Below are 144,179 nucleotides of genomic sequence, written 5' to 3'. Positions count from 1 at the left end.
ACAAATGTGATAGTGTGAGTATTAATCAAACAATAACAAAGGCGTGTGAAATGAGTTAGAGAGAACTAGACTGATTGCTTTAATTACTCGTGCCGTAAAATATTTTTCCAGAACAAAAGACGCTGCTTTTGTGCTGAGTTCGGATTGGATTTCTGCACTTCTTCTCTTAACGGCTGTAATTACGGGAAACGGCATGCTGGGAGCACAAAGACCCTGAACACCCACAACACACACTGCTCTCTCTCTCTCTGTGTTTAGTATTAAAACCACAATTAGCACATGAATCTGCTTGTGTTTAGGGATGCATCTCTATAAAAGCGTATTTCTGCACTGGCCAAACTCAGATTTTTCAACTTTATTCATTATAACTTGCTTATTTACACAAACAGGATGTTGATAAAGGGCTAAAGTTGGTGTTTATTCAGTGAGGGATTGACAGTGTACATGAGGACATCAATTTTGTTATTTGCATTTATGCTTTTGGCTGATGCAAGCATTTATCCAAAGTGACCTGCGCTGCATTCAGGTATGAGTTCACGAATTCCTTGACAATCAAACCCATGACCTGTTGTTAACACCATGCTCTACTGGCTCAGTCTTTTGAAAAGTCTGAATTGTCACGCTAATGTAGCGTTATTTGTTTAAACAGGGTTAACATTTCAAAATAACACCACAAAGTCACTTCCTGGATAATGATGCTGTTCAGGAACTGCTGGAGATATGAGGAAACAAGATAAAAAGTATATATTTATATGAATTAAAACAATGTTCTCAAGAGAGCACGTTTAGTTTGGAACACTTCACTTAGAAAATTGAAGAAATATTTCTGAATAAAATGTTAGTTTAGTAGTGAAATCATTTAGAAATTCACCCCAACATTCACTTCACTGTCATACTACACTGTAAAAAAACAAATCGTAAAGATTACAGTAAAAAAAACGGCAGCTGTGGTTGCCTGAATTTTACTGTAAAAATACGATAGCAATGTTTTACGGTTTTCACTAACCCTAACCCTAAATTCATGGCCATATTTTACAGTGTGTGATGAAAGAATCCTAAAATAACTGATATCTTAAGTGAGTGCAATATAAACTCAGAATTTCAAGAGACTTGTGAGATATAAATGCAGAATTGAGAGATATAAACTTAGAATTACAAAATACAAATGCAAAATTGTGAGATATAAACTCGTAATTGAAGATATAAACCCGGAATTATGAAATATAAACTCAGAATTATGAGATAGAAACTCGGAATTGCGAGATAAAACCTCAGAATTGCAAGATAAAAACTCTAAATTGCGAGATATATACTCGGAATTGCGAGATATACACTCGGAATTGCGAAATAAAACCTCGGAATTGCAAGATAAAAACTCTGAATTGCGAGATATACACTCGGAATTCCGAAATAAAACCTCAGAATTGCAAGATAAAAACTCAGAATTGCGAGATAAAAACTCGGAATTGCGAGATAAAAACTCAAAATTGCAAGATAAAAACTCAAAATTGCGAGATATAAACCTGGAATTGCGAGAAAAAACTTGGAATTGCGAGATAAAAATTCGGAATTGCAAGATAAAAACTCGGAATTGCGAGATAAAAACTCAGAATTGCGAGATATACACTCGGAATTCCGAAATAAAACCTCGGAATTGCAGGATAAAAACTCAGAATTATGAGATATAAACTCAGAATTGCGAGATATAAACCTGGAATTGCGAGATATGAACTCGGAATTGTGAGATAAAAACTCAGAATTGTGAGATATAAACTCCGACTGGCAAGATATAAACTTGATATTGAAAGAGAAAAACTTGGAATTGTGAGATAAAAAATTTGGAATTGCAAGATAAAAACTCGGAATTGCAAGATAAAAACTCAGAATTGCGAGATAAAAACTCGGAATTGCGAGATAAAAACTCAGAATTGCAAGATATGAACTCGGAATTGTGAGATATAAACTCAGAATTGCGAGATATAAACCTGGAATTGCGAGATATGAACTCGGAATTGTGAGATATAAACCCAGAATTATGAGATATAAACTCCGACTGGCAAGATATAAACTTGATATTGAAAGATAAAAACTTGGAATTGCGAGATAAAAATTCGGAATTGCAAGATAAAAACTCAGAATTGCGAGATATAAACTCAGAATGGCAAGATATAAACTCGAAATTGCGAGATAATGAATCGGAATTATAAAAATATAAACTCGGATTGGCGGGATATAAACTTGGAATTGCGAGATAAAAACTTGGTATTGCTAGATAAAAATGTGGAATTATGAGGATATAAACAGAATTACAAGATATAAACTCAAAATTGTGAGATATAAACTCAAAATTGTGAGATATAAACTTGGAATTGCGAGATATAGTCAGCCCCGATAGCCTTGTGGGCAGCGCGCCAACATACAGCGCCGTTGCACTCCGGGCGTCCCGTGTTTGAATTTCGACTTGAGGACCTTTCCTGATCCCGCCCTCATCTCTCTCTCCCACTTTGCTTCCTGTCACGTCTGATCTGTCCTGTCATAAAAAACAAATGCAAAAATACAAAAAAAAAAAAAGGAATTCTGAGATATAAACTCAGAATTGCAAAATATAAATATATATAAATTGTGAAGGTTGCAATAACTTTATTTATTTCTTTATTTTCTATGGCAGAAACAAGCTTCCACACAGCATAGTAGGAATGTGTCCTTACATTGACACTCACTCACCTTGTGTGTAGTCAGTCATTAAACAGGAGTAATTACAGGCGCTCGGTGATATAAAGGCTTTGTTGCGCTGACACGCAGTGGTCAGTCCACGCGCACACGCACGCACGCGCACGCACTGAGCCGCTGAAACCCCTGGATTAAAATCGCTCTCTTAAAGTCTCTCGGCGCTCGTAAACACGCTGATGAGCTTCTAAAGGGATCAGACTCAAAGACGGTTAATTTGCCCCTTTGGTGGGTGACAGACGGGCCGCGGCGGGTGTTTGCTGCAGTATCTCAGTGTCAACTTAAATACTATATGCTGAGGATCACATTTAGATTCATCTCTGCAAAGGTACTTAAGACGATATTGTTTAAAGGGGCCATTTACGCCCAAAGCCACGGACCCGTCGCGCCTGACACCGGCAGAATTAATTGGTTACATCAGTCATTCAACAGTTTAAAGGGGGAAAAATATGCAATTTAAATCTTGAATTTAAATTGCATATTAAAGTGTAATACCACGTTTCATTACTTAAAGTTCAGATGGTTTTTGAGCAACCTAATACTTTTAAAAGCCGCCGGATCGCAGGGTGAAACTCATCATAGGTGACTCGCGTGAGAGCGTGCATGACGGACGGCGCGCCTGTTATTTATGACGGGGGTCAGTGTGGAGATCTGGGAGGGTAAATGTCACGTATTGATCGCCACTGATTGATCCGTGGCTACAGTCATTGACATTCTCTCCCCTTACAGCACCATGTGTGTGTGTTGTACCTTCAGCAGAAGATGTGCCAGGAATTTTCTCACTTTCTGGGAAGCGGCGCATGCCTGAAAATGATCCACATGTTTCTGGAAATAGAACTGCTGGAAGATCTTAAATTAACTAATTCAGAAATCAAATTTGTTTTATAACAACATTTGTTTGTTTACTACCAATATAGCCCAAGATTCATGTGGTGTAACTTGACTGTGTCAGAAAACAAAATAACACACACATACACACCTAAAAAAAGAAGATATGGCAAAGATATCAGTGTCTGAAAAAAAAAAACTTTTAAAGAAAAAAAAAAAGTTTAAAATTGCTCGTTTTTGACACGTTTTTGTCTCCGAAACTCCAAAAATGTACAAAGCAACATCGCCAACTACTGGCCTGGCATGAATAACACAGTGCTTTTAGATGTTTTCATCGATCCGTTGGGAACAGGGATTGTTGTGACAACATTGTCATCCATATGTGGAACTTTTCAAAAATGCAAAGAAAAAAATTTCATTTTTTAGTATATCATTGTTGTGTAAACATACGCTTAGTTGTATCACAGACACAAATAATACTTTTGTAATATAGTTATGAATAGCATACTAGCACGCTCCATATAGTTTGGAACTATTAAAAGTAGTGTATTCTAAATTTAGCCCAAACTTGCTGGTCAGCTATGGAGGAAAAGACTTGACTGGACAAAAAATGAGTAAATGCCTCACAAATGATGTATATTTGCTATAAGTTTGTTTTGTCACCTTTTAGTAGTTTAGTACTATAATAGAGCTAAAGGCTACAGATTTTTTTGTTCACTGAATCAATCTTTAAAGTCTGCATAAAAAAAAAGCAAAATTGCAGTTGTTTTACTGCCCTTGTGTATATATGAGTCAAACAGCTTCTGGAACGAGAAAAAAAAAAAATTGATTTGGACTGATTTAGTCGACTGGAAATTCGCTGGATAAGAGGGACTGAAAGTCATCTGGATGTGATAAAAACTATGATTTGTCCATTTTGATTGTTGAAGTCTTTTGGCTCAAACTGCAGATGAAGATCACAGAAACAGATTGTGGTGATATTTGACAAGTTCTACTAGAGTTCGGTCAAGCTTAATCATATTACCAGCGATGAGCACAAACTCACATCTGCAGCTGTATCATGAAACTTAGGTCCAAAAATTAAAATAAAAGAAAGCAAGAGTGTTTTTAGAGCCGTTTCCCACTCAAACAGAAGAGTAGAGCACACAGCTAGGTTGCCAACTCCATGATTTTCGACTACTTTTGCAGCTGGTTAATGATTTGCTGTATTGCATAAAATGTATTGGACTGAAATGAAAATATTTGACCTATTTTACATTCATTCTACCAATGTTAAAACTGCATGAGATGAGTTTTGTGAGTATTTGAGCTCCTTTTTAAAATAGACTGCATTTATTGTTACTACTGTAAAGCGATTTTCAAGTTGAAACAGTTTGTAGCGCATAAAAGTGACTATAAAATGTGTATTTTGGGTATGGGAGTGGCAAGAGTTCTGATATTTAGCATAGGGTCATTGGGAGAGTTTGTGCTATTTTTGATTGGCCACAAGGCTAGTTTTGTTACACAGATCTGGCAACCCTGGTACACATACCTGTTAGTTCATGCATTCCTTTGGAATCGAACCCCACCTTGGCGTTGCAAGCGCTGTGCTCTATAGTCTGACCTACAGGAATGGTAAACAAAGGATCACTTATTGTGATTTTGATTATCTAGTAACCGTTTTTTTTAAGCAGCAGATTTTCACAATAAAATAGCAGGTGTTGTAGAAACTTTGTTTGGACGAAATGAGAAAGTAACCCGAGCGCACTTTGATTTCATGCTGACTTTAAAAACAGCCGTAAGTGAACTCAAGCACACGTCTCTCTCTGTCTCTCGTCCAAAGCGCCCGTAACTGTCTCTCTCTCTCTTTCATTCGCTGTAACTAAGCGCGCATCTGTGTCCGTGTGCGCGCCGGCGGGGCCGCTCGCGCTGCAGGTGACAGCTCTCCTCCAACGCGCCCGTGAGCGACTCGGAGCGCGCCGTTGTCCCCGCACGTCTCGCACAGTTAGAGGTGATTTGCAGTGACGTGTGCTTGGAGTGCACCTTCCCAGTCCACTGTCAGCTCAATGCGACCTGGCAGGTCCACACGCGCGCACGCTCGCGCGCGGCCCTGACAGCTCCGCGCGGCGGGAAAGCAGAACGGGAACACGTTGTCAGTCGCCCGAAACCGCGGCTCTCTTTGCCTGGGCCGCAATGTCACGGCAAGAGCTGGCGGGCGGTCGCGGAGGTGAGTGAAACTTCCTCATCTGATGTTGCTACAAGGTGAGTTTCAGCTGCCGCCGCGACTCATTCTCTCTTTGAGCTTTCGCAGGTCTGGCATGCCAGCGTGCTGTCGCTGTCTCTCTCTCTCTCTCTCACACACACACACACACACACACACACACACAAACACACGCATTTGCTATTTTCAGGCTGTTTTCCTCTCAGTTTACCACACGTACCTTCACTAAAGAGGTGCTTTAGTGCGAGCGAGAGCAGAAGGTGCGTTTCAGCCTGCGGCGTGAGCGCGCGCCTCCATCTCTCTCTCTGTCTCAGGTAAGCGCGTGTCCGCCGGCGGAGCGTCTGCGTGCGCCAGTAAATGTTTACTGACCGCGTGAGTTTGTACATGTTTCCCTGGGCTTTTCCCCACTGAGGTGTGAAACATTTACCTGTTCACTTATCCCAGACACACAATGAAACATTAGCCCTGAGTGTGTGTGTGTGGCCTCTGTAATACAGTTTATCACCTCTTGTTTCACAGTGAATGCATGTGTCAGTGAACAGGCCCACTGCATAATAATAACATGCCACCAAGGATCCATGATATAATAAAGGATAATTAATGGCAAATGATGATGTATACTTTAAATATTTCAGTGTTTCAAAAGTTCGGTCATCAGGTAAATAAGGACTGATACAGTGTAAAAACCACACTGTGTAAATGATTCAGTGACTTCTTTGAAGATTTTTTGGTCAGTGATTTTCTGCTGAGGTTTGTCTTGCACAACACACATCTGGCACCAGTAACAGGCTAAACGTCATCTTAAAGACATATTAAACACTTAAGCTTAATGTGACAAACTTATGCTACAGTGGGTACAGTACCATTCAAAAGTTTGGGGTTGATAAGATTTTTTTAATATATTTGAAAAAAGCCTTTTCTGCTCACAAAGGCTACATTTATTTGATCACAAGTACAGTAAAAACAGCAAAATTGTGAAATATTATTAGTTTAAAATAGCTGTATGAATATCTGTTCAAATGTAATTGATTTATATCATCAAAGCTGAATTTTCAGCATCATTACTCCAGTCTTTAGTGTCACAAGATCCTTCAGAAATCATTCTAATAGACTAATTCTTAGTAATCAGAAGCTGCAAAAAAACACTGGTAACATATGGAGGGAAACAGGTAAAATACACGGAATAAAATAAAAATGTGCCTTTTGATGCCAGAATCAGAATGCAAATAAACGTTATAGATTATCTGTTCTCAAAGACGTCATTTGAAGCTAAACGCAGACGTTTAAACGGACAGACTATGGATGAAAACTGCTTTGATTACTTTTAAAACATAAATTTGATTTAGTCTACATAGTATTCACATGATGTTCGTGGGGGACGCATTGTATTAGCCCTACAGTTACAGCATGACGTAATATTTACATATTAACATTTTACATAACATTTACAACAATTTGACTTTTTCCTTACAAATGCATGTTTATATCTCCTAATTCGGACTTTATAACTCGATTTAACTCAATAATAGTGAGTTTGTCAATTCTCAGGGGGAAAAAGCCAGAGCTGAGCTGAAAAGAGAGTATGACGAGTTGGTTTTTCTTATCAGAATTGTGAGATTTAATCTCGGAATTGTGAGAATAAAGTCAGAATTTTGAAATATAAACTCAAATTTACCATTTCATATTCTTTTATTCCATGGCTCCTTTGACTGCTACTTGAAAACCGTCATTTTCTGCAACCAGATAAGCTTCGTCCACAAAAAATGGCATCACTGTTTGCAAACACTGAATTGGTCTATATGCTGATTTGCTGCTCAAGAAACATTTATGATTATTTATGATTATTATCAATGCTGAAAACAGTTGTGCTGCTCAATGTTTTTGTGGAAATTGTGATAAATGATATATTTTTTAGCAATCACAGATTAATAGAAAGTTCAAAAGAACAGCATTTATTTGAAACAGAAATCTTTTGCTACATTATAAATGTCTTTACTGTCACTTTTGATCAATTTAATGCATCCTTGATGAGTAAAAGTATTTTTTTTTAAATCATGCTGACCCAAACTTTTCAGAATTGTAAATGTAAAATAATGACTGTAGTATATATATATATATATATATATATATATATATATATATATGACATCTGCAGATCATGCACACACAAAAAAAGGTATTTTGAAAAACTGTTTTGTCAATACAATGGAAAGTCAATAGGGTCCAAATGAGAAAGATGAGAAAAATATTTATGATTGCCACTCCTTAAAAAAAAAAAAAAAAAAAAAAAAATGTTTTCTTCAACAGACAATGACACAGCAATCTATTACTCAAACCTGCATCAGTAGCTCATGTACAAACTTGTTAACATAGAATAAAATCACATACACAACATCACTGAAACTTACATTAGATTTAATGATTATATGTGTATGTAATTCCACTAAAATAAAAGTTTAAAGTAATATAAGAGCAGAGTTATGAAAAAAAAAAAAGAAGTAATCAGACAAATCACAAAAACTGGGAAATAAAAAATACAGTGCAGAAAATACAGAAATATTCCATTCTGAAATACTGTAATATTGTGGTGCTCTGAAACTCAGGTTGTCTGCAGTAATGCATTAAGTTTTTATCTGAATTTACAATAAAACAAAAAGTTAGCAATATACAGTCAGGGTGTGATCGTAAGAGACAGAGAGAGACAGTACACGTGTCAGGCGTGTGTAAACGCTAAACTGATGGTCAGTAATAACACTGAGGGTCTGGTGAGGGTCTCACACAATAAAGCTTCTATCAGAACTCATTCATCACGTCCTGAAGAGACTCTGAACTCATTCACATCTGATACACATCAGCGGGAGAGGAACACTGCACTTCCTCTACTACGACTCTGAGAACACACACACACATACAGATCAAAATACATACAATAAACAACTTATGCAAGCATCAGCAAATAAAACAAAAAATAGCATACAACTACACACAAACACACTATATCATAAGAAACTATTTTAACTCTCTACTGTACATAACCTATCACATTCTGTTTTCTAACTGCACACATTTGCACTGTGAATTTGCACAACCCGACGTGACAATTTTTAATGATAAAAACACTAAATCCAACCCAATAAACTCATGCACACCGTCAGCTGCCTGTAAAACTCACACATCATTTACATGACTCATGCAAATGCAGCAGCAAATGAATATTAATCTGTGATTGTGATGCAGATGTGCTTTGGATATGCAAATGACAGCACACGGTAGTGTGGCCTTCAGGATATCAGGAGCGGTGACCTCCACACGACCCCGCAGCTCAAACAACCACATGAAGTTACTACAGGGAAAACGCTACGGGAATCACATCACAACAACACAAACAGTCCTAGCAATACAATACAGTCCAGAACACATATGAAAATAGGGCGTGCACATGAAATGCGCTGGCAGTGTTGGGGGTAACACATTACAGGTAACGTGAGTTACATAATCAGATTACTTTTATCCCCCAGGTAACTAAAGTAATGCATTGCTTCTTATTTATTTATTTGTTTTTTCAAATAAGTACCACCAGTTCCTTTGTTTTCCCATGGATTGACTGACAGCTCTCCTGTCCTTATCTTGAAAGAAACTGGGAGTAAGTGCAGAAGCGTTGTGTGCGCTGTGTGAACATGATGTTACTGTAGTTCTAGACTAAATGTCAACATGCATTTACTTTGCTGCACAAAACAAATTCAGTATTTCTCAAAATTAATAAAAACAGTCAAATGCAAACTCAAAATATGATGCAAATCTGCAATAATTAAACATGTTAAATAACACAAATATCCTTTACGTATTTAATCACGTTTTATTAAACCAATATTTTTCTGCTGGCCTTTGATGATCAAATTCAACCATACTAATAAGTAAAAAAAAAAAAAAAAAAAAAAAAAACTTAAGATAAACATAACATTTGTGTTCCTTTTTCTTTCTTTTTTTTAATTGTTGAATTTTCCAAAAAAATATAACTTTTTATATTAAAAACAAACAAGCATGCCCAGTCAGGGTAAGAAAAAGTAACACAGAAGTAACATAACTTATGTAATTAGTTACTTTTTTAGGAAATAATGATATATTGTAATGCATTATGTTTTAAAGTAACTTTCCTACTATGTGTTGGTCTGTCTTTAACGTCAGATGTCATTTTTCTGAATTTACAACCTACAGGTCTAAAGGTGTTTTTATCCACTGAAAAAAACAAAACAAAACAAAAAAAAAACACAATTAGACAATTAGCTGAGTCAACTTAAAATAATTTGTTACCCGGGTAACAAATTATTTTAAGTTGTTTTTTTTTGTGTGTGTGTGTGTGTTTTTTTTTTTTTGTTTGTTTTTTTACAGTGTACACTTTTTACAGTCCACAGTGCACTTAACTTAAAATAAAGGTTTAAAAGGAGGTTTTAGCAGAAGATACATTTTTGGTTCCCCAAAGAACTTTCAAGGGAACAGTTCTTAAAAGAACCTTTTTGCAACGAATACTTAATAATCTGAAGAACCTTAAATAACCTTTTGTGGAACTTTTATTTTTAGGAGTGAATGGGAGCATTGTCCTCATCCTTTACATTGAAAACATGTAATGACGCCTTTAATCATTTAAAATAACTTATTATATTTTAAATACCTGGTTTCACAGACAGGGCTTAGACTATACCAGGATTAGGCCATAATTCAGAATGCTCCATAAAACTGATCAAAATCAGTCAAATGTAATTAAGAGAAACACATTTGACCACAAACTTTGGTTTTCAGTAATACGGTCCAGTCGTTCCAACTCAAATGTGCTGATATCAGGAGGTAGCGTGCACTTTTATAACTCATCTGGGACCTTTTACTCTGCAAATATCACTGAACAATAAAATCAAATCCAGCACATTCGTCTTTACTCTTATCAGATGAGCTTTATTGCTCTAAACAATTACTGTCCAATCATACGGGAGATAGGCGGAGGAAGTGGTGTCACCGGCGGGACAGTGAGGGATGAAGTCGTGTCAGGATGAAATATTGGGCCGCTCCGAACCCGAACGCCTCATGTATTGAGTTGGAACGATCCGATCGGTGCTGCTGGGGGTGACGTGACAAGACGGCCCTAAAACAGAGCCGTAATAGTGTTTGCTGGCTTATCTGAAAACATAAATCCAATAACACAAACCTCTCCACACTGTTTCATTATGTCGTCTAAAAGTTCCTCAAGACTTTCTGCTGTTTGCAGGAGTTTAGATCACTACAGTGTGATTTTTTTTTTCTCTCTTTTTTAGTTTTATATATATATATATATATTTTATTTTATTATTTTTTTTTTTTAATCAGTTTTTATATTTTTTCATTTTTATTTTAGTTGTTTGTCATTTTTAGTATTTCTTTATGTCAATCCATATAATTTTTATTACTTATTTCGGATTGAATTGTTTTAGTACATCAAGTTAAACTTAATGTAAAAGTTTTATATTTTATTTCAGTTAACATTTAATTCATTACAAGAAATGAAAATGGTTAGTTTTTAGTTTTTAGTTTTCATTTCTGTTTTAGTTTTCATTAACTATAATAACGCTGGATTACTCAAGGCCTTTAAACGAAGAGTTACAGATGTTTCTCAGAAGATCAAGGAAAGCTTGATTTCTCATATGAACACGTCATTTTCTGCACCTACTCTATGGTTTGTATCTTTTGTAGATTTTGATTTATTTTATAAATATTCAATACCAAATCTCACGAAATGACAGCACAATAATGCAGTGTTTGATCAGATCAATCAGACAGTCATTAGCAGATTATTTCGGCTCAGTTCACGTTGACATCGGGGTTGATCACAAACGCACGTCTCATATAAACATGACCCCAATTTTCGGAGCGCTGCAGAGCGGCATGAGATCTCAGAGCGGCGTACGGCTCCAGGTCACGAGAGAAAGAGAGAGAGAGAGACAAACAGCCCTCCTGCAGGCGGCCACTTTTACACACGCTCTATTATTCATACTGACAATATAATATAATCACTATTTTGTTTTATTGTAATCTTACTAGTGCATTGTCGTCCCGTGAGTGATTTCATGTTAAATATTTAATAAATTCAAATGAGCAACAGTCCACATATAAAATTAAATGTACTGTTGCAGAGTTTTGGATGCATCTACTAGCAAAACATTTTCACCATCATATACGGCCTATGCTGAATTAAATATTTGACCACTAGAGTTTACTCAGTTTATTAAAGGGATAGCTCACCCAAAAAAATAATCATTCTGCCATCATTTACTCTCCCTGAAGTCATTCCAAACCTGTATGACTGATTTTCAACTGCAAAACACAAGATATTTTGAAGAACATTGGCATCTAAACAGCTCTGGACCCCACTGACTTCAATTATATAAATTATACTACTATATAAATTTCATTTTTCAAAATATCTTTTGTGTTTTGCAGAAGAAATGCATGATGAGGTAAACTGTACCTTTAAGAAATAGGGGTTTCTTCATTTTTTACTTTCTCTACTTTCTCAAAATGTTTCATGTTTTTGTGAATGGGTCAAAGACGTTAAGATGTCCTCATCGAAAGAAATTTACCCAAGTGATTTTTATGTCCACAGAAAGCTCATTAAATGTAAGTAAAGTGTCTACTTTTAAGGTTTCAAATAAGTTTTTGGAGAATAAAATTTGGTTGAAATAATGTTACATTGTCATTCAGTGTAACACACTGCAAATTTAAAGCAGTATTACACTTATTGTTTTATGCTTAAACCCTTTTTCATCTTTGACCCGAATATAAACTTTTAATTGATCAGTTTTCGGATTTCTATGTCACTTTCCTTCCATCTTTTGTAAAATCCTAAAACCCTCGTTGACATCCTCCTCCAGGAAGTGACATCATTTTGGAAGGAAAACAGTAATTATATCAAGTTTTATCAAAGGATCTGATGAATTCAGGTTTTGTGATGTGAGTGGATTTGTGACTTTCTACATCTGCATATTTTGTCCAAATTCCACAAATCAGTTTGATGATATCAAAAAGAAAATATGAAAATGAACTTCCATCTGAGCTTCAGTGTCTTGCTTTAATGCCAAATAATGAAGTTGCAATGCATGTAAATTTCATAGAAATACTTAAATCTACAACATGCGATTCACGTGAGATGGAAATGCACTGAAAACACAATAATCTACAAACATCTCAGTGTGGTAAAGCCCGGGAGCACAGGAGAAATGACTATCATATGCAGCGCATAACTGGAGACATTTCCTGAGGGTCATCTGAACGTTGGAGAGCTCATCCATTGACCAGACGCGCAAAACATCACGACTGGTTTTCTCGAATCACCTGAGGCCACGTTCTGCATTACGGCACCAGAAACGGCCTGTTCCTCTCTCATCCGTGGCTTTCGCTCACGGTGTGTTTAAGGCAAGGTGACAGAGTCACGCACAAGAAAAATCCCGTAATTTCCAGAAGAGCCGGAGGTGGCCGGAGCCGGACGGTGGGCGTTTCTCCCGAGGAAAGGCAGAGATGAACTCTGACAATCCCTCCACCCCTACAGCGGCCTGCGCCCAAGATTACGATATTTCTTCTGAAAGCTCTTTTACTGAGGAGAGCGGCGACGAGCGCAGACGCAGCACTGCAGGAGGAGGATCTGTCTCCTGTTATTAAACACGCCACATACGGCCGGTCACAGATACCTCTGTAATATAGGTCACACAAACACACACACGCACGTCTCCGCCGGCCGCTCCACGGGCTGATGTGTGATGTCAGCGCGGTTCCGGGGTCACGGATTGGCTGGCAGGCTTGGACATGTGACAGCACTATGACTGTCTAACTGGATACTCAGAGACGGACTGAGTTGAACTGGCCACCTGTCCAGAAGGACAGAGAGACGGGCGGGAAGAGAGTGAGACAGATACTGAGTTCTGTCCTGAAACTCCGGAAGGCGCAGACTGATTGAGACTCATTCTGTTATAATCACATCACTACTCATATGGTGCAGCTGATTGGTTTCTTTTCACATCAGCAGCCAATGAGCTTGCTGCTCAAAATTTAAATACTTGGCCAGTGCTTGCTGTAGCAGATGCAGTGCACTTCAGAAACCCTCCTCCTTCCCCAGCTCCACCTGTTTAGATCTGCTACTGGGTAATTTAATGTATTTTATATATGGGATTCATTTCATGTTATTTCATATATATATCATTTGTGCAGCAGCAGTGTTTCTTACATGCTCACAGCAGCACGTCTGTGGAAGTAATGGCAGCAGCAGCAGATCTTTTTCTCCAAGACCAAACACATTAACATTGCCATGTACATTAGCATTCTAATCTGTGACACTCATAATATTCTGCTAAAACTCTGCAGGGCCTTTAAAAAAAAAGGACCAGTAAATGTTAAAAAATGTATTATATCTCTCAATCAAAGGGCCATAAAATGTCTTAAATTTGGAGAATGAAAAACAATATGGATGTTTTTTCTTCAAAAACTTCAAAAAGTGATGATTTGATTAAATAAATGTGGTTAGTGCATGTTTGACAGGATTGTGGTTTAATAGCTGTTTGCTGTCAGTGAACACTGCACATTTACACCTGACGAATACTTATGATGCAGCTTTGATAAACTGGCAATGTTTACATAGTTTTTTTTTTTATTATAGTATGTTGTAGATGGTTGTAAAATGCATGTTTAATGCCCCTCATCTTTTTGAGAACCCTGTAATAATCACTCTATTTTCTACACAATGTGAGTGCTGTTTGACCATGTATGAGTTCTCTCCCTTTCTGGCTTGATTGTGTCTGTGGGATTTTCCAGCTGTTTTATGATCGTGCAGGTGTAAATGGTGCATCTGATCAGTGCAGTATCAGCACACGCATGATGTGAGGAATCATTCAAACGCTGCAAATATGATGCACACACCACGTGTTAAAACTTACTGCTGGAGTTTGATGATGATTGACTTACTAAACAGCATTAATAATAAATTCTTACTTAACTTCAGATAAACTCTTCTTAAGTTTAGGATTTAAGCAATCATGGAAAAATTGCATAATGCGATTCAATCCGAAAGGAACTGTGATTATTGCTGTTAAAAGGTTAGTGGCGACAGAAATTTTCAGAGCAAATACAGATTCACACACAAATGTTTGAGATTATTTTAGTCTCTAAAATACAAAATATTAAAAATGAACAGTGACATGGTTTGAGTGCTGCCGTTTTTACAGTAAGCTTTAAACCAAAATGTATTGCTGATGTACATCTGAGCCATATGTAATATGAGAGAACCATCATTAAATTGGAAAAATTTTTATATCATTACATCATATTTTTACAACCCCATTTCCAGAAAAGTTGGAGTGTTTCATGAAATGCCATAAAATCAAGAATATGTTATCTGTTAATTGCTTTTAATTTTATTTATTTAATTGACTAAAGTACAAATAAAAAAATCCAATATTTTCACGTCCCAACTTTTAGTTTTATTTTGTAAATATTACCAAATTTAGATTTTTTAATGGCTGTAACACACTCTAAAAAAGTTGGGACAGAGGCATGTTTAACACTGCTACATCAACTTTCCTTTTAATTACAATGTTTAATTGTCTGGGAATTGAGGATACTAATACTTCAAGTTTTGCAAGCAAAATTGTTCTCCAAACTGGCTTGATAAAAAAAACTTCAGATGCAAAAAAGGATAATTTATATTATCATAATATAATATAATATAATTAATATATTTATATTTAATATATTAAATAATTTTATGGCATTTCATGAAACGTCCACACTTTTCTGGAATTGGGGTTGTATATCTTTTGCATGTGAATGTGAACACAAACCACACTGGCATTCATTCAGACAACAGCCACTGTATAAAGACAGTAGATTCTAGACTGAATTGTGTTTAGTACACATAAATGTCATTTCTAGGCAAGTTGTATATTTGATACATTTATAAAGCCAATAATGTGCAGTTTAGTGGAACAGCTTACCCATATTACAACAATATGCAGCACTGTATATTTACATTTATGCATTTCTACTCTTTTATGCAAAGTGGCTTACAAAAGAAGAAAGAAATTCTTTAAAGAACTGTAGAGGTTTAAAGTCTGTGTTTGAACAGAAAGTGACTTTCAGAAAAAAATGACACAGTGCTGAAGAACGACATGTGACAACTAGCCCCGCTCTTCTCTAATATAATCCAGTAAATCCTGTAAATTGGTCATTCTGATCTACAAACACCAGAAAATACATTAACTTGATTTGACACGAGCAGATCTACTGATGGATGATTCTAGAACATCTGAAATATAAACATTGTGTTGAATATTTCAGAATGAAGCGTCAGAGCTGGAGCAGCGGTTTGATGGTGCTGTTCTGACCCCTGCTGGGCTCTCACTGCACTGCACATTCACCGCCACTGACCGTGTGGAGGTATTTTTAGGCACCTTTGATCAGAGAGTGTGTGTGTGTGTGAGTATGAGAGAGCTCAAGGTCACGGCTGGTTTTATTTCCAGCATGTCTGTCGTTTGATCTGTGTCTCAGGATGACAAGGTAAAATACACACATACTCACGGCAGATGCACACAAACACACAGCAAACGCAGTGATCAAACACAGCAGACACATGTAGCGGGAAATAAACAGAGAATAAGCCCTCCAGTGAGACACACACACACACACACACACACACACCTTCTGCTCAGCAGGCGCTTGAGCTCCGGATGTTTCTTGCGATCGGTCAGTCTGAAGTCGCTTGGAGCGAAACACACGGGCAGATAAAAATAGTTTGAGATGTTTCGGTGTCGGTGTCAACAATCTGTCAGACTGTCAGACACCTGGTTACGACCCCCATCACATCACATGACCGTCACAGCGGGCCACGGGCGGCTTCACGACAACTTCAACACTGAGGAAACCTCAGGACCACACAAACCTGAGTTAGGTTGTTTGTTCAAATGAGATTGTTTTCCACACAACAACAGTTCAAAATAACCTAACTGTCCTAAAAACATCATAAAAGCATATGAACACATATTTGTGCACTGTATCCCCAAATACCTAGTGTGATGCTCTGAGAAACACAACCAAATGTAGATTCTCTGAAAATATCTCCCCTGCTGAGCCCAAAGTATCCATCCTATTGTAATTTCCTGCAGTTGTGTAAGACTTCCAATTCATTAGCTGCTGGGCCCTAAAGGTAAATAACTAGAAGAAAAAAAAACTGTGCAGTAAACGATAACTATTTGCCCTGCAAACCTGTGTTTTTACGACATTAAAAAGTAAAATTACATTATGGAAAAAGACAGTTTGCAATATCAAGCAGCGCAACAGACTGTTTTTGTACAGCTAAATTAACTGGAAGTGAATGACACCAGAAGTTTTATGCATTCATGTCTAAAAATGGCCTGTTAATTGACCCTTCCCAGTGAGTTTGACTGACAGGCGATCTGACCAATCATAACACCGAATCTGATATTTGTCTGAAAAACAAACCAGAGGGGAGAGTAACAAGTCTGTTTTGAGTCGTTCCATAGTTAAAACAAGATACCTTCTGTTTTTCATTCATGTTTATTTCATGCTATAACTAGTAAAGAGGAAGAGGTTATCGGTTCCTCAGTCACAACACATTAAGGAGCCACAAAATGCATTTATTGTTTATTGTAAAATTTAAAAGCTGAGTATATTTTTCTTACCAATAGTAACCTGCTCTGTCTTGTCTGTCAGTGTGTTGTCTTGCCAGTGTTCTCTTTGCCCTGCAATATATTTTTGTTTGCATTTGTTCTTTATTCATGCAAATATTTTGTTGTTCCTTGTCGATAAATTAAAAAAACCTATACAGCAATGTATACAGTGCTCAGCTTGCACATCCACCTTGCTATTTTTGCACTCATTATTTGATCCACAAGGTGGCGACACTGGATTGGGCTGTTGGACTAGTTATTTCTAAATCTACGAGAGAAATAGAACACACCGTAGAAAGATGAAACTTTCTAGTGCAAATGTGTTGAGTGTTTGTCTTTGTGCATAAAAAAAAAAAAAACACTTTTTCGAAACCCTGAATCAGCTGAACCAACTGCAAATATTTTATTGATAATGTAATCTATTAAATAAAATTAGCAAATGACTAAATACTATTATAAAATGTTTAATATGCGTTCTTTTATTAATCTGCAATGCTTGTTTTGTTAGTTTTATGGAGGGATTTGTTATGCCAATAAGAGACTATGAACATCTACTTCATTTTTTATATACAAAAATGTCTACAAATTTCCCAAGTGATCTGGGATTAGGTAAAAACAATAGACACTGGTTCAATGGTTCGCTGCAGATCGCCCCCTAGTGGCAAACCATTGAAAACACTGAAAAAATATTTTAAAAGCCTTGTCTACTAAAATCACATGGCTGTAGTGGTTAGATGCTCAATCTAATTCACTGCTTTAAACAAATGACTTCAAAGCGACATGAAGCAGCTTCACGCTATCAGAAGCACTTTGAAAGGCTATGTGTTGTGCAAAACAGTAAGTGTTTGCGTCAAAACTAAACTTACTTTAAAAAGTATACTTTACGCTTTGTGTTGTTTGTCCTCTCTGGAGCTGGATAGTCCAGTTAAAAAAACTTCTTGGAGATTTTTGTAAATTTCCAGTGTGAAAATAACATCATAGGGTTGGAAACAACACAAGTGTAAATAATGAGAGTATCTTAATTCCTTTAAAGCTGATCAGGCGTGCGGTCGCAGACAGCAGGTCATTCCGCTCCAACGACTCGACAACAACAATAATGCACAGGAAGCCCCGATTCATCTCCTGTCCCCTTTCAGTCGGCCGGCGCAGGGTTTTAATTACCCAGAGTGCCGTGCGGCTGAACGAACGACACGTGGGCTGGGGCTGGCGAACCCTCTCTCGGGTCAGTGCGGCCCACCCTCATCATTAATTACTGCCGCTGAGCCTCCTGACCCCGTCACGCTGACCGCAGACGCTCTACACACAAACACGCCACGCGTGTCATTAGCCAGGAACTAACATACGAAACATTAAACGTGCTCGGCGGCGCCACAATCCAAACATTTCATTTGTTCTCAATTATTCATTTCTTTGAAGGTTCAGAAGAGTCGTTAATATGGAAATCAGCTCACATGCTAACGAGCTCTTGCTATCTGATTTGGGACACATCACTGGAGCACATTAACAGATCACTGTGCAGTTTCTTTCTTTCTTTCTTTCTTTCTTTCTTTCTTACACAAACCTCACCAAACTATTTAGACAAATACATTAAAATCAACATGAAACAGTATTTACAGTCCATTTGTGAGCCTGGACCACAAAACCAGTCTTAAGTAGCATGGGTATGTTTGTAGCAATAGCCAAACATACATTGTATGGGTCAAAATTATTGATTTTTTATTGATTTTATGCCAAAAACCATTAGGATATAAAGTAAAAATCATGTTCCTTTAAGATATTTTGTAAATTTCCTACTCTAAATATATTAAAACTTAATGTTGGATTAATAATATGCATTGGTAAGAACTTCATTTTGGCAACTTTAAAGGCGATTTTCTCTTTTTTTTTTTATATTTTAATTTTTTTTTCATAACAAACCATACATCAATGGAAAGCTTATTTATTCATCTTTCGGATAATGTATACATCTCAATTTCATAAAATGAACCCCTATGACTGATTTTGTGGTCCAGGATCACATTTTACTTGATGTCACATATTTCTGAGTAATTTTATTGTGGTGATTGTACTGATGCTCTTTGTCAAATCTTTCATTATTTCTTGTTATTATAGACCTTTATTACATGTAACCAGTTAACCAGTGATAGATTACAGTATGAACCAAGAAAAGCTGCTTCACATACAACCGCATACTAAATCAGTGACAAAACAGCTATTTGACTATGGGTTAACATTAACATTAACTAGTAGCCTGTGAAGTCTAGCTGACATGAGACTGTAATATATGTTCAAAATATTGTTCAAAAGTTCAAAAGCATTAAGAGTTTATTTTAAAAAAAAATAATAATACATTAATATTTTTGTTCATCAAGGACACTAAACTTATATTTCAAATAAATGCTGTTCTTCTGACCTTTCTATTCATCTGTGAACTCTGAAAAATATATAAATAAAATATATCAGTTTCCATAAAAATATATGGTTTCAACACTGATACTAGTCATTTCTTGAGCAGCAAATCAGCATATTGGAACTATTTCTGAAGGATCATGTGACACTGAAGACTGGAGTAATGATGCTGAAAATTCAGATTTGATCACAGAAATAAATTAGATTTTAACAGATATTCACATAGAAAACACCTATTTTAATTAGTAATAATATTTCACAATTTTGACTGTTTTTACTGTATTTTTAATCAAATAAATGCAGCATTGGTGAGCAGAAGATTCTTTTTTTAAAAAACATTTAAAAATCTTACTGACTTAAGACATAAGGACTTATTTGGATTATAATGATTTTTAACATATCAGGTTCTGGTGTGTAATCACACTGAGTCTGAAGCATTCAGTCAAAGGTTCTTTAAAGAACCATCTCTTTCTTACCTTTTTATAATCTGAAGAATTTTTATAATCTGAAGAACCTTCTTTCACCACAAAGAACTTTTTTGTAAAGGTTCTGTATGGAACCCTTAAAAAAAAAAAAAAAAAAAAAAAAAAAAGCTTCTCCCATGGCATTGTGAAGCACCTTTATTTTTAAGAGAGTAGAAATGAGACAAGCAGTCTCAGTCAGTGTCTTGACTGAGAGCCAACAGCATGTGAAACACCCACATGAAACCCCGTGACCTGCAGCCGTGGCACAATCATCACCAAATCAAACCCGCATCCGCTCTGAGAATCCAGAAGCTCTGTGGATCACAGCCAGACCCAAACCTCATCCTAAAAACTAACATACACAAAATGTGCTTTAACACATTTAACGTCTGCATTTAGGAGTATTTGTCTGACAGCAGATATCCTGAACGCAGACGGAGGAGGCTGCTCATTACTCTAAAGAAGGTTAATCCATTTAACTCCTGCATATTGATATGCCAATTACATCTAATTGAGGAGGAGGCATCAGTCAAGGTAATAGTGCAGAAAGAGTGTCGGCGCGCATCGGGCCGCGTGAACACGTGTAAGATCGTCTCTCCTAATTGGGCCAGAGCGACTCGGGCAAAGCCAGTGAGGTGTGCGACTCCAGACCAGACACATCCGTCAACGGCGCATCCCATAATGCACTTCACCTCCCCATGCTGGGCCTCGCCTGAGCGTGTCCAAAAATGATAAAAGCAAACGGGGGAGAGGACGGGACGGGACGGGGCGCGAATGAATATTTAGTCATTCAGCAGTATTCTGTCTGGAATCGGCCGGATCAGTGAATGAAGCGCAAACAAACCCGGCAGTGATTTGTAGACTCATTATAGTCTGTTACAAACCCTTCTGCTTTCAGTGTTGACATACAGTTTTAAATAATAGAATGAATTTGGTTTAGTTTTATATTTTCCCTTTTCATTTTCGTTTCAATTTCGTGTGGTTTTGTTTTTTTTTTTGTTTTTTTTATTATTGTTTTTGTTTCGATGTCTATATAGCATTTATTCTGTTTTAGTTCTGTTTTAGTTTAAAAAAGTTAAATAAAATGAAAATGAGTATTTTAGAATCATAGAGATTTTACTATAGTTTTTTTTTATTAATAGCTTGAATTAGTTTTTATTTTTTAAATATTTATTTATTTAATTTTAGTTGAAGTTTTAGCAATTTTGTTGCGTCTTTTATTTTTGACAACTGTCTTTTAACAATCATTTTTGATACATCTGACATTTATATACATATATATATATATATATATATATATATAGTAATTTTATTTCATTTGTATTTTAGTACATCATGTAAAATTAAATGATAATGAGAAATAATGAGAATAAAAATATTTTTCTTTGCAACTAGCTGGAATATTTTTTTTTTTTTTTTTTTTTTTTATTGTTGTTATTATTATTATTATTGTTGTGGTTGTTTTATTTATTTTTATTCCTTTTTTTGTTTTCTTATTTAATTCATTAATTTATTTTTTGCCAACACAAACGTTTTGTAATAAAAGTTTTTATAATATTTTATTTACTTTTTTTTTTTTTTAATTTTAATAAACAAAACATGTTGTCATTATCATGTGAACATGAATGATTCGTAGCGTCTCTGGCAACTGTTGTGCAACATTTTATGATTTCATCATGCCATGAGGTCAAAAGTAATTACAACAATAGTTCTAATGCAAAAATTGTGTGATTGAATTGAAAAATGTAATAACATGAATTTCAAATGTGCTTGTTTTGTGTCGTGCTCCACTTCATTTTGGAAAGTTGTAAAAATTGAAATAGATTTAAAGTGAAGTCAGAATCATGCTCAATTCATGCTGAAGTGCAAATAATGCAAATAAAATGCATCAAAGTGAGTCAAAGTTACTGCATTACAAGACAATAAAACCTGCTCAGCAAACATTTGTAGAGACAATTGTAAAACAGTAAATGATCTTCTAAATGATGTCCGTACACATGCTCTACAAATACTAGCATTGCATAACAGAAACCATCCTCAGTTTAATGAGTGTTTGAGGAAGACAGTTTCGTTTTCCATTGAGTTTGAATTAATCAGGAATTAAGTGAAAATAGATTCAAATAAACTTGTATTCAAACTCTCAGCTTTAATGAAGCAAATGAACACACTCTGAAGGACAAACGTCCCTCAACAAACAGGACACTTTTTCCCATGAGGGGCTTGTTTTAGGGTTTACCAATGAATAACTCACTCCAGTGCAAAGTACAAAAGATTACTGCACTGTTCTCATGTGAAAAACACTGTTTAAACTGTAAGACTTAGTTTCATGGTTTTACTGCCCTGAAAATATTCCTTCTGCTTTTGAAAAAATTATATCAGTTGACTATGTCATCATCTTAATCTTTAATTAAAAAAAAAAAAATGCTAATTTAACAAATCTCAAAATGAATATCCACTTTTCTTACTTTACTTTAATGTTGTGATGCCTAACTTGAATTTATTTTTAGATTTTAGCTTTTTTTTTAATTGATAAAATAAAAAAATAGTATGGAATTTCAGCCCCACTTTATATTAGGTGGCCTTAACTACTATGTACTTACATTTAAATGAATCATTTGGTCCAGTGCACTTACATACCTGTTTTTACATTGCATTTACATTTTAAAAAATACCTATATGCAATTACATCTGTAAGTAATTAATGTAATTACATTTATAATTACACTGTTGACCCATCCCGTACACTTTAACCTACCCATACCATCCAACCTGTCCCTAACCTAAGCCACATCCCACCTCAGTAGCGGCAAAAGTGTTTTGCAATACAATACGAACACAATAAGTACAATGTGCTTATTTTTTCCATGCACATACACACTAGTTTATAGCACCTAATACACAGACCAGAATTTCATTTGGCAAGTTATTAGTTATTGGCCATAACAGGGTAATTATTGGCTGAGCTATGTGAGACCAAGTTTAATACCAGTACAAATTTGAACGGAATTGTTTGTTTGATGAACAAAGACTAATTTTTAGCATGTATATTAAATCCATTCTTTAAACTAGTCTAAAAATCTATGATGAAATATAACAGTAACTGAGTAAAGAAACACATTTATTGGCCATTTGCAAACACCTGCATTGAAACGGTTTTGTCTGTAATGAAGACTGACGCTCTCGTCGTGTTAACGAGCAGCTTCGCAGACCAACGACAGCCAACGAAAACACTTCAGACCTCATGTGGCACAGTCGTGTGATGGTGTGTCACTGTTTGGCTCCGCTGGCGCTCAGCGCTGATCCCAGAGCTGCGATAAAGCGGTGAACATCAGCGAAGGAGTTGTAGAGCGGCACCGGAGCGACCCGCAGGACATCGGGCTCCCTCATATCACACTGAAACACCAGACACACAACACGCTGAAACACAGACAGCCTCGACAGCTCTACGGACCTGGACACTTTACAACCAGGATGTTGCATGATGCTTGTAAGCTTTCATGTGATTCACTCTGTGTGTGTTTGTATGGGAGTGAGAGGTTACATTAAACTCCTGTGATCATTCACAAGACTTGGATTAAACCACTTCATATGGATTAGTTTTATGATGCCTTTATGACCTTTTTGGATCTTCCAAGTTTTGGTGGGAGAGAGTCCTCTCAGGATTTATTAAAAGGTCTTAATTTGTGTTTCAATGGTAAATGATTATATTATATTATTTGGAGGGAGATTAAATGACAAATAATGGTATTAACAAAGCGGTACGTACGGCGACTCCTCTCTTCTCCAGCTCCTCGAACACGGCTCTGATCGGACAAGAGAAGCACAGAGACAGCTGACAGCCTCTCTGCTCGGGGTCAGAGGGCGTGATGATGCGAACCGAGGGTTTGTCGGGGTCTGACGGGTCTTTGGTGTAGTAATGTCTGATCAGATACTCCAGATACCCCGTCAACAGCAACGACTTCTTCCTCAGATCCTTCATACTCGTCTGGTTAAAAATCTGTGTTAGATTCACAAGACCAAATAAAGAATGAGACAAAACACTTCACCTACATGAACTGGGAGGAAATCAATATTTAAGATGCAATATATAATCAATATCAATACTGACTTTCTTGATGGCATATTATGACAGTTTATAATTTTTGGTTGATAATTTGCATTTTTGTAACAACACAAATACAAACATACAGAAATGCTTACAGAAAAGTAAACAAAGTAAACAAAAATCAAAATAAAAAATGATTTTATGTCACTTGAGTATCTTGAGTAATTGTAAATGACTTTTCGTATGATGTTGTAAGATGACAGCAGTATATCATATAAAGGTTGACAGTATGTTGTATAATAGTTGTCTGCAGTGTTGGGGAAAGTTACTTTTAAAGGTAATGCATTACAGTTTAGCATTTCTCCCTAAAAAATAACTAATTACATTAGTTACGTTTAATAGAAAGTAATGTGTTACGTTTTTAATTCTGGGCAGGGCTTTTAAATATACACATTTTTGCAAATGTAATTTTGGCAAACGTAAAAGCCCTTTCAAACCAAAAGTAAATTCACGCAGGAGAAGAACACTCTTCAGCAATAAAAAATAAATAAATAAAACACAAAATTTAAATTTTAAAACTATTGAATTTTTTTTTGTTGTAATTTTCGTATGGTTGCATTTGATCATCAAAGGTCTGCAGCAAAGATACTGGTTAATACAATGGGTTTAAACACATGAAGAATACTTGTATTAACATAATTATTGCAGATTTGCGTCATACTCTGAGTTTCCATTTCACTATTTTTATTAATTTTGAGGAATACTGAATCTGGTTTTTTTGGGTGAGATGAATGAATGCATGTTCTCATTTAGTCTAGCTGTCAGTCAATGGTAAAGCAAAGTAACTGGTGTTACTTATTTGAAAAAGTAACTCATTTTCTTATAAATTCAAAAGTAATGCATTACTTTACTAATTACTTTTAGTATTTACCCCAACACTGGTTGTCTGTAGGCTATGTTGTAAGTGTTATGTTGTATGTTGGTTGTCAGTATGTGTTTTGTGCGTGTGCTGTCTGACCTCTAGACTGGCCTGTAGTGGACACACCAGTAAGATGGGCTGATTGGACAGACGGAATCCATTAACACCAGGCTGAAGGTCCATTTCTGCAGGAATATTCAAGTCATTCATAAACATTCAAATCTTTTTTTTTTTTTTTTTAATAGTACACCTGCAGACATGCTGGGACTGACTTTTGACACAAATCTATATCTAGAAGCTTCACAACATCTAAAGCTGCTTTACAGAGTGTAATGCAACTACATGTGTGTCCACAGGATGTCAGCAGAGAGCAGACCGTGAGTTCCCACAATCCCTCAAAACTTACAGTGATCATCATGATGTTTGTGTCAGTGACTGATGTTCCAGCAGGATTCTCATACCGTTATTCATGAGGAATCTGGTCTTCAGATTGTGTCCCCACCAGCCCGTCAGTCTACACACACACACACACACACACACACACACTGCATGAGCTTTATTTCATCTGTAAGCGTGTGTGTGTGTGTGTGTAGGTGATACTCACGCAGGTTTAATGCTGTGAGCGTGTTTCTCATGTATATACGCTCCAGCCAGACCACCGGCCCCTGAGTTCACATACTGAACAAAACACACACTAAACACCACTAACACTGATCTATCATATATTTAACACTAATACAATAAGTATACAACAGCAACATAGAAAAAATCATTTATGAACATAAACATGAACACTGACCTTATAAGAGCACCAGCAAGCAAAATCTACATTCCAGTCGTGAAATCGCAGTTCTGCATTTCCTACAGCGTGTGCACAATCAAACCCTACCAAACACCCCTAAACACACACACACACACACACACACAGAGACAGATTATTTTCCTGGAAATAACTATGAAGCTGCTTTAAAACAATCATTATTGCATAAAGTATTATAGAAATAGAAGTGACTTGCCCTGACATTCTTGAAACTGGGACTTGGGCATATAAATGTGTCCATGACACAAATTTTTCTGTGTCATGTATCACAATTTCTGTGTGAAACATGACATTTGTAGTACAAGTTTTTTCCATTCATTTCCCCTATATGCATTTACAACTTTTTTTTTTTAATTAAATGAACGAAAATGAACAAAAGCAAACTTTGCATAAAAATGTTTAAAGAGCCAGAGATACAAGATTGTGCATTTACATAATTTTAGTATTTATGATTATTATTTTAGTTTTTACTACACTGTGAAACATAAGCATATCTCTTCAAAATGTTATTTATTTATTTATTTATCAAAATATTCAAACATGCAGATACATATATAGTTTGAGAGGGTGGAAATACTTATGTATCTGTAAATCAATTACATTAAAATGGGCGATGCATTTCCAGTAAATTTAATTAAAGTGGAGCTGCAAAACAATTAGTCGTGATTAACTGATTCAAAATCAAAGTTTGTGTGTACACACTATGTGTGTGTGTGTGTGTGTGTGGACTGTGTATATTTACTATCTATATATACAGACACATATATGTATATATTTTAAAAATAGTTGTGTGTATTTTTATGTATTTGTATCTAAACACTTGTGTATAATTTATATTATACATAAATCTAAATATTTTACAGATAAATCAAACCTTTTTCCTTGATATATAGATGCATGTGTGTGCATATATACATAATAAATACACACAGTACACACACATATAGTATGTAAACACAAACTTTTAGTTTGAATCAATTAATTGTGACTAATTGTTTTGCAACAAATAAACTTGCCAAAAGTTTCCAAAAGTTTCCGAAAAACCTGGAATGTATTCAGAAATTCTGGAATGTTTCCACCACTTTGCAACCCTAACACCACGATGTTTTTAACATGTTTTTAAGATAATAGCAAACTGGTATGTGTTGATAGAAAAGCAAATATAATCATTTCATCTCTGATCTCATGTTAGTATGAAAGTGCATTCAACATTCTGATTTTATTCGTGTTCTAATGACATTTCACTGCGTTTCACCTTGGCGTGTCCTGCTTTGGTAATGGCCTCCATGTCGAACAGCTGACCGGTGTAATACTGAACGCCGCTGAGCATGACCAGAGCGATGGCGTCGCCCTCCCGCTCGATGAGCGACACGATATCCTCCGTCCTGATGGTGTCTTCACCCTAAAACGGCCAGTCCACACGGTCACAGAGCACTTGCTGTCTGCATGATGTCATACTGAGAGGAAGTGATGTCATTACCTGTCTGGGTTTAATGATCAGCATGCTGTCGGCCACGTCCAGTTCTCTCAGCCGGATCTGAGATTCAATGGCGTACTGCACATTCACACACAAACACGGTTGATTGAAACCTACAGCCATGACTGACCGGGAATAATGTTAATGTCATTTTAGGCTTCCGTACGTGATCTGATGGAAAGGCCTTCTCTTCTAGAAGGATCTTGTAGCGTTTTGGAGTTGGTTTGTAGAAGGAAAGCTGAGGGGGGCATACAAATTTGATTTAATATTTAAAAATCAATATGAAGAAAAAACATATTTGCAAATGTTTTTGTACGTTTTTACCATCAGAAGATGCAGATTGACTGTCAGTCCATTCATCAGAGCCACTTCCTCAGGTTTAGCACCTATTCAAACACACGCACACATCCATAAATCAGTTTGGCTAAATAAGGGCTAATCAGGAATTAAACACGGGGGTAAAGTCCTCTCTTTACCCTGTTTACCATAGCTGAACCGCCCTCATTCTATCTACACACAGACCTGTGACTCCTCTGTGCGTTTACATCACATAGAAACAGTGATATGAAGAGCAAATATTCCCCATGAACCTCATTTCACATTCAAACACTGGATGTGTCTGGTCAAACTGAACTCAGTAACAAACTCTTAGTTAAGAAGCTATTCATTACCAACGATCTTTGCCATCTGCTCCTCCAGGTTCTCTTCAGCCCAGACCCAAGGTCGCGACCCCTTCAGATGGCCATGGACTCCCCTGGAAACAACATGTGGTTACAGCAGCTCACTGTGGGTTTCACTTTAAAGCATTTCTGTTATTTTATCTAATTAATTAATCTAATATCTAATTTTAACAGTGCTTGTCACTGCAACAAAAAAATATAGTGATATTAATGGAAAAGAAAAATATGTTTTAGTAAAGAACCTGTTTACCTGTTACCTTAAAAGAAAAAATATTTTGAAAACATTTTATGTTTAATAAGGCAGTGAAGACATTAATTTAATTAAATTACATTTTAAAATAAATTAAATTGTAAATTAAATTAAATTTCATGTAACAAGATAATAAATATAAAGAACATGTTTATAATAATCAAAATGTATAAAATAATACAAATCACCAATATGATATCCTAAAGCCTGAAATATAATTATGAACTAAAATAAACAGTAAAATAATAATAATTTTAATTAAAATTACTTTATGATTTAGAATGGAGATATATTTATAACAAATATAACAAAATAAACATAGAAAATACTCTTCTAACAAGCAACATGTCTAGAAAAATATTAAAGCCTGAAATATAAATAGAAAATGAAATATACATTGAATGATGAAATGCAATTTAAATTCAAATTAGATAATGAATTAGGATGTATTTGATTTAACAAGACAATACATATAAATTAAGCTTTTAATAAGTAAAATGCATAATGTGACCCTGGACCACAAAACCAGTCATAAGGGTCATTTTTTTTAAACTGAGATTTTTAGCATCTGAAAGCGGAATAAATGAGCTTTCCATTGATGTAAGTTTGTTAGGATAGGACAATATTTGGCTGAGATACAACTATTTGAAAATCTGGAATCTGAAATCAAAATTTTAAGAAAATCAGCTTTAAAATTGTCCACATTAAGTGTTTAGCAATGCATATTTCTAATCACAAATGAAGTTTGATATATTTACGGTAGGAAACTGACAAAATATCTTCATGGAACACGATCTTAATTAATATATTAATGATTTTTGGCATAAAAGAAAAATGTATAATTTTGACCCATACAGTGTATTTTCGGCTATTGCTACAAACAGTGTTGGGGAAAGTTACTTTTAAAAGTAATACATTACAATTTTGCGTTACTCCTTGAAAAAGTAACTAAATACGTTACTTAGTTACTTTCTACGGACGGTAATGCGTTACGTTACTTTTGCGTTACGTTTTAAATCTGGCCAGGGTTTGCTTCTTTGTTTTTAATATAAAACAATTCTAATGTAAAAGCCCTTTTACACCAAAATTGAAATGAATTCACCTCAGTCTGAAAGAAAAGTACATTTATGCAGGAGATGGAAAAATGAAGCACAAATGTTAGTTTATCTAAAGTAATTATTGCTTATTAGTATAGGTGAACTGCATCATTGAGCGACAGCAGCAAATGGGATTAAATACATAAAGGATATTTGTTTTATTTAACATATTTAACTGTTGCAGGGTTGCTTCATGTTCTGAGTTCGCATTTCACATTCATTTTGAGGAATACTGAACCTGTTTTTTGTGAGTGAGATGAATTAATGCATGTTCACATTTAGTCTAGAATACAGTAACGTCATGTTTACTCTCAATTTCCCGACAGAAAACTTGTCAATGAATAAATGGGGAAAAAAGTAACTGCCATTGGAAAAAGTAACTAGAAATTCAAAAGTAATGCGTTACTTTACGAGTTACTTTAGAAAAGTAATATTATTACATAACTTGTAATGTGTAACCCACAACACTGGCTACAAATATACCTGTGCTACTTAAGACTGGTTTTGAGGTGCAGGGTCACAAATACAGTGACCAAAAAATAAGTAAAAAAGTCACAGTATACTTTATGTGATATTGATGTTATATTTTTCTGAAACTGATTCTGCATTTATCAGCTGATGAATCAAGACAGATGACTCACATTTTGGCCCATTTCTCCAGCTCCTCATCGATGTATTTTTTGGTGTTTTTCGGCTGGAGACCCAGTGAATTCCCAGCTAAATAAACGCAATCTTCGGCACCATCCACAAGTGACAAATCCGCTAAAAACAGAGGAGAAATCACAAGAAATCAGATGATGAATGAATCTGAGCAAACACTCCATCACAGTCGCACCTCACGCAGTGATATTCGGGTCATAAAGTGTCACTTACAGGTCGACAGCTCTGATATTTTGGGTATGAGGAACTCCTGGCGCAGGTGGCGCAGCTCATCCTGTTTGTCCAGATGTTCCGCCACCCTGCGGGATGTGGGGCTGCACTTCAGCTCCTGCGAGACCCTCGCGACCGTCTGCTGCGCGCTCTCCATCATCAGCACCTGATTCAGAGCAATCAAACTTCACAAACCTGCAGGAATCGCTGAGATACACCAGGCAGAGACTCCGGGTGACACGCTTTCAGTCTGCACTTTGACCCCGTGAGCAAACACATCAGAGCTGAGCTAATGATTCCCAGAGATCTGCACCGTTTCCTAATTTCCACTCGTCCCGCTGACTGTCAGGACGCGTCATGACACACCGACTCACTTCCGACGTGTGATGAAAGCATTGCGTTCTTCCTCCGCACATCAACTCACTTCTGCTTCCAGTGTGAAACGAATCGTGTGTGGCCTGTTGCTGGAGCTCAGAATATGGAGTGAATTTTGTGCCAATATTCATCAAACAAATCCAACGTTTTGCAAATAAACACGATCTGCTTTGCAAAGAAAAACTCGACTTTCAAACAATGAAAAACTTGGCTTGAGGAAACTTGGCTTGATTTTCTCACAAATGTGCGCAGGCAGACAGACCTCATAAATGCAACTGAACTTCCTTTCCCAAAAAACAGCAGATGGCGCTGTCGGTCCATTTACACTAGTCTCCTGAGACCCAAAACACCCGTTTACCTTTTCAGGGAATACAGCAGACCAACATGAGTGGGGAACAGGTGAGTTTCTGTCTTACTATGTCTATAATTACCCATTTAGATGTTTTCACAAAGCGACCCTATACTACAATGTCAGTGAAATTTACCAATAAGTGCTGTAAAGTTGTTAAAGGGGGTCATCGGATGCTAAGTTCACTTTTCCATGTTGTTTGAACATTAATGTGTGTTGGCAGTGTATGTACAAATCTACCCTATAATGATAAAGTCCATGCAGTGGTTTTTAATTAATCTGTAAAAATAATATCCCCTTTTTCAAATCGTTTTTTTTCAAAACCACCCTCTTTGTTTCGATGCCGGAGCAGGGATGTAAGTTAGACAAGAATATCTCCGATTGAGCGATTGAGGTGTTGTGTTGCTGGATGTAATAATGAACATAGTGGTTGTCATTTACTCCCGACATCTGAGCCGCTGAAGATGCAGTGGATTACGTTTGTTTGTGAAGGGAATGCGGCTCCCGATCTACATATATCCGTCTATGTTCACAAATCATTATGATCCAGCTTCACTTACAGCAGAAGTGAGTATAAGGGTTTTTTTTTTAATGAATCTTTGCCATCGCCTTTCCTAATAATGTGCTAGTTAGCAAGTTTAGCGGCTAAATGCAGCTAAAGTAAACAGGCGCGTCACTCCACAGAGAGAAGAGAGGGGCGGGGCGAGCAGAGCTCATCTGCATTTAAAGCAGCCTCATCCAGAATGAGATCATGTTTGCAGAGCTGATTTTGGCAAGGTAAAAAGGGTGTTGTTTTACACAACCATTGAGAATTTTTAACCAAAGTATATTATAGACTTTTCATTAAGACCCTAAAGAGTCATATAAACTTGTGGAAAATGGGCATCCGATGACCCCTTTAACATGATTGATTAGGTCAAAAATCAGTAGAGACATGGCTAAACATTTAACTAGGCAGTCTTTCCCTATAAAAACTGATCCATTCTCCGTACTTCTTATCCTCTGTTGGATCGCGGGATATAGAATATATACATATGTTGATGCAATTGTTCAACATTCAAAACAACGCAGGTGTATAATAACAATATATCATGAATTGGTTTATTTAAAAGTAGACATTTCAAGCACCCTGTTTGTTTTCTTTATTTTCAAAGGCACATTGTTTTGTTGTTATTATGACTATATACAAATAAAAGTAGACTCTTTGCAGTTTCTAACGATGCTATGCTTGTATCTGTAAGTTATTGCACAATTTTGTAACAACTTTGTGAAAACATCTAAATGGTTAATTATAGACATAGTGTTACGTTTGCTGGTGCTGGATGGAAGACAGGATACAACGTACGAAACAAATCTTATTTTAATTACTTTCAAGAGGAACAGGCAGGAACACAGAGCGATATCCACACACACTGAAACTCAAATCAACAATAAAGACCGACAGGGAACTCATGACAAAGACAGATATATAAAGGCAAACTAATAATGACAGACAGGTGAACCAGATAATGTTAACAAGGACTAAACCAAAGTAGACAGATCGACGGGGGGGAAACAATGGGAGAAACCAAGAATACAAACAGACAGAACTGTGACACATAATAAGACAGAAACTCACCTGTTCCCCGCTCATATTGGTCTGCTGTATTCCCTGAAAAGGTAAACGGTGTTTCGGGTCTCAGGAGACTAGTGTAAATGGACCAACAGCGCCATCTGCTGTTTTTGGAAAAGGAAGTTGCTCAGTTGCATTTGTGAGAAAATCTGCCTGCACACATTTGTGAGAAAATCAAGCCAAGTTCCCTCATAAAAAGGCAAATGAGTCTCACAGTTGTAACACACAATACTACTGCATTTTCTCTCAGATAGAGTTTGTATCTGCAAATCACTTTGCGTTTGTTTGAAAGTTGAGTTTTTCTTTGCAAAGCAGATTGCGTTTATTTTCAACACGCTGGATTTGTTTGATGAATATTGGCACAAAATGCACTCCATACTCAGACTCAGTTCATTGGCTGATTCTTTTTTGTTGTTCCGTCTGCAGTGTTGCCAGATCTGGCGGGTTGCCGCCGTGTTGGGCTTCTTTTGATCTGCTTGTACAGGAGAAAAACGCATTGCGCACGTAGACAAAATTTCAGCTGCTTTTTTCTTGGCTTTTATCTTTAGTCATGTTATTTTAATATGTTCGACCTCAAAGTACTTTCCTTAAAGGGGTCATCGGATGCAAACTTCACTTTTCCATGTTGTTTGAACATTAATGTGTGTTGACAGTGTATGTACAAATCTACCCTATAATGATAAAAATCTGTAATTAATCTGTAAAAATAATAGAAATTTAAAAATAATAATAAAAAAGGGAAGGGAATGCGCCTCCCAATCTACATATATCCGTCTGTGTTAAAGCAAATAATTTGTGATCCAGCTTCATCTACAGCAGAAGTGAGTATACGTTGTTTTTTTTTTTTTTTTTTTTTTAATCTCTGCAATCACCTTTCCTAATAACGTGCTAGTTAGCAAGTTTCACCGCTAAACGCGTTAAATGCGGCTAAAGTAAACAATCTCTCAGAGCAGGGCTGCTCAACCCTGTTCCTGGAGATCTACTTTCCTGCAGAGTTCAGCTCCAACCCTGATCAAAGACACCTGAACCAGCTAATTAGGATCTGAAGGAACACTTGATAATTACAGACAGGTGTGTTTGATCAGGGTTGGAACTAAACTCTGCAGAAAGGTAGATCTCCAGGAACAGGGTTGGGCACCCCTGTCTCAAAGCATCAGAGAGAAGGAGAGGGGCGGGGCAAACAGAGCTCATTTGCATTGAGAGGAACAATAATTTTTGCAGAGCTCATTTTGACAAGGTAAAAAGGTTGTTGTTTTACACGACCATTGACAATTTTTAACCAAAGTATATTACAGACCGTCCAGACTACTCTGGTATACTTGGCATTGACAGCCGCTGGACTTGAACAGTTTTGACAGTACAAAGTTCTGCATTATGCTCTAAAATGTGTACTTCATGAAATACGTGCTGTAGTTCTGTCTGAAGATAAAGCACAAGACAAAGGTAAGTGCATTGTTGTTGTTAATGGTTATTATTATTATTTTATTTTTGCTGTCCGATTATCATACAGTATATATCAGTGAATAACACATTTTTGGCTGTCCTGGGGGTGTGCATGAACGAGAGTAAAAGCAGCTAAATTACATTGCTTTCTGATCACTACATTGCACACTTTTTGCACAAAAATTTGCTTATTCTTACTGTGGACTATGCATGTGTTTTTAAAGTCATCAGTTAATTTCTTGATTGCCACTTGGAAAAGATTTCTGGACATTTTAGGCATATTTATATTTCACAGGATAAATATTTTTATTTTATTTTGCCATCATTATTTTTTAAGGAGATAAAAAATGGTCCTTATCAACCTTGATTAACATGGCAATACAATTCTATCACATTATTTTGGCAGTTAAAAATTTTGTTGAAGTGGGCAGGTTTTGGTGAGCTTTTGGGCAGGAAATCATCAACCCAATCTGGCAGCACTGTTTGTCTGACACCTGATTATAAATCCTAGCTGTTGACAATCATAGCAGATGACTTACAATGTGTTCCCAACGCCTGCTACAAACAGTCAAACTAAACTGTCTTTGAGTGTTAAGCTGCCTGCAGGTCAAACTGAATTTACTTTATACACAAGATGAATGCAGACATCCATAATGAATAAGAATATATGCAAACAGTGAATTATGACAGGAGCATGGTCTAACTGAATGTTGATGATACAGTTTAGTTTGTACAGTTTGCATTTTGTATATTGTTTAGGAGGAACAGCAGTAAAGCTGATCAGAAAAAAAATCATCTCAGTGGAAGCAGAAGAGTAACAAAAGTACTAGTGAAAGTTACGCATGTAAATGTTTCTCTACTTTTTCTGAATTGGAAAATAAATTGTTTCATTTTCAGTTTCCTGAATGAAAAAAAATACATATACACAAAACAAGATGGAATAGCTTTTCTTATTTTATGTTTCAAGTGAATCTAGATATAAAACATGATAAACAATACTAAGTAAGAAAATCATTTTTGTTTCAAGTGTGTTGTCAGTTGTGATCGTTGTGTCTGTGAGTCATCATTAATTTCTTCTTCAGTTTAACATGCATCCTGTAATAATCCATCGGCAAAATCCCAGAACAATTCAAAATTACACAAATGAAGTGGTCATGTCTTAAAGGCACAGCACATACAAATGATAAATGTGATCGTGACCCGCCCTAAACATACCTGTCTGTGGGACAATCAGAGAAACCTTCAGAGGACGCTCATGATGGTTGATGAATCAGTCACACTGAGCTGTTATTGATCATAGATCACACTCATTCAGACTGTCCTAAGACTTTCATATCCAAAGCACTGCTGAAATATTTCATTAAGTCCAGCTGAATGATCAGGACTGAAGATCAGTGTGCATGACTGACCGTGAGAAAGCACACTCACTGAACATCCTCTACAATGAAACAAGCAGCTCACATGAATCAAAACTACTGACAATAGCAGAAACCCAACAACGGACTGCAAAAACCACCGGAACAGCAGTCAACAGCAAGATTTTAGATGAGGGAATGTAAGATTTTAATCATCTTTTTATGTCTGGTTCACTGACCTTAACAAATTAGCTTTGAAATATTCCATGGAATTATATACACTACATTACTGTGAATGATATGACTGTTACTCATGAGTTTTATGAGTAATAATTAGAGATGGAGTATGACACGTCACCACAGCACACGTCAACTACCCATCAATGAACGGCAGCAGATTTCCGTTCCTGGATGAAAATCTGTGTGGACTGTCAAACAGTGCTGTATGTGATAATGTCATGTTTCTTTGTGTCACTGAGACTACAATCAGTCTAGTCATGATGGAATCTCATATTGTAGTGAACAGTGGTCAAGATGGCAAAACCGCTTTCCATACAACGTGTGGAAAGTTATATTTTGATGTTATCAGGCTCTGTGGACAATAAAGGATGCCTTTTGTTGTAAGATAACAACACTACCTCTTGTGGAGAGGGGGGTTAACATTAACATACAGTAAGCCCCATTCAGGAACTGCTTTATTCTCACTCATGCTTATCATTCATGGATCAAAGGCTGATCTGATCATCATGTGGTCTTTTACAGATCACAGTTCTTCATTCTAAAGACCTAAGTGTGAACGATCACTCACTACCTCAGACTGACCAAACCGGGAAGGATACATCTTCACGTGCATTCACACATAATGGACACAAAACTGACTAAACCTTCCTCATATCAATTTACAGAACTGCATATACTTAATGAGTGCTGTGTGTGTTTGGTCTTCATATTTTCAACACGATGTGTAGGTTAATCTGGAATTGGTTTGGAAAGTGAATTACGCATAGGAAAAACTTTCAAGACATTGTTTTAAACATAGACTTTAAGGCAGGCTGAAAACGGATCTAACTCCTCTCTTCCTACTGCAACGTGGCCCATGTCAAAATTGCGTAAGAATTTCACTCTTTCCAGAGACCGTTGGCATTACTGTATTGTCAGTTTATGATCTAATTTGCAGAGTAAGAGTAAGGTTAACCTTATTACTTTCAGGGAACTTCCGTTTATCTTTCCATAAGATAATGTTTATAGTAACATCCAACTAGGTCACTTCCATTTATCAATCTTTGCACTTTATCTATTCGTTGTATCCATTTAGAAGTTGTTAGTAACTCTTGTCTATCACTTTGTTAATAAAATCCCTTTTATTACACTCGTGTCTTACTTGTGTCGATAATACCGTGAAAAGGCTCTACAAGTTAACGATATCTCACAAATCCTTCAGACTGGTCAGACTACAACTTCCTAGAATTTAAATGTAATTCTTATTTATGCAACAATCTTCCATGATTGTTCTTTATTATGAAGGTGGAATTCCTTGGTTGGTGCCCTATAAAAAACGAAATATTAACATTAATATTTCAAGGTCATTACACTGGTGGTGCCACTTAAATCTAAAATCATTACAGTACATATTTGGCGCCCCATGTGAGGCCGTCTAACAACTAAAACCATTACAATATTGATTCAGTCAGTGAGTGTGATTGGTTCAGTCTCACTGCTCTGCTCTGTTCTTATTGGCTGGAGTGTCTGGATCCGCCTCACGGGTTTATAATGAGGGGCGGCAGGAGAACGAGACACACTGCTGCAGCTCTACCAACTCAACAAGATGGTGAGTGACATCACTTCCTTTCACTGGCTCTTGATTCTATTCTATAGTAGCTAACATTTTAAGTGGATGAAAACCTGTCATCAAAGTTGTCCTAAAACCAAAACAATACCTATTCTTGTCTTTGATGAACTTTTGATGAACTTTGATTAACTTCTTTTTTTTTTTTTTGATCCACTTTAAATGTTCTATTCTATTTTATTCAGTTCTATTCTATTCTAAGTGTCACAGTTTGTCAGAGCGTTTGTGATGGGCAGTGATTTGTTGTGTTGACTCAACAGCATGAGCTGATGATATCACTGTTTCCTCTGAAATCTCACTGCAACAACACTGTTGCAAAATGAAATGGGAATTTTTATTCAGTTGAATTACGTAATTAAAAAAAATGATATGAAATAATCCAGAATGAGCCGTTATTCGTTTTAAAAGACTTAATATAATATACTAATTATTACTAATCAACCCAAAAAATAAATCTGTAATATGGAATTATCAGCTAATTTTAATATCATGATTTCAAGGCATAGAAAACAGCCACAAAATACTTTAAATAAACACTTTTCTCTGAAAAATACAACTAAATCTGTCAAAAAACTATAGCAGGGACAGTTCGGATGAGGAATTTTAGCACAGATTTACATGACTGTGTGTGATAGACAGGTGATTCACAGGACAGGTGTGTGAGGCTCAGGGTTCGGCTCAGGTAGAGACACAGACAGATATAAATACACGTACCTCATTTTCTGTAATGTGGACATTCAGTGGGTTTCAGTGGTAGAGATTTCATCAGATTCAGCAGCCCTCGAACATCTCTTTTATAGAGAAATGTCACACGGCTGTGAAAACACACAGACAGGTTGAGCATCACAGTGACACATTCACATGCTCTTCTGCATTATTTCATACATATTAAAGCCATCTAAACCATAAAATAACATCTGGAAGTATAAGAATAATAAACATGACGCCAATCAAAATAATATTTGATTTTCTTCAAATTTGCAAGTATTCGCTTCACTCTGTGTCTCAGTCTGAGTAACGTGTGTTTTTTAGGACTGTATGTCGTCTCACGGCACGTTTATTGCATTAGATCAAATGTTTGCTTACTGGGTCTTCCTGTTCACCTCTTTATGGCTTTATTGTTGGAGGTTTATCATTAACGTTGGGTTTGGCTGCTCAGATAGCACATGCGATCCAGAAACAGTTCCTCTTATTGACAGAATCATCGGTTAAACAGTAATTTTACAGATACATTATCACTGAAGGATACAAAACCAAGTGAACCCTTCACAACCGTGTCCATGTCGTGTTCTATCAATTACACCATGACTTATGAAGCCTTTTTATCCGTATCTCACAGGTGTTCACCTTAAAGGACATGAGCTTTAAGGCTGGGATGGAGATGAAGATCACTGCAAAGACTAAACCAGGCTGTGACTCGTGCGTACATCTGCTTTACAACCTTAATAAACAAAGATTTTAGTTACTGTTCAGTATTTTCACACTTTAAATCCATTTGTGTGGTACATGAAACATCCCAAATCAGTCAGGATGCTCACTATATGCACAGAAGCAGTTCGGTTACTAGGTTTAGTTCAGTTTTTGAGTACACTGTATGTATATATCAGTTAGTTTACTATCACTGAGACACTATTATGATTTTGTTAGAATATTTAACGTTATATTTGCTGCTTTCTTTTTATTTTTTAGCTACAGTTTTAGTCGTTTTGTTGTGTTTTTAATCAGTTATTTCAGTTTTAGATTTTTTTTAGTACATCAAGTTAAACTCAAAGTTTAAAACTAGCTGAAATTTAAGAGCACATTCATTTTATTTCAAATAACAACACCAAAAAAGTTTTTGTAATGTATATTTGCAGATAGTTAATTGCATATAGATTTTATGCCAGGTTTACATATTATTTTATGCACAGAAACTGTCTACGCGTGTCTCCAACCTTCTTTTCTCTGTGCTCAGGTTTGCCATCAACATCGGTCATGACGCCGACGCAATCGCTCTTCACTTCAACCCTCGCTTTAACTCGCAGGGCGACACCAACACCATCGTGTGCAACTCCAAGCAGGGCGGCTGGGGCGCCGAACATCGTGAACCCTGTTTTCCCTTTGAACAGGGTGAGGAGTTCAAGGTGAGCACCGATGACCTCTGACATCTGACCTCTTCTACATCACAAACAACTCAAACCGGCAGCATCTCGCGTTCACGAGAAATCAAAAGCATTTAACATTTATGTGTTATTCTAGTAGTGTCCTCTTTATTTGACCTTTTTGTGCTTCACGAGATGCTTTACTTTCTTCTTTCTGGATTCCTCAAATTTAAGAAGTTTAAGGCCCGGTTTCACAGACAGGGCTTAGACTAAGCCAGGACTAGGCCATAGTTCAGTTAGGACATTTAAGTAATTTTTATAAACATGCTTAGGAAAAAAAAAATATTATAATATATTAAGATCAGTCAGTGCAAGTTTCTTTCAGTTGAAACAGCTCATACTTACATTTTAGTCTAGGACTAGACTTAAGCCTTTGTCTGTGAAAGAAGGGCTAAATCTGGCATCCACACATTTTGCCGTTACAATTTATTATGCTTCAGATTAAGCTTCATTTATTGTCAAACCTTAGTTAGGCCTTTATCTGTGTTCTTTGACCAGCTCTCTAGTAATTCCTGTATCTAGGTTAGTTGACTGGCTTTAATCTTTTGACAGATTACAGTAACTCATGACACAATGAGTCATAAAGCTTCACTCTTTGCACATATTAACTACTTAGGCAATAAACCGCCCACCGGTCAGAGATTTGAGGATGAGTTATGCTGCAATCACACACTTACAACAGCTTCTCATGTGCTCTGTCCCAAAATTCACATTTAAATATATCACTGCACAATTTATTATAAATCAAGATGTACAGTTTTTTTTCTTGCAATTCAGAGTTTATCTCCCAATTTCAAGGAAATTGCAAGATAAAAAGTTGGAATTACTTTTTTATCCCATGGCAGAATTCTGAGAAAAAACAGTGCGAACTGTGAGATATAAAAAATTCAGATTTTTTTCCCTTCGCAATTCCACTACAGCAATTCTATTTTTTTTTTTTTTTTTTATTAAAAAATTGTAAAATTAAAAAGGTAGCTTTTTATCTCACAATTTAAACTTTGTTTTTTTAAATTTTCTAAGAATTACAAAATAAAATAAAACAAAAATATAAATAGTTCTGCCTTATAATTGTGATTTTTTTCTTCTTCTGTGGTGGAATATATATATTTATTTATTTATTTTTTTTTTTTTTTTTGCCATGTAATAAAAATGAAAAAGACAATTCACAATTCTAACTTTTTTCTTTTAATTGTGAGTAATTTTAATCTCGTAATTCTCTAAGCGAGAAATATTAAACAGCTTTGCCTTGGAATTGTAAAATAAAAACAATTTTTCTTCTGTGGTGGAAGAAAAAAAACACTGGAACAAAAAGGCCAAATTGTAAGATACAATCTCTAAATCTGAGTATTAAAAATAAATAGATGAATAAAGAAATAAAATGTAAAAAGTAAGATTTTTTTTTGTTTATCCTGCGGTGTAAACAGGCTTCCATATCTTGAAAATGCTAGATCAATAACAAAAGTGTTGCAGATGAAGACTGTATTGTGTTTCTTTGTGGTTAAGAGATGAAATTGCTAGTTAATATGATTCTCTACACCTGACTTCATACAGACACTCGATCTAATACAGTGACATTCAGCTGAAGTGAACAAACACTGATGGAGTGTGTAAATCTCACCTGTCTTTCCTCCACCAGCTGACCATCTCCTTCAACAACGAAACCTTCTACATCAAGCTCCCCGGGGGCACCATGATGAGCTTCCCGAACCGCTTCGGCGACGACGTCTTCAAACACGTGCACACGGCGGGAGACGTGAGGATCAGCAGCATTAAGATCAACTGAGCAGGACAGTGACGTTCTCCTGTGGTTCCTCAGTGTGTCAGACCTCATGAGATCTCTGGTCTGATGTTCTTCACTGATTGCACCGATCCAAGCCACTCCAGTGTCAAATAAATCCACTGACAGAATGTGAATGGGCTCGCTGTTCTTCTTGTGTTCTTTGGGTTGGAGACGGTTCTCTTTCAATGACGATGAAGCTTCTAAGTCTTAGAAGTGTCAAAGTATTAATATACTGTCAAAAATTAAGTGCAGAGTTTGGGAAAGCTACGTTTAAAGTCTAAATCGCTTGTAGTTTAGCAAATTAAAGATTCCTGGTTAATTTAGAAGGTATCCACTTTGAAATTAATTGCTTACAGTAACTGTCTAAATGAACATATTCAATGAGAGAGTGAGACTTTTGCAACAAATGTGTCTGTGATACCAAGATGAGACCTCTATAACACAGCATTCTGAAAAATAAATAAATAAACAAATGTACAAAAAATACTAAAATAATTAAAAAATAAAATAACTACATGCAAAAAGTCACCATTAACAGCAAAGTACATACTTGTATGCAAAGAGTAATTAAATCATTAGTTGCGGTTTTACTGCTCTGGTTTAGTGTACAGTGACTATATATGGCCCAAAAAACTGATGAAAAAATGACCACAAAAAGAATGTGAAATGTTAATTTAGCAAATGAGAAGCTGAAAGTTATCAGTCTGAGACTGGGTGTGATTTCACATCTGTCAGAAAACTCCTCGATTCAGAAAATCATTTAGCAATTTCACTGTGCTAAACTCAGAGCAACAGGATCCTCATGATCATTTACAGAGCGACTCGAAAAGGCAGAAGCAGGAGCTGAGGAATGTGACGGACAGAAAACAGATTCCACACACACACACACACACATATATACATCCCTCCATAAGAGTTCACCAGCCAGCTGTAGGAATCATCATAGGCAAATTATCTTTATTTAGTTTGAACTTTTTACTAAATATACCTCTGGAGAAACAATAAACTCATCCATAAAGCACCTACAGCTACAAAAACAGACTCAAGACTATATAGAGCAGCATTTGTCTGGTGCAAAACCGGGCCTCGGATCCGATCTGATGGTTCACAAACAGCAGTTAAAAACAATGACAAATGCAGATAATAAAATACTAATCTTTAACCTGTAAATTTACTACTTAATAATAATAGTGAGCAATATGTGTAAAGATAACAAACACCTTATCAGCTTTTAAAAGGGAAGAGAAAACACCTCCCAGTTCCCATATCTTATGCTGTTGATCTCAAAGGTTGTGTGTCCAAATCAAACGCTACAGTACTTCTGAACAAATACATTTGTCACTTGATTATATGGCAAATAATGACATATGAATATTAATATACAAAAGTCACTATAATGCATTTGTAGGTTAATCTGCCTGAGTAGTCAAACACTGCTTCCACAACACTGATCTGTTTAAGCAGCCCATCATGTCAACTTCTGACTCAGCCAATCATGTGAGCCTGGGGCGGGGCTATCTTTGTGGCTGGCCAATGACAAGAAACCTGTCTGAAAACAGGCATTATTTCTGCAATTATGTCGCACTAGTGGTGCAGAAATGGCACATTCTTGTTACTTTTGTATGATAAACAGTTTTAGTAATGTGTAGTCCAGTGTAAAATGCAGAACTCAAGCAAAACTAGTTGAAATCCAATGATTTCTAAAGTCTTACAGTCTTAAAACACTCTCAGATCTCTCTTGAACTTATCCTACATGATCCTGGATGGCGTTGATTCCAACGGCCGACCCCTGATCCCCTCGACTCGCCCCCGATGACTGACCCCTCTGGGCCAGGTAGTCGCGGTAGTTGCGCGTCAGCAGCGTGTAAAGCAGCGGGTTGACGCAGCTGTTTCCGTACGTCAGGCAGGTGACGAAGAAGTTGACGTAGGTGTGAGCGGCGGCCGACAGCGAGCGGAGCGACTCGGACGAGAAGAGCTTCGCCATCTGCCAACCCCAGAACGGCAGGAAACACGCCCAGTACGCCACCACGATGCAGAAGATCATTCCCACTACTTTGTGCTTCAGTCGGCGCCTGCGAACGGACGACGAGGATCCACGCGTCAGATTGGCCTGGGCGGCCCAGTAATGGCGGGCGAGACCCGCGTAGAGCCCCACCATCAGCAGGCCGGGCAGGAGCATGCTGGTGAAGAAGAGCGCGGTCAGATACGCCTTGAAGGCCTCGGGCGTCCACGTTGGGAAGCAGATGCGTTTGACGAGGCCCACCGTACTGGGACGTCCCTCTCGGAGACGGATCATCACCATCATAGGGAGCGTCAGCACGAACGCTGCCAGCCAGATTCCCAACGCCATCAGCCAGTGGCCGCGGGCGGTCGAGCGGCGGGCTCTGAAAGGTGCGGCGACGGCACGGTAGCGCTCCAGACTCATGGCCACCAGAACAAACACGCTGGCATGCATTGTGAGCAGATCCAGACTCAACAACAACCTGCAGCCCATTTCCCCAAAGAACCAGTCGTGGGCGAAGTAGGTGCAGACCACGAATGGGATGGTGCCCAGATAGAGCAGATCTGCAGCCGCCAGGTTGAGGATGAAGACGTACATGGAGCCGGCGCGCCGTAACGTGGCCGATCGCATGATGGCGAGGGTGTAGAGGTTTCCCGTCACGCCCAAAATGCACATGGTGATGAGGGTGGCGCCCAGGAGCGGAGTGACCCAAACTACTCCAGCGCTTCCGGCTGTGGTGCTGCCGTTGGGTGAGTTACTCATCGTAAGAGGATCAGGGAGAAATATATCAATTCAAATGTTTCCTATAAAATTGATAAAAGTGTCTTAATTGGAATCAGCGGTTTAACATCCACTGAATCTTTCCAATGCACTAAAGTTTCTTTATAGTGGAAAAAGGTCATTGAATGTTCTTCTTACGAAGAAAAAGTGGTTCTTTTAAGCACTTCCAGCTGAGCTCTTGTTCCACTCTTCATTGGCTTCGATGGTTCCAAGAAGAACGTTTAACATCCGTGGAACTTTTCCATTGCACAAAAGGTTCTTTATAGTGGAAAAAGGTTATTAAATATTCTTCAAATGAAAAAAAAAAAACTACTCCAGCGTTTCCCGCTGCAGTGCTGCCATTATTTATGTTTTTCATCATAAAAGGATCCAGGAAAAATAAATGTAATGCTTCCTATAAAACTGAGCTTTGATATTTCCAAGAAGAACATTTAACATCCATAGAACTTCCCCACTACACAAATTGTTCTTCATATGAAGAAAAAGTGGTTATTTTAGGAATTGATCACTGAAAGACTACTCCAGAACTACTCCAACTCTTCCTGCTGAGCTCTTGTTCCACTCTTCATTGGACTCAGTGGTTCCAAGAAGAACATTTACCGTCCATGAAACTTGCACAAAAGGCTCTTTACAGTGGAAAATGGCTCTTTAGATTATTAAAATGTCCTTCATGAAAAAAAGAATAACTCTTCACTGAAAAGTTGCCAAAACGGTTCTTCTATGGCATTGCTGTGAAAACCACCTTTTGGAACCTTTAGTTCTAAGAATCTTTGAAGCTTCTTCAAACATCAAAGCACCAAATGAACACTGAGCAACAGATAGACAAGTCCTTCTGTAACAAGTCCTAAACATACCCATGATCCGTGCAGGATTGTCATAAAATAAACCTCCGTTCATGAGCATACAGAAGTTCCTCTGATGTTCTCGGCTGTATCCATCCGGATCCAAGCGTTTCAGCTCTTTGTGTTGGGTTGCTGTATGCGTCTTGCTTTCTGTTGTGTCTGCAGGTTTCTCTGGTGTCCGTCTCTTCTCTCTCTTTCTCTCAGGTAGGTGTGATCTGACGTTCAGCGTTTGAGCCGCTCAAGCGTCTCTGAACACCCTGGTGCCGTTTCACACACCCCGATCATGAGCTGCACTCAATAATCTTCCATTCACACCCACATACAAACACACAACACACACACACGCACTAATATCCTCCAGCTCACGTGAACAATCAAAATCCGACCTCAAACACAAGATTATTAGATCAGTACTTTATTAAAAAGCTGGACTAAACCCTGAGGGAGCATAATATTACAGGAAAAAGACAAATCTGCCATCATTGTTGCAAATTCATGATGCGCCAGACATTTTCTTTCTATCTTCTTTTCCAGTGCATCTCATTTGTGGCCACATATATTTAAATATTAAAAAAGTATGATTGAACAGTCATGTGAAGCATTACAACCAATGAGATTTGAGAATTACATTTCAGTCTGTTCGTCACACCAATCATCACATGACAGAAAGCCTGAAATATACAGTGACTTGCGAAAGTCTGTTTTTTTTTGTTCATGTTTTGTCATGTTGCAAACTTGTGCTAAAATGGTTTCATTTTTCATATCAGTGTAATGCAATTATGTAATTAACTTGCAAAGTTAACACAAATATGTTTTTTTGCTTTCTTGTTATGGGGTACGGAATGATGATTAAAGAAAAAAAAAGATTTGCAACATGACAAAATGTGATTAAATAAACTTACTTTCACAAGACACTTATGATGGATAGTTTTATGACACTTATAAGGTTTTTGGTCTTTTTTTAGGCTAAATGTGGTCACTTTAACCTCTTATTGTATGGAAAAGAGCAGTGTGAACATTCTGCTAAACATCTCCTTTTGTGGTCCATAAAAAAAAAGGAAGTTATACAGGTTTGCAACAACATTAGGGTGACTAAATTATAATATTTGGCTGAACTGTCCCTTTAATATGTAAATAAAATGAGGCTCAGAACTAGAAAGTTCACTTTCACTTTAAAAAGAGTTGAAAATCATTTTAATGAATGTTCATGTGAACAATCAGTAGTGAAATTAAAAAAAAAACTCAATTTCACCACTAGATGGAGCCTTTAATCCTTTAAAATCAGATTGAAAAAATAAGGTTTGGTCACAAACTGTTCATCAAAAACACAGACATGCAAATATAACGTTATATAATATGTTATGGGGACAAAATACTCAGTTTCATGAAGTAATGATAAACAATCATAGTAACGTATACAAACAAATACTTAGTGTAAAACAACTTAAAAACACAAACATCCGAGGCACATGCTGTGAGATCCGTGGCGGGTCAGCTGCAGAGGTCACAGGTGAAAGGTCAAAGGTCACGGTGAGGGTCCATCAGTGTTTGTGTTTGAAGTAGGCCTCCACTGAAAAACACAGCAGCGCTCATGTTGTGATGTTCACACTCGTGTGTGTGTGTGTGTGTACTTGTTTCTGCTACATTGTGGGGACCAAATGTTAAAAAATGATTAAAAATAGTAGATGATGTTTATCCGAAAGTGTAACGATGCAAACATGTTTTCTGTGAGGGCTAGGTTTAGGGTTAGGGTTGGGTTAGGGAATAGACAATATCGTTTGGTCAGTATAAAATCTATAGAAGTCTATGGAAAGTCCCCACAATTCATGTGTGTGTGTGAAGTGTTACCTGTGTATTCCTGCGGGCTCATGGGAGTGCTGATGATCGCATTAAAATGGCTCATCCAATCCTTTTGCTCCGTATCCGTTTCACAAGTGAACAGGAAGCTGCGGTCAGGTGTTTCTATGGTGATGGCGTACTGCCACGTCCCGGTGTAGTGGGTTCCCGCGGGCAGCCCGATCGTAACGCGGTATCCGTGGTCTCGGTGCCCCAGGAACACCTCGCCTTTTGCGAACGCATCCTGTCAGACAGAAAGAAACTCCGTTTCTGACTCCATCGCTCATGCAAGTTCTCTTTCCTCTTTCAGTCTGATGCAGTATTTGAACTGTTGCATCACTCGTTCCACAGACACTGTCTTTGATAGATGCTTGATGTCTGCTATAAGCGTATTTACTGTAAACAAGTTATTTCTTGACAGAATGTGCTGCATTTTGTATAATTTTCTCATTTCTTAATGCAGTTTCCTCAATTAATGTTAATTCATTTATACAAGAGTAATTAGCTCAAAACCTGTCAATTTTTTTTCAGTTCCCAGCCAGATTTTTAGGTTTAAATGCATGTGAATGTAAAAGGGAAAGTGTGTATTTAAGGTTTTTAAATTGAATCATCTTTTTGTCTTCACTCATTGATTTTAAATGGTCTTGTGTTGTGTCAAATGCATCCACAAGTACTAATATTGCAGACAGTCTCTTAAGTAATATGGTCATAAAAACTAATTGCACATTAATAATTTTAAAATAATTACATCTTATGTCATTTTCTGTATTGCAGACTTGTTGATAATCCATTATTTATTAATTTTGTTTACTGAGGGGGGGGAAAAAAGATTAATTTAACCAAAGATTCCAGCCACATTCATCAAACGTCTCGTGATATACTGGATTTTCCAGGGGTTTTGAGTCTTTTAGGTTCCACAGTCCCCCAAATATGATCATCCTCAAGCAGGAACCCCATCTTTAATGTTAAAAGGAAGCTAGATTTTCAAGTACAAAAAGCCATATTATATCAGTTTCAAATGGTCTACTATATACTATACCAATTTAAAATATTATCTGGAAAATATTTGTTTTCAATTAAGTTACATGATGTTTTCTTTCTACTTACTGTGGTACTGTGCTTTATTTATTTATTTACATTTTTCATAATTTACTTAATCTATTTTTATTGTTTACTTATTTATTATAATATAATAATGTAATGTTTTTATGTATATTTGTTTTTAATAATCCTTTTTATTTATTTAAATCAGCTGGTGTGTGTACAGTAACTGCTGATCTCTCTTGCCCAAAAGCATTTAAATAAAAGAAGACTGCTGATCTCGGAACAGGCGCTAATATCAAACATCAACACCTGATCACATTTGCCTCTCATCTAACCTGTTTTACCGTGACCAAACCAGGAAGTCGCTCAATCTGAAAGTTTCATTATCGGTTGCAGGAGAGACACGAGGAGACCAGAGGCGTCTTACCAGAGGATCTTTGAAGTACATGAGCCGTCTGTGATCCAGCGTGAACCAGCGCTTCTTAAAGCCTTCGGTTTGCTGCAGACACACAAACCAGCTCAATGTGAATCAAAACAGACCTTCTTAATGTACCATCCTAGTCTTATTCATTAGTATTTATCTGGAATAATAAGCAGGATGAAGCTGCTCATTATCCGAATATAAACCCGACAGGAGGACCAGGAGCAGACGCAGGTTAATAAAACGAATGTACATGAGCTCTTATATATGATACAAACTGACTAATAAAGTCAAGACCAATCTTGCATTATTTTCTGCTATTCTGTTTCATTTAGAAATGACATTGTGAATATTGTTAAATACATTGTATCATAAAGGTTTAAAATGTATCGCAACTGCTCTGTTTTTTCAGATGTGACTTCTTTGAGGTGTTGTTGTGAGTGACGGCATAAGCGCTTCTCACCCGCGGGCCCGTTTTCTCCATGTATCCCTCTTTCAGAAAGCTGCGTGTCAGTTTGGGCTTCAGCTGAGCAGAAAGAGAAGCTGTGAGTTATGTCACACGACTAGACTCACATGCAGGAACCGAAACGAGTGCTGGTGTTTCAGGACTCACCTCAGCATCCGTGGCTCCAGGGAACGCCACCTTCAGATAGTGCAGCTGTGCCGCCCGGATGGAGTTAAACCACTCCACGATCTCCTGATGGAGACACACGGACAGAGTGTGTCAAGGTCTTACGTATGAGTGTGTGTGTGTGTGTGTGTGTGTCTCTACGTCTCACCCTGCTGCTGTCATGATAGACAAAGATGTTTCGTGTGACGTTGTCTTTCAGGTAGGTGATCTGCAGGCCGTTGGGGTTTCCAATCTTGTCCGGCTGGAAGCAGGCATTGATGGTGTCCACCTTTATAACAGCTTTTGGTTCCTTAGCCTACAGAGACATGCAGATACAGTCAGAAAAGGTGAGTTTGCCCATTTTCAACAAGTTTTATAGTGCTATAATGTCAGTAGTATAAGGAAATGCGCAATGTGTATTTTTTTCAGCCCATTTGTTTGTCAACAAAAGGCTTTTGTGAAAAGTACAGACCAGACTATACATCCACATTTATCCCTGCTGACAGATTTTATTTTGTATTTTTTTTCTCTGTTTTCCTTAGTAGTATAGCACAGATTTAAAATAAATAAATAAATAAATAAATATATACAGTACTGTGCAAAAGTTTTAGGCCACTAGTATTTTCACCAGCTAAAAATGGTTTAAAATAAGTTATTTCTATCTTTTGCTGTAGTGTGTCAGTAGGAAACATCAGTTTACATTTCCAAACATTCTGTTTGCCATTAATTGTAATAAACTAGTGAGATTTTTGTTTGCACAAGGAGTCTGACAACAGCCAGTGCTCCACACTGATCTAATCTCATCATCCTGGAATGACATGAAGACACAGAACAAACTGAAACAGAGTAAATCCAGAAGAACTGTGGCAACGTCTCCAAGATGCTTCAAGAGACCTACCTGCAAAGCTACCTGAAAAATTTTGTGCAAGTGCACCCAGGGCAAAAGCTGCTGTAAACGCAAAGAACGGTCGCACCAAATGTTGATTTCATTTAGTTAATAGAAGGTAATTGATAAAGAAAATCTATTTTTGACAGCATCCTCATTTTACAGCATTTTTACACAAGTGCCTAAAACTTTTAACAGTGCCGCAGCTTTGCAGGTAGGTTTCTTGAAGCATCTAGGAGACTTTGTCACAGTTCTTCTGGATTTAGTCTGTCTGAGTTTGTTCTGTTTCTTCATGTCATTCCAGACAGACTGAATGATGACGAGATCAGATCTCTGTGCAGAGCACTCGCTGTTGTCAGACTCCTTCTGCAAACAAAAATCTCACTGGATTATTACGATTAATTGCAAAATGAATATTTGGAAATGTAATCTGATATTTTCTACTGACACACTACAGCAAAAGACCAACTTTAATTGACTTTAAACCATTTTTTAGCTGATAAAAATACTAGTGGCCTAAGAATTTTGCACAGTACTGTATATATATATACACTACCGTTCAAAAGTTTGGGGTCAGTAAGACTTGTAATAGTCTTTAAAGAAGTCTCTTATGCTCATCAAGGCTGCATTTATTTGATTAAAAATATAGAAAAAAACTGTATATAAAATATAAAATAATGTTTTTTATTTTAACATACTTTAAAATAGAATTTATTCCTGTGATGAAAAGCTGAATTTTTATCAGCTGTTACTCCAGTCTTAAGTGTCACATGATCCTTCAGAAATCATTCTAATATGCAGATTTATTATTAGAATGATCAGTGTTGGATAATATCAACAGTTGTGCTGCCAAATATTTTTTGGAACCTGTGATTTTTTTTTTTCAGGATTCTTTCATGAATAACAAGTTTAAAAAGTACAGTGTTTATTCAAAATATAAATATTTTATAACAATGTAAATTATTTATTATTAACTTTTAATAAACTTTTAATTATTAACTTAATACATCCTTGGTGAATAAAAGTATTCATTTCTTAAAAAAAAAAAAAAAAAAAAAAAAATAAAAATGTACTGACCCCAAACTTTTGAACGGTAGTGTATATATATATATACATATACATGCATTTTTACTTCATAGACAGCCAATTTATTACAATGCCATCTTGTTAAAACTAAAACAATTAAAAAAAAGTGTTACTTGTAATGAAATAAACACTGAAATAAAATAAATGTATATATATATATATATATATATATATATTATTTATATATTTATTTATATATATATATATATATATATATATAAAACACAAACAAAAGGCCAATTCTACATTTATTTCTGCTATTCTGTTTCATTTAGAAACATTACAGCAGAAATGCATTATGTCTGTTCTTTCATGTTCATGTTGTTTAATACATTGTATCATTAAGATTTAAAAAGTATCTAAGTATCACAGTGTTAATAAAATTAAAACAAACTACATAGACGTTTTTAAAAACAAAAACTAATGAAAATGACAAAAACACAACAAAATAATATCTTAACTCAAATTAGACTACAAAATATCAAAGTTCAAAATTGTAACAATAGTAGTGTATCAGTGATAGTAAAATGAGCGCATGCGGTGACACTCACATCTAGTTTAGTGTAGTACTTTAGTGTGCCTTCCCTCTGCGACAGGACGAATCGTCTGCTGAGGAACTGTCCGTTGTCCCGCCCCCTCTTCATTAACATGCCATCTCTGGTCTCTGTGATTGGTCAAATGAGCATGTCAGTCACCAAGGGGGAAAGCAAGAAGCAAGTACTCTGAGATTCACACACACGTACCGTCCTCATAGATCAGCTTCTTGCTGTTGTCCATGAACTCCTGCCTCTCGTACTTCGCCCGAATCCACTGCTCCTTCAACACCCTGAAACACACACACACACTTATAACAAGAGAAACTCTCTGGAGAACAGCTAAACTCATCCTGACCGCAGTGAGCTCAAAACCACTCTTAACCCTGAACTAGTCTAGCTCAGCATGAACTTGACTTGTGATAAAGTAATAAAATCATCTGATTGATACGTGACATGAAATTTAATTAGGGTGGGTGAACTTGAAAACATTTACTATGTGGTTCTAACACGGCTCTACTCAAAGTAGGATTTTTATTAACTAGGTTATCAAAAACTTTCTGATTAAATTTCTGATTAACTAAAATTATTAAAAACATTTTGTTAATTAAAATAAAGATTAAATAAGATGAAATATAAATATTTGACAAAAATAAATAAAATAAAATAAAATAAAATAAAATAAAACTAACCTCAATAGTAATATTTCAAAAACTAATATATGACAAAAATAATAAAGTTGCTAAAAAAAAAAAAAAAAAGAAGATCTGGAAATATATTTAAAATAATCATAACATCACATTCATAATTCATATTATTAATAAGAACTGCAACAGTATATAAATAATACTAAAATAACACTGGCTCATAGATATGCTGATAGTTAACTTGCTACTAAAGGCCTCAAAGACAGATTTGCATGATCTTCTGACTCTCTGAAGCTTCTTGAAGCTGGACGATCAGCTGAATGAAGCCTCACTACACCTAAATGAACTCAATTAAGTGGCCTAAAGTTAAAGTGACCCTGATATCACCCTAAATATAACGCTTGTCAGAGCATTAAGGAGCCAGAGAGACCCTGAGGAGCCCGATATGACGGTATGTGAGATGATATTTCCATATGCAGTCATGCTCTCGTTCTCCTCAGTCGTCTCTTAATGTGATGTGAGATGCGGCACGTCGCCATGGAAACTCACTGGCAGTCTCTGTGTGTGGGTTTGTAGTAGTAAACAGGAAGTGCAGCCTCATGCACGGCGTTCATGGCGTCATTCCCGCGCTCAGACATGAACTACAAACACAGACATCATCAAACGCTCAGATGTGACGTGCAGGCAGAAATAGCTGAAACTGAAAACTCATGCAGTTTTAAGCACTGGTTTGTTGTACAATAATTGTTTACAGTGAGCATGTCTGTAAAGCTCTAGAAGGAAATGACACGAGCACCATAAATGTATCAAAAAGTTTATATGAGTCATATGCGCTATATTCTTCAGAAGTCATATGACGATTTGTTTGAGGAACAGACTAAAAGTATTTTAGGTAAGTAGTTTAGTAAGTAAGTAAGTTTTGCTTGAAGTTCAGCTCCGTCAGAGTCACTATGAACTGTTTTAATGTGGAAAAGAGCTGCATGAGTTTTCAAACTTTCTCCGTTTGTTGCTCCATGGACAAAAAAAACAGCAAACAGGCCAGAGTTGTTAAAAACAAAAGAATTAAAAAGAATTTTCCTAAATGAAATAAAGCTGAAAAATGAAAAAGAACTTTATCTATTGGTGTCAATAGATTTTAAGTTTGTCGTTTTTTTTCTCCTACACTGAGCCGTAACTCTCCAGTAGTACTTACATACATTTTTATTCCTGTCTATATCCTGAAGGTTTTTAAAGAGGGATTTGTTCATATATAATTTGCTTGATTATATACAATATTTTATTCCCCCCAAAACTGTGAAAGTATATTGTATACTGAAGTGTTTTTTGAATTATGGAGTGAGAAAAATTGCTTCTGTAAAACGTTTCACTCTAATGTCAATAAAAATTAAACAGGAATTTTGAAACTGACTTCATCCAGTGTTTAGATTTCTGTACTAGAAATGTATAAAAATTAGTGCATATTTCACTAAATAATACCTCATTTGCATATTTACACCTAACATTTTAGAAAACTTGTAATACAAAAAAATGTCAGCAGTTATCAAATGTAATAAACTGGGTAATATGAAAGCCCGTTTCCGACACAGAATACATTTTTTTAAAAAAGGTTATTGCGACTTTTTTTCTCAGAATTGTTAAATATAAACTTACAATTGCACGTTAAGTCAGAATTGTGAGATATAAACGCGTAATTCTGTGAACATATCAGTCTTCTTTTCTTCTCAGAACTGGACTTTATAACTCGCAATTGTGCATTTATATCTCACAGTTCTGAGGAAAAAAAAGTCAGACTTGCGAGATGTAAACTCGAAATTGCGAGAATTAATTTGTGAGATAAAAAGTTGCAATTACCTTTCTTATTTTTATTCAGTGGCGGAAACAGGCTTCCATAGTGTAAGAAAGGCGATAACTCTTAGTTTTACCCTATTTACCTGCAGTGTCTCGCCTTAAAAAAAATTTACAATTAGTTGTTATTTTCAGAACAGAAACATTAATGATCACCTGAACTTCTGAATCCTCCCAGCGTGAGAGTCGGAGCGATTTGACTTTTCCGAGGCTGGGAATACTGCGATGGACCCCGGAGCAGCACAGACAGATGAAGACTCCTAAAGAACAGGAGCCCCATTCTGGATCTGACAGAGAAATAATAAATAACACAGATATTAAAGTACATGAGGTGTCAGCATTCAGTCTAGATCTTCTAGTTTGACACACAGATCAGTAAGGACGCCATCGGCAGGTTTTCATGGATAAACCCCGGAGTGATCGTCTCAGAGGCCTCGTGTGAGTAAATCCTGCAAACGCAGGCTGATGTTTTTAAAATCCAGATGAACATGTTATTATGAGATTACAGTGCAGTTACTGACACACAAAACTCAGACTCAGCACAAACATGATAATTTACAGCGACAGAATAAGGAAGAGATACTGAACACTGACTTACACCAGGAATACTGGAAATCATACACTAAAAAGCTGAAGAGCAAAATAACTCAGACACCAGAAAGCAGAGAGAACAGCTTATTAAGATTCCCCTTAAACACCCTGAAGCTAAAAAAAAAAAACACAAACCAGGTAAAAAACCATAAACATCAGCCTCGAGCTACGGAAACACAGCGTCGACATTCCTGCTTTATCTCAACTCTGATAAAAGAAAAATCCTTAAAACACACAACACTGACTTACAGAAAAACATAAACTTATGCACAGTAACATTTTAAAAAACTAAATACAGACATTTTTATGAACTTTACAAACACTTCATATGCCTCATTCATTTATATTAATTAAAAAGATATGAGTGTGTCAATATATATATATATATATATACAGTAGTCAACATTTGAAGTGGATCAGTTAATCAAACTTGTGCTAAGACAATAACGGGTATTGTTTTGGTTTTAGGACAACTTTGATGAAAGGTTTTGATCCACTTCAAACGCTGACTACTGTATATATATATATATATATATATATTATATAGTTAATGCTGTCAGCAGAACAACTTCATCTCTGTCAATCTTCATCTTACAGAACAGAACTTAAAGGAACAGTCCTCCCAAAAAACTGTATGAACTGACTTGTATGAACTGACACTGAAGACAAAAGATGATATTTTTAGAATTTTGGTAACCAAAATGTTTAGGTTTCCACTGACTTTCATTTTATGGATATAAAAATAATGTAAGTCAACAGAAACTGAAACTATTTGGTTACCAACATTTTTCAAAATATCTTCTTGTGTTCAGCATCAGGTCATACAGGTTAGAAACGACATGACTGACACGTACATGATGACTGAATGTTTCTGTTGGCCTTTAAATCCTCATGACATCATGATCACAAACACTTGTTTACTGTAAAAACAGTTTGCCAATCAGCCTGAACATGTACTCTATGTGACTTAAGTCAAGTAAAAAATAAAGCGGGGAAAATGGAACACGTAATGTGTCGGAATAAGTGCCATCTTCTTAATAAAAGAGCCAATCGCATCAGATGGATATATTTATATACGTTATATCCGCCCTCTTGAAACAATCATGTATTACAGGTTTTAAAATTGTGGTAACTTTGTAATGCCATGTTAGCTAACACCGTCATCTTCATGTGTTCATTTAGTAAAATCATCCAGTGAAGTCTATTTCAGATATAGATATTCATATATACACGCAACTATATTTGCACACATGCAGTCCACTTGCTCTCGAGTGTTTGCCTAAGTTGGCCTATTTTCTGCTACACACTCAAAAGCACACAGTAGTCAACATTTGAAGTGGATCAAAAAAGTTAGTCAAAGTTGTCCTAAGACAAGAACAGGCATTGTTTTAGTTTCAGGGCAACTTTGAAGAAAGGCTCTGATCCACTTCAAATGTTGACTAGCGTATACACGAGATTTTTTTGGACGTAGTATGTAGGTGAATTGAGACGTGGCTTTGGTCTGGCATGCCTGAAAAAGCTGCCTGGAGGCGTCACAAATATGGCCACAGAATGAAGACGCTTTCTTTGAAAGGGACTTTGGCTGAACAAGTTCAGGGTCGTGATGGAACATCTTTCTTCATGTGTTACAGTGGACGGTGTGGAGAAACACACTTCCTGTTTCTTCATCAGTCTCCTCAACCGCTCCCACATCCCCCGTCTCTCTCTCTCTAGAAACATGTAGAAATCACACGGCCACACCTTTACTCTATATCTGATCTGTCTCCAGCAGCCGCTCGTGTCCAGACAAACACAATCCCACAATCCTGATCCCTGGAATATCATCTCTAAACTCCTAAGTGAATCATTCTGAATCAGAAGGAAAATGCTCTGCTGTAGAGTTCCTGAAATCAAATCCTGTGTTACAGGAGTACAAACACAACCCTGAACCCATCCATCACGCCCGTCTTCCCTTCACCAGCTCCCGCAGTCTATGATTACACAGGTAAGTTCCCATTTGACTTTATCAACTCTCATAGTGTCACGGGTAATAAAATAAGGCTGTAATATGTTGTTTAAAACATCTCAGTGCCGAATCGTCGGAACGTCGCGCGCAGTGGTTCAGGTGAGTCGTCCGCACGCGGCGCCCCCCCCGTGTGTCTCGAGGGTGCGTTTTTGTCGTTCGGTCGAGTCTCGCGCGCCCGGCTCCGGTTGTTCGGTGAATGTTTAATGTGTGTAAAGAGGAATCGCTTACTGTCCACGCCGCAGTCCGCGCAGCTGCCGTTCCCCGGCTTCTGCAGGACGTGTTTGAGGGTTCTGGCCGCGCGCTCGTTGTCCGTCATCGGTCCGGTGGAGCGGCGGGTCGGTGTCTCCTCACGAGCGCTGCAGCAGAAGCAGGAGGAGGCGCTGGTCTGATGGTGGAGGTGTTTCAAACATTCGGAAGTGGAGCAGCAGAGTTTGTTCAGACTTGTTGTTCCGCATCAGAAATGCCACAGTGTGTGTGTGTGTGTGTGTGTGTGTGAGAGAGAGAGTTCGTGCTCCTGAGCGCCATCACGTCAACTACAAATTATAAACACACAAACTTATACATTAAACATCTATTATTTACACGCAACATAAAATATCACGCAAGACTTAGATATAAATAACACAAATGCACTGTACACCGCTACATATTAACTGAAAGATCATACACAAACGAATTATTCATTTGCTGACTGATATAATCACATTCTATAAGATCACGGAATATTGCCTCCTAGGAGGAAGACCAACCCTGCAGAAAAAATATATAAATATGTAAATAAACAAACAAACAAATACATGACTTGCTAAAACAAATGCAATTTATATTTAATTTCTTTCTATTATTTTCCTCACTTTCTTTACAATTTTATTCATTTAAACTATATGAAGTAAATTGTTACACTAGGAACCTTTTTGGTGGGAGAAAATACTATACAAAAAAAAAAAAATGTATGGTTTGTATACAAAACATTCATATGATAGTCTATACCGCTGCTTTTTAGTTACAATTTAAACAGTAAAATAAACACTAAATGCATGACAGTTTTGTTCATCATTAAAACTCTTATTGGAAACTCCATAAACATATTGGCAGATGTGTGGTATTGTTATATCTGAAAATATTTTACGTTTATTTAAGGAATGTATTCCTGTGATTTCAAATCTAATATTCAGATTTGCTGTTCAAAAAAAAAACATTATTGTTATTATATATTATATATTGTTGATTTTTTTTTTCTCTGATGAACAAAGTTCAGAAGAACAGCATTTATCTAAAATAGAAATCTTTCGTAACATTGTAAATGTCTTTATTATCATTTGACTATACACTCAAAAAAATGATTTGTTGGACCTACTTAAAAAAAAGACTGTCAAGTGGTTCCACGCAACTATATTGAGTAATTTGTACAAGTAACTATTTAGTTGTTTGAACAGAAAAAATTCAAGTAAAGCTGACAAAATTTCTTCAAGTAAAGGGAGAGGTTTTATTAAAAAAAAAAAAAAAAAAAGTTTCATTTGACCTTACCATCATGGCGATCAGGGTTTACTTTAGTTGGGCTCTTGACCCTTTTTCTGTTGGTGTAATTGTGTTTGCAGAGCATGTTTGTTATAGCAAAAAAAAAAAAAAAAAAAAAAAAACCTGTGATTATATGTTCTTTGTTACTGATCTTCTTCAGTGATTTGACTATTAGATTCATAATATTTACAATAGTTGTATAAACTGTCCCTATAACTACCTTATAGTTTCCAACATTATTTAGACACACACAGACATCAAGAATCAGCATATGAATCTCAGCAATGGTGATATTCAACAGCTGCATGCTGGGAGTCATGGGTGAGTTTTGTACTCTGCTGCTACCCAGCATGCAGCTGTTGAATGTCACCATTGTTGAGCTTCATATGCTGATTTTTGATGTCTGTGTGTGTCAAAGTGATGCCACAGATTTGAAGATTTAGTGCATAAGATGAACATCCATACAGGTATTATAAAAATCATAAAACTAATAGGTTAACCACTGGGTGAGATCAGTGAATCAGGCTACCAGATGATGATTACACCACAAGTAATAACTAACCAATGTAAGTTATTACAAAGAGCAATTAATCAGATTGATTTTCTTGGCTTTTTTGTTGTAACAAATGTGTTTCACACACACAATTACAACAGCCAAAAAAAAAAAAAAAAAAAAAAAAATACTAACATTAAAAAAAAAGGTCAAAGGTCAAGAGTCCAACTATAGTAAATCCTGATCGCCATGATGGTGAGGTCAAATGAAACTTTTTTTTTAATAAAACATCTAAACCTCTGTTTAGATGTTCTCAAAAACATTTTGTAGATATATGACAGAAATCAAGTCAAACTGTAATGTTGTTTGATGAGTTGTTTAATCAGAGATTTAATGTCCTCATTTATTTAAGTTCATTTTATCTTTGGCTGTGGCTGATTCTTGTGTTTCTCTTTCCTTTGGTGATTCTGCTTGTAAACAACATTATTGGTCAATCATGACATAATGATCTCCTTAACTCCAACACTGTGTCAATGCTACTTGAACACTCTGTAGTGTGGAAACACATGAACACTGAGCAGGGTTTGTTTAACACTGGGAACTATTACATAAACTTTACCTGTTTCATTCATGTCTGACTGATGCTTTTGAATCACATTAAGTTTAATTGATTTGTTTATATTGAAACTATGTAATCTAAATGCATGGAGTTTGTGTCCACTGAAAGTTTTTTTTTTTTTTCAGCTTGAAAATGTATGTTGTTAAACAACAGTACAATTCACTGAATGCACTGTAACCTATTACTTACAGCCTGATTTATTCCTGTCTGAAATTAATATGACCCGACTAAGGTCTGTGGATACGTAATTCTCAGAATCTTTGCTTTTACTGGATGTTTTGCTAAGTAATGTTAAATTTGCAACCTGCATGTGTTGGTGTAATGAAAATTATTGAACAGCTTTACTGATTTCATGCCTTTTAGGACTTTGTGAATGCTGAAAGAGACCTGACTAATACAGTCATTGGAATTTGCATCATCATGATTTGGATTTACTTGAAGATATTTTGTCAGCTTTACTTGATTTTTTTTTTTTGTTCAAACAACTAAATTGTTACTTATACAACTTACTCAATATAGTTGCGTGGAACCACTTGACAGTCTTTTTTAAGTAAGTCCAACAAAGCTTTTGTTTCTTGAGCAGAAAGTCATCATAGAAGGATCATGTGACACTGAAGACTGGAGTAATGATGCTGAAAATGCAGCTTTGATCACAGAAATAAATTACATTTTAAAACACATTCAAACAGAAAACCGTTATTTTAAACAGTAAAAATATTTCAAAATTTTACTGTTTTTGCTGTACTTTGGGTCAAATAAATACAGGCTTGGTGAGCAGAAGAGATTTCTTTAAAAAAACATTGAAAATCTTTTTTTTTTTTCCCCAGAAACTCTTGACTGGAAGTGTATATGCAATTCCTTCACAAAGGCAAAAAAAAAAAAAAAAAAATTATATATATATATATATATATATATATATATATATATATATATATATATATATTATATATCAAAATTATATATATATACTAATTCTATGCAAAATAATTGAAGGATGTACTAATTCTATTATTTACATGTCTGGTTTCACTGTCACTATGTGTCCACATGGTGGAGACAGATCACTGCGAATCAGTCGCTCTTGACTGAAACAGGCGAGACAATCTGACCGGCTGAAATGATCATTTGCGTTGATCACAACAGAAAGATACAGGAATATAGGATACTCTACGTAGAGATAAATATGCAGCCGGATTTTTAACAATTATTGATCCAGAAGCACGTTTTGCGTCTTATTACAGTATATGAGTTCTCAGTGTGAACTCACCAAACTCTGATTGGAGCTGAAGCAGGAGACCCCCTGTGTTTGTGATGTATGGTTTGTCTGCTGCTGGATAAGTGAGATGAATCGTTCTGTTTAACAGACTTTTGTTTGAGCGGCGCTCACTTCTCATTTGAGAGCATCAGTGCCGTGAGTCCAGGTCAGACCGCTGGAAGACACGCTGACCGCAGTGATACAGTAGATCAGATGTGCTTTGACTGTAACACTGTCTCCATGGCAACCCCAAATGATGCTGCCACAATGACCACCAAAATAGCGCAAATAAATAAAGCACTAAACGAGGGAGCGCCTGGCATCCTCACGGACATTATACAGTAGATCGAACGAATAATAAACGAGAGTCTCAGTGCTCAGTCATCATTTGTGCAGATGAACGCTGGCGGACCGAAGCTCTGAGCGTTTGAATATGATTAAATAAGTGACACGAGCCATTATGATCTGCTAAACGTCCAGTGCGGTGACAGTTCAGCTCAGCCTCCGTCTCTCATTCTGACCCCACATCACACTTCATTAGTTTGTGCTGCTGTGAAGGTGTCAGACACCTGCAGTCCTGTAAAATGACTGTCATAAATGATGCATTTACAGACTCATCTCTGCTGTGCGATTAAAATTCACACACCAAAAATTTTTAACAGCTCGTCCTGCTCTACAGATTTTACATCCAGCCGCACTTATGAACTACAGAATCTGAAGGGATGTGTAATTCTCCAATTAAGATGAAGAAAGTCTCAGTTCCCCTTAAGGTTCTTCCTAATTTACGTAACCATCTTACACAGGCTTCTGGAGCTGTAAAGCACTTTTCCTTTAAAGCTTTGCTATAATGAATAAACTGAATCGAACTGATGAAAGAGAGATTCCTCACAGACTCACACATAAACATGCTGAAAACTGAATGTCTCCTTAGTGTTTATGAAATATTTAGTCTAATTGGATTAAACCTCCAGCGAACAATGAAACCTGTATTTCTATTCAGCAAAAAAAAAAAAGTACATTTATATTTATTATATTATTATTTATTATATTTCAGACCAACATAATCACTCCAAATTTTTATTAATAGAAATGATATTGTGGATTTTGTCTTTTGCTATTGAAGCAAAAGTGATTATTTTATTTTATTTCATTTTAATTAATTAATTATATTTATTCATTTATTTTTAAGTAAATTGCCACACTGGAAACCTGTGTGTGTGTTTGTGTGTTTGTGTGTTTGGGGGGGGTACTATATAAATGTTACTGTATAATACTATATAAATGTTTTGTATTTAAATTATACATATTAATAAACTACTTAATGGCTTTTGTTGTAAATTAAACAAAAATGCATGACATAGCTCCAACCTGAAAACTTAAAACAAAAAAATTGCTATATACTGCTATTGTGGATGTCTTTTGTTATTGGAGCAAAAGGGAACAACAACAACAACAAAAAAAAGTTATATTTGTTGTAGTTTCTGTTCACCACTATTGAAGTTTACTCAACTATGACAACTTCTGCTTATGAGAATCCCGGAACTATGAGGCCTTTGAGAGTTTATGACTCTCAGCTGCATTTAGTGCATTTTGCCATGTTTAAATACAAAACTATGAATTCCGTTAAATTCAGTGCAAACAAAAAAATAAAAATAATAATTGAGCAGACTCTAATCATGGGTCGCTCACAGAATCAAACCTAAACAAGAACTCTGGAAAACACAAACAGAGGAAGAAACGCGCATGTGAAAAAAGAATTGAGGAAGAACTGACAAATAGAGAGAAAGAGAGAGAGGAGGAGAAGAGGCCATGAGCTGCTCCTTCAAGAAATCACCACATTAACCAGCAGCTTAACATCCTGACCTTTAGATAATAGAGCTGCACATTTCACTGTAATTCATCACTTATCAGCTGCACACACACACACACACACTCCTATCTGAAGCTTCTCTCTACATGTGCTTTGTTTATTTGTTGGATTCACTTTGGCTTCATCATCACCAAAGATCTCCTTGATCATCTCAGATAAAAATTCCATTATACTGAAACATCCTGCAACTTCAAGAATGCAAACCTTCCTGCTGAGTCCATTAGGAGCATGTGCACTCAAAAAGTAGTTTTAAAAGGAGGTTTTCAAGTGAAGCTGTGGAAGAACCATTTTTGGTTTCTTAAAGAACCTTGTTTTGCTTAGTTCAAAGTACATTTTAATAATCTAAAAAAACCCCTTTTCCACTATTAAAAAAAACGTTTGTGGAATGAAATGATTGGATGGATGTTAACAGTCCATCAGTGGCAATAAAGAATTTTGAGTGTACTGACATCCTTCAGAACTTCTGCAGTTTTCCGACGTCACACAGATGAACATGAACCCACGTCCGTCCACATCAGTGATTATAAACCTGGTTCATGCAGTTAAACTGAGGTCATGAGGAGGAAGCAGGACAGATACTACTCCTGAACAGCAGAAGAACTAAAGATAAGTGTATTTATTTAGTTCCTGAGATGTTCAGTCTTTATACTCTTAAAGTTAATGAAGGATTTGGAGTGAATTTTCCCATAATCCCCATCAAACTTTTGTTCTTCAGCGTGGTTGTGGATTGTCTCTTCTGACGGTGGTAAAGGCTGAAACAGGCAGATTTAGTCTCAGCTGTCAGCATACGGCCGTAAGCCGCTCCGGCTGCTCTCTGTAATCCTAATGGCCGTTTGCCGTCGCGGTGGAAGCGTTTGATGTGACTCAGAGGGAGGCTGCGGTGGGCGTCTGTTTGCTCAGCGCCGCACTGAAACCGTGCCCGACGTTCACGCCACGAGCCGCTCTGGGTACAAACACACAGACGCTCTCACACACGCGGCAGACGATGAGCGTCACGGAGCCGATCTGAGCACCAGGAGTTCGGCTGATGCTTAGGATACTACGAGGAGATGCTCCTGATTCACCTGTTGGAGAAAGTGTGCAAGGTGTGCCAGGATTTATTTGTCAGATATTACTAGAAAACTTCGATTCTTAACCTGGTTCCCACTTCCATTCTTCGATATACAGTTTACAACTATAGACAGATTAAACAATAATACTAGACTTTACTACATGAATACTGTGTAGTATTCAGAGTGACAATATATTTAGGGAAATGCTCTCAAATGGTTTCAATCCAATTTTAATAACAGAAGGTTCTCTGTTAGTGTTGATGAATTGATGTCGGATGCAGACTCTTTTTTCACATGGTGTCCCTCAAGGCTCTGTCCTAGCTCCAATTTCATTTTACTCGCATATGTTTCCACTGAGGTCAATCTTTAAGAAACACGGTATCTCTTTTCACTGTTACGCAGATGATACCCAAATTTATCTGCCCCTTTGGAACTAATAACATTTGGTTTCGATACTTTGTTAGCTTGATTAACAAAAATAAATAAATACAATTAAAAAATAATATATATTTTTTTAAGTTAAAAGTAGTCCCTTCCGCTCACCAAGGCAGCATTTATTTGATCAAAAATACAATAAAATCGTGAAATATTATTACAGTTTAAAATAACTGTTTTCTGTGTGAATATAAGGTAAAATGTAATTAATTGATGCAATCAAAGCTGAATTTTCAGCATCATTACTCCAGTCTTCAGTGTCACATGATCCTTCAGAAATAATTCTAATATGCTGATTTGCTGCTCAACAAACATTTCTGATTATTATCAGTGTTAAAACCTGCTGAATGTTTTTTGTGGAAACCGTGATACATTTTATTTTTCAGGATTTAAACATGAACTCCAGAAAGAACAATTTATTTGAAATAGAAATCTTTTATAACATTATAAATGTCTTCACTGTGACTTTTCCATCAATTTAATGTGTCCCTCATGAATAAAAGTATTAATTTCTTTCAAAATTCTAAGTATATCTCAGACTGCAGCAGCAGTGACTCCCCTCACACACTCAGGGTTTCAGCCGCGTGTCATTGAGCTCGTGCGGTGCCGCTGATTATCGTCTCTCTGCTTTTGTAATATTTCATATGATTGTTTCTCTGCTCAGTCCTGATAGCAAAACTGTGTTTGAGCAGCGGCTGCATTAATATTGATGAGGGGAAACTCTCCAGCATCATCAGAGCACTGCGGCGCTCACAGCTGCACTGCTGCCAGCTGAAATCCATCATCACATGTCACAATCTCACCTGAAACCACAGAACGGAGGGTTTAAGAGCTCGGCGAGAGACGAAGACGGAGAGCCGGCAATTAGTCAAAAATTCAGGGTGATGCAATTACGCCGCAGAACTTCAAATGCAAACCGTGAACTGAATTGAAAAGTATAAAAGTATGAGTTTAGCTTTTACGTCTGCTGAGGTTTATGTGTGACGGATCAGAGGAGGAGATATGTTTTACAAAAAGGATTGTGGGTCGTGTTATCAGTCTTCACTATAAGAAGTTCAGTTTCAGTCTCGCTCAGAGCGCAGTGATGCTGAATCAAACACAGAGAACAAGAGATGGACTGTAACCTTTCATGAGGAGGATGAGGATGGAGAGTGTGTTCACTTTATATTCAGTGAAGCATGAAATTCACACATCAGCTTCTGAAAACCGTAGCGCATTCAAAGCTCATAAACGGGTGCACTGGTGTCTTTTATCATATGTCTGCTATTGCAGTGTTATTAAAGCATTAAAGAGGGCATGAAATGGAAAATGTTCTGGGTATTTACACATATGAGAGTTTGTGCTACAATAGGAGTGTTGCTAATAAAATCAGTACAGTGTCTTTTGTAAAACAACAAGTAATAATAGTCCTTTTAAAAACTATTTGTGACCCTGGAGCACAAAACCAGTCTTAAGTGTCACAGGTATATTTGTAGCAACAGCCAACAATACACTGTACGAGTCAAAATTATTGATTTTTCTTTTATGCCAAAATCATTAGGATATTAAGCAAAGATCATGTTCCATGAAGATATTTTGTAAATTTCCTACTGCAAATATATCAAAACTTAATTTTTGAATGTCATTTTCAAAAATATTGACCCTTATGGCTGGTTTTGCAGTTCAGGGTCACAAATACTAAAAATTAAGCCAATAAGCAAGCAAAAGCAATTCCCACACAGAAACAGACTGCTGTGAGTGTTGTGCTTGTGTTGTTTCAAACATATATGGCTCTATCACAGTGCTTGTCATCTTCAGTATCAAAACACGATATGCTATAAAGGAGGGCGTGGCTAAGGTGTGATGAAGTCAGCCAATCACAGCAGTGGGCGTTTACTTCTGTTTCTTCGAGAGGAAACGCCCCTTTAAATTGAGTGTGTTTTACAGAGAGTCAAAATGAGGATGGAAAATGATTAGGTTACTTTTTTGGTGCAAGTAACCTAACTCAACTAACCTCAAGAAATATCTGCAACTGCATTTAATGGCTCCAAACTAAAAATGATTATTGTGTCATCATTTACTCTCTCTTATGTCATTCCTAATCTGCTTTCTTCTGTGAAGCACAATATTTTGAGAGATATCTATACAATGTAACTCAATTATCACCAAAAATTAATTCACAATTTATTAAATCTTTTTATTGTGTTTTGTGGAAGAAAAATGCAGTGGTACAGTGATTTTACCAGTTAAACGCAACCCATAATGACTGCAAACACTTCAGCTTTCTTAATTCACACATATTGTTCTCAAAAATATCTTCTGTTTCTTCAATATGTTTTGTAACTAGACATTTTACACTGGAATCTGGGTCACGTACTGCAATACATGTGACAGAGATCCATCACCAGAGATCTGAAACTACATGCTTTTCCAAAAGTAATCCAGAAAACATCTTATTTTTCCCAAACTAACTACATCACTAATGACTTGTGTCGCTAGATAAGTGCATATATACTAAATGCTATTATTTGACATCCAGTTATTGCAGAAATTTCAGTCACTCAAGGCATTTTTACATAGATGAGTTGATGCTGCTCTATGCCTGCTGAAAATTCAGTGAAAAGATGCAACGCCTCATCAAAGCGGCAGACTAAATCAAGCCTGCTGTGAGCCACCTCAGCCTCTAATATCAAATCAGACTGTACTATTTAATGTGTAAATGCATCAAAAAACATTAAACAGTCTGTGTAAAGCGGTTCTATGCCACTTTTGCAGTGTAAATTTGGCATTATAAGTTAAAAGACAAATGCAATTCATAAACTGAAACACTAAAATGATCTTCATGCACTCAGCACTTCATCACATTCACACACTGAACACACATCAACGTTCCTGTGAGAATCACAGGACGGATCATGAGGATTTCCCATTGAACACTGAGGGGAAACACGTCTGACCCTCCCAAACTATTTCAATTACCGAGGCCAAAATCAACAACGGCTCGAGACACTTTTCAATTTCACACTGAGCAAACAGCCGCCGGCGGCCCGTCGTGAGATTTAACTGCAGCACAACAAAGGCGGATTCTGGTTTGTTTTTACTCAAACACTGACAGAGAAATTGTGGAGTGTTTTGGCAAGAAAAGCAGACAGAGGCTTTTGTTCAGATCCAGCGTGGAAACCCAGTTATCAGGATCAGTGAACGACACGATTCACAGCGACCCGAGCACAATTAATATCCCGAGCATCTGCTTCACATAATCAATACTCATCCCACCACACGTAAACAAATGCAGACAAGACAGACATCATTACAGCAGCAGAGGACGGCTGAAGGAGATTTAGGCTGAATATTCTAGAAAAAATTTACTTTCACAGCTAGTGCACAAGAAAATGAGAAAATGAGCAATGACACCCTCAAATTATTACCTAAAAGGAATTATTCCAGTCCTGAATGCTGACTGGTCAATAGATCATCCCAGAAATCCTAAAATACACTAATGTTTTTTGAAAGAAGAAATGTATACTTTTATTTATCAAAGATGCATTAAATTGATTTTAAAAAATGGTCAATAATAATGTTACAAAAAAAATCTATTCAAATGAATGCTGTTCTTTCTATGAAAAATAAAATCACGCTTTTCACAAAAAAAAAAAAAAAAACTGTTTTCAACATTGCTAATAACCAGAAATGTTTGTTGAGCAGCAAATCAGCATTTTAGAATGATTTCTGAAACATCATGTGACACTAAAGACTGGAGTAATGTTGCTGATGATTTTTTTAAAAAATTGTAATAATATTTTACCCTTTTTACCATTTTTGATCAAGTAACTGCTTCTTTTAAAAACCTTAAAACATCTTACCTACGTCAAGGGCCCTATGAAAACTTTTATTTTTTTTTCCAAATTCCGTTTTATATTTTTACTCTTTAATTTTTCTAGACTTGTTTTATTGGTTAAACAAAACAAAAAAATAATCAAAAGGCATGTCTGATTAATTTTAATCATGAAACATACATGATTTAACAGCGATTTATTAAAAGTTTCACAAAAATTACATTTTAAGGGCCTATGAAATCTGTTTTACTTTTTAGCTAAGTTTAATTCAATTTTATTTTTACCAAATTCTGTTTTCCATTCTTTTTCTGGATTCCATTTTAGTGGTTTAATCAAAGGCGGGGTGCTCAACCCTGGTCCTGGAGGTCGACTTTCCTGCAGAGTTCAGCTCCAACCCTGAGCAAACACACCTGAACCAGCTATTAGGATCTCAAGGAGCACTTGATAATTACAGACAGGTGTGTTTGATTAGGGTTGGAACTAAACTCTGCAGGAAAGTCGCTCTCCAGGAACAGGGTTGGACACCCCTGATCAAAGGCATGACTAATTAATTGATTTTAAATTAAGTAGTATATTTCTGTCACAGTTTCTTCAAGTTAAACCGAACTTTCATTCAGACAGCTGTGAAGGCCTTGAAGTTTCTGTTTGTATATGATATAACGGCTAAAATCACCTTCAGGTTATGAACTAGAATGATCACCTGAACCTAAGAGAAGCCACTGCTGACACACGTGAGCAGAAACATGTGTGGAAACCGTAAAACACAGAACACAATAAATGATTCAGGTTCATATGGATCATTCATTTATGCCGCTGAAGCATCGTGAAATATTTCTTGGAGTGTCGTTCTCGTGCTGTGGCGCTCTGGTGTGTGTGTGTGAATGTGAATCAGAGAGCAGCGTTGGTGGGAATGTTTGTACGCGGAAACCTTTGAGTCTCAGCCAACACACACTGAACACACGCGGCCTCTGATCGAGCGACTCCACCGGGACCAGAACACACCCACACACACACACACACACACACACACAATCTGCTGCTGAAACAGACGGGACGCGAACTGACAGCACAAGGAAAGCTGATGATGTTCGTGTGCGATTGTATTTGTGCGTCGACGGCTGACAATGACAACAAGCAAATAGCGACACGCTCCTGAGAGAAACCGACAGGAAGGGGAGGAGATCAAAGAGACTTTCTTTGCGTTTCTTTCTTTTATCAGAGACTGACACGACACGCTCACAACACACATATCAATCACTCATCTAGAAACACACACACAGATTAACACAAACCTCTGAGGCACAGAGAGAATATTTAAAGAAGCTCAAACCAATAAATCATAAACTCACAGTTCAAAGACTCCGATTCAAGACGATTTGAGCATCAAATACAATTTGATTCACTTTAAAATTGTACAGAATGGAAAGTGGCTGTGTAATGATGCTCTGTGAGAGGAACAGCACTAGATCTGCGTTGTTATTTGCAACTCTCATAACTCATGTTTGCATTTCCAAACCTGCCAAATTTAGGTTTTACGTCAGCAAGATCAGACAGCATGAATATGTACAGATGACTGCTGCAGAGAGGAAGATTACCAGCTAATAACTTATATTTGCATCTGATCCTTACACAAAACATTGCATGACTTCAGATTACTCAAAATCACATGAACGACTGTCAAGATGCTTTAAAGTCACCGGAAGAAGCAGCAGATCTTCTGTATTGTGACGCATGCAAGTGAAATGTGTTATCATTAAAGAACAAAATAAGGAGGACTTATATTTTTCTTGAAGTTTTCACATTTTTTTATAAAAAAGTTTTCATATCGATGCCATAGATGAACCACTTTTGGTTCCCCACAGAACCTTTCAGTGATCAGTGAAGAACCACTTATTTTCTTAGCGTGAAGAACAATAATCTAAAGAATGTTTTTCTACTATAAGGAAGGTTCTATGGATGCCAATCAACTTTTATTTTTGAGAGTGCAGAAGACCAAAAAAATAATAAAAATCAAACATGCATAGACAAATACTTTAGAATAAGACCTTTAACATGCATTTACCAAGGAAATGAATTTGGGGATTTTTTTTTTTTTTTAATGCCATGAATAAAATGCATCAGAGTTTCCACAAAAAATATTGGGCAGCAAAACAGTTTTCAACATTGCTAATAACCGTAAATGTTTCTTAAACAGCAAATCAGCATATTAGAATGATTTCTGCAGGATCATGTGACACTGAAGACTGGAGTAATGATGCTGAAAATTCAGCTTTGATCACAGGAATAAATTACATTTTAACATAGAAAACAGCCATTTTAAACTGTAATAATATTTCAATATTTTAGTGTATTTTTGATCAAATTAATGAGCCTTGGTGAGCAGAAGATACTTCTCAATGTCTCTTCAAGATGAGACATTATTTTCATGGTACTTTTTGTGCATTTTAGTTTTTAAAAAGAAAAAGTGTGAACATTCCACAACATATCAATATTTAATGTTCTATTTTTTTCTGAACTATTACCTTGATATAAAGGCAAACGTGCCATTTGCCATCAGGGTCTTGCGTCATATTTTCTGCCACAGCATACTAAAAGATTCATGTTGGTTCAGCGCTCCGCTGTTCGTTTGTGCTCATCACTGAACTGCAGTAATTATAATGTGGTTTGGGGCAGATTGTTCTCATTCATCATAAATCAAGCGTGTATCAAAGCTATTATTGTGTTTTACTCACAATCTTATGAAACAAAAGATGAACCTGAAGCTGAACAACTTGTTCAGTTGAACTGTCGCGGTGCTTTACGAGTCAAACCGATCACAGACTTTCTGAACGGCTCCTTCATTCTCTCCTCGTTCAGGGGCGTCGTTCCGCCGTGTTAAAATCATAACTCTCTTATAAATGCAGATATTGCATGTAACGATATTAATTATGATTCTCCGCACTGGTGTATATCTGAGCGTTATGAGCTGTCAGCTTCCAGCGGGTTTGAACGCCATCATGGCGGCATCTAATTAAAGCGCTATCGGTGCGCGGCAGAGCGCTGTAATTACACGAGTAAATTGAAATTCAGATTGAACCGGGAGCTCTTATTGCAAACGTCTGTAAAACTCAATATTACGTAGTTCAGGCTGCATGAGTTTTTCACAGCTGAAAGCTGATGTGTGTCACGACTAGATTGACTGAACCAGCGGAACAAGTACATACTCCATCTGGAGAATCAACACGAAATCAGAAATTACCATCTCTTTAAAAACAACAACAACACAGTATCATACTTCTGAAGTCACTCTAGCTGCTTTTTTTTATTATTATTATTTTAGTTTTAGTCTCAATTCTGCTTGATAACTTGAAGGAATAGTTCACCAAAAAAATTTAAATTTGCTGGAAATGGAGGAAGTGTTATTATGGATTAGGGATTTGTATTTTAGTTAAAAACGTCCTAATGATGGATTTGGTTCAGCTTTTGTCTTCTCAAGATGTGAACTGATGGACTGGAGTGGTGTGGATTACTTGTGGATTATTGTGATGTTTTTATCAGCTGTTTGGACTCTCATTCTGACGGCACCCATTCACTACAGAGGATCCATTGGTGACACATTGATGAAATGACACATTTCTACAAATCTGATGAACAAACAAGCAAACAAACTAATTCTAATATTGGATAACCTGAGGATGAGCACATTTACACCATATTTTCATGTTTGGTTGAACTGTTACTTTAAAGGGGTCATCGGATGCCCATTTTCCACAAGTTGATATGATTCTTTAGGGTCTTAATTAACAATTTATAACATGCTTTGGTTAAAATTTCTAAATGGTAGTGTAAAAACCTTTTTTACCATGCCAAAATCAGCTCTGCAAAAATCATCGTGTTCTGCTTTAAATGTTAATGAGCTCTGCTCGCCCCGCCCCTCTCTTCTCTCTGTGGAGTGACGAGCCTGTTTACTTTAGCTGCATTTAGCCGCGTATAGCAGCAAGACTTGCTAACTAGCACGTTATTAGGAAAGGCGATTGCAAAGATTCATTTCAAAGATTCATTCAAAAAATCCCTTATACTCACTTCTGCTGTAGGTGAAGCTGGATCACGAATGATTCGCTCGAACATAGAGGCATTTGTTTAGATCAGGAGATGCATTCCTCTGAGCGGCCTCTGTCGGTGTGTCGTCACACAGACAACATGCCAAGAAAGGTTTGATTTATAAAAGGGGAACAGTGAAGTGAGTGGAATTCACTGTCATAAATATATTAAGTTATAAAAAAAATTCTAATTGAAAAACAAATGGACATATTGACATTGTATTGTCTTTCTGTGTAGTCTAATATCTAATGGCTTTTTTCTTTTTAACTCAACTGACAAATGCAGAAAGACAAGCATTTGACAAAACACAAAGGAAAACGTGTTTGTTTGTTTTTTTTCAATTTAATGTTATCTTTTTTAAGTTTTATTAATTAACTACATTTTAAAATTTATATATTAATTTTAACACTTAAAAATGATTTATTAATGTATTATTTTAACTACATTATTAAAGCATAACACATCTAAAAACACAGTTTAAACATAACTATTAATATCCATGAGTCATCTCTACTGGAACAGATACTTAGAATCAAAACTCCAGTAACTCTGACATACAATCGATCGATCAGTTTAAGGTCAGATGAACAGAGAGAGAGAGAGTGAGGAGGACGAGACTATTAGATATAAACGACTGCAGCGAGCCAATCACACTCACACAGAGCCATTATCTCATCATGTCACAGTAAATCGAGACAGACAGACTGAATCAGACACTGACCAGCAACAACTGATGGACCTGCAGCTTGTGCGCACACACACACACACACACACACTCTCTCTGGAGGAATGGACACTGACCGTGATGTTATTTCTGGAGGGTTGAGAGCTATGCTGATGGTCATCGTGGGCATTTCTACTGCATAATAACTGGCCGCTGCTCACTGCTCATTTGCATGGAGTGAACTGAAGAGAGAAACACACACACACACACAGGTGGCAGATCTGCTCTGCTCTTGTTCAAACACATTCAGACAAACAGTGACTGATGGATTTCCCACTGTGGCCTCTGCTAGGTCATTAGCATATGCTAATGAGACTGTGGTCCAGCAGCAGATGTGGACAGATGTCCAGAAACACACACACACACCTGTCTGCTCCTCTGATCCACTCACAGGTCAGGAGAACATCAGTCCGGTTTGTTCTGATCAAGACACAACAATCATTAAAACAAATGATTTAGTTTAATTCAATACATCATCATACCTAGTTAGGACCAGTGTTGGGGAAAGTTACTTTTAAAAGTAATGCATTACACTATTGCGTTACTCCCTAAAAAAAGTAACTAAGTACGTTACTTAGTTACTTAATATGGAAAGTAATGTGTTACGATACTTTTTAGTTACATTTGCGTTAAATCTGGGCAGGGCTTGCTTGTTTTTTTGTCTTTTATATATATATATACATATATATATATATATATATATAAGAGGTTCTATTTTTAGCAAATGTAAAAGGTCTGGCTTTCACACCAAAAATGAATGTAAAATGAATGTATGCCTCAGCAAAAAACAAAACAAAAAAAAAAAAAAAAAAAAAAACAATAAAACACAAACTTTAGTTTATTTAAAGGCTTTTTTTGTTTTAGTATGAACTGAATCATCAAAGGTCAGTAGCAAAAACATTGGTTCATAAAATGGCATTAAACACATAAAGGATATTTGTGTTATTTAACATATTATTGCAGGTGTGTATCATATTCTGAGTTTGCATTTCACTATTTTAATTCATTCTGATGAGTAATGAATCTGTTGTTTTCTGAGTGAATGTTCACATTCAGTCTAGAACTATAGTAACGTCATGTTTGCACAAACATACGTTTCACTCAACATGGAGACAGGAGAGCTGTCAGTCAATAAATGGAAAAACAAAGTAACTGGTGTTACTTTTTTGAAAAAGAATCTGATTACGTAACTTGCGTTACTTGTAATGCGTTACCCCCAACACTGGTTAGGACAGCAAAATAAAGAGACATTCTCATAAACAATGAACACAACTACAGTAAACATAGTTAAAAAAAAAATATAGAAATAAAAAAAAGGGATAATTGCATTATTATTATTATTATTTTTTTTTTTTACTCTGTGCCACTGGGCATAAATTCCATTATACAATATATTACAATAGACAGAACATAAACCGTTTTTTACATTGCAAAAAAAATTCAGAATAATAGTGTTTTACTGTATTTCTGATCAAATCAATGCAGAGATAAAAAAACATTAAAATGATTACTAACATTAATATTTTTTTTAAAATCAACTGTTAACATCAGTCAAATGCACCTAACATGAACCAACAAACGAACAACTGTACTTTTAGAAACTAACATTAACATTATAATCACCAATTGTTTCTTCATGTTTGCTAATGCATTAACTAATGTTAACTAACGAGACCTTATTGCATAAAAACAAGCCTTTTGAGTTTTTCAGAAGCTCTCTGTGGTAATATAAATTAAAAAAAAACATCCATAATATAGCAGTTATAAATACGATTGTTTGATTTTGTTGTCATTTTCCATGATAAATTATTGTGGTACTTACTTTGGGCATGAAGTGGCGACCAACACCAGTCAAATAAATCCAGCAGAGCCGCTCTGATCTGAAGGATCTTCTCAGTCCCAGCATCAGTGGTTTGGATTCATGCATGTTGAAATCACAGACCTCACTGAGAACTTCAAAGAGCAGGATCCTCTGACAGCTCATTAAGATCTCATCTGAAGGGAGGCATCGTTACCTGGCTTAAACGAACCATTCACCCTAAAATCACCCTAAACTCGTGAGATGATTCCTCACAGCGGGAAGCTGTTCTGACAGACATCAATGAACCAAATCGACCACTGAGTCCACACAAGACAACTAGAGGCTGTGATTAACTACCCATGCTAACCAAAACTCTGCTGATTCGCTGACATCGGTAAAGCAGTTCAGACACTTTATTAGGATTGTGAATGATGAAATGCTACAGAACATGGGAAATGCATGAATCTCCTCTGAACTTCAGAAGAACAAAAGCAGAATTTCAGTTTCATCTAAATGGAAATCTCTGAGATAAGGCTGGGCAGTATACACAATATGTACTACATAATTTCATTGGCAATAAGTAAACTAAATTGCGTAAATATTGCAATGGTTTAAATGCTTTTGATGCTTTATATTTGCTTCTAAAGCTTTATAAAGACCACGTCAGCAGGCCGGTTTCACACTCATCTCTCAATCCGAGTTTTAACCTCAAGAGCAAAAACACTGATCGAGTTGAGAATTTCAGCTCATTTACATGAATCACTTTTGAATGCTCTATTTCAAAAAATCAATTCAAAACAATCTGGTGGTTCATCATTCAAAAATGTTGACTGAAGTCACATGTGTGCCATTTAACATGCTTCAGCATGTTTCAGTAAAAATATATAGGTCAGTATTGCTATTTATTGTTCAATTCATATACTAAATATCATTCTTGTATTCATTTACTGTAAAACTGTGGAAAACATGCCTGGATTATTTGAACAAAAGTTTCCGGCAACAACAACAAAAAAAAAGTTTCTGTATATCTAACTACACGCTCCAGTGAGAATGATTCGATCACAGCAGGCGCTTTGGAATCGGGGCATTAAAGTCCATGTAAATTTAGATGCAATCATGCAAATGAATGTGCATTAAGAGTCCTTTACACACAAATCAGCTGTGTAAATGAGAAACAAAATCAGTAAAAATCATTTCACTGATCTGCCTCCGTTTCAGCATCTTATTAAAGACCAAATACATATGCTACACATCATATACTGGCAGTGATGCAAGAACACTGGAGGACTGAAGGGGGCGATAGAGTTTGTCTCTAAATGACTGAAAAATCATAATTATAAGATTCTTTATCCTGAAGAGAAAACTAACCAGTGAAGAAGACAGTTTACAGTAATGGCAGCTTGAGTGACGTTTGCGATTCAAGCTTGCATGGCATGCATACGAACAATTGAATGTATGTTTTGGGCCACAGAAAACATGTTTTTGTTTTTAGGGAGATGTTTGTACAAAATGCAAAGTGGAAGACAGGAATGTAAAATTACGTAAGAATGAAATTCCACTTAACACTTAAAAAATAAATCAACACTTTTTGCCACCTTCACAGTACAGTGACATCATCTCTCATGCATGATTTCCAGAGACAAACATCAGCTCTAATCCTAGTGAGTGACCGCGCCGTCTATGCAGGAGTCAAGGAACGTGCAGGATAATCCTGCCCATGATTACACCTGAATTAATCATGTATATGCTGTGGGATCTTCTGATAACCACATGCATGGTTTTCCCCTGCTGAATGATTAAACTTGATGGATATGGTCAGACCAACTCCAACATTTGTGTGTTGTTTCACAGGCAACTACACACAGAAGATGTATAGTTGAGAACTTCTTGATTTCTTGAGAAGATGTGAACCAACTCACAGAGTTTAGGATCAGAGCTCATGTTTCTCCTTCTACCATCATTATGCTAGAAACACAGAACATCCAAAAACAAACCCTACAGAAGATCCTCAAACATCCTGTAGAGTCCAGCATTCAGTGTGTGTCGTGGTTTGGGCTTGAGATGTTTCCTCAGTCAAGTCAATGTTCTTAACTACCATCACACATTTATAAACTCAGCCAGTAGCTCTAATGATCTGTGGGCAGCTGCTAAAACTCAATCCTCCTACATGAGAACGAAGCCAAAGACACCGCACTCACGTGACGTCAGAATTACTGCACGAGATCTGAACACAGACTCAGAAATGATACGCTTCTAGAGCAATGATCAGTGTAATGATGCTCATTTTGTGTCTTTAGCTCATTTTCAGAAGTTTAAATGGTCCTGCATTGAAGGAAACATCAACAGAGAACCAGAGGTGCAGAACCATAGGTACCAAATGAACTTTTACTGCCAAAGCACCTACCATTTTGGATTTTACACATCAGAGCTTTCATAATATTACCAGTTCACTGCCAAAAGTTTATCCAGTGCATCAGAATGTGACTTTTGCTGTAAAACAGTATGTGAAATGAGTAGCATGTTTGAATTCATAACAGCAGGCAAAAAGCACTTTGATGACCTACTACTACTAGTGGACACTTCAATATCCCATACGGCCATGGCACGGGAGCTTTGCAGCATAGCAATGGTGTAGGTACATTCATACTACACACATCGATAATCAAACATACAGAAGTTATTTTTAAAATGGTCACAAAGTTCATTCCTCATGAAATGTAGTGCAGTACCTAAACACTATCAGATTTTGGATGCACTTCTTGTTGTTTCGCCGTACAAGCATCTAAAGCGTCCTTGGGGGAAAAATCATTATCACCTGATATTAGTCAAGTTTATGCTTCAAACAAGACAATTTGCAAACAATTTTCTGTCTTATCCTCCACAGTGCCTAATTTCAAGGACGTTTAGATGCTTTTATAAGAAAATGACTTTCTCAACCACAGCACACGTAACTGCAGTAATTCCGACATGACATGAACGCAGCATCATACGGCACCATTCTGCATCTGAACGCGTCACATGCTACACGCCCAGTGTCGCTTAAAGATCGCTACACACTCAGGCTGGTGAGGTTGTTAGTCTGTTTTTGCCTATGAATGAATGAGTTTGAGTTCCTCATGTTCCAGAACATTCTACGCTACTCCATGACTACTGCATCTCCTCCGAGGCGTCCAGTGTAATGCCCTGAAGAAGAAATGACACTGTGTCGCCGTGGCTGCGAGCTTCAGATGGTCAGTAGCAGAACAGGAAACGGGTTTGTGTCACTCGAGACAAACATGGAGACGAGTTCACAGAAGAGACCAAACACTGTCCCATACCTGAACTGAACTGCGCTTTTCATCTGTTCTTACGGCAGCTAGAACCCACAGTCTGGCTGCACGTCTTGGCGTCAACAGGTGACGCATCCCTCTCAGTTTCCTCACTCGTTGCTTCAGTCCAGGGATCAAATCCGTAAAGGCACCTCCCGTCTTTATTCCGAACCGCTAGACTCCCCTGTACTAAACTTCCAGTGCTGTTGCACTTCTTGGCCAGCGGTGGTGCCAGCGAATCAGGCGGGTGCAGAGATGTCAAAGAGAAGCTACTCAGATTATCCGACAACTGTTCAGGATTACCAACCTGACCGGCTGGTAATGCAGCTCCTCCCGCCCTAATCCCGGATCCGGTGTCCTCATCGGAGGGGTCCTGTCGGACCAAGTTAGGATTTGTGCAGTCACTGTATCTGCTCCGATTTCTCTGGCGCCCCCTGGTGGCCTGGAGGTTGAACAGAGTCTGTGGAGTGCGAGATCTCTGGCTGAGTTCTGGAGGGGGCGCATGAGTTCGGCAGATCAAGGGTAGCGTAAGATCTCCTGGCTGGGGGACGCCCTCCTCCGGCATGGTCTGCAGGCTGCTCGCTGAACTGCCAGTGGCCAGTGAGGAGTTACTTTGGGACGGCTGAAGCAAGAAATGACAAGTGAGTCAGGAAAGAGAAACAAACCTGGATCTGGACATGAGGGGGTTTACTGACCCAGATCCGGTTCGCAACTGCACAGAAAACTGCTGGGTTGTACCCAACCTACGGAAGTCAAGAGTGTACCAGACCTTCTGGAAATCAGCTTTACAATGTATTGAGTTGATAGTGAGCTTTTGAGAAAGAGTTTGTCGCCAGATTTGACATGGTTTTCCAGTGCAGTAGCCTCAAATCTTGGAAAGACATTCTAGGAGTTTGAGGCAGTTAGTAGCAAGTAAACTAGATATGCACAAACCATCTGGTCTAAAAGTGGGCTGCTATGAAATGTCCCCAGGAATAAGGTCTGTTGTCAATAGTGTAGAGATGTTTCTATCACTGCTTACACTGAAGTCACTTTCAAGCAGCTTTCTGCTGGTCAGTGCAGCAAATTTGCTGACCAACTTTTAAAAGTGAAAAAAGTGTGAGTTGTGACATTTGCCAAGTATGGTAATTTGTGCTCTGTATTTAACGCATCCAAGTGCACACACCTTACTGAGTAGTGAACACATACACACACCATGGACACACACCAAGAGCAGTGGCCAGCGATTTCCCACTGCTCTAGGCAAATTGCCAATTGGGGGTGGTTAGAGAGTTGGACTTATAACACAAAGGTTGTGGGTTCGAGACAGTGCTCTCTTTCACCCTCAATAATACCATGAGCAAGGCACTGCTGTGTGTGTGCACTTGGACGAGTGAAATGCAGAGCATAAATACTTGGCCAAATACAGAACAGCATACTTGGCCACACATCACGTCACATCCTTTCCTTTTCTTTTAAGGGCACCTTAGTCGTGGGTATTGATGGTAGAAAAGGTTGCTGTTCATTAATTTCCCCAGCCTAAAACTCCGTGACCTTCGGGTTACAGGTCATTTTGACCATTAGGCCACAACTGCCCCTGAACATGAGTGAACCCATTCGGAATTCCAAATTGAGTGGAGTCCTATCGGAATAAATGACTTTCACATGCAAAATTTTGCCAATCAACGGTAAATATGACTGTACCTTAACTGGATGAAGCTGAAAAAGCTGAAAAATGGACCTCACTAAATGCCTGAAGTAAACATCTGTCTACCTGAGAGCCTTTCATCCTCATGTTGGACACTTGACTTTAAGTCCTGATAGAGTTTGAATGGTCATCTGTCATGTTCTACAAGTGCTGTCTCTTACCTGAGAGCCCATGACCCTGGTGTTGGCCCCTGGGGACCTGAGAGAAGCCCATGAGGCTGGAGATGTGTGCCTGGAGCCCGGCTGGGGCGCTGCGGTGGCAGGGCTGCCCTGGGGGATCGCAGCGGTGGTGGGGTGGAAAAACTCAGGCGGGAGATGAAAGAGAGGTGAAGACGTCTGGCCTTCTCCTCCACTGCCATCTGCCACACACACAAACCATCACTATACACTACAGCTTCTAATATAAGATATACAGTTGTGCTGATACATAGTTGTGCAAAACTACATATTTTCAAACTGTGACTAGTTGTGGGTTTCCATTTTCCATGCTACTATATAAAACAGCTGTCAAGACGAACATTGATGTTGGTGTGAGAAAGCCTAGCTAGGACGTTCTGGGTGGTTCCTAAAGGTGTGCTGGATATTCTAAGTGGTTGGTATGAATTTTCTAGGGTGTTACAGGTGGTTGCAAGGGTGTTTTTGATGGTTTCTAGGAAGCTGCTGTGGGGTTCTGGCTGGTTGATCTGTGTGGATTCAAGGGCATTACTAAGTTATTCTAGGTGGTGGTTAAAATGTTGATAGTGGTTGCCTGGACATTTTGAGGTGTTCCTATGGAGTTTCTAGGGTTTTCTGGGGCGTTGCTAGGAGGCTACTGTGGAGTTCTGGATTGTTGCAAGATGCTTACTAGCGCGTTTTGTGTTGATGTTGCAAGTTGGGTGGTCTGGGTGATTGCTATGCTTTTGTTAGAGTGATCTATGTGATTTCCTGGATATTTTGGGTGATTACTTGGGTGTTGCTATGGAGTTTCTAGGGTGTGCTGGGTGGTTGCCAGGGTGATCGCAACTGTTCTTAGATTGCTATGATGTTGTGGCTGGTTGCAAGATGCTTACTAGGGTGTTCTGCATTGCTATTAGAAGTTTTCTATGTGGTCACTTGGGTGTTGCTAGGGTGTCTTGGTTGGTTGCTAGGCAGTTGCTAGGGTGATCTATGTGGTTTCAGAGACATTACTAGGTAGTCGCTGGGGTTGCTAAAGTGTTGCTGGTGGTTGCCTGGCCATTTTGGTTGGTTGCTATGGTGATGCTGTGTGACTGCTAGGGTGTTCTAGACAGTTGCTAGGCCATTGCTATGGTGTTGCAGATAGTTGCTAGAACATTGCAAGATGCAAATTAGGGTGTTGTGTGTTGCTTTTAGATGTCTTCTAAGGTGCTGCTATGAGGTTGCTAGGGTATTTTGAATAGTTTTTAGGCCAATGCTGATGGCTTCTGTCTTGTTTCAAGGTTGCTGCAGTGGTTGCTAGGGTATCCTGTGCTGCTGATAAAAGGTTGCTATGTGGTTGCTAGGGTGTTCTGAGTGATTGTCAAGGCATTGCTGTGCAGCACTGAGGGTGTTCTTAGTGCTTGTGAGGCTGTTGCTAGGGTGTTCTGGGGATGGTTTCTAGGGTGCATAGAATAAGCCAGATGCATTAATGGAACAGAACACCAAACACCACGACACGACACAGCCTCAAATGCGTAACAACACGTATGATGTATACGGCACTTCAGAGAGTAGGACACACAGATGGCGTCTGACCTCCACAGTGAGCTGGAGACCAGAGCTGAAGACCCGTCTCACGCCGCACGTCCCGTCTGTCTTGCCTAGGACTGGAGACCTCACTTGGAGGAAGAAAGCGTCTGCACACAACCTCGTCTGTGCTCAGATCAGCGCTGCCCTGCTCCTCCTGTACAGACACACGGTTCACTCATATCACACTGTACCTACAGCATATTACAACTGAATCAAATCTGAGAGCTACAGTGGAGGAGATGAATTTCAGTTCCTTACACAAGCATAATGACGAAGTATAGAAATATATCACATGAATCTCACAGACTATTAGGATGATGCTTTTAGTCTATCCCCTTTTATTTCATATGGACAAAAAGCAGCATGAACAGAACTGTTAAACATCTGAAAGGAGTTGTTTTCCCATTTCCCAAAACAAGAAGCAAAAAACCTAGGATATTCATTCACCAAAAAAGGAAAAAACAAAAATAAAAATGAACAATAAATTAATAAATAACAAAAAACAGCACTTCCCTGCCACACAGAATCTCTTATTAGGTCTTTGCCAAAACACATAGAGGAGTCTCTTTTTATCTTTTGTTTATAGCCATGTAAAAATAAAGACTTTTACATTTATTTTCTCCATAGAGTGCATTATAATAATTGTAACCAAGCAAACATTTCACAACATAAACTGCTTAATCACCTGTTTTCAGTAAGATTTAAATCAACACAAGTGTTTGTGTACCTGCCATTGTGCATTTAACTTGAATCACGCCCAGGAGACGTCCGTTTTAAAGCAGTGGGCGAGTAATTCACCTCTTGATTGAATAAAAGCCTACTTTGAGATTGTGTTGACAAACATGTTTATAGCGCATTATTTTCAAGGGCTTATTACAAAAACAGTGCTGCAGCTCTTTAAAGTCGGCTAATTTTCACGTAATGTATCATGACAACCTAATGCACTTGCTGCTGATCTATGTAAGTAAAATAACTTGATTGGTACACAGAGTGTGAATTTGTAGGGTTATTACAGAAAAGCTAAAATGTGTTTAAAAGTCTGTCCAAATCGATTTTTCTTGGTTTGACCCCAAAACGTTTAAACGTCAAGCTTCGCCAATGGTGAGTACAGGATTACACATGATTATTTCTTTAAAGTGTTCAGTACAAGTCAAGCATGTTCTTGAGCTTCTCCACATGAGTCTGAGAGCAGAAGCATCAAAGACACTGATAGTACAAGACGATCCTGCTGAGACGAACCCAAAGGAGCTTCACACACCCACACGAGAGACCCATTCACTTATCAGTTAATTAAGCATGTCAGTAATGATTAATCAGCATGACAATGCAGAGCTGGAGTGTGTTTTCTCTCATGCACACACCTTACAGTCCCTGTCCAGCAGCTGGTAGTCGCTGTGCTCGTCCAGGCTGATGTCATCAGGCAGCGCGGGTGAAGAGGATTTATCTGACAGCTGCTCCGACATCAGAGACGTTTGCTCGACCTCTGCCAGCCGGATCTACAAAACACACACCGTCACCACAGGAAGCTGTCAAACACTGGTGCACGCAGAGATCTGAACACTCACTCGCATGACCTGCTGCACTCACAATCACACACACAGTGTGATCCGTCATGGACGGGATTTCATATGCAGCTTCTTTTCTCATTTTTCTTAAAATCTGCCTGAAGGAGATCTCACACTGTATGCATAAATGTTCAACACCGAACCCTCATGTTTCAGATGCTTTTTCAATATTCATTTAATTTAGAATTAGTCGTACATGTGACACATTCAGCCATGATGATGTTTCATGCAGTTCTCTGAAAACGTGATCACTGATGATCATCTTCTGTCTGTCGGGCTTTACGACGGATGAGAATCATATTAACGGAGTGATTCTGATTTCAATGAAAGATTTCGACTCCTGAATGATTTCATTAGTGCAGGTTTTCCCAAATGAGGGTTTGCAAATTGCAGAGGGATTAAGAGTCAATGAAAAGCTAATATATACGTATCAGGTAAAATTAAAGTAAATAATTAGATCTGTATGATAATTGCTATATAGCTTAATGTGATTATTAATTTAAAGGCTGCAATTTAATTAAATAACTGAAAAGACTGATGCGATTCAAAACTGTAATATATTCTTTAATATAATAATATAGTCTTTATTTTTATAATTGGAGTTCAAACATTATTATCACTATTACTAGTAATAATAATTGTCATTATAATAATAATAATAATTATTAATATTATTAAAATTAGAGATTTGTAAACATGCAAATGTCCAATCAAATATTTATTTCTCATTTTACAGTACAACTGTACTTTACAACAGTAATGTATATTCTGCCTTTATTTTTATCATTTTATATAAAATACAATACTACTAAAATAATTATTTTTAATAGACTTTTAATAACTCATATTTGTAATAATTTTAACTTAAAAGGGTAACTAAGTAAATACTCAATGTCTGAAGGGTTCAACTTACAAAAAAAAAAAAAGTTTGAGAATCAATTTAGCAAATTGTTTGGAGTTTTTAGGAAGCGTTAGGTATCCTCACCTCTCCTGATTGGCTCCTGCCGTCTCGTCTGATTGGTGGAGAGCAGTAATGGTGGAACACAGATCCTGATAGGTTATCAATCATCTGCATTTCTCCATCCAGAGAGTCCTTCATCAGCAGAGAGACGCTCTCCAGCCACTGGTTCTCCTGTCCCAAACACACACACAAACTTCTGACTGACGTGCATTAGATCTCCGGACACACACTGGATAATAAAATGTCTATTTTTCTTATGCCATTTTTTCCTTGCACGCTTGTTAGAGATGTCTGGATATCTGTACTGGAAAACAAGACAAAAACACACACAGATGAGTGTGTCTGTGTGTGTGTGTGTGTGTGTTGGTGTGCACTGAAGCGTTCAAGCGTGTGGACGGATCAATCAGTCAGAACTTTAGACGGATGAACTCCAGTGACCCGCCGGATGACCCGAGACCATCAACACACACCATCAGTCAGTGTCGCATCAGACGAGTGAAAAAGGGAAAATGATGAGAAAAACCCATTTATTTTATTAAATAAACAGACTGATAAATTGGTTTGGGTGAGCGGTGTCATTGGTTTGATCTCTAACGAGAAGCAGCAACTAGCAACAGGAGTGAAGGACTAATAAATTCCTATGAATTCTTGTGAATTTGTAGCAGCAAGAAAACTGATTCACAGTTAAATTAGAGTGACATCTTATTTTCATCCACACTGTTTAAAGTCCAGCGATAACAGCGGAGCGTCCAGCAGTGTGAACGCCCACCGCAAGCAGCAATAAATCACTGTCAGTGCGAACGACACATCGGCGTGTGATTCACTGCTCATCACGTGCGGACAGATTGTTTTGTGTTTCAGCTGCGACTTCATTTCCTCTGATGACTCACAATGTGTCTCCATTAACACACACACAATCACTGGGCCATCAGATGTCAGGGAGGAAATCTACAATTGCTCAGTGTAATGACTCATGACAGATTCATGACTGCCGTCCTGCTTCAAAAATAAACCTTTACAGTGAGATTTTAGGGGAATATTATCATCTAAATATACAGTAGGTAATGAATACACCTGCTCTAATGACACTCATCTACTCAAACACATGTACAGTACGTGAATCGCACGACAAATGAAGCACAGTTAATGCATCAGATATGAAGATTTTTGTGATGTGCAGCAGCAGATCAGTCTTAAAGCTTGAGGTGAGTTCAGGTTTTAAGGTCTGTTCACACCACGAATGATAACTACAACCAGGGGTGGGCTAAGGAGGCTGAAGCCCTGAATGTTTTCAGTAAAGCCATGAATGTTTTATTACCATGTCTTGTGCATATCAAGACTTTTTCAATAATATCATTTCTATTAAACCAGCACTTAAACTGCAAAATGCAGCTGCTTCTGTATAACTTTATAATTACAATATCATTATCTGTCAATTGGTTACTGGTTACTGTTAGGTTACTGTAGCAACAAATTGCTGATTTTGTAGAACACGCATGTAGAGCAATTATATGCATGGTTAGCATTTCGCATCGTCAGTGATTTTACTAAGTGTCAGGGCAACAATTAATTAAAAAATAAGTTATTATTAAGTGATTTAAATCGTAGAGAAAATATTGTCTTTTTGCTCTGATTGTAAGCAAATCCATATTGTGCACACTGCAGTGTTTCGGTACTGAATGAATATGCCGTTTTGAATGAACTGATTGAATAAATGACTTGACTCAGTCATTAAGACAGTGGTTTGCTGCCACCTACTGGAAATTTTAATTTCACATTTAAGTGTCATTCTATTTTGTTCCATCATTTCATATTTCTGTGTTCTAAATTTTAAATTCTATTAATCGCATAATATTATATGTGTAGCCTATAGAGTTCTGCGTGTTTAATTATACTTGTTCTTTAAAAAAAAAATAAAAAATAAGCCACTTAACCTATATAACTTTTAAACATTTTATTTGAAGGACGTCTAGGCCAAGCCCCGGATATCCACTCACCCTAGAACCACCCCTGACTACAACCATAAATAATGCATTTTAATAATCACCAGTCCAGTTGATAAATGAGAAAAAACATTGACAGCCAATCAGAATCTATCTGACTTAAAGTGGCAGATGACAAAACTACAGCGTGATTATAAAATAAACAGAGTTATCGTCCGCTGGTGTGGACATTATTATAGTTATATCTTTATTGTTGTTTTTAATAAGTTATAGTTTATCATTAGATTTATCGATATAGTATATTATATCAATATACTACTATACAATATATCATATATTGTTATAGTTGTCATTACAGTTAAAATTAGAGTTATTATAGTTATAGCAATCATTACAGTTAACATTATAGTAACTATAACAACAAAATTATAAACCAGTCACAATTCAATATGAAAATGTGATGACATCATGACTGCCATTCAGTTTCATTCCAAGTTAGGTGGGAGTTTCTCAAACTTTAATTAGTTTAAATCTCAAAAATCTGACTTTTGTCAAATGTTTTGATCATTTCTTCACAGTAAATGACTCTGAAATTGTGTGTGTGTGTGACTGAAGCGTCGTCTCGTTCCCTGTTCAGTGCGTCAGTGAATGTGAGCCGCACCTGTGCAGGTGAGTAGAGTTTCCTCGGGTTCTGCGTGTCCTTTGTGCTTCTGCGCGGTGTGAATCCGCTCTGGCTGGCGCTGTTGTGCGTGTGAACCGCAGCCATCGCCGCCTGTTTGTTTCCGCAGCCTCCCGCCGGCTTCTCGCCCCCATCGGCCCCGGTCAGACGGTCCAGACGGCCCAGACAGCACAGGCCGCCCTGCGCCAGCTCCATCTCGATCTCCGCGTCCATCTCTGCATCCTCCTGCGCCTCCTTATTGGAGTCGTCCAGGTGCTTCATCAGCACGGCCACCACCACGTTAATCAGGACGAACTGAGCCGTCAGAACGAAGCTCACGAAGTACATGGGCGAGATGATCTGCAGGCTGGCGTTACACGAGTAATTGTCACCCGGCGGACACTCGCGCAGCGTGTCCTGTGAGCACACAAACGCTAATGATTATCCAGTTCTGATCAGGCACAAGTCTGACTGTCATTTAATCATCACCAGTGCAAAATAGAAACCATGAAATCGGCTGAACATCTCCCGTGCAACACTGGTCGCACTATAGCGTGTCATATATGTTTTAAACATGGAGGCATTTCACACACTGTCTGTTTTTGCTTAAGGCAAGACACCACAGGCAAAACATTGTTTCTATTTGTGTCTGTAGATCGTGAGAGAAAGTCGGTGAGATTTTTTCAGGGTTCCCACTCTTTTTCGGTGATCATTTTCCAGGACATTTTTATTTTAATTATGGCGGGAATTAAAGACATGGAGAACGCCCTAAAGTAATATATTCCGCTCTCGAGAAGTCTTTAAAAACATACAGTTTATGACCATGACCGAACTATAAAATCAGCTCTTTAATATGACCTCACAATTATACAATACAAAAAATGTTGAAAATAAAATCAATTAAATTAGGTAATTATTTATGCTAACAATAATATTAAAGAAACATGTTTTTAAATATTGGCATGTATCCTTTTAAATATTTGCTTTATAAAGGTCAAATGAAAAACACCTTAAACACCTCTGATTGGCCTTTGCATATCACTGTTCATAGAAAGTGATACAAATATTCATGGAAGTGTTTGAAAGCAGCCGCCTATCAGCGAGCACTCAGTCGAGTCTGTACTTAATACTACTGCAGAAAGGCCGGCATTGTTATGTTTTTACAATTTCAGTATCGATGTGGCAAAGAAGTACTAACAGCCTACTGTTGACAATAATCAAAATCATTGTTTTACTTAGTAATTTACTGAATTACTAAAATACTTGAACATTAGAAGGTTTGGAAACACATCAATGTTCAAACTGTCAAAAGTCAGTATCTTGATTTTTCATGGCCAATTAATTTTTTTTTTCAAGCAAATTCCTACATGACTACATGAACAAGATGTTTTTATTTACACGGACAAGATGGTGTGAGTGTTTTAATATCTTTGAAGGGAGCCGACTGTCTGCAGAAAAGTTTTGATGGCATTTTTATTTTATCTGATAATACAGCATTCATGAGCAAAATTTTATGGATTTTCTTCCAATATTTTGCACATTGTGAACAGTAAGCTTGTTCTGCCAGTATTTTCTCCTCTTTGCGTTCGTCTTCAACATCTTTGCCCTTTGTTAATGTCCCATTTACAGACTTTGTAATATTTCCACACAAAAGACATTTGGAAGTATCAAACAGAGATCGACTGAAATAAAACAAAAGAGCTGATTGCTAATTGCACATTTGGAGCAGAAACCGGCCGGTTATGATTTATGGCAGTTCAAACGTTTTTTTTTTTTTTTTTTTACTACTAGCATTATTTGTTTCGGGCTTGGCTAAAGGAAAACACAATTTTTTTTTTTTTAAACCGTTAATAGTTTTCCAGAACAACTAAGACTTTCCAGGACATTTTCCTTTTTCTCTCATTTCCCATGTGTTTTCCAGGACTGGAAAATTAGTCACCAATTTTCCAGGTTTTCCAGAACGCGTGGGAACCCTATGTTTTCGTCACATTAGCAGCATTTACAATATCCAAAACACAGTTTTTCTTTTTTTAACCTGTATTATTCAATGTTCAGATTTCTGTACTGGAAATGCATGCAAATTAGTCAATATTTAATTAGATAATGCCTCATTTGCAAACCTAAACATAACATTAACGACAATTTTTGCAGAATGTTTGCAATTCTCAAATTGCAAGTCACAGTGATATCTATTTTTTACCCTATACACGTGTGGTGTCTTGCCTTAATTCAGCAAGATGTATTTATCTATGCAACTTTCCAAGCGTTAATCTAGCAGCACACACTGGGACCAATTACTCACCTACCATCTGAAAAAAGAAAGAAATAATATTGGACCTGACATTGATTTGACACGCAACAGAACAAGAGAAACACTGACTGAATGCAGCTGATTTACTTTTTTAGCTGTAGTTTGGGGTTTGTGTTCATATAAAGACTCAGTTTCAGCAACAAGAGCTTTACCTTCATGATGCCGTTCCAGTTATCTCCCGTAGACACCTGGAAGAGAGTTAGGAACGCCATGCCGAAGTTTTCAAAAGTGGCGTGACGACTCATGCCTTCACACGGGTATTCAACATTACACACTGAAACAACACAAAGAAACATTAGAAACAGAGGATTTAGTAATTAAGTAAATACTGAGCAACACTCAGTAATTATCTCATGAATGAATCACATTTTGATTTTATTAGATTTTTTTCATATGTACACTATTGTTCAACATTTTAGGGTTTTCTAAAAGAAGTCTCTTCTGCTCACCAAAGCTGCATTTATTTGATAAAAATACTGTGAAATAGTGAAATATTACTGCAATTTAAATTAGCTGTTTTCTATGTGAATATCTGTTATTTATTTCTTTGATCAAATCTGAATTTTCAGCATCATTACTCCAGTCTTCAGTGTCACATGATCCTTCAGAAATCGTTCTAATATGCTGATTTGCTGCTCAAAAAACATTTCTGATTATTATCAATGTTGAAAACAGTTGTGCCGCACAATATTTTGTGAAAACTGTGATACATTTTACTTTTTGTGATTCACAGATGAATAGAAAGTTTAAAAGAACAGCATTTATTTGAAATAGAAATCTTTTGTAACATTATAAATGTCTTTACTGTCACATTTTAATGCATCCTTGATGAATAAAAGTATTAATTTATTTTCTTATATATGTAAAAAAATGATATTATAAAAGCAGAATATTACACTGTAAAAAACAAAACGTTGTTTCAACTTAAAATAATTTGTTACCCCGCTGACTTAAATTTTTTTGTTTAGTCAACAAAAATATTCCAGTTGTCACTTAAATTAACATTAAGTAACTTAAAATTTCAAGTTGACTTAATAAAAAATTTTAAGTCAGCAGGGTAACAGATTATATTAAGTTGAAACAACTTTTTGACACAATTTTTTGACAACATTTTTTTACAGTGTAGGTGCTTTAGGGCTGAAAAATAAATGATCTTCTCTCACCCAGTTCTCCAAACAGCTCGACTCCGAGCGCGGCGTAGATGAAGAACAGCAGAATGAAGAGCAAACCCAGATTCCCCACCTGAACAAAACACACACAACCATCAAGAGTGTTTGTGTATCCGTCGCTGAGCTCATCTCCAGCACTAAAGCAGCCGTCAACACCGAGAATGAAAGTCATTTAACTCCCAGAATGAGGTTTGCGCTGGTCAGGCTGTGTGATCACGCGTTCACAGCTGCTTTATTGCTTATATTCAAGGTTAATTCATTTCCATTAGACGTGCCGGAAGCCCATCTGAGCCCAGCGAGAGACGGACGGCGTGAGCTCAAGAAAACAAACGCTTATTCACGTTATTCCTCACATTCGCTTGCCTCATACGCACACAGCGGTTTTATATAAATCTAGATTTTAAATCACATGAATTAGGTTACTATTGACACATTTACAGGACTGAAGTGTGATCATCAGTGCAGTTACTCCAGCGAAAGGAGGTTTGTAGAACGACGCCATCTGTTTAATGTGCGTATGAGTGTGAAATGAGTCACGCGTCGCACACGAGAGCCGTTCGTAGCCGTGTTGAACACTCAATGACTCTTGAAACGACATGATGAGAGGACGTCTAACGCTTCATTCACACATCAGACGCTTCTCGTGATTCTCTACAACTTTAGGACTGAATTGTTGTGCAGATACTGAAATCTGTTTGTGTGTGTGTGTGTTCACCTGTGGTAAGGCCTGCACCACGGTATCGAGCAGCGCTCTCATTCCTGTGGCCATCTTCAGCAACTTTAGAACTGTGAAATTGAGACAAAAACACACTGAACATCACGGAATAGACAGAAACATCTTCTGAGACTCAGTTCAGTCTGAGACTCTAAATGAAGACAGAACCGAGATGACAGAGACACAGACGAGACGCTGATGGAGTTTTGAGCTGCGGGACTGTTTTTCAGATCAGACTGAGATTGATTGTGTTTCCTGCTTCACTACTGCTCACACACTTCTGTTGATTTCACTTCACATTTTCATCTCAGCAGTGATTAAAAATGCTCAAACGCTCCAAAACAGACTCCAGCAACAGAACACATCAGTCAGATCACGGTACATTACCGCTCAGATGCCACTGAATCATTTCATTCAGTTTGTGCTCTTTCATACAGGCTTTTAGTCATTTAATCCATTTCTACAATGAAAAAAATGGTGTATGATTTTCACTTAGAAATTTCTAGTAAATTTAGTAACACTCAAAGCCTTTATATATAATGCATTATATAATGCAAAATTAATTACACCCAGTAATGCACCTTTTTATGCACTGAATGATTTCATGAATAATTGTAACCACAGTTATAATATATTAGAAAATGTATCTAGTTACTTGTTACATATATGCATGAAGTGAAATGCATTAAAACACATGCAATTATGATGCAATTTAGCTTTGGATTGCAATTATTTATAAAAATATGTAAATGCATTACAACATACACTATGAATACTTTTATAATGCATTATAAATAAAAGCTTTGAGTGTTATCATAAATTTCACAAATAATTACAAAGAAATGGTAATACAATGAATTAAATGGGAATTTGAAATAAATAGTATTTTCTCCAATAATACTCATCTTATTTAAAAAAAAAAAATCTTATTTAAAGTGTAAATTACATGAAAAATTCTTATTATCTTTTTAGTATTTTATTTTGTTTTTTGTTAGGATTACCGATATTATTTTATTTTTCATAATATCTTAATTGGTCATTTTTTTTAAACGAAACAATGAACGTCCATCAGGTTAGTCCAAAAAAGGTGGTCTCGCATTATGAATTATTAAAAGAGCATCTGAAGGAACATAAAACAATAAATGTAAAGTACATGGATCCACATAAAACATTAACTAAACATTACTAACCTCCTCCAAATTGCAGTCCAGATTGCATTTAATATATTTTTAATTACATAAATGATTTTAAAAATTGACTTTCATGTTTTTATCTGAGAAAAGAGCCTTTATAATTAGCCTATAATGGATTATACAGTGCAAAATTAAATATGCCCAGTAATGCACCTTATTATGCACTGAATGACTTCATGTATAATTGTAACCACAGTTATAACATATTAAAAATGTATCTATTTCTTTGTTACATATATGCATTAGTTGAAATGCATTAAAACACAACAAACTACCAGTGTCAGGTGTAACAAGGAATCTGCAAATATTATGAATTTTAGCTTTGGACACATTTATTTATGAAAATACATAATGCATGAACACTTTCATAATACATTATATATAAAAGCCTTAAAAGTTATCATAAATTTCACTAATAATTACAATTAAATGGTAAAACATCGAATTAAACTGGAATTTGAAATAAACAGTATTTGCTTGTGAAATGTACTCCAGTAATATTTCTTTTATTTTTTTAAAAAATCTTATTTACAGTGTAAATTAAATGAAAAATTCTGATTACTGATATTTTTCTTTTTCTTTTTCCATATCCTAATTAGTCGTTTTTCCAAACAAAATAATGAGCGTCCATCAGATTAGTCCAAAAAAAGTGGTCTGAATGAACATTAAACAATACATTTGAAGTACGTGGACCCACATGAAACATTAACTAAACAATACAAACCTCCTCCAAATTGCATTTAATATCTAGGAGCTCCTGAGGTGCTGCATCTTATGACTTTTTAATTACATAAATGATTTTAAAATTGACTTTCACACGTTTTTATCTCTGAATTCCCGGCGCGTGTGTGTAATGCGCCGTATAAACGAGTGTGTTGACGCTCACCGCGGGCGATGCGCAGGACCCTCATGATGCGGATGATGGTGGGATTGATGGGAAGTGAGGCGTTTATTTCAATCTCCTCCAGAGTGATTCCCATCACAGACAGCAGAACGATGGCCAGATCCAGCTGATTCCATCTGCACACACAGAAACATCATCACACAGGAGAAGATCCTCTGAAAGAACGGCGTTCCCGTTATTTCAGACGCTGCTGACGTGCGCTCACCTGTCTTTAAAGAAGCGTCTGAAGCCGAACGCGATGAGCTTCAGCGTGGCCTCCACCACAAATGTGGAGCTGAAGAAGTAGTTGCAGTATTTCAGCGCCGTCTCCAACGACTGAGAGACACCAGAAAAAAAAAGAAAAAAAAAAAAAAAACAGACTCAAGCTTTACTGCAGATTTACTGTCATTAACAGATGGAAATGATTCATTAACTGCTTTTAGGAGCTTTACTGAGGATGGAGTCAGTTCTTTGTCTCAGTTCATTGGAAAACCCTGCTCTGGTTACAGTGAACTCTGATTCATTTCATTACTGTTGTGAACAATTATTAACGTTTAATCTGAATCTTTGCGCATCACTCTGATTACAGTAGATGCTCCTCAGAGCTGCTGGACTCTGAATAAACCAGCAGACAAACACAATATTCATTCACTGAGCCTCATTTATGAAACACCAGCAGAATTAATGCATGGAAATCAATCACAAAGGCATTCTGATGCAGATTTCTGTGTTCATGAAAGTGCTTGTATTTCCCAAACATTAACTGGTACAACACAATTTTACACCTGCTGCCAAACACAATAAAATGCTGTTAAACATCTGCTTTGTGTTCTGTTGACTAGTGACACATTTTTTCGTAATTATTTGAATTTAATTCAGCTTTATTGGCATCACAATCAGAGTATTTATCGACAAAACATTTTGAGGTTATGTAAATAGAATGTTTTGTTCACCACAACAACAACAACAATAACAACAACAAAGAGTTATTTATTTGTTTTTTTTATATTGATGTGTGAAAAAATTAGTTTGGATTGAGTAATTGTTAAATAATTGTATTTTAATAATTTATTATTTTTCTTATATATGACCATGGACCACAAAACCAGTCTTAAGTCGCTGGGGTGTATTTGTAGCAATAGCCAAAAATACATGGTGTGGGTCAAAATTATTGATTTTTATTTTATGCCAAAAATAAGCAGGAAATTAAGTAAAGATCATGTTCCATGAAGATATCTTGTGAATTTCCTACTGTAAATATATAAAAACGTAATATTTGATTAGTAATATACATTAAGAACTTCATTTGGACAACTTTAAAGACGATTTTCTCAATATTTAGATTTTTTTGCACCCTCAGATTCCAGATATTCAAATAGTTGTATCTCGGCCAAATATTGTCCTATCTTAACAAGCCATACATCGATGGAAAGCTTATTTATTCAGCTTTCAGATGATGTATTAGTCCATGGAAATTGGACAGATTGCTATCACAATAATAATAATAAAAATAATAAAAAGTGAAAAAAGTAAACAAAATTTAATCGAAACCAGCAAAAACTAAAACAACTTAAATTAATTGAAATAAAATAAACATTAACTTAACCAACATTTCTCATTTTAATTAAGTTTTACTTAAATGTACTAAAATAACTAAAACTAGAACTTAAAAATTATAAAATTTTTAAAAATTACTATTAAAAAAATTGCAAAAACACAACAAAATTGCCAAAACTGAATTAAAATAGAAATATTAAAATTAAAACTAATTCAAAATATTTTTTAAAAAATTATAACAAAACCCTGAAGATCCCGCAGTGTTCCTGACTATGTAATTCATGAACGGGATTATGCTAATTGTGAATGAGCACATGCACTCGACTACATCTATGTTTTGATCATAGATCTGAATCCAATCTAGACAAATGCAAAAATCCCATTTTCACCGTCATGTGACGGTGCTGCTCACCTGTGGTTGGTTGTAGTGCTCCAGGCTCATGGTGATCACATTGATGCAGATGATGAGGGTGATGAAGAGGTCCAGATAATGACTGGTGCAGAACGAGTGGATCATGAGCCGAACGCGACCGTACGAGGAGTAATACGGCAGCCGCTGGGCCTCTGAACACAAACGCAATTATTATTAACATCATCATTTACTTCACCTGCACTGGTGCGATTGCGCGCAGACGATTTGACAGAAACCACACGCCGATATTTCACCGTCTGCGAGAGACAGACGGGCAGAGTGATGGATGGATGTAAATGAGGGAGGAAGCGACGGGTGGGCGGCCGTGAGATGATGGATGGAAGGAGGAAGAGGAAACAATGGGGTCAGCGGTGATGAATGCGGCCCAGGATCTCAGGAGAAGAAGAAAAGAAGAAGAACGAGGAAGAACATGAAAGATAAACGAGTGAGAGCAGCAGATGAATAATAATAACAGATGAGAGCGAAAGAGATGAAGAAAAATGAGGAAGACGAGAAGCAAACGAGAGCAGAGGGACGATGGAGATGGATTGAGCTGAGAATAGATGAGAAACTAATGAGACGCTCAAGCTCCTTCCTGCTCTCTGTCTTTCCAGCGTGTTCTATGCAGGCTCTTACTGCGCCTCCTCTTCTCCATGCGCTTCAGCCGCTTCTCCTCCCGCCGCCGCGCCTCCTCCACCTCCTGGTGCTGACGGCACTTGTGGAAGTTCTCCACCACCACACCCACAAACATGTTCAACACGAAGAAACTGACGATCAGCAGGAAGGAGATGAAGTACAGCAGCATCCAGGGGTTGTTATTGACGACGGGCTGAACAGGGAAAACAGTTTTTGTGAATGAAGTGAATCCTTTCATTCATTAAGGATGCATTAAATTAATCAAAAGACATTTACAATGTTAAAAAATATTTCTATTTCAAATAAACGCTGTTCTTTTGAACTCTCTATTCATCTGAGAATCGTGGAAAATAAAATGTATGACCGTTTCCGCAAAAATGTGAATCAGCACAACTGTTTGTTGAACACCAAATCAGCATATTAGAATGATTTCTGAAAGATCATGTGACACTGAAGACTGGAGTAATGATGCTGAAAATTCAGCTGCGCATCACAGAAATAAATGACATTTTAACAGATTGACATAGAAAACAGCTAAGAGCGGAAGAGGCTTCTTTCAAAAACATTCAAGACTTTTTAAATACTGGTGCATGCAAGCGTGTGTTTTACCTGCTGGTCAATCCCGACAGCGTCCAGCCCGTGGTACATGATATTTACCCATCCATCTTTAGACGCCAACACAAACAGTGACATCAGAGCCTGAAATGGAGAATCACGCAAACACACACAGCACAACATCAGCTGCAGGAAGTCAAGATCACATTCATTTCCTCCACAGGGCTAAACTGATAGAATGGATTTCTAAAGCTAACAAATAAATCTTTCCCAACGGAAGACCATGAGGTTCCTGACAGTGAGTCAGACAGTCAGTGTGATTTTAACTTGAGTTTAAAAATAATGCTTCAAATCTCAGTGAAGAAATAACTCATAAACCCTGAGGAGATTCACCTGAGATGTTCTTATCATGAAAATTAAAATCACAATTAAAAAACTGCTCAATATGTTGATCACACACTCCCATGATGCACCATGAATGATGTAAGTTCTTTTGAAAAATCTAAAAGCACTCATAAGTTTTGTATGGACATGAATGTAGGACTAATATGTAAAGATACTCTTTTTAACATGTATCATAATTTCTAGAATAAAAGTCTTGTTTTTTAATTCCTGTTCAGTTAAATTGACAGTATTTGTTATGGAGCGAGATGAACCAAAAATACATGTGTACAGCATTTTTGTGTTTTTTGACCTTTTGCAACCTAGTCGCATGTGACTTATTTCCTTGAAAATATATGGTAATCAGTTACTGTAAGTCAATATTTCCACACTGTACTGCTGTTTGTCATTCACAGTGCATTATGAGACAGTAATTCATAAAATGCAGTTTTATTGCACTGTCGGTGCCTTTGTCATTTTTGATAACATTTTCATACCATTTTCTTTAGATGAAATCTGTGATCTGTAATTGGCCTGGTTTAGATCATGGCTTAAAAATCTTTACTGAAGAATATTTTGCTCTTTTGTTGATTTAATTGCTTATTTTGTCCTCATTTGTAAGTTGCTTTGGATAAAAGTGTTTACTAAATGACATACTGTAAATGTATATATTTTATTTTTATGAAGGAAATGAATGGAAAACAAACACTTGCTGAAAAGCGTCCATTCACTCTTCAGCTCATCAGTAGGACGAGTCTGACCCTCACCTGCCCCAGGTTGTCAAAGTTGTACTTGTGATGAACCCAGCGGTAATTGGCAGAGAGGCAGTCGGATTTATTGGTGATGTTTTTCACATCCAAACCCACACAGTAATAGAACTTCCCTTTGAAGAGCTGTTGAGACACACACACACAGGCAGACACATGCAGTGAGATCAGTGTCTGACGCAGGAGGGCGAGAGATCAGTGTCAACCGAATGTGAGATGAACCTGAACTCCCAGGATGCCAAAGATGATGAAGAAAGCACAGCAGATGAGGACGATGTTTCCGATGGGCTTCAGCGACGTGATCAGAGTCTCCACCACCAGCTTCAGACCTGGAGCTCGACTGATCACCCTGACAAACCATGAACAACAGAGTCACAAACACACACAACCAGACCAGACCAGACCAGACCTCCTCACAGTCAACCTCAGAGACTCAAAATGACCCTATTTAATTCGAATACAATCCACATAAAAGAAAAAAGAAGTTTTAAGTAAGAGCAAGGTTACATTGTGTTACCTTGTAAGATACATTGTTGCAGTTTTCATGTTTCAAACCCTTTTTTCATGACAGACATCTGATATTCTACACTGACCAAAATTATAAACAAAACACTTTCGTTTTTGCCTCCATTTTTCATGAGCTGAACTCAAAGATCTAAGACTTCTTCTATGTACACAAAAGGCCTATTTCTCTTAAATATTGTTCACAAATCTGTCTAAATCTGTGTTAGTGAGCACTTCTCCTTTGCTGAGATAATTCATCCACCTCACAGGTGTGGCATATCAAGGTGCTGATTAGACAGCATGATTATTGCACAGGTGTGCCTTAGGCTGGCCACAATAAAAGGACACTCTAAAATGTGCAGTTTTATCACACAGCACAATGCCACAGATGTTTTGAGGGAGTGTGCAGTTGGCATGCTGACTGCAGGAATGTCCACCAGAGCTGTTGCCCGTGAATTGAATGTTCATTTCTCTAACATAAGCTGTCTCCAAAGGCGTTTCAGAGAATTTGACAGTACATCCAACCGGCCTCACAACCACAGACTATGTGTAACCACACCAGCCCAGGACCTCCACATCCAGCATCTTCACCTTCAAGATCGTCTGAGACCAGCCACCCAGACAGCTGCTGCAACAATCGGTTTGCATAACCAGAGAATTTCTGCACAAACTGTCAGAAACTATCTCAGGGAAGCTCATCTGCATGCTCATCATCCTCATCGGGGTCTCGACTGAAGTTGTAGTTGTTGTGCCATTCATCCACGACCATCACCTCATGTTGCAGCATGATAATGCATGTTTTGTGTAAGGATCTGTACACAATTCCTGGAAGCTGAAAACATCCCAGTTCTTACATGGCCTGCATACTCACCGGACATGTCACCCATTGAACATGTTTGGGATGCTCTGGATCGGCGTACACGACAGCGTGTTCCAGTTCCTGCCAATATCCAGCAACTTCGCACAGCCATTGAAGAGAAGTGGACCAACATTCAACAACCTGATCAACTCTATGCAAAGGAGATGTGTTGCACAATACAGTAAAACTGCACATTTTAGAGTGGCCTTTTATTGTGGCCAGCCTAAGGCACACCTGTGCAATAATCAGCATCTTGATATGCCACAGCTGTGAGGTGGATGGATTATCTCAGCAAAGGAGAAGTGCTCACTAACAGATTTAGACAGATTTGTGAACAATATTTGAGAGAAATAGGCCTTTTGTGTACATAGAAGAAGTCTTAGATCTTTGAGTTCAGAAAAATGGGGTCAAAAACAAAAGTGTTGCGTTTATAATTTTGGTCAGTGTATTTGTCGTATTTCTGTTTTGCATAAAACTGAAGAATATTCGGTGCCTTGAATTTTTTTTTTTTTTCAGATTCACAAACTTTCAAGGATTTCAAGGACCTGTAGGAGCCCTGTTGAAAACCATGAAATTGTCAGGTCAAATTGACCCACTAACATCACAATCATTATAGAAACTTCATACGTATATTCCACAACACCTCAGTCACCTTTATTTCTATAGCACCTTATACAATACAGATTGTTTCATATATATCAAAACTTTGCAGGCATGTTCATGTTTCTTAAAGAAAAATAGTAAATCAATTTCAAGACAAATTATCCTAGGTTAACCAGTATTTACCAACAGCTTAAATCAGGGTCAAACTGAACATAATATAACGATTAAACATCACGATTCTGACCAATAATTGACACCGAATGAACCTGTAGTCTGTTCTTCTCTGAAGGACCAGCTGGTCCAAAGGATGGTACATGTTTAGGTACATGTGTCTAGTTGACCTAGCTAATCAACTAATTAGTTGTTCACCTGAGCGGGCGTAATGTTCTCAGCAGTCTCAGCACCCGCAGGACACCCAGGATCTTCGCTCCGCCCGCCATCGACACCACTATGTCAATCAGAGACACAAACACGAGAAACCCATCCAGAACGTTCCAGCTGCTGCGCAGATAAGCACGATCACCCAGATACAGACCCATAGAAACCACCTGAGACACACAGAGACAGAGACAGAGATCAGCTGGCTTTGATTCATGACACAGAAACAAAAGGGTTAAATTTACAATAAATGCAAATGCACAGAAAATAGGTTTTCGGAGAATGAATGCGTCACACAACCTCTCTCTGCTGACATCTGTGCAATCTGACAAGATTCTTCCAATGAACTTTTGCTGAAATATCAATTTGATGGACACACGATCTTTGACACTGAGAACTAAAGATATGCGGAGCGATTTCTCCTTTCTCAAGTCTTTTATTCTCCCTCTGTATGATTATACGGTAAGTTTTGTGTTATTTTCTGCCTGCTGTCTGCGGCGCATCAAGAGCAGACCCGCGACCCTCCGGAGCAGCGCTGACACAGTCTGGGGTTTTTATTCTGCGAGTGGAAGAACGTTCTGCTCTGACAGCATCATCAGAGTTTTTACCGCGCTAAGGTCTGACAGGTACAGAGAGAGGGAGAGAGGCAGACGTGCTGCGCCGTGTTTGAAGCTGATTTCACCTCAGAGACAGAAACCTACAGGACATCGACAGCCTCACCGACGCTTCAGAGCCGGACTGACGACAGCACAGACTCCACTAACCACAGCGGCAGCGTACAACAGTCAAAGTGGGCTTTCAACTGGAAACGTTTACTAGAACCATTACCCAGCATGCACAGCGAGCGTCTCTAGTGCTCTCATTGGCTAATTTGCTAACAAGTCTGATTTTAAAACGATCTAAACGAGCTGAATAATCAGCAGACAGCACCGCTGAGACACTGTAATCATACTGAACCGCCTCATCTGTGTGTGTGTAGAGCAGACTGAATATTTAAACAGTCAGATGATGTGTTTTCCACAGAAGCAGCAGCTGAAACAACAGAATCAGATCAGATAAATAGTGGTGGCACTTTATTTTACACTTCCCCTGGACACGGGTCAGAAATTAATCCAATTTATTGGACAAAAAGCCCCCGCAGAGTCAAAATAAATGTATTAAGACTGTAGCAAATAAAATAAAATGAAGCGTGTCGACTGTGGCATTAAAAATAAATCACGTTGCATTATATTTCTTTTTACACATTTTTACAGCATTGCGCATTGTAGCCAATCACACACAATTCTGTTGAGTTTACGAATGCAATGGCCAATCAGAGGCATTCAGATGAGTCACCGCTGAAACGCCACAGTTTTGTTTCACTAGCTATGTTTCCATCCAAAGACTCAAAACATGCGCAAAACTGGAATATCGTATAAAACATTTCTGAAAAAAAAAGCACCGTTTCCATCCAGTGAGTCAAAGGGAACAAAATTGTCACTTCCTGATAAACTGACACTAAATATCACTAAGAAAATTAGAAGAAGCCACTGAATATAATAATTTTCATATATAATAAGTTACTTGTGCCTCACAGCGAGCAGATGTCTGACAATAAATGCCATCATTGCTTATGGAGGCGGATGCTGCTGTTTAGGGAAAGCATTCGAGTGACTCAAATCTACAGAAATACTTTGATGACTGACTTTGCTGGGGCTTTTCAGAATGACCAAAACAACAATTCAGATGCTGTGCAACAATATCGGCCCACTGGTTAGTCAAGTTATCCTGTCCCATAGTGTAAAGTCACATAATTTTTCGATTTGCATGGAGGAATTTATTTGCCAAATGTGTTTACATTGTAGTTTGTGTGCATTTTTTCTTATCAGATAAAACGTTTATCCTACTCAACAGAATCGTGTGTGATTGGCTACAATGCGCAAAGCTGTAAAAATGCGTAAAAAGAAATATAATGCAACAGGAGCAGATTTATTTTTACTGCCACAGTCGACACGCTTCATTTTATTTTCACTTTATTTGCTACAGTCTTAATAAATGTATTTTGACTGTGCGGGGGCTTTTTGTCCAATAAATTGGATTAATTTCTGACCCGTGTCAAGGGGAAGTGTAAAATAAAGTGCCATCACTATTTATCTGATCTGTTTCAGCTGCTGCTTCTGTAGAAAACACATCATCTGACTGTTTACATATTCAGTCTGCTCTACACACACACACACACACACACACACACACACACACACACAGATGAGGCGGTTCAGCAGTATGCGTATTTTGAGAATTTTAGCACATCTAGCATCTTTTTATGCAAAATTCCAAAATGTGCATTAAAATAAGTGGACGGAAACGTAGCTACAGACTGAATTCTCTCATCAACAACAAAATGCAGATGTACAAGTGATATAAGTAAAGATTCATTCATCAAACATTGTAGACAGACTGACTGATTATGTTTTTATTAAATTGTGATTTCATTAAAGTCGTTCTAAAATATTTTGTGACATGTCAACCATATCTATCCATATCTACTTATCTAAACAGTGTTCTTGTTGATTCATAATGACTGCTAGTGTGTTCTGGTGGTGTTTTCTTGTCTGGCAGTACTCTCGAACACTATCGACACTACGGGGCTAAAAGCACACCTCAAGAAAAAAATGTGCTTTTCACTGCGCCTAAAATGTATAATTACAGAAAAAAATATATACGTTTGTATTGAACATTTATGGAGCAGCAGATTTTGTGTGAAAATAAATCGTACGAGTCGTTTATTTTGTTTACAAATCTTATAAATATATGAGGTGGTCACAGGGGCCTTTTACCCCACACACAGGGCAAAAGGCAAACAGTACTGATACAAATACTTCAGCTATAATAATTTTTTTTTATTTTTTTTTTTTTTATAATGTGTAAGTTAATATTTGTTCAAAACAATCACTTTGGCATAACAGTAATATTTTCTGCTTATTTAAAAAAAAAAAAAAATGTTCAGTAAATATACTATCATTAAAATGTGTTGATATAAAAATATATTTTAAAACACAGAGACAAAATCTTTTTTTAAAAAAGTAAAGATTCTGAAGGCATTAAAGAGATCCCATAATAATTGAATATAGATTTACAGTAGTAACAACAAATGATATTTTATTATATGTGTAACGAGGACTCTGGGAAGCGTATAAGATCCACGTGCGAGCTTTATTGAACAGATCGTAGTCAGGCCAGGCAAGGTCAATCTCCAACAGACAGATATATGCAGGGCAAAATAATAGTGTAATCCGATATAAACAGGCAGAAGGTCAAAGTCCAAATGAGCAGTCCAAAAAGTAACAAATGAACAAGGCAAAAACTATGGCAAAAACTAGACAGAACTATGGAGAGAAACAAAAGCAAAACTATGACAATAAAACAAAACCGTGGCAATGACAAAAGCAGGGCAATGAAAAACAGGGCTAAACGCTTGGTAGAGTCCGCAACAGCAAAACAATACTTCGCGAGGTAGGTTTGGCATGGCCTGCCTTTTATGGCTGCCAAACAGGAAGTTACCAATGAGGCAGCAGAGGGAGCAGCAACAGTCAGTTCATGGGTAAGGGCTCCCTCTGCTGGCGTGGCGTTACAATATGATACAGTCAATATTATGTTTATAAATACGATGGTTTCATTCTAAACATGGTGATTATCTCCAAGAAGGACACCCAACATAATATATAATATTTACCATCTAAATCTAACCATGTCATGTCAACAAATGGAAAAGTCAGCCCTCTATTAATAATGTTAATTATTGTGCCTTTTAGCTCCAACAGCAGGGGCGCTTTTTTACCCCAAAGACCATACTTTTACATATTCTTCCGTTATTTAAAAACTGTTGCTTTATTTTTATTAAACAAAACTAAAAATCATTAAGTAGACCCTTGTCTCAAAATATATGCATTTATTTTAGTGATTCTCATTTGCTACTTAAATCTACAACATTTAAAAAAAAAAAAAAAAAAAAAAAAACATCAAATATTAGATCAAGTAAGCACAGAATTATTTTTGCGCTGCTGCCTGTGATCGTGTCAAGGATCAGACAAATTTGCACGTGCATCTTGAAAAGCCAATGTTTTGGTAAGTGCTACACCACGTTTTTGTGCATTTAGTGGTTTAGAGGAAAATAATATCAAAGGCACCTTTTACCCTGGGGTGCCTTTAGTCCCGTTGTACCCTACTAGTGAACATTGATTTAGTGATCAGCAGTAATAAATGTGAGGTGCTCAGGTGAGACGTTACCTTGACGGTCATCTCGGCCACAAAGATGGCAGTGAAAACGTAGTTGGAGATGGTGAGAAAGACTCGCTCCTGACAGGAGAATAGAGAGAGAGAGACGGTCAAACAGTGAACAGAAACAGAATAAATGTTAGAGCAGTGAGACACGGCAGCAGCGGCGGCGTGAGCTAATGATACAGCAGCGCCAGGAATGAGACGCGTGACTTTTACAGCCGGTGAAATATCTTGTGATTATTATGTTTGAAATGTCACATTCACACAGATGATCCGCTTTCCCTCATTCAACACCACTGAGACTCTATAGGACTTGCTAGGGTGTTCCGGTGGTTGTTAGAGTGTGGAAAAAAAGACTTCATCTAAGGTGTATGACGGTTTTCAGTGTGTAATAAACATTTTCAGTTTTGTATGCTTAATACATTGTGAGAAAGCACTGTGTATAACAAGTATTTGTTTGTTTTTAGTCTGATTGTAGGATGTGATGCATCTTGTCTGACACTCAGATCTGAGCAGATCATTCAGGTGGAATTAAAGCTGGAGTTTCCCGTTCGTTTCTCCCGTGTGTAGCTCAAGCGCTGATGTGACAGTATTCGTGCGGAGCTGCAAATCAGTGTGTCACTACTGCCAGACGCGACTGACGAGTGTGAGAAAGAGTGGGGAAGCGTACCAGACTGCCCTGATGGATTCTGGGTCTCTCCAGAGCCACTGTGATACAGTTGAGGAAGATGAAAGCCAGAACCACATAGTCAAAGAGCTTATGAGCGATGATCGTCTGACACAGCAGTCGAAACCTGCAGACAGACCAACAGACAGTTAGTTTTCATTCCACCACTCTTAATTTTAGTATTTGTTTTTTTGAGTGTTTCTAATCTACTTTAGTTTTGATGTTTTCAAGGTATCAAGGCTAAATAATGAAACTGTAACTTATACTGCATATCAAAAACTGCTAATACTGGTAAAATTAATTTGTGGACATTTTTATTTTAATTCATTAAACAAACAAACAAAAATAAAGTCACCAATCAAAGTCTGTTTTGTTTTATGTGCCCTTTATCTGAATTAGTTAAAATAATAGTGCCACCACCTGCAAAGTGTTCTACAGAAAAACACAATAACACTGATTATTTCACAGACATTCCTCAAAAAAAAAAAAAAAAAATCATTCTGCGAGACTTACCTGTTTCTAAACACATCAAACAAAACTCTCTCTCTCTCTCTATATATATATACACACACACACACACACATACATATATATTGTACATATTAACATTTATATATAGTATAATTAAAATGGCATGTTCATGTAGTAACTGATTACATGTAATCAGGATTACGTAATCAGATGCCAAAAAGCAAGTTCTTGTAATCAGAGTAAATTACATTTTTAAATACTCATAATCCAACTACACTTTTTTATTAATTACATGATTACATATTATTCACACAATAGCCATAAATTATTCAGAATTTTTTGATTTGCCTTAATTCCTCTTTTTCATCTTTTTAGTTATTAAGTTAAGCATGTATTTCTATGTCTTCAGAAGGCTTTTGTCTTTCAAACACATGCAAACATTCACACTTTTTTCTTATCTGGAAAAAAAAAAAAAGACTTATACTTAGATATCTAATACATACATACATACATAAGAAGTACCCCTGAGATTTTAAAATAATATTTTAATAATTAAGTAGCACATTTGCATGTTCACATTTTTTTCACATGTGGGTACACAATTTTTTTTTTTTTTTTTTTTTTGTAAGTGTGTTATTTTTATTGATTTTAAAATGACCCAGTTTTTTCATTAAACTCATAAACCTGTAAATCCTACAGTTCCTTACAAACACCAGTTTGGGAAACCTTGACTTAATATAATGTTTAATGCATTTCATGTTGGTAATAACAATGAATCTTTCTTATGTCAATATGGTACAAGATTATGCTATTTCACGAGGTTGCCCTACAGACAATAATGAGGAATAAAAGTACGCGTAATTGGTGTGCTGTCCAGGGAGAGGGGTCCGAGCTCGGCCCCTTAACCCGGACCCTGCGCTTAATGTAAAAGTTCCTAAAATGGCGCAGATCGAACATAAATGTGATAGAAACATTGCCAATACTATTATTAACATTTGTTTATTTATTTATTTATTGACATTTAAATTAGATTTTTAATAGCAGATTTCCAGTGTGTACGTGTGTGCGATGTTTCGCTAAACTCATGTGTTATTATCAGCTGCTCGTGATGTGCTGTGATCACTAATGGTTTGTCCAAGCTGTTCACGTGTCACAGGCTGCCGACCCCTGATATATCCAGTGACCGGTTCTTCACCCATAGCATCTGCTTTATCAACACAATCATGTGCCGGCTGTGATCTGCTCATAATAGTGCTACAATGTTCACATGCTGTGAAACAGGCCTGAGACTCTCAGTGGTCACATGTTTGCCCTTCCAAAGTCTGAGAGAAACTTCACATGTGTGTTCTGTCATGTAGAGCAGCATGAGCTCCAGCACAGCGAGCGGCGTCTCTGATAGACTCTTCCCGCTATCAGCAGAACTCTAATCAGATCTGTGAGTCTCATTTAAACTCTGATTCTGACCGCCGGCTGTGATGAAGAACACCTGATAGACCACATGAGGAAAACCCATCCTGATGGGTCAATTCAGACCAGATGCTGAAGAGCTCAGCAGAGCAGCAGGAGCGTGAGGCGGTAAGACTGGTGTCATACAGTCTATATACAGTGATGTCTGAAGGGTGTTTAGACACGACACACAATATAGTGACTACATTCACTATTGCAGGCCACATCAAGTGTTGTTGCACTGATAAATTGTACGTAAAAGAAAGTACAGATACTATATCAAACATTTTATTCAATTAAAAATAGCTCCCAAAAATACTAGAGTGAAAGTAAAAAGTATCCACATTTAATTATTTAAAAGTTGCATTTAAAAAAAGTTTTCTAAGCTTTAATGACTTTTGAAATCAAGAGGCAGAAAAGATTTTCTCATTTTAGTATTTTTAATGCAAAACCTGTCAAAAACGACTATTTTCTCATTGTTCTGACTATGCAAACCTCTCAAACACAGCAGATGCTACAATTAGCAGCAGCAGCAATTAAACGATTAAAAAGTAACATTGTGTCATCATTTACTTACCCTCATCTTTTGAGTCACATGAGGGAAAAGAAAAATATTTTGTACAATTAAATCTACATGAATTGGTAATGAAGTAAAAAGTATCATTTTTAGATGTAACTGAGTAAATGTACAAGTATTTTAACAGAATGCAATTATAGAATCTCATTCCCCTCCTGTGTCATGTTGCTGTCAAATAAAGCAGCTGCCAACCTGCTACTGTAAACAATAGCTTGCAACTCTGGCCCCGCCTCCGGGGTCTTCTGATTGGTCCAATGTTTTGCAACTGATATTGATGAGCGGTGCGGTGCTGCATGTAAAAGTTGAAATTCTTTTAACTTGACATGGCATTCACTCACGTGCAAGACACTGCAAAAGATGCAAGAGTGCAGCGGCCATACACATCTGTGCATGTTTATAAAGAAAAACAACGGAACAGTAGCACATTGGAATGTGAAAGTGCAAGAAAAGCCCCTCACACCTCTGGAAAATATCTTTCAGGAAATCAGACAAATTGACGACAGATTTGAACTGAAGAAGTGTTGTGCAGTGAGGAAGTGCACATACTTGTTCTGAGGGGAGAATAAGTAAATGGACCAGTCCTCTCTCTTCTCACACCAGTCTGGACGATAAACCTCCATCATCTTCTGGATACGGAAACACAGGCTCTGCGTCACACACACACAAACAGGACTCTGGTTATCTGAGATGAACTCTTTCCAATTTATTTTGAATAACAGTTTCATTTTCCCTGGGAGAGTAAAAAATGAGGATTAATACATCCGTATGACATCCATATTCATGTGAGCGGACAGCTGCTGTGACCCAGTGGAGTTTGGCTATTGTGTTTGCTGTCATTGTTCATAATGAGCTTCTTCATGTTGTTTACCCTCCACACACACACACGTCTGTGAATCTACCGCTGCTGTATTTCACTTTATGAGACGTTTATTAAACTAAAATGAGGCAAGTTTCTCCTCAGTCGTCTGTCAGACGTGACGATGTGGCGCTCAGCAGTGAATCGCTCTTCTGAAGCCGCTCTAATGATACGCTCAAACTGATTCACAATAGAGTTTTTAAATCACTTCACTGAAAGGAAGCGCTTCCTAAAGGACCTTTAAAACTGTGAGAGATCGTCAGGCTCAGAGAGAATCTGTAACTTTATTCCACTTTTCATGAGCTGCTTTTCAGAGAAAATCATCTGAAATTAGCATAATGGATTCAACAGCAGAGCTGAGAGAACTCAACACTCACTGACCACTGAAAGCATTAGCGCATCTGTCTGTCCGCCTCTCTATCCTTCTCCGATTCAGCTCTCTAACTGTCTACCCATCTCCCCATCTCCCCATCCGTCTGTTTATATCGGTTGTAACAGGGTGTTGTTCTGCACTCACATATTCATTGTCTTCCTCCAGGTCGTTTTTGTCTTTGCGTGCGTTGAGTTGTGGATAAACCTCTCCCAGCAGTGGCCCCTGGGGGCCCGGACCCTTCCCATTACAGTCCTGGTGCTCGGCAGACACGCTCTTCTTCCTGACCAGCGGGGGGCGCTGAAGGAGCTCGGGCAGCTCGAGCGAGAGAGCGCGGCGGTGTCGGTGTGACAGGAAGGGCGGGTGGGGCAGGAGAGACTCGTGTTCGGCGGGGTGCGAGTGAACGCTGCGGACCCGTAAGCTGCCCCCGATGACGCCTCCGGCCCTCAGGCCACGAGCGGAACGACCCGCGCTGTTCCAGCTGCACCGACGGCTCCAAGACGGCTGAGGAGGAGGACGCCCCCAGTGGTGGTAATGGGAACTGCGGCTGTGGCGCTACAGAGAAAGGAGGAAACATATTGATTTTTCATCTCTTGTGGCCTGATTCATGAAAATCGTCTTAAAGGAATAGTTCACTACTACTCACCCCCTTGTCATCCAAGATGTTCATGTCTTTCTTTTTTCAGTCGTAAAGGAATTATGTTTTTTGAGGAAAATTTTTCAGGAACGATTGGTTATTATTGTTTTTTTTTAACCTCAAATGCTCATCTTGTCTAGCTCCGTGATGCGCTTGCGTACTCCGTGCACTCCAGTTCAATACAGTTAGGGTATGTCGGAAAACTCCCATCTTGTTTTCTTCCCCAACTTCAAAATCATCCTACATTGCTACAAAAGTACAGACCCAGTGTTTACAAAGTGAACATATAAAGGTGGTCAAACGCCTCTTACAATAAAAGGTAAAACAGTGATGTAGGACAATTTTGAAGCTGGAGGAGAAAAAGAGTGAACCGGAGTGCACAGAGTACACATGTGCATCACAGAGCTTGACAAGACAAGCATTTGTGGTTAAAAAGTGTATAAACTGTAATTTTTTTTAGAAAATAACCAATCGTTTCACTAGATAAGACCCTTCTTCCTTGACTGGGATCATTTAGAGCCCTTTGAAGCCGCATTTAAACTACAAGTTTAAACTCGGGGCACCATAGAAGTCCACTATATGGAGAAAAATCCTGAAATGTTTTCCTCAAAAAACAATTTCTTTATGACTGAAGAAAGAAAGACATGAACATCTTGGATGACAAGGGGGTGAGTACATTATCTGTATTTTTGTTCTGGAAGTGAACTAATCCTTTACAAAAGTTCAGAAATGAATTAAGATAAACACAAAGTAGTTCATAAGACTGCAATTCTTAAGAGGGTCTCACATATGTTCTTAAGAACATTTTATTTTTCTCCCCAGGAGAAAATGACAGTATTTGGCATTATCTGATGGAATGAACAGTTCTTGAAATACACTTTAATGGTAGATTTCAAAGGGTGGTGGGGGGGGATACAAAGTATTTTTGGGAATATAAACATTCTTAACTTTTCTTCAGAAAGAAAATAAGAAGGAAACATTAGAATTTTAATTCTTGAATGTTTTGTGAATGCAGTCTCTGACTCCTAACGAGCCTTTAAGCACTGCGGATGAGTTAACTTCACGCAGTCACGTTTGTGTGATAATTGCAGTCGTGGTGTTTCTGATCTTGCTGACTGCATTCGCTCATTTTTAGCAGCATGAGCGCCAAAAGCAGTTGCCATAGAAACTTGTGTTCTCCGGCATCAAGCTCTTGTTTTGACCTGATGCTCACGACACAACAGCGTTCACATCCGACCGTCCATAAAGTGATACAGTTCAGACGTCACGTTTGGTGACTCGACATCATTAGGATGAGTGCTTTTTGTAACTAGAAACATTTTATTCTGTATGAAGTGTGCAGTCGGATTCTGTCTGAGCATTCACAGGTTTTACCGTGTTTTACCGCATTCCCAGAGACGCTTTCCCACCACAATCTCCCGATGGCACGTGACTTCAAGAACAACAGCTCAACACACTATATTTAACTCAAGCGGCTCGCGCTCGTCTCTCTCGATACACATGGCTGCCTCAATTAAAAGAGGGGTTGCTATGGAAACCCCAAAAGCCCTGGCTGAGCGTCCGTCGCACATTATCAAGAGAATTTTGGTCTCTCGCAAACACACACACACACACACACACACACACACACAGGAGTCTCTGCTTGAGGGATTTTCTAATTCCAAGCATTAATATGCACTAATGTTTTCTTGACTCATTACATCCACAGACACACACACACACACACACACACAATGAATGATGGTCTGACATGATGACATTGATTTCTTCATCGACTGACCAGAGACGAGGATCTCCTGCCCAGGCTGATGGTTCTGCTCTGGTGGTTTTCCTCGGAGAAGCCGGGCCTGGTCTTCTCCTCCGCCAGCGGCGCCAGATCCAGATGTCCATTAGGAGTGAGAGACGGCAGCTTGGGATCTGGAGGAAAGAAACAGCAGTCATTCAAAGCCAAGAGCGGATCTCTGGCCATCAACACACGCCTTAAAGTCCTCCAGAGACGGCACTGATGTCTCCTCCGTGAGTCCCTGTTGAGTTTCTCGCCCTTTACAGCCACAGAAACTCAGAAACTGGAGGATTAACAGTCCATCAAAAGTGTCAAACAATCCCACAGGATCAACCAATAAAAGACGCTCAGATTTCAGCAGCTCATTTCTGTTTAACATCTCAATCAACTGCAACACACAGATGGAGGTGATGCAATTCAGTCCACTCAACAGGCTGCACTGTTTAATGTCTTATGTCACACAAGATCCAGTGTTTCTCAATGTTTCATGGACTTCATCTACACTAAGGTAAGTACAACCTTGATTTGACTGCGCATTTGTTTCTCACCAGCCTTTATCCATTCATGACAAATGAAACATGGCATTGAGCTGACTATAGCTGATGGGTTTTATAACGAGAGTGAGCGCGCGGTGATCGTACCTGAGAACGTGAGTGAGTTTTTGTGCTGCTCACTTCCATTAGAGGAAGATCCTTCATCATCATCAGAGTACGAGCGATTGGCATCACCCTGAAACACAGCTCACATCAAACCAGAGAACACATCAGCCCACAAACAGCAGTCAGGTAAGTGCTTTCGCAAAGTCGAAGAGACAGCGCTTCTTCACCACAAATGTAAATTTATAGATTACAGATTTACAAAGACAGTCTGGTGAGGATGAACGTGATGAGCTGCACAAACCTCACTGAACACCACGAATTACAATCAGACACAACTACATTATGTCTTTCCCAATAAAGAATTTCTTTATATTTTGCTTGATGGAACTCTTATTCTACCAAAAAAAGAAATATTTTAGTTTAGGGACCAATTCTCACTGTAAACTAGCATGCATATTAATAGCATATTGGCTGTTTATTAGTACTTATAAAGCACATAATAATGCCTTATCCCACATGACTATATTTTAGATCCCTTAATCCACATCATACCTAAACTTAACAACTACGGCACTAACTATTAATAAGCAGCTACTAAGGAGTTTCCTAAGGCAATAATCATAGTTAGTTATTAGTGAGAATTGGACCCCAAAATAAAGTGTGCCCAACAAATCATAACGTCCCCCTTTGAATTAAAGGGAAAAAAAAATGGACTATGATCAAAAACAGTTTAAAGAACAAAAAACAAAAAAAAATAATGAAATTACATTTGACCCCTAATGCATTTAAAAAAAAAATCCATAGCTGTATATGTTAACATTAGTTAATGCACTGTGAATCAACATAAACCAAAACAACTAACATTAAGAATGATTAATAAATGCTGTAAATATATATTGCTAATTGACAGTTCAACTTAGCAAATGCATTAACTAACTTTAAAAAAGACCAAATAACCAACACATTCTCACTCCCAGTTCCTCACATCTTGACGCTTGGTCAGGACCCCCAGGCATCAATTTTTGATACTCAGGGTACACCTTTAGTGTCACTTTTGGATGTGCACTTTTTGGATGTCCTTATATTGCATTTATTGCAAACACTGGCCATAAAAAGCAGTACAAAATTATTACAAACAAGTCTCGTTGCATTCCAAGTCGTCCGATATCTTCATGCAAAGAACAGAGTAAATCATAAGGTTTTAATCACTGAAAATGATCTCACTCCCACACATATCACAATCAGAACGATACTCCCAAACTTGTTTAGCATGACGCAATTGGTCACGAGACACAGAAGAGACGATGGCATTTCACAGTCAAAGCTGACGTAAGGCTAATTCTGTCGGCAGTTTTTAAATTCGTGCACAGATATTTGTGCGGATAGAGATGGCAATCGCTTCTATTCCTCTCAGAAATCAATTAATACTTTTTAAATAAATTGTGACTGTAGTTGTATCTGCCTGTTGTATCCTGTTTTAGACTGACACATGTTTAGGTTTAGGGGCAGGGGTAAACGTGTTACACATAGTGTAATGTAAAAACAATTGTTTTGACTGTTTACACTGAAAAAAAACACACCCCAACATGTATGCAATAATGGCAAAATTATTACCCAATATGTAATATAATCATGACGATAAAATTCCCAATGCCCACTTGACACCAAGGTTTCTTATTTAAAGCAATGGAGGACGCTGCATGTCGAAAAATGACGCTATGGGGGTACCCTGTGTGTCAAAAATTGATGCCAAGGGGTCCTGACCCAGCATTAATATGTTACAAGTTGGGAGTGAGAAGGAAGTATTAGTATCGAGAGGTAGTAAAATTAAAACAAAATATAGAAACGATTCTGATTCATTCATTGTTTAGAATCTAAGTGCAATTTCAGAAATCAAACTGAATCAGACAATCTAACCAATGAAGCACTGAACTCACCTCAGCCTGAAATCCCTCCACCAGAATGGCCACCAGCAGGTTAAACAGCACGTAGTTCCCAAACGTCATCAGAGCCACAAAGTACAGAGCGGCGAGAGGAGACGTGGAGGCCATGCCGTTATACAGGACCACGTTCCAGTCCTCCTGAGTCAAGATCTGCTCACACACACACACGGTTGAGGAGAGATTCATGTGTACTGGCATTTGCTATGTTAGGGGACCCCTATAGTAAACCTTGTGAGGACATTTGTTGGTCCCCATGAAGAAACAAGCTTTTAAATCACACAGAATGAATGTTTTGAAAATCTAAAAATGCCTGTAGTTTTGTGTGACGGGTAGGTTTAGGTATGTGATTAGGGTAAGGGGATAGAAAATACAGTTTGCAAAGTAGAAAAAGCATTACGCCTATGGGATGAACCCATAATGATAGGAATACCAGCGTGTGTGTATGTGTGTGTGGGATGTCTCTCTCTCTCTCTCTCTGTACCTGAAACACAGTGACGATCGCCCACAGCAGAGAGTCAAAGTTCTTCCTGTCCGGGACCGTGTCTCCAGTGTCCGTCTTCAGGCTGAACTTGCAGCCAAATATATGCATTCCCAAAATACTGCAGACACAAAGGCAGAGAGAGAGACGTGTGATTCAAAAATACTCTCTACGGTCTAATAGCATTAGTCTCAAACTGACACGCACCTGAAGATGAAGATGAAAAGCATCAGCAGCATGCAGAATGTGGCCACATTGTCCATCGTCTTCATCAGAACCACCAGCTGTCTGCGCAGCGCCGGCATGAACCGAACCAGCTTCAGGACACGCAGCAAGCGGAAGGTGCGGAGCACCGAGAGACCGCCGTCAGACTGACCCACGATCTCACACACGCTGCGATTGGGACGCTCATTAGTGAAAGCACTTCTGTTGTTATGCACAAACATCTGTTATTTGATTAATCAATTTGTTTTAAGTTTAGTGAAATGATTCTATCACGCACGTCACACAATAAAATTTTATTTTGAAGCTGTATCTTTAAAACTACAGGCTAGTGTGTTGATAAAAGCATGATTATGTTTGCTTGGTGATACAAACTAAGACTGAGAGTTGAGCTAAAGTCAGTAAGATTTGCACTTTTATTCATCAAGGATGCATTCGATTGATCAAAAGTGACAGTAAAGACACTGATAAAGTTACAAAAGATCTTTATTTCATTCTGTGTTTCATTGTACAAATATTTTACATTATTATTGGTTTTACAATATTTTTGATCAAATAAATGCAGCCTTGGTGAGCAGAAGTTTTTTCTTTTTTTTTTCAAAATATTAAAAAAAGAGGGTGTTTGGTCATTACCTGATGATCACGATGATCCCATCAAAGATGTTGTATGGATTGCGCAGGTAATTAAAGCAGCCAAATGCTGTGAGCTTGAGGATCATCTCCAGAGCAAACATACTGGTGAAGACGATGTTACAGATCTCCAGAACATTAGTGAGCTCCTCTGGCTGAACACACGCAGAATGAGAACATGAAATGCATCATTAACTGAAATAATGAACAGAAACAATGATGAGACCCAAGATTCTCATCAACTCAACCTCATGTTCTTCAGCTCATTCAAGAATCACTGGAAGAACACATAGACAGCCGAATTACCTGATATTCAGCAGGTTAGTGCTGGTTTTGTGCTGGGCTTTAGCTAACATCATTACATCTATATAAAAACCACTGCATTTATGAGACGTGCGTGTTTGACCTGCTCATGGTGCTCTATGCCCATGCTGATGGTGTTGATGAGGATGGCCACCATGATTCCTCTGTTGAAGTATTTGCTCTCCACGATGCCCCACAGTTTGACCCTTATCTCCATCCACAGCTCTCGGCTCTGCCTCTGACAGACCCCCTCTGCTCTCTGACACCTGTCCGTCTCCTCGGCGGCATCCTCCTCTGTCTGCTGATTGGCTGCTGAGGCAGCAGGTGTGGCTCCATCTGCAATGCATTGACAGAAGAGCTCAGAGCTGCATCCATCCATCCATTATTTCATCCCCTTCCTCTTCTCCTCACCATGTTGTTGGAGGCTCTTTTCTCCTCCATTGATGTTTGTCTTCTCATGTATCTGCTCTGGTGGTTTGCAGCAGAGCGTCCTGAAGAAGGCAGCTGTGCGTCGGCGCGCCTTGCGGAGGACGTGGCAGACAAGCTGGAAGATCTCCTCATAGCAGTCGCCAGGTTCGGCCAGCGTGCTGGAGGACAGACAGGCGGCTCGCTGCTCCTGCATCAGCTGATGCTCACGCTGTTTGGTCTCTGAAAACTGAGTCGCTATGACGACCAAACACAGGTTTATCATGAAGAACGAGCCGACCTGTGGAGTTACGCAAAGATTCAGAGAGAGAAGCATACTCCTCACTGCAAACACCTAACTGTCTCACTCCAAACAAACTTTTCACTGCATTCACACTGCAAATATGCTCCTGTCTCACTGTATTGCAAGCACACTTCTGACTGTAAACATGCAGCCAGTCTCACTAAGCACACACAGCTTACTGTCCACCCCTCTCCCCCAAATACTCACTCATCTCACTGCAAACACTCTTCTCATGTTTCACTGCAAACATTCACTCATTTCCTTGCAAACACAGTCATCTTACTGCAAACACTCACTCTTCTTGTTTCACTGCAAACACTCACTCATCTCATTGTAAACACTCACTCTTCTCACTGCAAACACTCACACACTTATCTCACTGCAAACACAAATACTCATCTCACTGCAACTGCCCATCTCACCATCTCATATTCTCACTGCAAAAGCACACTCTTCTCACTTGTTTCACTGCAAACACTCACTCTTCTCACTGCAAACACTTTTCTCACTTGTTTCACTGTAAATATTCACTCATCTCATTATAAACACTCACTCTTCTCACTGCAAACACTCATCATAAACACACTTATCTCACTGTAAACACACAAATACTCATCTCACAGCAACCACCCATCTCACTTGTTTCACTGTAAACATTCACTCAACTTACTGCAAATACTCATCTTACTTGTTGCACTGTAAACATTAACTCATCTTGCAAACTAATCTCACTGCAAATACCCACATCTCATTGCAAGCACTCACTCATCTTACTGCAAACACATTGCAAACACTTATCTCACTTGTTTCACTGCAAACATCAACTCATCTCACTGCAAACACTGCAAATCACTCGCCTCACTGCAAACTCACCTAGTGCAAACTCATCTCACTGCAAACAATCATCTCTCCACAAACACTCATCTAACTGCAGACACTCAGATATTATTTCACAGCATACACAACCCCTTCTCATTTCAAACACCTGTCTCACTGCAAACACACACCTGACAGAACAGGTAGAACCATATACAGGATTATTATGGGATGTCCAGATTAAGCAAAAGGAATGCAACATGCCAAGTCTCATAGGAATACATGCATCTATTGAGGATAAACGCATTCATAAACGGGTAAAAGAATATCAAACAGGCCTGAAGCACCAATGATATCAACAAAATGAATCATCAGCACATCAAATAAAACACTCCATATTGTTCTTTTAGAATAGACTCATAAATCTGTGTGAGTTTGTGTGTGTGTTTGTATACTTACTATAATCAACAGAATAAAGTAGATAAAATTGTAGAATGAGTGAGCATCCATGACGTAATACATGATTTCCACCCAGCCCTCCAGAGTAATAACCTAAACACACCATCATTTGCAGAAAAACATTTCACAGTTCTTTGGTAAAAAAGTTTGCTTCCAATAAGTTCACATTAAACACAAAGAACATCAATCAGCTGGATGACTGTTTTCAAAAGTTCTACGGTGGAAATGTGTCTCCAGCAGATACCTGAAATATGACGATCCAGGCGTATCCGATGTTGTCAAAGTTGATGGCTCCTTTGTGCGGGTTTCTGTGTCCGGTGTGGCAGCGGGTGTAGTATCTGTTCCAGTTGACACAGAGCCCGGGGGACGGCGGCGCTGGCGTTGAGGAAGGGCTCGGTCACGAGGCCCAGCGCCTGATGGTGCAGGAGATCATCCACGTCCAGACAGCATTGATGTCCCGCCACACGCCGCGCCGGCACGTCACTGCACGCCATGATGCCGTTATCCTGCGGCAGAGAGCAGATGAAGGGCTTCTCGTCCTCCTCATCGGGGGGAGTAGTACGGAGCAGGGAGTGCCACACCTGTTGAGCTGTGAGAAAGTGGAAGTAGATTAACACATTATAAATATACTGCAAACAACAAGCTTTTTTTCTTTGTATTTTTGTATCTGTAAATCAAAACCCAGCTAACGGGACATTCTCACACCTTTCACTAACATTTTTAAAATGTTATACAAATGTTAGGACAAAACTTTCTTAAATTAAAGTTTATAGAAAGTTCTTACAACTTTATTACAGTTTTTCTTGATTGCTAAAACACTATAACCAGTCTTTTGAACTAAAATTTCAAAACCATAATGCCATTTTTCAAAAAGCACACCCATTTCCCTGAACTATAAACACTATTCCCCTGCTTTAACACATGAGTCAGATTTGGTGAACTGTTACTGCAAAACTCTACACACAAATCCCTACATTTCTCAGTGCTTACACCATGTGATCATTTAGAAAGCACTAGCATTCAATATTGTTCACTCGAGTCTGCAAAGTTTGAGCTCAATTAGCACACAATTACCCAAGTGGAAACACTAGGAGTCAAAATCTATCACACACCAATCAGAACCTTCGATGGAGATAAAAGTGCCAAAGTCAGCTTAGTTTGGTGCATTTCTCAGATCAGAAATGAAATTCTCAAAACTACTTGTTCAACCTCCACATCATCTAGTCACTTGTGCACATTGTGCAATTTTTTTTTAACAAGTTGCGTTTGCTTTGGTATATTCATGCAGCTGATTATGCAGCTGATTTGTCTGCGGTTTTCATGTTGCTATAGTCTTTCCCCTCCAAACATCAAGTCATTAGCTCATTGTATATGTCTTTGCAGTAAATGCTACATTTTTGATCTAGCTGTCAAGCATATTCTACACATTTCTATTAGACTTTTTGTAAATTTGCCATGAATTGTTCAAGTGAATACTGACTTTCACTAATGTAGAGACTACAGATCAACCGATGATAAAGCAGTTCTCTGAAATAGCTCAAAGGTACATCTCAACATCTCATGAACCTTCAGTTGGGAAGCATATATAGACAGAGGACAACACAGGAGTTACAAATTCTGGACTTTCTAATTTATATTTTGGCCTTTGCCCATATTTCTCTTTTCTATTTCACAATGACTTTGTAATGTATTTATATTTTATTTCTTTTTTTTTATGTTGATTTTTTTTTGTCAGACCACTAGTAAAAGTGTAACTGTGTATCCTATCTGGTCTTTTTCAATCAATATCCCGCATACAGTAATATGCAATTTCGAAGACAAAGAATAGGAGGTGAAAGAGGAAGAGGAGGAGAAGAAGGAGGAGGACGACGACAACAACATGGAAGAGAAATAGGAAGGGCAAGGGCAAGAAAACAAGCAGTCTTCTATATTTTAGCTGATGCGTGCCAGGGTTATAACCAATTAGAGTGTGATGTTGAGGAGGTTGTTTGGCCTGTCCCAGACCAAAGACATGGATGCTGGGGTAGAATAATTATTTTTGTTGTTGTTTGCTGTTTTGTGCTGTACTCTACAGTACAATAAATTAAGGATTAAAACACTTGCAAATGCATACATTTGTTGTATTCATCATTTTTTTTTTCCAAGCAACAGTTATTACCAGTTTTCGTAGTATTGTTTTCAACTGATCTCATCAGTGTGTAAAACTGTGTTGTAGTGTGTGTGTTTTTGAGGGTTTGTGTGTCATGTCTAAGAGAAAAGTTTGTTTTTTTCAGCAAGATTGAGTTGTTTTGAGTGGAGAGCTTCATTTTGACCTGAATATAGTAAGTTCGGAGAATTGAGTTAGAAGTTACGGATTTGTGTTTAGAGTTTCGCAAAAGCGAGGCATAATTTCAAGAAATGTGTTTAAGCAATTGAGAAAAACTGTAATATTTGATGAATGTTCTCATACTGTTACGAGAAAATGTTCTTTGATCAAATTTCTTGATGTCATTATGATATTATTTGTATCTGAATGTTCTACAAAAAGTTTTTGTGACCTTTAAATAACATTCTAATAATGACAAGAAAAGTGGACATTTTAATGTTCTTCTCTATTGAATAATCATTATATATTGGGTGAAAAAGCTGTAGATTGTTGATAGAAAAGTTTTTGTGACTTTTAAATAACATTCTAATCATGACATTTTAACATTCTTGGAATATCAAAAATAAAAGTTTAAATAATGTTATATTTTGGGTGCAAAAAATTGTAGAATGTTTGCAAAATGTTTCTGTAACCTATAAACAACAATGCAATCATGACAAGAAAACTGGACATTTCAATGCTTTTTATAACCTAAATGTTACACCAAGAATTGCATTTGCTTAAAAAGCAAAAGGAAATAGAAATTAAAAGTAAAATTAAGTCTTGTTTTCTGAAAAAAATATATCAAAATGAAGTTTAAAGGTGCTTTAAAATGTTCTTCACAGCAATGCCATAGAAGAACCATTTTTGTTCCACAAAGAACTATTCAGTCAAAGGTTCTTTAAAGAACCATCTCTTTCTCACCTTTTTAATAATCTGAAGAACCTTTTTTCGCCACAAAGAACCTTTTGAGAAACAGAAAGGTTCTTCAGTTGTTAAAGGTTCTTTATGGAACCATTTAGACAAAAAAGGTTCTTCTATGGCATCTCGAAGCACCTTTATTTTTAAGAGTGCCTGTATGAAACATCTCCCAACTGATTTGGGAAAACTCTACATTTAATAACATGAAAGCATAAAAACACACAACACACAAAAAGATGGGGTAAAACAACAAATTTTTTTCAAACATTTTTTTCACAAGCTTATTACAGTTTGTTCTGGGTTTGTCGTCAGAAATTTAGAAAGGTGCACAATTCATTTCTGGAACAGCTGTTGATTTAAGAGACTAAAGATTCTCCCTACATAGGCTGCTCACTAGGTTTTGGAACAGAGCCACAGCCTTTATCACGTATGTGTTTACACTGATTTAGAGTATATCTCTGACATATAAGGACCAACATTCAGGAGCGCAGAAACGCACACAGATGGTTTAACAGAGCTCAGAGGGTCAAAGGTTTTATTGGCGCTCGTCTCTATGATCATAAAGGCGACATTTAGACGCTTTTAATAAACTAAAGAGCACATCAGTGCAAACGCACAGATCAAACACTGAGAGCAAATGAAATGATATTTCAGAAGATTACAGAGGACAAACATCATCAAAGAGAAGCTGAGCGTTGATTCATCTATCAGCGGTGCGGCGCTCAGAGCCGCTGGATAACCAGACACTGCGGAGCTGATGACAATACAGATCTGTAGAATCAGCTGTAACAACCTGTAACAACCAGCACGCTCCAAAACAGCAGATCACCAATCAATAAACCCACTGCACGCCTGATCGAATTCTGAGTTACATACACTACCATGCAATACTTTGGGTCAGTAAGATTTTTTTAAGACGTTAGTTTTTTACTCAGCAAGCGTGCGTTAAGTTGACCGTGTCAAACGTGTCAGTAAAGACATTCATAATGTTACAAAAGCTACTTTGCATTATTTTCTAATTTTTTACTGAATTATTTATCACAAATGGCATTATTAGAACAACAGTTTCATCTTTGGATAAAAGCATCACTTTGCATAAAAGCATCTGCTAAATGAATCAATGTAAATGAATGAGAAGAGATTCCAAATGATACTGAACATCAGTTATTTACTGATGACCTACAGATAATCAGAAATGTTTGTTGAGCAGCAAATCAGCATATTAGCATGATTTCTGGAGAATCAAATGACACTGAAGACTGGAGTAATGATGCTGAAAATTCAGCTTTGATCACAGAAATAAATGACATTTTAACAGATATTCACATAGAAAACAGCTATTTTTCATTGTAATAATATTTAACAATTTGTTTTTGATAAAATGAATGCAGCCCTGAAAAAGACTTTTTAAAAACATTTTAAAAATCCTACTGAACCCAAACTTTTGAAAAGAAGTGCATTTATCAGAGATTTTCTGCTCAGCACTGTCGGGGTTCAGGTTCTGTTTGTGATCTCTGCTGGAATCCAGCTGCTTTCTGAGCTTCAGCATCACTGAGGACAGTCAGTCATTATTAAAGCCGCTCTGAGCTGCTGTTCTCCAGCGTGTTGGGTTCAGTGGGCTCTGCTAAAGACCGATGGGACAGAGATGTGTTAAAAATAGAGCAGAAATAAAACAGGAGATTAGAGATCTGCAGGAGACTGGAGGGAACGTGGGAACACAACACTACCAAGATGAAGTACGTTCTTGTCCAAGACGTCTCAGACAAGACTCACAATAGAGCTGAAGAGCTCTACTTAAAGGAACAGTTCACCCAAAAATGAAGATTTTGGCTTTTGTCTTCGCAAAACGTTAACCGATTTATTGTGATGTTTTTTATTAGCTCTCATTCTGACGGCACCCATTCACTGCAGAGGATCCACTGGTGAGACAGTGATGCAATGACACATTACTCCAAACCTGATGAACAAACAAACTCATCCTAATCTTGGACAGCCTGATGCTGAGCACATTTTCATTTTTGGAACCATTCCCTTAAAGTTGCAATTAAAAACAAGTAGCGACAGATCTTTTCTCCTGCACTGGCAGAGTACTAATGCTAATAAACGTCACTAACGTTAATAAATAGATCATTATTGGATAGTGTTACCAAACAATGACAGATAGACACAGTTGAATCATTCACTATAACATGCATTCAGAAAATAGATGGGGAGAATTTTCATTTCATGCCGACTTCGCTCTGCAAAGGAGCTGTTCATCCTAGATTGATGTTCTTCCCCTCCAGCAGATGTCTTCATCAGTCTTCATCAGGTCCTGTTTCAGATGTGTGTCGTGAACTACAGGTGCGACTGACCTCACAGTCACGCTGAAGTGTTTATTCTGGAGACTCCGTGGAACACACACCGTCCATTATCACGGCCGCCACATACGTGACATAACAAGGTCAGAGCTATAATTCTCCCAGCAGCCCCTGCTGCGCGCCATCACTCATCACACGGAGGAACATTAGAGGAACCAGAGAGAGAGACTGGGAATCTCACATTTCACCCCAGAATCAACAGAAAGAAATATGAAAGCATAATTTACCATTTTTAGGATCATTAAAGTCAAGCCAAATTTATATGTATAGTGTTTTTCACAAAACGCATCATTTCAAAACAGCTTTACAGAAAATCATGATGTTAATGTGTATAATATCTCAGTATCTTCATGCCTTATAGTTGCATTTATCAGATCACAGCTGAATGTTAATAAAGTTTGCGTTCACATATGCGCACATGAATTATTCACAATAAAATCAAATGGCATGCATTTCCCAAACACACAAGCTTATTGATTTTCTAAATGCATGTTATTGATCTTATTGTAAATGAATCATTAGTGCATTTGTTTCTTTTTTTATTGTTTTGATCTCATAATTTTTAATTAAAATATCAATACTGGATCTAGTGAAAGAAAATAATCAACGCATGACAGACTTCTATATATGACATATATTCTGCATAAACTACATTCTTTACTAATAATCAAATGCAAGCTCACATTTAGATCCACCTACATCCAATCAACCACCAATGCACAGAATCGAATACTGCCCTGTTGTTTTTTTTTTTTTTTTTTTTTTTTAATAATCTGTGGCATTCAGATGTAAATTATAATACAAAAGAAAGACCACCAGCCAAAAGTAGTTCTACAATCCATGAAACTGTATTTTGTATTTTTTTTTTTTTTTTAACCTAATTTTTTAACCTTTTTCTTGAGACACAAACAGATGACGGACTCGATCGTTAACAATGCTCAGTTTCTCTGAAGCAGCTCTGTACCGCTGGATGCTCCGTGAACTCTAGTGAGGGATCTGCAGTGCGCTCTAATGAGGGAACATCACAACAGCTTCACAAATGTCTCAAAAGGCTCAATAAACACTCTTGATGACACAGATGAAGACCAGAAATATTTAGCATGAGCATCAACACTAAGGTTCAAACCCCAGAAGAGCCTTCAGAGACGTGCGGTTCACCGCTGGAGATCAGAGAGTAATTACATAAAGCAGAAACTCACAATCCATCAGAAACCAGAAAGAAAGAAGATCCAGACCACAAGCTAAAGGATGAAAACCAGCACTGGAGAACTTGCTGATCATGTTTCTAGTTTCTAGTCTAGAGGTGTTTGTGCTTTCAGACTAGCAAATAGTCACTTTAGTCTGGTCACACACCAATTCCACTGTTAACTAACTAGTTAGTTATTATGACTTTTGCCTCAAACTCCTAATTAATGCTAATTCATAGTTAGGTAGTCGTTAAGTTTAGTTAAAGAGTAGATTTGGTTATGTACAATATGTGCTTTAAAAAAACCTAATAAACAATCAGTATTCCAGTAATATACATGTTAATAAGCAACTAGTTAATAATGAGAACTGGTCCCTAAACTACAGTGTTACCAACCTTTTTTTCCATTCCTGAGATGACACTAAACAACTGTGACTATATCAACACACAATATCAGTGATGACAAGACAAGACTAAAATGTAGCCTAAAAAATAAAAACTCTCCAAAACTTTTCTGCATTCATATTCTTCAACAACAACAAAAAGAGAATTTTCTTGCTTGCCGTTGCCAGCTGCCTAGAGTTTATATCCCCCAATCAGAGCTTCTCTCTTAACAGGACCCATTTTCTGCTAAATTTATCTTCTCAATCTGGCAACCATTACCATAAACTCTTTCTACATTAGAGAAAAAGCGCTGATGATCAGAAAACAAATATGCAAGCTGGAGTTCAGCGATATCCATTAAGATATTCTGCTCAAATATTAGTGTCATACAGCCAGTATGTGTTCATTCACACAGCTGTTTGCGCTGTTTACTGCCACTAAATCTGCCATCGAACCTTCTCATGATGAAATGTAATAAATCCAAACATGATCTTGCCTGTATCGTATCTGACTGAGGTTGAATAAATGCATTTACGCACCTCTGTTCCACAATACAAAGGATTTTGTTGTTGTTTTAATACATAAAGACATGAATAAATTTGAAATCACTGGAATTAATATTAGGAAGCATTTGAGGGAAGTTTTCAAAATGTCAGGAGTGTTTATGTTTCTGATAATAAATTAAATCAGGAAACTAGATGAGGTCAAACACAGCATGTGAGTCAACGGTCTCTTGATTTGCGCTCACGAGTGAAAGTGCAATAATTCTGATGGCATTTCACAAATTACAACAATCATGGTCAGTAAATGTGATTATAATTGTGAGTAAAATAACTGTCATTATCAGTTTAACCATGCAGCTTGACTAAAATGTGTTTTGACTAAAACCCCTAAAACAGGACAGGTTGGCTAAATATGACACAGAACTAAGACCACATTAAACTCAGCTGACAGAATGAAGACTAGTTTGGACTCACAGGGTGAAGTTCTCCTCCGGATAGCAGCGGTTGCGCAGAAGTCCCGCCCACAGCTGCACGCCGATGATGCCGAAGATGAAGAAGACGAAGAAGCACAGCAGCAGCACGTTCCCCAACATCGGCAGTGTGTCCAGCAGCAGATTCACCAGGATCCTCATGCCTGACACACACACACACACACACACACACATAACAAACAAAACACCACAATAAACACAAAACACACATCAACCTGCCCTTCACAAGCCAATCAGAGTGAAAGATCTCAGATCCTCTGACCAAATCAAGCCATCAGCGCTGGATCAGAAGGTTTTTCGTCTCTAGTTCAGCTTTACTTCCTTCACTAATACTGCAATACACCTTAAATTCTTAAACTGGATTCCTTGAGTTACGCCTTCGCATGCAAACAAACAGCAGACGAGCTGCGTTCGGGACAAACTTTCTAGGAGCAGAACTTTCTGACATGCAAACGATGTGAGAACCTCTGAAGGTGTTTCTGACTGACGTTCCTCCTCTGATCTCCTCACTAACTGCTCCACGCTCACTCAGATGTTTTCCTGTAGTTTGGAGGTCTAGTCGTCAAAGGTGTGTTTTCAGTGCGCTGCGAGCACATGCAGGTGCATCTAAATAACGAGCAAGTCACATCCGTCGCACTCACACTCACTCCAGCCCGACTGAAGAAACTTCACTGAGAGTTTGGGAGTTTGGGAGACACCTCACTGTAAAATGACAGATCATAAAAAAATGACAGATCGTTTGGCTGGAATGATCCGACATGGGTTCATCTGATGGAGAAACGCCTCGCTCTGCTCCGGAAAGTCCAAATGAAAGGTTGACAACTCATTTTATTTGCATGATGTGATGAATTCACGGTCCATATGGGAAAACATCACACAGATGTCTGAATCTCTGAGTCAAACTCACCGGCCGTGTTTGTGTTTATAAATCTGTTTTGTGAAACAGTTCTGAATGACTCGGCGGTGTGTTCAAAACTTCAACACAATCAATACTCATCAATTGAGCCGAAATGTGTTTTAGGTGTGCTGGGACACACAAACGCCGATATTGTGTGCCTGCTTCGTACTTTGGGGACTCCTTTGTTCTCTATTACTTTTTAACTCATTTTACAAAATTTGGAAATGTTTTTACTGCACCTACTCATCACATTGGAAAAAAGTTGTTAAAAAAAAATCAATTTTTATCTTAGATTTACTAGAAAGGCAAATTACATTGCAGTCTTGTTTTCTGAGAAAATGTTCAAAATGAAGTGAGTTCATGATTTAAAAAAAGTCAATAGAGTCAGAAAAATCAACTTAATTCAAAGGAAAAACAGGTTTTAATATTGCATTGACAGATATTTGTTGTTGGTTTAAGCATAAACTCACTTTTTGTTCAATCTTTCAGAAAACAATAAACATATTTTGATTTAAGGATATCTGGATATTTATATTGAAAAACAAAAAAAGAGGATGATATTCACTTTTTGCATTGCAATTTATGAATTTTAGAGCTTTTAAGGCCTCAGTTTGTGAAAATGTGGAATAAGACCGTTTAAGGTGTGCAGAAACCCTGATAAAAACACCACAAGTTTGTGGAATGTCTTCATTTATTGCCTGATTCATGTTATTTTCTCCTGCTTTCATCATGCTATTGGTTCATCTTCAGTAACGTCTCTGTAGGTCCGGTGTTAAATCCAGCGTGTCTCATCAGCTAATGGTTTCTCAGCAGATCCTCAGGAGGGTTTGAGTCTCTTGTCAGCCTGACGCCCATGAACCCTTCATGATTCAGCGCTGATGAATCACTCACAATCAGCTGAAACACAGTCACATTTGATTCCACACAGCAAAAATGAGCTGAAATCAGACTCACTGGGGACTCTGTTGATGGCTTTGAGCGGCCGCAGGACTCTCACCGTCCGGATGGCCGTCAGGTTGATGTTCTGGAGGTCTAGTGAATACTCCACCACCCTGAACACACACACACACACACACACACACACACACACATTATAAACACACAGTAAGTCTGATACAGTACAGGTGGCATTTTATACATTTGCTCCTCAGTGCTGCTTGTTCTGAAGCTCCTCAAAGCACACGCATCTGGTTGGATGATCTCTAACAGCTGATCATACGCTCAACATATTTACTGTACATGCATGCAGACACACACGTGTCAGAGCTGATGCTCATTAAAGATCTCCATCTGTCCTGCATTTACACTGATCAGGAGATCTGCTATCATACAGAACACAGACTAGGCACAAATAAAACACACACACTCAGCCTAACTGAAAATCACACGCACATATTCAGTGCCAAATGCATCAGTGTAATCTGTGTATTTCAGTCACTGCAGATCAAAACACAGACAGCACGCTATCTGTAGGTCTGAGAAACATTAGCGCTGTAAAACCACAAAATAAACATTGCAATAACGTCAAAGATTTTTTGGTAACACTTTACTGAAAGCGTTTAGGTATAATGCATTGTAAAGGGTTATTAACGGGTATATTGCATTATAATTATTTACAATGTGCATTGTAATGCATTATATCTTGTCATTAATAATTATAACCGAATTTGAAATGCACAGTGTAACAATAATTGATTGCTATAATGTATTAACTGTGCTTGCATGTACAATGCATTATAAAGGTGCATTAGAAGGCATAATTAAAACATTAAAAGTACATTTATAATGCATTATACATAAAGGCTTTATGTGTTACTGGTTTTTAAATGTTTTTGAAAGAAGTCTCCTCTGCTCACCAAGGCTGTATTTATTTGATCAAAAATACAGTAAAATTGTAAAATTATGAAAAATTATTACAAATTAAAATAGCTTGTTTTCGTTGAAATTAATATCTGTTGAAATGTTATTTATTTCTGTGATCAAAGCTGAATTTTCAGCTCCAGTCTTAAGTGTCACATGATCCTTCAGAAATCATTCTAATATGCTGATTTATTATCAGTGTTGAAAACAGTTGCGCTGCTTAATATTTTTGTAACCTGTGATACTTTGTTTCTGGATTGTTTGATCAATAAAATGATTATTTAAAATAGACAGGTTTTCATATATATATATATATATATATATATATACACACACACTGTTTAAAAGTTTGGGATTAGTACATTTTTATTCTTTCTTTTTTGAAAGAAATGTATACTTTTATTCACCAAGGATGTGATAAAGTAATAAAAAAAAAAAAAAAAAAAAAAAGGATCACAGGTTTCAAAAAATATTAAGCAGTACAACTGTTTTCCAACATTGATAATTCCTAATAATAAATCAGCATATTACAAAGATTTCTGAAGAATCATATGACACTTAAGACTGGAGTAAGCAAATTCGGCTTTGCATCACAGGAATAAATTATATTTTGAAGTATATTAAAATAAAAACCATTATTTCATATTGTAATAACATTTTGCAATATTACTGTTTTTTCTGTAGTTTTGATCAAATATATGCAGTCTCGATGAGCATTAGAGACTTCTTTAAAAAAAACAAAAAAAACAAAACAAAACACATTACAAGTCTTACTGATCCTTTTGAGTGGCAATGTATTTTACACTGTTAACAGCATCACTGTTCCTGAATAGAGAAACTCTAGAGCTCCTGAAACACTTCTGATCTGAACTGAGCGCGTTGAGTTACTAACCCACATCACGCTTCATCAGCTCAGCAGTTCAGGAATCAAAGCTGTGTAATGGGTTTGTTTGAGCACTGAACTGAAGAGCGTCACAGCTACTGCTCAACGTCAAGAACTGTCTGAAAGCTGTGTGTGTGTGTGTGTGTGTGTGAGATCACAGAGTCTCACCCGGCCATCACGATGAAGAAGTCCAGTCTGTTCCATGTGTCTCCCAGATAACAGCGCCGGCCGAAGATCCCCAGAGCCACCATCTTCACCACCATCTCCAGCGCAAAGAAGATGTAGATGAAGGCGTCGAAGGCCTGAGAGACAGAGAAATCAGATGTGTGATTAAATCAATTGACATCAACCAAGTTTAATGTTCAGCTAATTAACATGAAGCTCTGATGATGAGTCTCTAGATGACGCTGATGATCTGGAATCGTCCGAGCGCCTGTGTTTGAATATCAGATCTGAAGCGCATGCTTAACGGGTTAGTTAACATGCTGAAACCTCACGAGATCAGAAAGAGCTGATCAACGAACCGAGCGGCTCATTAACAGGCTTCTGCTGGAGTCTGAAACGAATGCTGATGAAATACGGTTCCTCAGACTGACCTGCAGGATCTGGCAGCGTTCGGAGGAGCAGTCGATGTTCTCACAGGGCTGGTACATCCCCAACGTCACACAGTTCAGCAGGATCACCATCATACTGACACGCTCGAACCACGTAACCCAGTTAAGGAGAACTCAATAGTGCTCAATGCAATGATTGTGTGATTACAGCACATACAAAGAGAAACGTCAGCACAACCAATAAACCAACACACTCTGTCATCATAAACCACTAGAGAGATGAACATTGATATATGCATATAACATCAATTCATATCCTATTACAGATTAATTATTGCATTAAACGACTTGCATTCACAAGTTCAGGGTCAAAAACATTTCATTTTTTGAATGAAGTGACTATTTTTATTCATCAAGGACCCATTAAATTGATCAAAAGTGCCATTTATTATGTTACAAAGGCTTTCCATTTCAGATACATGCTGTTCTTTTGCTTTTTGTACTCATTAAAAATCCTGGAAAAAATGTACACAACTGTTTTCAACATTGATAATAATCAGAAAAGTTTGTTGAGCAGCAAATCAGCATATTAGAATGATTTCTGAAGGATCATGTGACACTGGAGACTGGATATATATATATAAAAAAGCAGCTTTGGTGAGCAGAAGAGACTTCTTTCTAAAAGTTTGGAGATGGTTTTTTGCAGTGAACTGATGTGGTTTCTCTATTAATGAGTAACAATGATCTTTCTGTAACACTACACGGATGGATTGCATTAATTTTGCGTGTGTTTGCATGAATGTGTGTCACCAGATGAGTGCCGGCTCCTCCTGAGGATTCGTCTTCATCTGCGTTTCTTTGTTTATTTGTCTAGTGCTCGTCAAAATGTTTACTGTTCCAAAGCAGCTTTAGAGAGTTTGAGACGATAGTTGATACTGAATTCATTCCTGGAGCTCAGCAGCATCACTTTATATAGTCAGTCATTCAGATTTGGAACCACACGAGGTGGAGGAAATGATGACTCTCTTTAAAACTAATGTTTATCATATCATACTCAAATGTTCAAAGAGTTCAAACAAACGTCAGGTAATCTACAGTCAATGTGAGGCACAGGTGGGCAGTGGAGCTGCTCTGTTGCTATAGTAACACCTCCTCAGGTGAAACACTCACCTCATTTATCCAGCAGCAGCAGGTCAAACTCACCGACACGTCAATCCATTTGCAAACTCATTCAGTCATTATTCAAGAACGAGAAGTTATTTCTTTTCAGGCAAGGTGCTAGAGGTGAATAGGGAATTTTAAGTAACAGATCTCACCATACTTTAGCAGCTGATTCATCACAGTACATTATGACTAGGGATTTGTATTACAAGTTTTCTGAAAATGTGTGTTTAAGTATGCAAATGAGGCATTATCTAATGCAATATGCACTCATTTGCATACATTTCCAAAACAGAAACCTGAACATTCAACAACCCCAGGCTCAAAATTCTTTTGTTGACATATTAGAGTTAAAGGTTTTTTCCAGAGGGGATTTCTCTTTTTATCGCTCCATAAATCAGAAAATACTGTCAACAGACAGAAAACAAACACATTTTCACCATGTTTTAGAAGTAAAATGTTGCATAAATCAGTGTGAATGAAATATGAACAAACCTTTAGAATATAGAGAGCAATAAAACTGAAGCTTGGGGTTTGTAAGAGGAGAAAAACTCTTTAAAGATGTGGATTGGAACTGAAATACAGACACAAAGAGGGAAAAGTGCAATAAAATAAACATTTACATGTGTATTTTGGATGTTTTGTTTACACTACTTTGAAATGAGACATTTTATGAAAACATAAACTGACCAGTGCATGAACAACACTGGCTTTGCCTGCAGTGCCTTAAATGCTACTGTGCTGCACCTAAAGGTTCATCATGCTGCTTCAAAAAACTATAATTACAGTTAAAATATGGTCAGTATGGAGATTTTTGGATAATTGTTAACACTTTAATGTAGTTTACTAGTTCCATTAACATCTCCATCTGCGGCACTGAAAGTGTTTCTCAGGTTCAGCGCTGAACTCCGGAATCCCAGCAGACGTTCACACGCTCACTTAGACTAATGCTAAACCATAAAGAGATAAAGCTCCATCGTGAGGGGAAACACACACACACACACACACACAGGGGCAGCGAGATCTCCATGAAGGCACATTAAACAGAATGAGCGCTCGTCCGTATGAGTCTCAGTCTCTCGTTATGACCGTATGAAACATTCATCAGCGATTCTGTCCCGTCGTGAAGGTGAATCCAGTTCTGGTGTCATTAGACGCTGATCTGGGGTCAGTACAGGAGCCTCAAACTCGGAGCCGCGTCTGCAGGCTCTATTTATACAGCGGCTCCAGCAGAAACGCACGAGCGCTGACTGAAACCGGCACAATAATGAAAGCCTTTCCCAGAATCCTCACTGAGCCTGAGTGGAAAATGGAGCATTTGAGGAAGATTCAGAAACACACTGCTGTTATATGTCACGACAGGATATTATCTCAGACACACACACACACTGCTAAACTAGCTACAGATCTAAGATGAGATCCTGAACTTTTATTTAATACCTGCATGTCACTTAAGTTAAAATTAATTAACTTAAGTGATTAAAACAAAAAACATACTGACTTCCCATGAAATTAAGCAGATATGATGATCTAACAATAAAAAGATCAAAAATGTTGGAAGGTGTTCATAATTAATAATCATAATTGGTTGTTCAGTCAAAGTTTCCATAATGTGGAAAAAAAAATATCTCCTTTAAAAATGATTGAGGTTCACTAATGTTCGAAAGTTTGGGTTCAGTTATTTTTTTTCCTTTCCATTAATGTATGAAATTGACATGTAAATCATTTTAATGTTTCAAATAAATGCTGTTCTTTTAAACTTTCTATTCATCTCTGAATCCTGAAAAATAAAATGTATCACAGTTTCAACAAAAATATTGTGCAGCACAACCGTTTTCAACATTGTTAATAATGGAAATAACGGAAATGTTTGTTGAGCAGCAAATCAGCATATTAGAATGATTTCTGAAGGATCACGTGACACTGAAGACTGGAGTAATGATGCTGAAAATTCAGCTGTGCATCACAGAAATAAATTACAGTCAGTGTTGGGCATATTACTTTAAAAAAGTAATTAGTTGTAGTTACTAGTTACTTCTCACAAACAGTAACTGAGTTCATTATAAAAGTAACTGATTACCAGGGAAAGTAACTATTGTGTTTCTTAAAAAAAATAAAAAAATAAAAATAAATAAATGTGTCCAATAACTTGGCTGCTCCCAATATAAATAATAAAAGTGTTAAATGAATTACATTTAAATGAAATTAATGAAAATTTTAGTTTACTCACCAGACTAATATTAAATATCTCATATACTGTTATATAGTAGTCAACATCTAAAGTGGATCAAAAAAAGTTAATGTAAGTCGTCCTAAGACAAGAATGGGTATTGTTGTCTAGGACAACTTTGATGAAAGGTTTTGATCCACTTTAAATGTTGACTTCTATACATATATAAAGCTTGATGGCAAAGTTTTTTAAATATCTGACTTGGCATCAGTTAGTCAAGCATTATAATGTGACATTATGATAATGTAGATAACAAAACCACTACGAATTGTACTACTAATAACAATATAAATGCACTAAGGATTAATGAACTGTTGGGTTCATTAATATTAATCACGTTGTCTACGTTTGCTCGAACTGATTTGCTGAAATTGAAAATGAAATTATAATGATATTCTAATAAATTATAGTAACGCCACATTTTATTGTTAGTAACGGTAACGACGCTTGATTACTCTAAATAAATAAAAATAGCGCAGTTAGCAACGCCGTTTATTTATAACGCCATTATTCCCATCACTGATTAAACTTCAACAGATATTCACATAGAAAGCAGTTACTTCAAATTATAATATTTCACAGTTTTACAGTTTTTACTGTATTTTTGATTAAATAAATGCAGCCTTAGTGAGCAGAGACTTCTTCAAAAATATTTTAATAGAAACTCCAACCCCAAACTTTTAAATGTTAGTGTATGACATTAGCTCATGACAGAATTTCATTATATTTTTGGCCACATGAAGGAAAAATACACATATTGACAGGCATTACGTGACATGACATCAGGAGCGGAGCGTGTGAAGCAGCGTCTGTCGGTCACGGCTCATTGAAACACATCCAGAAACCCAGCGGCTGAATGAAACTAAACTCTCTTATTGTCTCCACGGCGACACACTCTGATCTCCATGGCAACAGCAGAGTTTTTAAATCAAGTTAATTGAGAGTCTAGAAGTTGATGGCAGGAGCAGCAGCAGAACATCAGCAGACCATCACTCACTGTACATCTGCACCAAAACAACACACAGATCACATCTGAACACACGAGAGGAAAACCAAGCCCTACCAGAGCCAACCGTGTAACCATGCGACACGTAAATGTAGGGTTTGGGGGAAAATAAACTTGACGTGTCAAATCATTTACATACCACCTTATTCTTCAAAGCGAAATGATTAAGATAATGCATTAAAATAATATAGTAAGACACACCGCTGTGCAATATCAAGTGATCAAGTAGCAAAACAAGCTGTTTAGTTGTCCACTTGTGATTCAATCATGTAAACTGAAACTGAAAATAACACTCCTAATTTAAAACCTTTCAACTTGACAATTCATGGTTTGATTGTCTGCGTTATATTACAGTTTTTCTCAATTGCTTAAACACATTTCTTGAAATTATGCCTCGCTTTTGCGAAACTCTAAACACAAATCCGTAACTTCTAACTCAATTCTCCGAACTTACTATATTCAGGTCAAAATGAAGCTCTCCACTCAAAACAACTCAATCTTGCTGAAAAAAACAAACTTTTCTCTTAGACATGACACACAAACCCTCAAAAACACACACACTACAACACAGTTTTACACACTGATGAGATCAATTGAAAACAATACTACGAAAACTGGTAATAACTGTTGCTTGGAAAAAAAAAATGATGAACACAACAAATGTATGCATTTGCAAGTGTTTTAATCCTTAATTTATTGTACTGTAGAGTACAGCACAAAACAGCAAACAACAACAAAAATAATTATTCTACCCCAGCATCCATGTCTTTGGTCTGGGACAGGCCAAACAACCTCCTCAACATCACACTCTAATTGGTTATAACCCTGGCACGCATCAGCTAAAATATAGAAGACTGCTTGTTTTCTTGCCCTTGCCCTTCCTATTTCTCTTCCATGTTGTTGTCGTCGTCCTCCTCCTTCTTCTCCTCCTCTTCCTCTTTCACCTCCTATTCTTTGTCTTCGAAATTGCATATTACTGTATGCGGGATATTGATTGAAAAAGACCAGATAGGATACACAGTTACACTTTTACTAGTGGTCTGACAAAAAAAAAAAATCAACATAAAAAAAAAGAAATAAAATATAAATACATTACAAAGTCATTGTGAAATAGAAAAGAGAAATATGGGCAAAGGCCGAAATATAAATTAGAAAGTCCAGAATTTGTAACTCTTGTGTTGTCCTCTGTCTATATATGCTTCCCAACTGAAGGTTCATGAGATGTTGAGATGTACCTTTGAGCTATTTCAGAGAACTGCTTTATCATCGGTTGATCTGTAGTCTCTACATTAGTGAAAGTCAGTATTCACTTGAACAATTCATGGCAAATTTACAAAAAGTCTAATAGAAATGTGTAGAATATGCTTGACAGCTAGATCAAAAATGTAGCATTTACTGCAAAGACATATACAATGAGCTAATGACTTGATGTTTTGAGGGGAAAGACTATAGCAACATGAAAACCGCAGACAAATCAGTTGCATAATCAGCTGCATGAATATACCAAAGCAAACGCAACTTGTTAAAAAAAAAAAATTGCACAATGTGCACAAGTGACTAGATGATGTGGAGGTTGAACAAGTAGTTTTGAGAATTTCATTTCTGATCTGAGAAATGCACCAAACTAAGCTGACTTTGGCACTTTTATCTCCATCGAAGGTTCTGATTGGTGTGTGATAGATTTTGACTCCTAGTGTTTCCACTTGGGTAATTGTGTGCTAATTGAGCTCAAACTTTGCAGACTCGAGTGAACAATATTGAATGCTAGTGCTTTCTAAATGATCACATGGTGTAAGCACTGAGAAATGTAGGGATTTGTGTGTAGAGTTTTGCAGTAACAGTTCACCAAATCTGACTCATGTGTTAAAGCAGGGGAATAGTGTTTATAGTTCAGGGAAATGGGTGTGCTTTTTGAAAAATGGCATTATGGTTTTGAAATTTTAGTTCAAAAGACTACTTATAGTGTTTTAGCAATTGAGAAAAACTGTAACTCAAGAATCTCCAGAACATCATCTGCCAGTCGCAGCATCACCAACACAAACACCATCACACGCTCACGTCTGACCGCTAGCAAAGGACAAGATGCTGACCTTTAGCAGCTTCATTTAGAGCGGAGCGTGTGCCGCCAACACTATGCTATGATGAATGACACACCAGCAAACACATAAAGAGAAAGTGAGTAATCACACGAGACACCAGCTCAGAGACTGCTGAGGAACAAACGAAGCTTCAGCAGCTCTGACACGCACGACAACACCACAGAAAACACTGAAACTCCACCTGAAAACAACAATCATACGACTGTACAGTGTTTATTATGGAGCGAGATCATCACGAGGAACAGAAATCTAAAGCCTGGATTTGTTAAAGCTCTATAATTGTTTTTGCACATCAAAATTCAGCTTTCAGTGTATGACTCAGTCCCTCCAGTTTCCATTATTTTTTCTATAAATTGCTAATTCCAATTCAAAATCAACTAAATCTTGCATTTCTTTGCAATCTTGCATAACTGATCATTTCACCGCAAAATAATCACAAAAATAAAGGGCTCACAAAAAACTAAATTATAAATATCCCTAAAGTCGGAATGCATTATTTTCATGAGGATACAGATGTCGTGCATGTGATGTCATTGTGTGAAACAGCTAAACTTCCTCACCTGAGTCTCATATAACCAGGGTTGCCACGTCTGCAGTTTTACTACAGATTTGGGCTTCTTTTACACTGTTGCCACGAGCGGCTTTAATGTGTGAGGGTTAAAGGAGAAGCTCACTTCCAGAACAAAAATTTACAGATATGCACTCACCCCATTGTCATCCAGAATGTCCATGCCTTTCTTTCTTCAGTCGTAAAGAAATTATGTTTTTTGAGGAAAATATTTTAGGATTTCTCTCCATGTAATGGACTTCTATGGTGCCCACAAGTCTGAACTTCCAAAATATAGTTTAAATGTGGCTTCAAAGTTGAGGAAGAAGGATCTTATCTAGCAAAACAATCAGTCATTTTCAAAAAAAATAAATAAAGTATATACTTTATAACCTCAAACGCTCATCTAGCTTTGTGATGCGCATGTGTATTCTGTGTAATCTGGATCCAACTCTTCTCCTACTTTTTAAAATCATCCTACATCACTGCAGAAGTACCAACCCAGTGTTTGCAAAGTGAACATGCAAAGAACATCAAACACCCTTTACAAAAAAAAAAAAAAAACCAGCAATACAGATGAGAAAACAAGATGGCAGTTTTTCGACATACTTTAACTGTATTGACCCGGATTACAGAATTCGTACGTGCATCGCAGAGATGAGAGTTTGAGGTTAAGTAGTATATACATTTTTATGTTTTTTATTTATTTATTTTTTTTAGAAAATGACATTGTTTCACTAGAAAAGACCCTCATTCCTCAGCTGGGATCATTTAGAGCCCTTTGAAGCTGCATTTTGGACGTTCAAACTTGGGGGCACCATTGAAGTCCACTATATGGAGAGAAATCCTGAAATGTTTTCCCTCAAAAAACAGTTTCTTTATGACTGAAGAAAGGCAGGCATGACAACAGGGTGAGTACATTATCTGTGAATTTTTTGTTCTGGAAGTGAACTACTCCTTTAAATGAATTGCCCTGGAACACTTTGACGGAGGGGAAAACTGCTGTGAAAACCTAATTGGTCTGGTTTTGTTTCGTAGACCTGGCAACCCTGCATATAACTGCCACAGAGTTTCTTAACCTATTACTGGTGCATCATATATATAAATGAAACAACTACAGAAGCAAAAATAAAAAGTGCCTAAATGAAGCACTGTTTGCATCTTTATACGTTGTACTTATTTGTCAATTGTTTCTTTTCAGAATAAACAAGATTTATGCATTTTGTTTGTTCTCTGTCATGTATGACTCTTTTGCATCTAACACGGTACATAATATGGTAAACGCGGTATACTACCTGAGGGGAAAAAAAAAACAACAACACATTTTGTGCAAATTTCTGGAAATTACCAGCACAAAACCAGTCATACTGATAACAAAAATCATTTTAAAAACCCTGGTTGGACTGCTTTCTGTAAACACAATGAGGGCTTAGACTGAGGTTATTTTCTGTGGCGACTGGCATCAGCATCAGTCAGACGGTTTGGATCACTGGCGTGGTTTCTAGCGTTTCCCGCTGCGGCGGCGCCCTGGCGCTCGCTGGTTAAACGGGCTGTTCCCTCCTGCTGCCGACGGCAAAAGAATCCCGCCAGCATTCCTCAAGACAGAACCGTCCTGTTGCTGTGGCAACCGTAAAAAAAGAGCGGGAGCGGAGCGAGCGACGGGCGCTCCTCAGAGAGACAGTGTTTGAGACGCAGAAAGAACTGAGACCCAAATGAAATCAAATGAATGTGCATGTGACAGAGAGAAACTCCCATCACAGCAAAACACTGAACAACTCAAACTGACCTGAGCGTCGTCATCTGTCTGTTCCTGCAGGAGTGCAGATCTGTCTCACATCAGACCAAAACACACAAACTCACACTCAAAAACACCCCAATCATCACAACAACAACAACATTTATATATTCTGAACTGTCATGCACTTCGAGCTGCATTTTATGAAAGGTGCTACACAAATAGTGCGTCATTTTTATTCAAATAAATACAAGCATACTGATAACCGTACACTACGTACTTTATTTTATTTCAAAAACTAGTGTAATATACTACCAGTCAAAAGTTTGGAATAACTAAAATTTTGGTGAAAACTGTGATAACCGTTCAAAACATTGAGGTAAGCAAGATATAATAATAACAATAATAATTATTATTATATTATTATTAACAAGGAGGCATTAAACTGATTAAAAGTGCAATTAAAGACATGTATAATGTTACAAAAGATTTCTATTTCAAATAAATGCTGTTCTTTTAAACTTTCTAATTTCTAGTCCTGGAAAATAAAATGCAGTCAGATCATATAATGGAAATGTCATCAATTGTGATTACATCATCCAGGTTCACACAAAGCTCACATACAGTATGTGAATCTATATACAGTATATACTGAGAGCTCATTCAGAGTGACAGATGTTAAAATCAGACTGTCATTCAGTAAACAGTGTGTTGTAATTATGTTGTTTTCATCTGCAACTGTGATGTTTCTCTTTGAATTTCCACTTGTTTGATCACTTGTTACTTCACAGTGTGTCAGAATGTACAGCTCTAAAGAGAAGTGTGTTGTGGGTTAATTGCATTATAAATAGTCCCAGTAAAGGGATTTGTATTTCTAATTAGTCTTTGCGGCGTAGCGCTGGCGTTATCTGTCAGCGGCGCTTTCATTCTGCCGCTCAGATCTCTCTCATCTCGCTCTCATTCAGCGCAGGTGAATCGTTTCTCTTTGATTTCTGCTGCTGTCTGTCGGATCTCTCGGTCAAACGGATCAATCGGGCTCTTAATCTTTCACATTCAAACACAAACAACACGCTCCACGAGCTCCTCTGACAGCAGCTGAGCGACGGGACGCCACAAAAACACAAATAACTGTTATTTAAGACAAATTAAGCAGCGTGAGAGAGACCTGATGGCCAGACTTGTTTCTTCTTTTTGCTCCAAATTATTAGCTTTGTGTAACACTTTTTGTGCAACTTTTGATGGTCATTTTTTACCCAAATACACTACTAGTCTAAATTTTTTGAACTGTAAGATTTTTAATGTTTTATTTTTTTTTTTTTTTTTTAAAAAGTCTCTTTTGTTCACCAAGCCTGCATTTACTTGATCCTAAGTACAGAAAAAAACAGTAATATTTAGAAATAATTTTACAATTTAAAATAACCTTTTCTACTTGAATATATTTTTAAAATATAGTTTATTCCTGAGATCAAAGCTAAATTTTCATAATTTTAAATTGTCATCATTACTCCAGTCTTCAGTGTCACATAATCCTTCAGAAATCATTCTAATATGCTGATTTGCTGCTCAAGAAACTTTATTATTATTATTATTATTACTATTATCGTCATCATCATCATCATTTTAGGATTCCTTGATGAATAGAAAGATCCAAAGATCAGCATTTATCTGAAATAAAAAGCTTTTGTAACATTATAAACTATACCATTCAAAAGCTTGGAGTCAATATTTTCTCTCTCTCTCTCTCTCTTTCTCTTTTTTGGAGAAAGAAATTATAGAAATTAATACTTTTATTTAGCAACAATGCTTTAAATACTCGGCTGTTTTTAACATCACAATAATAATGGTAATAATAATAATAATAATAACAACAACAACAACAACAATAACAATAACAACAATTTTTTTTGTTTGTTTTTTTTTAGCAGCAAATCAGTATATTAGAATGATTTCTGAAGGATCACGTGACACTGAAGACTGGAGTAATGATGCTGAAAATTCAGCTTTGAAAGCACAGAAATACATTACATTTTAAAACATATTCAAATAGAAAAGAGTTATTTTAAATAGTATAAATATTTCTAAATGTTGCTGTTTTTGCTGTACTTTGGATCATGTAAATGCAGGCTTGGTGTGCAAAAGAGACTTCTTTAAAAAACAAAAAATCTTACTGTTCAAAAACTTTTGACAGGTAGTGTATTTGGGTAAAATATTACCATTAAAATGTATGATAGTTTGTGTTACACAAAACTGTAATAATATGTAGTTTTAATGGATTAATTATGCCTTGTTGTACACATTTTGCACTGTACGATATCAGTAATAATTCACATTTATAATACTTATCTATTTATTGTTACACCTTTAAAAAGTGTAATACATTAAGACACATGATAAACAAACCTTCAAATATTATGCATTTCAACTTTGGTTACAATTATTTATGAAAAGATATCATATGCATTAAAATTTACATAATAAACACTTTTATAATGCATTATGCGTACAGGCTTTAAGTCAAGCGTTCTGTTTTAAATATACGTTCACATCAGCTGACAGAAATGAAAGCAAATATTCACTGAATATGTCTTTATGTAACACTGAACATTTTTCCAGTATAAATCACTATCTGTGATGCTGAATATCTGACATGAGTATCAGCTGAATATGAATAACACAATGGAAATCAGAAACACTGACGACTGTTAACAACTTCAAATTAAACATTCAACAAACTAACCTACACACACACACACACACACACACACACTACTAAAGTTGCGTCAGTGCTCTGTGTGTGTGTGTTTGTGTATGTGAGGTCTCTCAATCTCCATGGCAATAACAGCTGCTGTGGGTCGTAATTGAAAGCAATGAGAAAAAAAAAATAGAACAAAGAAATTGGAAAAGAAAATAAAGCGGATCAACAGAGACGAGGAGAACACGAGGCTGTTAATGATGGATGAGACACACAGACAGAAGAGAACCAACCACAAACCCACAGCGTGATGATTACTGCAACAGACATGAAGGCAAAGAACAGGAAATTAAGAAAATAACGACTGTTTGCAGAACAGTTTACACACTCTGCGCTGTCTGTGATTGGTCAGTCAGGCAGAAAGTCCCACCAAAAACACAGGTTGACACGTCTGACACTCAGACCAGCTGAACATCGTCTAAAGCAGATGTTTCAGAGTGCAGAAGATCAGGCCGTTCTGTGCATCTGCTCTGATAAGGCCAGAAAATCCCTGAAGCTCTGATGAGACGAGCTGCACACACACACACACACACACACACACACACACATAATCTCACACACTGAGGGTTGTAAAACCTCACAGATGTCCCTCTCCTGAGCTGATGAGTGTCTCAGGAGCTCATCTGGATCTATTGAGATCTCCGAGGCTCAGTGCTCAATGTGATCGCTTCACAAAATCATTATTGCACACGTATGTGCAAAACCTGCTGCCACACTGATAGAGCGGCATTGCTAGCTGGTTTCTAGGGTGCTCTGAGTGGTTGCCAGAATGATCTGAAAGTTCAGAGAGTGATGCTTGGTGGTTGAAGCACATTTTGAGTGATTTTCAGGTTATTGCAAACATCAACCAGATTTTCTGTTCCGCACAGACTCACTGTCTCACTAACGGCAGACGCCGAGCGCTGATTTTGTGAGCTGATGATCCAGAGGATAATGATGGCTCTTCACTGCTCTTTTGTTCATGTATGAGACAAAGAAAAACTCTGCTGCAGATCTGAATCTCCTCCAAAAACAAACTGAGAGATAAAAGACAGAGACGCACTGATCCGCCGAATACTGATGGAAACGCTTTGTTTGTTTGTTGTGCTGTATTTCAGTGTTAAAGCTGAAGTCGAATGTTAATTGCATTTCGTCTCGTCTCAGTGAATCGAAATGATGCCGTTACATGACATTTACCTACTAAACACACACCGATCACAGCAGCTCCTTCACCTCATAACAACAACAACAACAACAACAACAACACATTATGCAAATATCACAGACATTAGACATACACACACACACACACACACACACACACACACACATACACACAGGATGTTGCTTCATCATGTTTCTGTATCAAAAGTAGAATCAAACTCTGATCCATAATCCACCTGCTCTGAACTACACTGGTTTATATCACACAAAAGTACTGAGTTCAACAACCACACATCTGAGGAAGACAGAGTTTCCCATTTACGGAGACTGTCAGGCCATTACCTGAATTAAATCCTCCACTGCAGTCTGTTATCATCATCAGTTTCCAAACTAGTCCAAACAAAGCTAATGTAACCACCTGAGTTCAGCTGACACAAGTGATCCCAGCAAATATAGACACATGAAACACCTAAACAGACACAGAGAGACTCAGAGATCATAAGAATCATTTCAACACACACACGCCTTCTGACAGCCAGACAAACACCCTCAGAGGCGTTCTGATCTTAATAAAAGACGCCTGACATTTAGAGACATTATTCACTGGCAAAGCTGAAGAAATGCAGGAGAGGAGAAGAATACAGCTGAGGACGAGAGACACTGACACACTGAGAGAGAGAGAGAGAGAGAGAGAGAGAGAGGGGCATGATGTCATCACTGCACATAAACGCTGAGACAGAAGAGGTCGAGCGACAGTCTTTAGATACGAGAACAATCACAGACTGAAAACACCCGCGGCGTCACCGTCGCACCGTCAGCTGAAGATCATCCAGCACGTTCACAATCTGACAGCAGATCATCCGGCACGTCAATCACAGTGATCGGGTGGCGTTTCACTCTGTATTGATCTGGTTTGATTGATCTCTGTCTGAAGAACAGCAGTAGACAATCAATGCAGGTCTGCAACAGCTCTACGACGTCACATCAGCCTACAAACCTTACATTTCACAGACTCCTCCTGATCTCAGATCATCTACATCAATGGAGGAAGACTGAGACTCCCAAACCACCGAACAAAATGACGCTTCAAACAACAACAATTGTGAAACAAAAAAAAAAAGGGGGGGCAAACTGACCATGTAAGCAGTGCATTGTGGTCATACTTAACTAAATAACATCATATTTATTATTTGATTATTTAAATCTCATGTTTTAAAAATAGAAAAAAACAGATGCATGACAGTTGAAATGGTTTCTGTCAAGCATTTTATCTGTAAAAAAAATGATAGATGTCATTAAAACTGAAAATTAGCAGATACAAGTTAATGCAACTTCTAATTTACAAAAGGTGTATATATGGTTTATATTTCTAATGTATATAATTGCATATAATACATAGTTTAAAATTGTATTTTATACCTGTTTCTGCCATAATAATGGCCCATTTTAAATGTTTACATGACTTCCTTTTTTATTCCTTATTTTATTCATCATCACAAAGCCTGTATTTCATGAGTTTTCTGTGTCTGATGACCTGAACGTCACATAAAAACAATCACATCACTTCATGTGTCATTCTTACGCCTCTTCCTGTCTGAGTGGGTGGATCCTGGCCAGAATAAACAACTGATATCCAGACTAAATGCTGTGAGAGACTATAGTTGACTAAACACTGACATTTCAGATTTCTGCCTGGCCACATCTGAGCTGAAATAACAGATATTACAGGAGAAGAGAAGTTTTAAAAGGGAAATATCCAGCGGTAATATCTCACACACACACTGTAATTATATTCTCAACCTCAGAGCAAAAACACACACTGACTGAAGCAGATGGCTGCTGATTTATCGTTATATTTTGTCATTATATTTTCATCACAGAAGACGGTTCATTATTATTCACAGTTGTGCTGAAAGTCACCCTGGGAAAGAGATGATGTTCAGCAGACCAACAGCGCATTCATCCTCACACTACTACAGCCAATCAGATGAAATGTGCTTAATATGCAGGTACGTGCAGCAGGACTTTAGACCAATGAGATGTGACTGTGGGTGGTGCTAACCAGTGCAGAACACTGCAGAAATATTATCCAAATAAACAAAATTAAATGTCTCGTCATTTATCATGTTCACACCACAAAAACTTGTGTCTGATTAAAACTTATCTGAAACCATTTTTTTTTTTACTTAAAATAAAACAAGTTTAAATCGAAAGAATATATATATATATATATATATTATTTTGTTTTTGCCCCCATTTGCCCCCATTTGAGCTGAACTCAAAGATCTAGGACTTCTTCTATGTACACAGAAGGTCTATTTCTCTCAAATATTGTTCACAAATCCGTCTAAATCTGTGTTAGTGAGCACTTCTCCTTTGCTGAGATAATCCATCCACCTCACAGGTGTGGCATATCAAGATGCTGATTAGACAGCATGATTATTGAGCAGGTGTGCCTTAGGCTGGACACAATAAAAGGCCACTCTAAAATGTGAAGTTTTACTGTATTGGGGGGGTCCAGGGGGTCCAAAAACCAGTCAGTATCTGGTGTGATCACCATTTGCCTTACGCAGTGCAACACATCTCCTTCGCATAGAGTTGATCAGGTTGTTGATTGTGGCCTGTGGAATGTTGGTCCACTCCTCTTTAATGGCTGTGCGAAGTTGCTGGATATTGGCAGGAACTGGAACACGCTGTCATATATGATCCAGATCATCCCAAACATGCTCAATGGGTGACATGTCCGGTGAGTATGCTGGCCATGCAAGAACTGGGATGTTTTAAGCTTCCAGGAATTGTGTACAGATCCTTGCAACATGGGGCCGTGCATTATCATGCTGCAACATGAGGTGATGGTCGTGGATGAATGGCACAACAATGGGCCTCAGGATCTAGTCACGGTATCTCTGTGCATTCAAAATGTGGAATGTGGAAGCTACATTGTGTGCCGTGTTCGCTGTCCATACCATAACCCCACCGCCACCATGGGCCACTCGATCCACAATGTTGACATCAGCAAACCGCTCACCCACACGACACCATACACTGTGTCTGCCATCTGCCCTGTACAGTGAAAACCGGGATTCATCCGTGAAGAGAACACTTCTCCAAAGTGTCAGACGCCATTGAATGTGAGCATTTGCCCACTCGAGTTGGTTACAATGACAAACTGCAGT

At 37.5% G+C, this 144,179-nt stretch overlaps 5 protein-coding genes across 5 annotated transcripts; 1 reads left to right on the top strand and 4 right to left on the bottom strand.

Annotated features, from left to right (window-relative positions):
- Window positions 1-22,450: 22,450 nt before the first annotated feature.
- kynu (kynureninase) lies at window positions 22,451-30,930 on the bottom strand. Its single transcript, XM_051111454.1, has 13 exons — window positions 30,486-30,930; window positions 30,254-30,374; window positions 28,257-28,339; window positions 27,910-27,971; window positions 27,752-27,823; window positions 27,589-27,663; window positions 27,364-27,510; window positions 26,088-26,186; window positions 25,893-25,966; window positions 25,750-25,802; window positions 25,388-25,473; window positions 24,091-24,321; window positions 22,451-23,717 (listed from the first exon to the last, which is right to left on the bottom strand). The coding sequence occupies exons 1-13, from the start codon at window positions 30,640-30,642 to the stop codon at window positions 23,592-23,594; spliced, it is 1,386 nt and encodes a 461-aa protein (XP_050967411.1). The 5' UTR covers window positions 30,643-30,930; the 3' UTR covers window positions 22,451-23,591.
- Window positions 30,931-37,372: 6,442 nt separating this feature from the next.
- Window positions 37,373-41,517, top strand: lgals2b (lectin, galactoside-binding, soluble, 2b). Its single transcript, XM_051111459.1, has 4 exons — window positions 37,373-37,444; window positions 38,802-38,881; window positions 39,417-39,585; window positions 41,240-41,517. Exons 1-4 carry the CDS (start codon window positions 37,442-37,444, stop codon window positions 41,384-41,386), a joined length of 399 nt encoding a protein of 132 aa, XP_050967416.1. The 5' UTR covers window positions 37,373-37,441; the 3' UTR covers window positions 41,387-41,517.
- A 1,610-nt stretch (window positions 41,518-43,127) lies between these two features.
- Window positions 43,128-44,147, bottom strand: uts2r4 (urotensin-2 receptor 4). Its single transcript, XM_051111456.1, has one exon. The coding sequence runs from the start codon at window positions 44,145-44,147 to the stop codon at window positions 43,128-43,130; it is 1,020 nt and encodes a 339-aa protein (XP_050967413.1).
- Window positions 44,148-45,866: 1,719 nt separating this feature from the next.
- zgc:92360 (uncharacterized protein LOC436988 homolog) lies at window positions 45,867-56,968 on the bottom strand. The gene is made up of 11 exons (XM_051111455.1): window positions 56,740-56,968; window positions 54,072-54,202; window positions 52,620-52,711; window positions 51,634-51,716; window positions 51,442-51,554; window positions 49,088-49,234; window positions 48,922-49,005; window positions 48,772-48,834; window positions 48,315-48,386; window positions 46,856-47,087; window positions 45,867-46,577 (listed from the first exon to the last, which is right to left on the bottom strand). The coding sequence occupies exons 1-11, from the start codon at window positions 56,825-56,827 to the stop codon at window positions 46,549-46,551; spliced, it is 1,134 nt and encodes a 377-aa protein (XP_050967412.1). The 5' UTR covers window positions 56,828-56,968; the 3' UTR covers window positions 45,867-46,548.
- A 17,616-nt stretch (window positions 56,969-74,584) lies between these two features.
- Window positions 74,585-128,479, bottom strand: LOC127166296 (voltage-dependent T-type calcium channel subunit alpha-1I-like). The gene is given in 37 exon segments (XM_051111451.1): window positions 74,585-78,103; window positions 79,330-79,526; window positions 80,899-81,046; window positions 82,254-82,388; window positions 83,443-83,589; window positions 86,023-86,436; window positions 88,483-88,604; window positions 89,494-89,572; window positions 90,215-90,285; window positions 92,294-92,427; window positions 92,517-92,626; window positions 94,260-94,411; window positions 94,896-95,088; window positions 95,505-95,594; window positions 96,599-96,724; window positions 96,821-96,947; window positions 98,934-99,112; window positions 103,209-103,277; window positions 103,870-103,993; window positions 106,907-107,007; window positions 107,734-108,141; window positions 110,004-110,140; window positions 110,648-110,735; window positions 112,543-112,698; window positions 113,030-113,147; window positions 113,234-113,419; window positions 113,882-114,033; window positions 114,285-114,517; window positions 114,593-114,887; window positions 116,166-116,258; window positions 116,410-116,538; window positions 116,540-116,716; window positions 116,718-116,754; window positions 124,119-124,278; window positions 125,988-126,085; window positions 127,945-128,078; window positions 128,373-128,479. Coding segments are annotated over 37 exon segments (6,006 nt in total). The 5' UTR covers window positions 128,466-128,479; the 3' UTR covers window positions 74,585-77,509.
- Window positions 128,480-144,179: the final 15,700 nt, after the last annotated feature.

Source organism: Labeo rohita, chromosome 6 (genome assembly GCF_022985175.1).
Source record: "Labeo rohita strain BAU-BD-2019 chromosome 6, IGBB_LRoh.1.0, whole genome shotgun sequence".
NCBI lineage: Eukaryota > Metazoa > Chordata > Actinopteri > Cypriniformes > Cyprinidae > Labeo > Labeo rohita.
The sequence above is the reverse complement of the archived record's forward strand: the minus strand, read 5'-3'. Positions and strand labels throughout refer to the sequence as shown.

Coding starts and splice junctions, on each gene's coding strand:
- uts2r4 (XM_051111456.1), bottom strand. CDS start 44,147: ATGAGTAACTCACCCAACGGCAGCACCACAGCCGGAAGCGCTGGAGTA.
- kynu (XM_051111454.1), bottom strand. CDS start 30,642: ATGATGGAGAGCGCGCAGCAGACGGTCGCGAGGGTCTCGCAGGAGCTG. Junction 30,375..30,485: donor AATATCAGAGCTGTCGACCT/GTAAGTGACACT, acceptor CTCTGTTTTTAG/CGGATTTGTCACTTGTGGAT. Junction 24,322..25,387: donor CACTACAGGCCAGTCTAGAG/GTCAGACAGCAC, acceptor AATCTAACACAG/ATTTTTAACCAGACGAGTAT.
- lgals2b (XM_051111459.1), top strand. Junction 38,882..39,416: donor ACTAAACCAGGCTGTGACTC/GTGCGTACATCT, acceptor CTCTGTGCTCAG/GTTTGCCATCAACATCGGTC. Junction 39,586..41,239: donor AACAGGGTGAGGAGTTCAAG/GTGAGCACCGAT, acceptor TTCCTCCACCAG/CTGACCATCTCCTTCAACAA.
- zgc:92360 (XM_051111455.1), bottom strand. CDS start 56,827: ATGACGGACAACGAGCGCGCGGCCAGAACCCTCAAACACGTCCTGCAG. Junction 52,712..54,071: donor GGGAGGATTCAGAAGTTCAG/GTGATCATTAAT, acceptor CTGTGTTTGTAG/TTCATGTCTGAGCGCGGGAA. Junction 51,555..51,633: donor GAAGCTGATCTATGAGGACG/GTACGTGTGTGT, acceptor GACCAATCACAG/AGACCAGAGATGGCATGTTA.